The sequence below is a fragment of the Pelecanus crispus genome, chromosome 16 (genome assembly GCF_030463565.1).
Source record: "Pelecanus crispus isolate bPelCri1 chromosome 16, bPelCri1.pri, whole genome shotgun sequence".
In the NCBI taxonomy this organism is placed as follows: Eukaryota; Metazoa; Chordata; class Aves; order Pelecaniformes; family Pelecanidae; genus Pelecanus; species Pelecanus crispus.
This window is the reverse complement of record NC_134658.1, coordinates 2,639,103-2,782,327: the sequence shown is the minus strand read 5'-3', so window position 1 is coordinate 2,782,327 and position 143,225 is coordinate 2,639,103. Positions and strand designations below refer to the sequence as shown.

Here is a 143,225-nt window from a genome sequence, read left to right as displayed (position 1 = left end):
AGATCATCCAGTCCAACCATTAACCTACACTACCAAGTCCACACTAAACCAATTAAGGGTAGACTAGACTAAACCATGTCCCCAAGTGCCACATCTACCCATTTTTTGAACACTTCCAGGGATGGGGACTCCACCACCTCTCTGGGCAGCCTGTTCCAATGCTTGACCACCCTTTCCATAGAGAAATGTTTCCTAATTTCCAACCTAAACCTCCCCTGGCGCAGCTTGAGCCCATTTCCTCTCATCCTATCACTAACTACTTGGGAGAAGTACTTGGACTCTGCAGAGGCGTCAAAAACTGCCTAACGCTTCCCTGTACCTGTGACTCTCTTTGCTTGTCATAATGATTTCTAAAGGCAAAGGTCATGCTTTTTAACATCTTGAAAAACTTTTAAAATACTGTACTGAAGTAAAATAAACCCAACGAGCACCAGAAAGGTGCCACATGAATAATTCCTCTGTTGTTCTTGATACGCTGTTGATACGGCTTGGGAAAGATGAATGAATAGCTGTAGAAACTGCTGGAGACGCTATGGCACGCTTGACAGCAGATTTCTTTCGAGAACGTTGTGTTTATAACGCGTATACAAAACTTGGGAAGGGGGAGCTGCGGATCTCCTGAGGGTCTTCAAGCACAGACATCACCGTGCTTACGAGGCTGCAGCCATCAGTGCCTTGCCTGGGCTGGAGAGGCGGCTCCCTGGTTCCCTGCCGGGCTGGACGTGTTCGGGCTGCCTGTCTCAGACACGTCCTGTCCCCTCCAGGGAGGTGCCTAAGGGGCTCGCATCCCACCCTTTCATGCCACCTTTTTGCTGAAACACTTGGTTTGAACTTGCAGTAGCAAATGCCCAGAAGATGAGGAAGACAAGACCTTCTGGTCTCCTTGGTCTTACAAAAAGCTACCTGGAAGTTCACGGTTTAATTGATAGTGAGCGACCTTATGAGAATGTGGAGCCTGATAAGGTCAGAGGTGTGTATTTGGAGGAGAATCCAGAGAAATTTCCTTCTCAGCGGCTAATCACTGATTTCAGAGCATCATAGACAGCTGAACTCGTTTTTCCTTTGTGTACTTGTTGGTGGCTTGCCGTATGCTAAAAGCGCATCTCGTTCGTCTCTGACCACAGCCTCAGGCTTCTGCATGGCTTCTTGCTTCCTGCCTGGGAATGTGAAAATAAATGGTGATGGTGCGTTTAATGAGGTGCGTGGAAACCAAGGAACCAGCCTGGGGAGGTTGTCTGAGTTTCCCCAAAATGAGAGGTGTGTGCCAAGTGCCAGGCTGCTTTCACCTGCAAGCTCCAGCTCCCCTCGGGCGGAGGGAGTTCGCCCAGCCCGGCAGTGTGGTCAGCCCATCATTACGTGGGCTTTAGTTTCATTCCCTGGAAGATGACAAGAAAGTCTTGGTTAGGCATAAGCTTAATCTTTACATTGATGTTAATTAATCCTGATTCATTGTTACAAGACTATAAGGCCAGGCAGGAAATGAGCAAAAAGCATTACTGAGAGAGAGAAAAAAAAATTTCTCTGATTTCACACTTCAGGGTGTGGGGAGAGGGAAAGCTTTGAAGATGCTGTGTTCTTGCTGCAGTATAATATATTAACTTTTTTGGTTTTGGCTCATGAAGTACTCTTTTCCCTCACCCTTAGAAGCATCGGATGTAATTAAGCTCAGAAGCAATGGCCCTTCCCAGCTCTTTCCTGTCAGCAGGGTGAAATAGCACATAAATGGTGCATTTTATTTTTTTTTCTTCTTAGTGGGTAAATAGCCGCTACAGAAATTTAGTTCCTCAGCGCTGCCTGAGAACCGCGGCTTTGCTAGTACCTGTCCTCAGTCGCTGAGTCAAGCCCCTGGATGCTTTCAAGTCGCTCATTTAATTGGCTGCGTCTTGTCCTGCAAGGCTGCTTGGGACGCGGCACTTGTGGGGCAGACGGGATGAAATCCTGCCGGCAGCACTGCAGAACCCCACTGCTTCGTCGGAAAGCCGAGCTGAGCGATGCGTTATCGCCCTGGCCAGAGCCGCTGCAAAGGACGCTTGCCAGCCGTCTCCGTGCTAGGCTAGTTGTCTGATTTGCAAAGTTGTTTTCAACCTGAAATAGAGATTTTTCACCTAAACCGTTTTGCAAGCTTTTATCCAACAAGAAAGGAGAAGCAGCAAGGCCCTTCCCTGATTGCAGAGGATGGCCGGAGCAGCGAGCAGCCCGGTGTATCTGGCAGGGCCACCGTCTTCCAGAAGCGCGCAGGGAAGGGTCGCGGGAGCGCCGGCCCTCTGGCTGAGCGAGGACCGCTTGGCTGGCATCTGAATTTCTAACCTGGCTTCCAACTGCTTTCACAGAGTCACTGCCTGGAGACAGAAAGCATGCAGCCTTGTTAGAGAGGTGATAACAGCTGCTTTAGTTCAAGTGTGTGGACTGCTGGTCCGTCCCCCCGCTTTTTCCTTTTAATCTGATATTCTTTGTTCAAAACCCAGAAGGGGAAGATGCCTCCCAGTTAAGATTGATGTAGCTTATCAGTAGCAGTCTGCCTGCTATTTCATACGATGCTCCTGAACAAAGTTGGGGTAACGGCTGGAGCTTCAGCTTGTCAAAGACAGTGCGAAAGGAAATCTGCTCAGATGTTTATGCATCAGGAAGGTGGCAAGGCCAGCATTTATCCCCATTGGCATTTCAGCTGCTGTTTGTGATTAGAGATGCCCTGCAGAAGCCTCGGCGGTGCAGGAGGGATGCGACAGCAATACTCTGCTAAAGCCAGGGCAGTTTTGCACTGGCTAGCATCACTGTGTGCTTCTGAAATGCTCTATTTTTTTTTTATATTTTTTTTTTAACTTGCCTATTAAAATGAAAATTCACTTCTGTTAAAAGCAGCTGTAATGCCTGTTCTGGCACTGGATTTTCCTAGCGTGCCTACAGCCAGGTGGCAGCGAGGGCGTGATGATGCTGGGGGTGGCAGCGGCTCCGATGAGCCCCTTCGGGTCTCTCGGGATCGTTGGGGATCTCTGCACAGCCCGGAGGCTGCCTCTTCACCGGGTGTGCAGGGGGAAGGTCCTGGGGCTTGGTGGCTGGGCTGGACCACGCTGTCCCCCTGCCACTCGAAGGAAGCCACGAGACCCTTCACCGGCCCAGGTGCGGTGCCTGTTGCAGCCGCCGCTGCGGCTGTCAGCGACCGGCCAGATTAGGAGAGCGGCTTATTATAAATCTATTTTTGCACTCAATGAAAATTGCTAAAAATATTTGCTTTCACTCATCAGCCATCAAACTTCTTCGTTATTCTGTGCAGGTTACTTCTAATGAGAAATTAGCGCTCTGAGCATTTATGTTGCCGTCTTTCACCTGCGAATGAATATTTTGCATGCCATGTGGGAAGGCAGATTTGTTCTAAAATAAAATGGTTTTGAGATCTTATTATGTACTGCCACAAGCAGGGCATTTGCAAATGTTTGAGTGAGACCTCTCTTGAATATACTTTAATATTTCCCCAGGTAGAAGGGTCATTTTGAGATGATGCCGCTGGACAGGGCTCTTCTTTTATTGTGGCAGACCCTCTGTATGACATTGGCTCATGACTTGGTCTCTTCAGGTCTCTGTTTCTTCTCCACAATATTGACGTGATAATACTTCTTTCCCCTACCTGCTCTGCGTAGGTAGGCAGCGGCTGGGGGAGACGGGCTGCCTGTGTGGATCATGTGGCGTCAACTGTCACGATGCAGTTAATTAATTAACAGTTGGGTTATGTAGGTTCAGCTGGGCAGTCATTGGGTTGCTTCCTCAGGTTTTTTTGCCCTTTGAAATGAAGAAAATTAAGACTTCAAGGTAGAGCCACCTCCTCCACGCCTCTTCCTGATGGACAGTGTCTTAACTGTTCTGATCCAAGTGTTGGAGAGCCCACAGCTGTCCTTGCGTTTCTGTCTCTGCTTTTCTTCCCTCAGCCAGGAAACTCTTCCTAGTGTCTAAGCTGTATTCCTTGGTGCAGTTTAAGACTATGACATCTTGTGCTACTCTTGACAAGCCAAGGAGATAGTTTATTCCTTTATGTTGTGGCCCTCCTGATGTGTTTGAAGACCACTGTGATGCCTCCCTGTTGTCTTTACTTTCTAGTTCAGATGAATGTGATTTTTTTTCACTGATTTTCCAGTCTATGCTTTCTCGATCTCTGATCGTTCTTGCTCTCTGCATTGGGACTTTCTCCACAACTTCAGAGAAATGTAGTGTCCAGTATCAGAACCTCAGTAGTGCTACATAAAGGAAAAGTTCCCTTTGGGTGTGTGGTGAACAGTGCACCTCTCCGTGCATCCCAGTGTGATGGTTGGGTTTATTGCAGTAACCTGTCTGTGTTCAGCTCCTGTTTAGTTTGTGAGCCGTGATAATCCTGGGATCCTTTTCCAAACAAAATAACCTTTGTGAGCTGATATTTATTTCCCTTGTGACCGTGTCATTGATTATTCCTGTCTTAGCATTGTTCGCCCATCATTCCTGAATTGTCTTTTTCTTTTTCTCTTTTTTTTTTTCCAGACCATTTCTACAATTTATCAAGATCATTTTGAATCCTAATCCTGGCCTCCGAAGTACTTGCAGCCTGTCACAGCCTGGTATCAGCAGCAATTTTAGTAAGCATACTATGTTCCGTCATTCAAATAAATTATAAAGATACCAAATTGTGCTAGAGCTAGGACACCTTGGACACCCACTCGATACGTCTTTCCCTTTGGCAGCGCGCACTGTGGCAGCATCCTGCAATGCTGCATTCGCCTTGCAAAAGGTACGAAAGGCAGTGCAGCTCCCTGGGACGATGAGATTTGTATCCCAAAGCAAGAGATTTCATCGTCGCCTTTGAATATTTGTTATGAGAAGTAAGTTTATTTGCCATATCGGTGCCTGAACAAGACCGGTTATGTGCATGGCCAGGAGTTTGAGAGAGCAGAAGCTATGCTTTCTCAGAAAATCGGCAGGTCAACTTTTTCCCCATCTATTTCTTAGTTTTCTTTTTTTCTTTTGTTCTCAGTGGGAAGCCCACCTTGCATTCACACCTTGTAGCTGCCCTTTTGCAAATACTTGTCCATTAAAGAGTGTCTGGGGCTGTGTCCCAGAGGGCAGGCAGGCGAATGGTTTGTTTCATGACTTACAAACCGAGGGAGCAGTGGTGGGCAATGGCGGGGATATGTTGGACCTGCTAGGGGTGGCAGCAGGTATGTGTCTGAGCAGATGGTCTTTGTCCTTTGCTCGGAGTTTTGCCCTCTGGCTCAAACACTGTGTTTCTGTATCAGCATACGATCACGTAGGTCCATTTTGGTGGAGGTGACGAAGGGTGTAGTATTCAGGATTTATGAATTTCCATGGGGTCTGATAAATGAAGCTTTATAGACCAAGCTTATATTTATAACACAAAGGGGCAGAGCCAGATGCTGCCTGTGGAGACCAAAAATATAGTGGACAGCCACTGTTTACATCCCTGTAACTGTCGGTGGTTAACAAATGAAAAATGAAAACAAAACCAGTGGATGGACCCCAAAGGTAATCAGCTGCAAATGAACTCAGACGAGAGTTAGTTTCTTCTTTCTCTCTCAGGAGTATTAAGCTGGGTTGTGTTGTTGGCTGCAGCTAGATGTGCATGTGTTTGTCAGAGTAGCTAAAGCTTAACCTAAAGGTTTCAAACCTCGTCTTCTCTGTGACATCTGCTGTTTCTGGAAATTTAAGCTTAAACAGGAATTTCTACTTGCCTTCCACCTCAGGCTTCATAGATGTGATGGTGAATTAGGATCTGTGTCATAGGGCCAGAAATACCGGTCCTGTGTTGCAAAGGGGGAAACTGAGGCACGGGAGGCCAGTACTGCGTGAGGCTCATAGAGTGAGCCCAGGTGCGAAATGCTGATTCTCGTCCCCTCCTCTGTGACCTGTGTGTCCTTCCCAAAGTTACAAGAATTTTAGAAGAAATGAAGTACTGTGAACGAAGACTTTCAATTTGATATTTTCAAGGACTTTAACTACATTACATAAAACTGATTTAGTTTGGGGGAAAAAAGCCTTAAATATCCCTGTAGAGTACATAATGTGAATGATTTTGTATTTATTCATTGCATTTCACTGAGTGGCTGAAATCTCTCCTGACCATAATGGAATTAAATTTGGATGTGCTATCTAGTATGATGGTGTTAAAAGCAGGTGTACAAAGAGAATTCTTTGGGGGGGCGGGGGGAGAAGCTTACGGTACCAGTAAATGATTCTTACCGCTGCCATAATCCTAACCAGATTAATTAGCATTAATTTAGCTGTCTGGCTTTTATTTATATGAAATAAAAACACATCTAAAGAGTTTTGTTTAAAACCTTTATAGTTTTAGTAATATTTTTGCCTTGTTTCACATGGTGCAATGTATAAACCTCTGGCTGGTTGGGCTTTTAGGGAGAATTATATTGCATCCAGCATTTGGAGCCAGCCATTAGCTCTCCATCTCCTCTTAACATCTTTTGTTGTCGGTAGATTCATCTCCTGTCACCTTTCCCGTACTGCCCATCTGTAGGTGGCCCAGCTACCCCTGTGCTGATGTCTTCAAACATGTTTCTTCTCTTCTTGCAGCTTCTTTTTTGAAGATTGTACCAAATCTGCCCTCTGGCAGCAGCCTGGTTCTGCTCCTGATCTTCTGGCATGGCCAAAACCCCCGTCTGCGTAGCATCCTTGCCCCATCCTACACGTGTTTTTTTCCCTCTGGAACAATTCTTCTGTAATTTTCCACTTGTGTGTCTCACCAAAAGCCGTATCTTTTCTCGCTTACATATGCCACTGACTTTTCCCATTGCTTTTTTTACTGCTTCATTCTCTTACTGTTTTCCATTTCTGAAAAGCTGTTCAGATTTTCACAAAACAAAACTGTATGGCATTGCATATGTGCTTGCCCATATGTATCTGCATACAGCAAAGGTTGCAGAACAGTATCTGTCAAATGAGGTAATTTTCCATCAGATTCATCCCTCTATTCTCATTTCATATTTATTCCTTGGAAAGCTTCAGTCAAAATATTAAGATGGCTTTGAGTTTTACAAGTCTGAAAGACCAGAAGATCTTCCCTGTGAAAATAGCTGTGTGGATGCTATGACCATTACATCTTCATCAGTTAAATGGGAAGGTTTGATGTCTCGGAGCCACAAGCAGCAGCCGCGTGCTCTGGCAGAGCCTTCTCCGCAGCCTCCTCCTCATCACTTTCCAACCTCATGTGACTACTGTTTTCCCTTGTGTTTAATTCAGCTTTTCTTTTCTTACTTGGTTTCACAGTGCCGTGAACCTCTGGTGTTTTTGAGGTGTATCCTTGGCGTTTGACCTTGCTGGGATTCAGTAGCGTCTTCACTGATGAATATTCCCATGCGCTTTCATGAAAGAGCAAAGAGCAGAAGGAGGTGCAGAGTGGACACAGCGTGGCCGGTGGAGAAGTATTTGCTCTTGGCAGGGATTTTATTATCTGCGGTGTTTTTTGGTGGACACCTGAGGATTCAAGTCCTTGTGTCAGGAATCAGCTGGAGCCTATTTCAGGGAAAGGGCACCCCAGGGTGCTGGTGCTGGGGGTGCAGGTGTGCAGGGATGCACGCTGCTGCCAAGGGCTGCTTTCCTTTCCTTTTCCATTACTTTACTGGTGCACTGGAGGTGCCAGGTCAGGATACATCCTCAAGTCTTTGCATTGAGGCCTAGTTTCGCAGCGGCAATGGCGTTTCAAGTCAAGAGTCCACATTGCATCAGAGTCTGTTTCAGACCCAGGGCTGGCTGTCAGAAACCAAAACCCTTCCCCAAAGTTAAATGCGTCTTTTTCTCTTCACTTTTTAGTGGGAAATATGCTGTTATTTCCAAAATCTTCCATCTCATCCCTTTACCTTCTTCTCTTTAAGCCCTGGCATCTTTCTATGTTGGTAGTGAGGTCTTAAGACCAATTTTGGACTTCTCCCCTCCTTTTTTTTTTTCAGTGTTTTCTCTCAGCTTGGTAGCATGCAGGAAGTCCTGGCACAGGGTGTGAAGTGCCTCTCCACACAGGAGTGTGTATCACTGCTCTTATGTCATCCTTTACCAAAATAGAGAGGCGATGTTTTTTAACAAGGTAACACACACTCTATTTTAAGCTGCTTCTAAAAATAAATTCCCGCACAAGTTGGTGTTGTGGCAGCAATGTTTTATATTTTAATTGAGGCTGTTTTCTTAGGATGATTCATAGAAAGAAGATGAGCTTTACTAGTTTTACCCTGGGGTGAAACAACGTAGGTGAGTTGCTGATCGTACATGAAGGTCTACGCGGCTGCGAAGACTTTTCCGATTAGCTCTATGGTTGCTGGCTTTTCCCCTGAGGCTGAAGTGTCGTGTTAAGCACTGAACAAGCTCTTTCTCCTGGAGGTGTCTGGTAGCTAATACAACACATTCTGTATGTGGACAGTGTCCCGCAGTGCTTTGGAGAGCTGATGGCATTGTCACATCAAATGAGAAATAATGACTAAGGGAAGTAATGAGGAAAGAGATGGTTCCTCTGGGAAATAAGGTGGAGATATAAAACTTGTTGCATGTGCTCAGAGCTACAGGGAAGAAGTACAAGAGCCAGAGGTATTGGGTGAGGTGGAGGAAGGCATTGCAGAAGTATCTAGAGAGCAGAAAACGACTCTGCCTTCCCACACTGTCACTGCATATCTCAGCACCTTGGGGTGAACAGCTTCCTTGCTGTAGCTCTCAGCACATGGGACAGGTTTGTTCTTTATAACGTCAAGAAGAACAAGGCTTCTTTGCTGACCTGCTTCATGGTCAGCCTTGCACAGCCAACCATGTGAGCAGCTCACAAAGAAAACCTTTGGCTCCTTGTGCCATGCCAAGGTGTGTCATCTCCTGGGGTTAGTGCACATTTAGAGTTGAATGTGAAATAAGGAGGAAGATCCGAAAGAATTGAAGGGAGCAGAAATGGCTCAAGTCCCCTGAGTAGACTATTTAAATGACTGTCAATAGCGGTAGTTCTTTTATGTCCATGACAGTGGCAGGATCTCAAGGTTGTTGTCTTCAAGTCAAGTGTCTTTGAAAGGCCAAATACCTCGAGAACTGTGATCTCCCACCTACCAGCTTTGGGACAGCAACACTGAACAAGTAATTGTCACGCTGAAGGCAATGCCATCATTTGCTCTGCCTGTAGATTTGGAGCAGAGCAGCAGTAGGCTTGGCTGTCGTGGTCCATGTCAGCAGGTCTCATAGGCAGCAAGTCTCATAGGCAGTAGGTGACCCAATGGCCATGGATTTGCCTCTGTGGGCCTAAGGTTCAGAGAAAGTACGGCTCCCTGTCGGGCGTTCACACAAATGATCTAATCGTGGAAGATGTAAGGCTGCCTTTACTCCACCAAGAAAACTTGCTCTTGTGGTGCCAGCAATGCTTCCAGTGCTAACAAGCTCCCTGCTAGAAGCTAGGTTGTACTTGGCTCCTTCCTCTTGCAAGAGCCAGCCAGTGTGTCCTGTCCTCTCGCTGGTGCACCTTGGCAAAGGGAAGCACAAGTTGAAGAAGACCTGTTTGCACCTGAGATGCCCAGTCGTGTTTCAGGGTGACGTTGTACCAAACTTGGTGCGCACAAGAGGAGAGCCTGTCCCACAGACGTTGCAAATGTGACTTTTCTTGTCCTCCAGACCTCTGCTGTGGTACAAATGTATTACAGAATGTTAATACTTCATGGGAAGACGCTGAGGAGAGTTCTTACTTAAAGTGATGACTGTACTGGTATCCTTGTGTAGCACAGATGGCCAAAAAGTCCTGGCCATGTGGAGATGTGCACGTCTCACTGCTAAACAACAGGAAAGCAGATCACAGAAATGAAAGGTTGCTTGATGATGTACGTAAACCCGCAGTCTGATCCTGTTCTTTTTGAGGACAAAGCTCTCTCGGTGTTGGAGGATCGGGTGCTAGTCTGTAATCTTCCACCTCCTCTCCTTCTCATATGAATATGCCTTTCAGAGCTTGACAGCACCCTCAAGATCTCTTGCTTCCTGGAGCTTTCTGTGGTGGCATTAACCAGCAGCACGTTGCAGTGAAGTAGACAGTGATCTTCTTGCCCTCCTGGAAGAAATGATGAGGCTCCACCACACCATTCAAGGGAAAGATTGCTGCATGGGAAGTGGGAGGAAAATATCATTGCTTGCTTACAGCATGGTTCTTTAAAATGGAAAAAGAGAAGGTTATCGTGATAAAAGGAGGCAAAACAGGACGTCTGGGCTCAGCTCTGATACCAGCTTGTCACGTAACACTTCTCCAGGATCCTGTGTTTCAGCCGTAATACAGGAACGATGCATTTGTATTTTTGTGAGGCTGGCTGGGGTTCGCTGGTGTTGGACTTGGAATCCTGGGATAAAACATGCTGCTCAATAAATTCGTTAAGTTTCAACCTGGCAGTAGGGATAGGAGCAGAGGGTCAAATTAGGCCTAATTCTGATCTTTTTAACCGTGCATTTCGGGAATGGCTGCCTCAAAGACAGCAGTCACACCAGTGCAAAAACAGCTAAAGAAGCCCAGAATGGTTGTCAAGGCAAACGCGTGCAAGGCAGGACCTTTGCTGAGGCTGAGCAGAGGCATATTGGTTTTACTTGCAAGGATACAGGCTTTTTAACCTGGTGTTTCCTTCATTTGTCTTCATTAAGAAAATGGCAATTGGAATGAAAATGAAATACCCCAGGGAAATAAAACCCCTTCAGCTGCTGATTAGATCTGCCCAGCACGACAGCGCAGCCCTTTCAGATACGTTTGGTCCTTGCATTGCTCACGGTGGAGGGAACGAGATCATCTGCAGAGCATCAACGCCGGTGAGCGGGCGAGATAATAAAATCTGTGAAGAAGTGGGGAAGAGCCCCGACCTCACCTGTCTGCGCTGAAATTAAGAGTTTTAATTAGCTCACTGGGTTGTGGGGGGGCGTCAGTGGTAAGGTTTGTGCCCCCAGTGCTGCTTGGCCAGGGGTTGCAGCGGTGCAGGGACTGGGGGAAGTCCCGCTGCCGCTGCCAAAGAGTTAATCCCAACATAATTGTCTCATTCTCTTTCGGAGAGGAGTTTCTCCGTGGCAGCCTGCAGGGCCGTCGGGTAAGACGCGTGATTGTGTGTTCTGGCAACCGCTTTGCAATGTGAAATAAACACCCGCTCGTATAATGGCCTTCATTGAGCATTGTGCCTGGGAACTCATCATGACACATGTCAGCCCCGGGCCGGGGAAGCTTCCTCCTTTTGCAGCTCAGCGAAATGTTGATACGGTGTCGTTCTAGTAAACCAGTTCCTCCATGCTGCTGGGGGAAGTGGCTCCGGAGCTGGTCTTAATGGCTGACCTTGCTCCGAGTCCCTCCTAAAGCAGCGAGTGCAGCCCGGCTCCATTCAATCTGCCAGCCAGATGGAACAGCTACCAAATTTGCTTCCCTCTTAGGTTTACTTTTTAAATTGCTATAATAGCCCTGCAGATTTATTGTTGCTTTAAGTAACTGGAACATAGCTTTAAAAACAACAGCCCGCGTACCCAGTCCTCAAGCTGTGCGCTGGGGAGCTAATAGGGAAACGGCAGGGGCTGATGGTTGCGTTGCGTTGAACTTTGAGTCTCAGGTACTGTGCACTCGGAGATTATTAAGCCCTGCAGTTGCTGAGAAAAAAATAATCTTTTTTTTTTTTTTTTTTCTTGCTTGCAGTATTTAAGAACAACATTTTAAAAGTCTTGGTGCTACAGAAAAAATAATATGAATTTTGCCATTGGCGGATAGCCAGATGTGGGTACTGGAATGTCAATTAGTTTGTAAAGAATAGAAATATCTCTTCCCCCCTCCCCGCCTTTGACCTTCAGCACTGTAGGGTCTCCATGACCAGAGAAAATTACGATGGTTTCTGGCTCCTGACCATTGCTGCTCATCAAAAGCCATTCCACAGTGTCACAGTCAGCCTCTGCAGACCGCAAAACCAGCTGCAGCTAGAAAGTTTGTGTAAGATGTATAGAAGGCTGATTGAAAAGAAGCATGTTTCCAAGAATTCTCTGTGTTTTGGTTTGCGTAAGGTCTAAAATTTAAAATATGTTTCTCTTACCCCAAATAGATCTCAAGTAGTAATTGTAGGTGGGGAATTACAACATATATGGCTGGTTTTAGGAAGGGCCCGCAAAGATCTCTTCTTGGCTTGTGATAGTCAGGGTATTTCTCCTCGAAGAGCAAAACCAACAACAACAAAAAAATCTGGTATTTAATTTTATAGATGCAGGGTTTGGGCAATGAAGCTAGACAAAGTAAGCACAGAAAAAAGGAACAGAATCTTAGCAGAGAGAATCTTAGCAGAGAAGAAATTGGTCACTGGAACATCTTAGCTGAGAACTACTTCTACCACCATTTGTAGTCTTTAAATCAAGACTCTTTTCTATTTTCATGAGAGATACTGAAGCTCAAGGACAAGTAATGAGCTTGATGCAGAAATGTCTGAGAGGTTCTGCAGCCTGTGTTTAGCAGGAGGTCAGGCTTTACCATTTATCATGCTGTGTTCTGGTCTTAACGTTTGAGGATCTCTGAAGACCATGTGAGATTGGGGCATCACGTTTTGAAAATCAACCTTTTAATCTTCCTGGAAATGCTTACTCCAAAAAATCAAGGGCCTTGACCACAGTATAATTGTTTTCCTGAAATTGTCTATCTGTAGTGCTCCATAAATGTGAGCATGAATGTTGTTTGCTGTTCGGTCTAGGGCTAAGAATAGGAATTCCCAAGACAAATGCTGGACTAACGCACACCAGCTCATTGCTGTTAGGACTTGGCATCACAGAATAGCCCGTGGAGCCCCCGCAGGTCATAGTATTTGGTTTGTGAGCTGTGCAGAAGCTCACTGTGAAAACAAACAAGCTCTTGTGCAATTATCACGCAGTTCATGTATTTTTAATTTAACACTTTTGCATCCAGGCTTGTATTCACTCTTTTTTGGATGATAATTTTTTTTATTTCTGGGACTCCAGGTTTGGTTGTAAGAATGCCACTTACTTTTGCCGTAGGAAGGAACAGTATCTTCCGAACTGACTTTTAGGAGGGGGGTGCAGTCAGATTGCTACTTGTCTGCCCAAGCATCCTCTCTCTGCAACCAGAGCAGGGCCATATTTACGGCTCTCCTCCCCCACAATCCTGTTGTTCATGAATGAATGCAAAAGACTCAAAGAGGAAAATTTTGCAAAGCAGAAAACCAAGGTCGTAATTTCAGGTTCCTCAGAAGAGGGCTCCTACCCAGATGGCCAATTAATTGCTCGGGTTCCTTCAGCTTTGGACGCTGTTGGTTTCGGCTGAGCAGGTCTGGTGGGCGGTGGGGCTTTGCGAAGCCCCAAGGATGATTCAGCACCTTCCGCCCCAGCTCAGGTCAGGCGGTTGTGTCTACACCATTCTTGCAGCACCACCTTCTGGTCTGCAGCCCTGCAGGGTGGCGGAGCCATGGGCGATGCAGCGAGCGTGCGGGGAGGCGTGCAGAGAGCTGCTCTCCGCGAGCCGCAGCCTGGAGTCGGAGGAGTGAAACTGCTGGGCGGCTGGAGGTGGCCTCCGAGGTGGTGGCGGAGTTGGGGGCAAATCTAAGCAACCTTCACGCCGTGTTTTGCTGCAGGGTTTCTGAGCCCTCAGGGTGCTGGGCTGCGACTGGGGTGCTGCCTGTTGCGCACCGGTAAGGCAGCGTGCACAGGAGGTGTGGGACCACATCCTGCCCGCCGCTGCGGGGCACACCCCACACGCCCAGGGCCGGCGATTGCAACCGAAAGGAAACCTGCAGAGAGAATTACTGATCTTGCAGACCGCCTTGCTGAGCGAGGGGCGAGTGGCAGGGAAAGCAGAAGATCTAGTAGCTACCTGCCCTTTCACGGCGTGCCGCGGGGGACTGTTCTCCCGCTGCGCCTCGCTTTCCCGCCCCAGCGGTGCGAGAGCCGCTCATTTCTTTTAATGACTCGCACTTGCAAAAGTTGTGGCGTTATTGACCTGCAGCGGGGCTGGCGTGGCTGCAGGCTTGTCTGGGTGTTTCCGATTATGTCAATGGGTCTATTTAAAGACGTGAACTCTTCCTCCAGACCTGGCCTCACTGTTCGTTGTGTTAACGAGAGATCTCCCACTTCCCCTCCTTAACAAGATGTGACTGGAGCAATCTGTTCAGGGGCACAAAGAAACTGTCCAACACCGGTTTTGAACCTGTCCCCCACTGTTTTATGCTTGTAGTGACATAACTGTCCTGTTCAGCTGTCGAGCAGACAAAAGACAGCCTCTGCTGTCTGCTGCCTAAAGCCGGTGCGCAGCGTCTGCAGAGACAGCGGCCATAACCAGACCCACGCCAGTAAATGAAGGTCTGCTTCGTTCCTGTCAAGGCCTGTAGCTATTCTTTTTTTTTGCCTGCTAATGCTCAGGCATAAAGCAGGAATGCTGGCCCCTTAATAGATTTTTTTTTTTTTTAATATTTTTTTTTAACCTTTCCTAAAGAGGCTGGAGGCAACTTCAGACTTGCCTCGTCTACAAACATTGTTCTGCGCATTGAGGAGAAGGTAGAGACACAAGTCTTGGTGCTTCTGTACAGGGTAGTTTTACCAGGCAGTCATCTGTCCGCGGACCCAGCGAAACCAGCTTGCTATGGATAATCGAGTGGGCTTTATGTCAAGGTGGAGGTAGCTGTGGTCATTTTCAGTAGCCCTTTAGGTGAAGAGGTGCTGGTCAGAGGGTTAGTGCTGTGCTTTGTAGATGGTATTTTGCAAAAGATCATTGCTACTCTGGGATACACCAGGAGAGCCCACTGCGAATCCAGGCGTGAGGATTACCGGATCTAACCAAAGCATCTGGACAAAAATTAGGGTGTCAGTACTCTCACAAACTTCTCTTGTTGTTTCTCATGTTGCTACGGCATAGCCAGGAGGAGAGATGAACGCTGGCTGAAGACCCATTTTGCCAACAGCTGTCGACTTGATGGTTTTAAGTGTCGGGATTTTTTTTAAAGTAGCCACTTAATGTAAAGTTCAGATGTGTAGCTAGTTGTGATCTGTGACCAAAGAATTTCTTGCTTGCATTAAAATAATGAGGGTCTTTTGTGATCTCTTAGGTGTTTAATCAGCTAGGGATTTTGTCTTAGGGGAGGTTTTTTGAAGCATTTTTCCTCCCAAGGCTTTGCAAAGCAGGAGCATTTTTGGGTCAGTGGCTGAGGCATATGAGTAATTTCTGGATCTAGATTCTCTGCAGGTTTGAAATCTGAGATTTTAATTTCTTAAAAAAAGGTAACCTGCTTTTAAAGAAAAAAAACAGGTTGGAAGTGTTAATGAAGATCTTTGTCCATTTTTTCTTGCCAAAGACATTTCAATTCTTTTAAAAATATCACCAAATGAATGTTTTGAAGCCTAACTAGTTTCTGTTGAGCCCTGTGCTAATCAGAAGGAATGTGATCTCAGATTTCCTCAGTGACTGTGCACACAGATATATCCACCTTCTTTGCTAGGGATGTGGGACCAGGCTTTGAAAAATATTTATTTGCCTTGAAATCTTTAATATTTGACCTCCATCTCATTTCCTCAATGCCATTCCAACTCAAAGCCCTGATGAGCTCAGTTGTGAAGTGCCAAAAGATATTTTAGAGGTGTCTCGTCTCACCAGCGTGAGCTCATTTCTAATTAAACAGAAGCTCACACTTGATTTCATTAGAAGCATAATAATAAATGTACACATAATTGGCTGATTCTTAATTCATTAGCTATTAGAAACAAATTCCATAAGTCTATTAGGATTAGAAAGTGGAGCTTTGTGTCACTGAAGTGGTCTCAGTCTCCTGATCTCCATTAAGATGTCATTTTGCTTATGGCTTTGATACGTTAGGATAATTTGTCTGGTCTGTGGATATGGTAGCAGCATACACAATTTCTGCTGAAATTTTGCCAGAAGGTTAGACCATACATAAGGTCCCTTTCCCTTTGATTTGGGGTAAGTTCTGTAACTTCCCATCTGTTTTTGATAAAAATGGTGACTCTCAATGTCACCTCTCAATTCACCAGCTCCATCTGCAGGTACCTTCACCGGACAGGTTTCAGTGGCCAATTAAATACTAATAAAAGTCAAAAAAATTGAGTTGCTTCTCATGAATGCCTGGTTGTCTAAGTACCTGCCTTACAAAAGTAAACAGGCGGATGTAGCAAAGAGAGGCCTCACACATTAGCGCTTCCTTTGACATATTCAGGTGGCCCCGAAGGACGATCACTGAGGCCATTCCCATGCTGTGAGGTTCAGCTGGTTTTGCACAGTTGATCGGGAGTGGGATGAGGCTGGAAGTCTCAGCGAGCAGATTCTTCCGGGCTCATCCTTCCCTCCAGGTCCATGCATGACCTACAGCTGCCGGACTGGATGTCGTGATGGACTCACCTGGCTTTGTACTCCGGGTTTGCGTCTTGAGGCGTGTTCCTGCTTGGAGCTCTCAAACCTTTACAGAGGTAAAGCGAAGGCAAATGTTAGGAAATGGCATTGTCTGAAGCGGCCTGGAGATGCAGAGCAAGCAAGGAGCAAGGTAGCACCAGGCTTCTTGGTTTTAAAATTGGCTTTTAAAACGAGGAATGCCTGTTTCATCTCAGGCATAAGCAGAAGCGTCCAGGTCTTCATTTTAGTAAAGAATTGTTCTTTGTCCTGCCACATTGCCCTATGCTTAGTAAATTTGTCCCACCGAAGTGGAGAGCAGCTTCCCTGTCCAAAACCACCTCAGCTCTCCAACAGAGCCACAGGAGTCCATTGGAAGCAGCAGATGCTAGAGCGAATATCTGGTCTAGCTGCATCCCTGTGTGGGAGTCGGGGATGGAGAATTTTTGATTGATACTTTAAGCCAGTCGGATCTAAAAGAGTGGAGACTCTCTGGAGCGGAGGAGATCCTGTCTGGGGTGGTGAAGACATGGAAAATCCTGCTCTGCATTTTCTCTCATTCCCCCAGTGAGTGCTGGTGCTGTGGATTCCTGAGGAACAGGTTTATGAGGGGAAAACCAGGAATAGGTGGACACAGAGCCGATGGGGTCCCTACGTAAATATTTGCATTCATCTACAAGAGGTATCTGTTAATGAGAGGCCAATCACCTGGAAATTAACCAAAAGACATTCTGGTTCTCATTAAATGCCGCTTCGTTTCACTGGCATAAGGTGTATTTTTGTATGTGCATCAAGGGAGTTTTGTAGAGCTTGTGATGACAAGGAAGCAAACACTGTCCAGTCTTGATTCTTGTCTTCCTACAACGCTAACAACATTCCCTCCAAACTCAGTCATGTTTTTTCTTTCTTTCCTGTTAAACAAATGTATATCTTGATTTAAAATTATTTCTGCTTTTTGTGACTTGGCTTGGCCTTTACTGGCAGTATGAGAGCTCTAAAACATGGTATTTCCCTCCGAACCTCCTTGCCGTTGGGGTGAGGAACACCAGGGTCTTCCAGCGGTGATGTGTCTTCGCACCCTTCGTCGCTGTTTGCAGAGCTGTGCAGCTGGTAATTTGGAATCGCTGGTGTACATGTATGTATGTGTGTGTGCACAGACCTCTGCAGTATATATATTACCCGTTCGAAGTGAGGTTTGAGGCACGTTGCTGGGGAGGAGAAATGGAAGGAGCTGCTGCAGCTGGTTCTGAGTTCCTTGGTAGATCTGCTTCCATCTGCCCAGCTGCCAATGCATGGCGTTTCAGCAGCTCCGCGTCGTCTGAGAAAATATTTATTGTGAGAAAAGTTGTGTTAATTAAACTGAATCTTCTACCAATTCCCCTGCCATGTAATGAAAACACAGTGAAGTCTTTATCAAGGAAGCTTTTCAAGATGAGGGTGGCGTTGGGGACAGGCAAGGCACTTGCTCAGTGTGTGTAATATGGATTTCTATTTTTTTTTCCCACTGTTTCTGTTATGTGACAAAACATAAATGAATTTAAGTGTATGCTCCCAAGGAGTCAAGACTATTTCTGTAAATACGAGGTTGCCAGCCTGGTGATAGGATCAGAAGCCCTATTTTTGCCTGTAGGGAATAAAAGGACCATTTTCTTCTCTTTCTAGCTTTCTTTTCATTGAGGGTAGGAAAAACCCCATTGTCTTTGGTCCTGAATCAGTGGGGGAAGTTTCCTTGTTGAATTATTTCCACTGAGATTCCAGGGTTTTTTTCACTTAAACAGAAATCTTTCAGCATCTCCTCTTTGTGTTTGGTTAAATAAGATACAGACTGGCATAATACAGCATTGTGTATTGATGCTGTGTCCAGAAAGTAACACACTACTTTGGAAGAGCTCTCTACTGTTTGGTTTTTTTTTTTTTTTCTTGTCAGGGGCTGCAGACAGATGCAGTAATTCCCCCATCTACATCCTTTTGCATCATCCTAGTTCAGAGAATTAGTAATGTATTTCTATAATATCTTCTGTTCTTACTGGATATTAGAGCACTTAGGAACTTGGTTAACTCAACGCGTCGCTTCTGATGCTGGAATGCGGCGCGTGGCGAGAGGGCAGCTGGGTGAGAGCGTGCAGCCACCTTGCACGGTACTGCAGGGCAGCAGGGAAAGAAAAACCTCCGGTCCAAAAGTGTGGGAATTTCAGGCTGCGGTTGCCCAGAAGGGCTTACGGGATCTTTAATGCTCGGTCCTCAGATTTCAATCGCAAACTTTCATCAACCTCCCAGCCTGGGGACACGGATGTAGCTGCTCCTCGTGGGTAGGGCAGCCGTCTGCTGAATCTCCACCTGGATTTCCCTGCAGACCTCCCAGCAAAATAGCAACGTCTTCCAGAGCCTGATGTAGCCAGCGAGATCTGGTGAGGACATGACCTGAAGTGATGCAAACTTTTCGCAGCAGCAGGGATTACCCACCTGGCGTGCCATCATCTGGGGAAGCGAGGCAAAAAATATAAGCTTGCTTTTTGCTGTATGGAGAAGGAAACTGCTTGCTTCTGGCTCCGAGCCTGCGGGCAAAGCGCAGTTACACCGACCGAGTGACTCGCCCTGGGTGGCATGGAAGTGGCATGACTTCTGGGTGGCATGAGAAAGGGGTCTGCTCCGATGGAGCTCCTGCCGGAGTTAGGCCAGCGATCGCAAGACCCTGCAATGCAAAACTCAGCTGCTTTGTCTCTGCCTGGCTCTTGTGCTCACCGGGCTGTATCTCAGTCCTTTTGCTGGAGGCAGCAGCACGCAACCTTTACTGAAGCCGGGCGGCCAGGGGAGGTTGCCCGCTGCTGTCTGCTTCCTATCGCCAGGAGCTTGGTACGGGTGCGCAGTGCGGCTGTGCGTTTGCTTGATGTTCTGCTGGGTTTGTGTTGGGGTTTTTCTGAGAGGAGGGGGCTAGAATTACGGACAGGACAGGTCTGTTCCCCCATGCCTTCATATTGCAGTTCACTGGGCAAAAGTGCCTTCTTGCTGCTCCCTTTGGGCACGATCAGTGCTTTCCTCCTGTCTCCTCCCTCGTGCTCCCTGGGACCATGGCTTAGCACGGCCGGGCTGCGGGACCGATCGTCGGGGTTCAGCCCCAGGCAGCAGCTCAGCACCACGCAGCCATCGCTCACTGCCCCTGCCCCGCTGGGATGGGGGAGAGAATCGGAGGAGTGAGAGTGAGAAACACTCCTGGGCTGAGATAAGGACAGTATAATAATTGAAATAAAGTAAAACAGTAATGATAATAATAACAATATAATAATAATAATAATATCCAAAGCAAGTGATGCCCAATGCAATTGCTCACCACCCGCTGACCGATGCCCAGCCAGTTCCCGAGCAGCGATCGCTGCTCCCCGGCCAACCCCCCCAGTTTCTATACTGCCCATGACGCCGTATGGTATGGAATGGCCCTTGGGGCAGTTGGGATCAACTCTTCTGGCTGTGCCCCCTCCCAGCTTCTTGTGCCCCTGGCAGAGCATGGGAAGCTGAAAAGTCCTTGACTGGCATGAGCAGTGCTGAGCAACAACTAAACCATCAGCGTGTTATCAACATTCTTCTCCTACTAAATCCAAAACACAGCACTATGCCTGCTGCTAGGAAGAAAATTAACTCTATCCCAGCCGAAACCAGGACACCGATTCAGCAGCGAGCACCTCAGCTTCGGTCCTGTGTCGGCACCATGTTTTCTAAAGCCAGAGCGATGGCAAGCTTCATGGCAGGGGTGCTTCATCAGCCTTGATCCCTCTCTTCTTTGGTTGAAGGGGGAGAAAAAAACCAGCAAGCTGAGATGCTTCCTGTGGAGACTTTGTGCTGAGCATGTGTTAGTTTTGCTGAAGCCGGGGGGGAATGCTGTGGTGAGCAGGCCAGTCAGTCGTCTCTGCGAGGAGCTCTGGAGGTTGTGGCCTGCATGCTTTTGGCTTATTCCAGTATTGTAGATGTCAAATGTGATACTCCAGCTTTTCCTGGCTGCCTTTCAAACGCCTCTCACCTTTACCAGAGACTGGCATTTAAACTCTGGAAGGATGCAGCCCTCGGCGCGTTCCAAGAGTTTGCTAAAACCCTGTAAATTCACTTTGTTTTCTCAGAGAGGGAAATGACAAAAACCCGTAGATATTTAATGTTTTTTTCTTTTTTTTTTTTTTGAAGTATAAACCAGAAAACATTAAAATGGGAAAAAAAAAAAAAAAAGTAGCTGTGTATAGGCTAGCCAAAACAAAGTATGAGCACCAGCGTTGGGCTGTCAGTAATATATTACAGAAATGAACCTGCCACCCAAGGGTGAGCTGTGGCAGAGGTCCCGCTCCGTGCCATCCAGACAGGATGCGAGAGGCTACATCTGCTCACTGCAGAGCCTTGGCTCGGGCAGTCGCTGCTCCCGCTTCCAGCTCGGCTGCTTTCTGCTTTATTTTCCGTGTGTCAGCCGGTGGCGGCTGTCAGAGCATCTTCATCTGCTAACAGCGACGGAGTGCAGAACCCAGTGGAAAGACGCCCTTCTGTCTGCAGGGCCTCGGGCGTGCGTGCGCGGCGGGGTGAGGTGGCTGGAGCTCGGGGCAGAGCGTCGTGCTGTCCTCAGGTGTGGGGTCGGGGTTTCTGCGTGCCACCCCTGAGCTGCACACCCTGCGGGCGGGGGGCCAGTGCCTTTGCACGGCACTGTTTGCAGCCCCGTTCTACCATCTCATGAACATGTTGCTTGAAGAATACCCGTTTTCTCAGACCTAATGTGTATCTGAAGGGCAGAAAACTGAAACTCCTGTGTAATCTTGCACGAATGAATTCATCAGGAAAAAAAAAAAAAAGTAGGTTGTTGGAGAAAAGGGCATCAGTCTGGGTGTACGTGTGTGATGGCACTGAAAAGGCAGCAAACCAAACCTGATGAAACCTTAGCAGTTATTTCTGTTTGACAAAGCAATGCGTTGCTTGAGTGTTGCGGTTGTTGCACAGTTTGATGCGTGTGTAGATAGACACAAAGGCGCACATGCATTCAGGAGCGGGTGCTTCATTGCCCCATGTTGCTGCCAGCGTAAAGAGAGGGGGCCGTACGGTGGGCTCGGACTGGAATTCTGCAGAGGGATAAAGGTAGCGCAGCTCGCAGCCGCCGGCGGCCCCCGCTCCCAATGAGAGATGCTGTTTGTGTTGAGATGTTTTCTGTAGCATTTCTTCTCGCTTCTGTATTCAAAGCAAACTGGAAGCTTTTTGTGATGTCAGCTTGAAAGATCACTTTGTCATTTTAGTGAGGTTATACAATAATCTTGGAGTGTTTCAATTTTATTTTGCTAAAGTTTTATTGCATTTTGCTTAATTGCTTCTCCTTTATTGTTAATGAGACAAAAAGCAGTTTGTGTAATAGCTCGCAGCGTAAAATTATCAAGGAGCAGAGATGGAATTTGCATGTTAAAAGTTTCTTTTTATTGTTTTCATTGTCTTCAAATTCCTCATTTGGTTCTGTTCAGTCCTACAAACGTGCTGTGCCCTGCAGGCACCCTCACTGACCCGTCTGTGTCCTGCAAGGACATGCTTAGGGCAAACGTGTCCGGGCCGTGGCAGAAGGATGTTCTCCGCGGGGCAGGATGGTACGCAGTCCATACTCGCACTCGGTCAGGGCAGCGCCTCGCTGCCCGAACACTCACCAGTCCTTCATTTCTGGTCACTTCTGCAGTCAGCCACAAGCAGCTCTCTCTTATATTTCTGAAATACACCAAAATTCTCCTTTTCCTTGTCGTGGAATGGCTTCAACTCCTGCAGTAACCAACTGTCAGAAAACCAGAGGCTGAGTTAAACAATACAGCTAACAAACCCGTGACACTTGTTGCGTTTTTTTTGTTGTTTTTTTTTTTTTTTTTCCCCCCTTTAGTGAAGCCTGAGGGGAATAGTACTCACAGGAAGCCCATGAAATGCAAAATAAACTGGAAAGGAAATTACATTAATTCAGCTGGTGAGCATCATGCAAGAAGCTAGGACATGCAGGCTTGTGCCGGGTGTTACCCCTGCTGCGGAGAGCTGAGGAAGGCTGAGCGAGTTATTGCTAGCTCCAATCTGAGAAGAGCCCAGCTGCAATCTTTTTGCAGGGCTTTTTTCTGTGTTATGAAGCAAAACCGTATAGCAGTTACGTAGTCTGCTGTGGGGTCTAAATCATGGGTGGTAAAATCTGTGCGTATAAAACACTGGAGAATATTCTGCAAGGAATGGGAATTAAACTCAATTAAACACACAGTCATGACTTCCTTGCTGCTGCTGCCTCTTTTCTGTCATTCAGTACTATACTGCTCTGTTTTACCTAGCGATTAACTGACCATCGAATTCACATAGCTGCAGCCTTGCCTGCTGGGTAGCCCCTTACTCCATTAATTGGTCTCCTGAAGTCAATGAGAGAAGAGGTTCCAAATCTGGCACCTTATGGACAGCACAGTCCAGATGTGTGAGCAGGAGCCAGGACCTAGGACTTGCTGTGTATCGTTGCAGGGTGAAATGAAATATGAAAAGTGCTGGGATGAACTTGTTTCCATTTTGGTAGTTGATTTGGGGTCCATTTTTTGCATTGACTGCTAAAATCACTGCTATGTTACTGCAGTATTAATTTTTGTTCTCAAATACGGATGATGCTCTGCCTGCAGCGCGGCTGTGTTCTAGGTCTGGTACGTATTTGCATAGGGCTTGACAAGATGTGCGCAGTGAGCCCAGACTCCTACGCATGCAAAACGGCAGCTTCACGGCCTGTGCTCTGACTTGCTGCAGGTCTGTAGACCAACCTGGCTGCAAGGGCGCAATGGGTCTGGCTGGGCCCTCCTCCTTGTCCCAGCAGCTGCTTACAGGTCTTTTCAAACTGGAGCCCCGTGCTATGAGACAGCATTGAGTATGATATCTGAAAGCTGGCCTGTTATCTGTTTCTTGACATTTTGGCAGCCTGACCTCCATTGTGGTTCATCTGTCTTTGTTCAGCTTCCCGTAGTGCACTTCCTTCTGCTCCGTCCCAACCCTCGAGTTCACCAGACAGTGAGAGGAGTCAGTTCCTCAGGGCAGGAGAAGCAGGGTAGTGACTAGCTGCAGATACAAACCTCTGCCTTCCAACTTCAGAGCAACTGAGGCTACTCTTGTACCAGCAAATAAAAGGAGCCAGGATTTTCTGACCCTGAGGGCCAGCGATGTGGAAGGACCTCACTCCGTGTCGGTGCCTAGGTTTTGCATGTGCTGTCTGCAGAAGGGCGAGCTTCATCTTGAAGCAAGATTCTGCTTCTTGCGCAGCAAAGTAATGTGGGACACTCCCTCGATCTGCCTGGGTTTTGCGTTGCATCTCCACTACCCGCCAACCAGTTGGCTTTTGCAGAAGGCAAATGGAGAAGTGAGCAGCCAGTGTGCAGCAACTCTTGCGCTCAGCAAGACTGTCCAGATGTGGCTGTGTGCATCCATGGGAGAAAGGCAAGGCGGCCTCTGAGGCGAGGTTCATCGATAAGTCAGGGGAGGGTCAAGGGAAACCATTTTCAGCTGATCTCTACAAAGCCTGCTGGCCATGAGACCGGGGACTGTGGTATTGACTAAAACCTCATTCCCCACTGATTCACCCTGCAATTATGAAATTGAGCAGAAATCATAAACTCCATCTGAACTGTAGTTGTCCCTTTCTTTTTTTCCACTCCTGTGGTTTGAAACTATGTAGAAATGTTTTGGAAGGTTTCTCAATACATGAGTTTAACCATAAGTCTCAGCAGGGGGAACATATTATTGGGGAAAGGCAATTACTGCTTTAGCTGTATGCAAGACATATTACCTTGGAAAGAGTCACCATCTCGCCAATAGCTGGCTTCCCGCTCTTGGTTTGGCAGGTCTGGAGTGTTCAATTCAGATGAATTTGAAAGAATCATTACGCAGCAGTAGTTTCAAAATATTAGTTTACTAATGATTTTCTTGCACCAATGAGCGTGTGAGAAGTGAAAGCAGCAGGGATTTTTACAATCCTCTGGAGGAGACGCAACAGTGATGCACAAAATCCCTCTTCACAGTCACAAGCGTTGAATGGTTCTTGAGGGTCGTCTTAAACATTGCGAGAGAACGTGGTTTTCTTGTTTTGTTTGCAAGAAAACAGGATTAGTTTCATTGCAAATGTAAAAAAAAACCAACAAACCCTCTGGAATATGAGAGTGGTACATTGGCATGCCCTTCCTGTCTGCAGGAGCCTGACTTCAAATCCCAGTTGCGCTTAATGATGGAAATGGAGCAGCCGTGAGCTGGTCCAGGCAGCGCGCACGAGGCTCTGTGCAAGGGCTGGGTCTGCCTGAAAGCTGTGCCAAAGCTTTGCACTGGATGGGGCAGAGCGAGTATTGCCCTCTAAGGCAGGATGAAGCTGCTGAACCGTCTGCGTTTTGTGAGCGTGACCAGGAGGAAGGGAGCTCTCAGCTGCTGTTTAACTCCTCTGGGTTGGTGGTGCAGGGAGCCTTGCTCCATCTCTGGACTTCTGATGGTGACGCTCGCCAGGCTGCACAGGGCTTGTTCCTTTTTTTCCTGCTAGTTTCAATGGTGATATTTCTGGGAATATTTAGCTCTGAAATATGCAGATTTTGCAATAATTACTCTGTTGGGACTCAAATGCTTTTCTGGAAAGACTGTTTTAACTTATGAAAATAGATTAACCCTTTGCACATGCCTTGCTGGCAAAACGCAGAGTTGCTTTTGTTCGTCTGCTTTCCTCGTGGTGCAGGTACCGGTGCCCTTTGCTGCCCGGAAAGGTGATAACCACAGCATCCCATCCTAGAGTTTTTAATGAGCGGAGAAAGTCTGGATGTCTTCCCGTCTGTTTGTAGTTATGTGGATCCCTGTTTATCTCTGTGGGTCTCTCCCTTCCCGTAGTATCCGAGGGCCTCACAGACATTAATGGATGACTCACAACACATCTGTGAAATAAGGAAGTATCCCCGTTTTAGAAACGGGGACTAACGCGGACCGTAGATGATATGACTTGCCCAGTTTCACACAGGAAATGTGTAACCGAAGTGGGAATTGAACCCAAGTCACTTGAGTTTAGCACTGGATTGCCTTCTCTGCTCGGCAAGTCCACAGCAACTTGGCAGATGTTGCACGTGTGAAATTTGGTTTAAGACTCAAATGCATGAATCACGTTGGTAGATGCCCGAGTTTGTAGCTTTAAAACAAAAAGCTGCTGCTTCCTAAAAAAAGAAGAAAGAAAAAAAAATCCGTTTTTTTCTAAACTTATTTGTTTTCTAACAAACAGCTGCCACTGAGAAAGACTAAAACTTGCTCTGTGCGTCTGCCCCTGGGCAGAACGGGGATCTGGCAGGTGCCTTGCAGCCGGGCAGGGTTTGAACGCGCCGAGCGCGTCCGGCAGCAGCGAAGTTCAGGCGCGTTGAGCAAGTGGCTTCCCCCGGGGAGCGCGCCAGCCTCCCGCTGCACTGCCCTGCTCGCCGGCACCGTGGCGGGTGCTTCCCTGGGACGGCCATGCCCGTGCCTCCATCCTCACTGGCAGCGCCGGGCAGCCCTTTGGTGCCTGCAGCCTTTCCCCCTGCGGCTCTCGTCCCTTCCCCTCCCTGCTTTGCCTTTCCCACTGCCTCCTTGCCCTGCTCTGCCAGCGGGCCGGGGGCACGTGGTGAGTGAGTTTGGTGTGGGGCACCAGCTGGAAGCAGGGTTAGAGGGGGGGGAGCCGCGGATGGAGACGAACCGCCTGAGCGATATTCACGCTTCGTATGGGTACACGTGTTTTATCATTTATCATTAGGAGGGTGTAGTGAGGTGGGTGTTGGTCTCTTCTCCCATGTAGTTAGCGATAGGACGAGAGGAAATGGGCTCAAGCTGCGCCAGGGGAGGTTTAGGTTGGAAACTAGGAAAAATTTCTTTACAGAAAGGGTGGTCAAGCATTGGAACAGGCTGCCCAGAGAGGTGGTGGAGTCCCCATCCCTGGAGGGGTTCAAAAAACGGGCAGAGGTGGCACTTGGGGACATGGTTTAGTCTGGTCTACCCTTGATTGGTTTAGTGTGGACTTGGTAGTGTAGGTTAATGGTTGGACTGGATGATCTTAAAGGTCTTTTCCAACCTAAACGATTCTATGATTCTATGATTGAGCTGGAGGAACACAGAGGGAGCGATCTTTTGCCAGTCCCAAGTGTTGCTCTGAGCAATGGAGGACGCGCTTTTTCTTTCTGTCACTACTTTTTCAATCAGCTGTACCCATTTAGGGAAGCAGCATTTGCCCCAGAGCACAGGGGGAAGGTGAGCTGGGGGTCGGCATGGCCCTTTGCACGGGGCTGTGCTTGCCCCACGTTGGCCCCACACTCCCGCTTGCAAGAACTTGGGCTCCTGTTAGAGCGGAGTTCTCCTTTCTCAGGGAGAAGCAGATGTTGGAGAGGAAAGAGGAGCGCTGCTTGTGCGTGGCCCCTTGGGAAGAGGAGAGGACGATTAAAGAGCCCCACAGCTTCTTACCCCCTTCCGTCTAGAAATTGCTCTTGCAGTTGGCATGATGCCATCGGCGGTGGTGGTTTGGGGAATTTCTTACTCAGGGCGTGGCCTGAGGACTGGCTGTCCAGAGCTGGCCCCATGGACGTGACGGTGCTGTATGGACTAGAGACGGGTGAGGGGACATTAGGAGCTTTTGGAGAGCCCACCGGCATTAACTGCTGCCCTACATCTCTTCCTGCGGCGGTGCCCACCTCGCCGCCGCCTGTGAGCGCATCCCCTCTTTCCTCTCTTAGTGTGTAAGCTGCTTGTGGCAGCATGTATTTTCTGTGGTATGTGACACTGAGCGCATCGTTGGGACTCACAGATGGATAAATTGTGGCTTGTGGAAATAGCTGATTGATGGGTCCAAACCCTTCATCAGCCCTGGGTATGAGCAAGAAATACCGGTGTGACCCCGTGGTCTCTTGGTGCACGAGTCTGCCCGGCTCATGGCTCTTCACCCACAAGCAAAACACACAAAACACACAAAAGCACAACTCCGAGCGCTGGGCTGAAGGTGGGAGCAGGACCCAGGGCGTGCTCCTCTCTGCACCGTCACGCAGAGCTGCAGGGTGAAGGTCCCATTTGTTTCTCCTCTCTTTGACCCGTGACCGCTGTGCTGCTGGCTGCAGGGTGGGCCAGCCCTATCTGGAAAGACAGAATACACCATGCTGGTGATGGGGCTGGGACAGTTACCACCTGGAGCATGGGACATGGGATCCAGCTTCCTAAGGGGCAGGAGAGTCAAGTCTTGCATTTCATCACCACGTGCTTCACAGCGGTGCAGGGGGCACCTCTTCTCTTATGCATGCTGCATTCATAAGACAGCATGGAGGCACCAGCTGATCTCAGATACCAACAGGATGTAAGTGGTTTGAGTTGTTGTCTGAGACTTGGCTGGATTTTAGGAGACATGGCCCCAAGGGAGGTGGATATTCAGCCCTCTTCCCAGCGAGACGAGTACTCCTTGTGCCAGGGTTTGTGGTGGCGGCAAGGTTCAAATGGAATTTATGACACTTCACCAAACTTGATTCCACTTCGAGCTTGGGATTTGGGAGGAGACGGGGCTGTGTTCAGGCACTGCGGTGTCATCCATCTGCTGCTTTGTTCTTCCTGAACTTAGAGCTTCTGGGAGTCTGGATGGCAAAACTGGAATGAAAACCTAAGTGGTGAAAAAATGACCTTTTTCTCATGGCTGTAGTCGGGCACACTCCTCAGGTGAGACAAGGCTGCTTGCCAAAGTATTTTGTTTCCAAAGTCATTTTTCTTCAGATGTTTGTATGTCCCTATCTGCCTGGACGGAATTGGTGTCTGTGTGCGGAGGTGTACGTGTCCATCGGGATGTCTGGGCACATGCCCTGGGGTTCTGCTGTCTGGAGAAGAGGGCTGGTGAGGTGGCTTCCCACGGCAACCCCATCTTTACACGGTTGTTATTGGCACAAGGAGGTGGCACCAGGGCTTGCAGCACTGCCTTGTCAGGGGGAGGAAAAGGTTGGGGAGGTGGAGATCTGACTAGCGTGAGCTGTGGTAGCAGGAGGTTGGAGCGGTAAGGAAGGTGCAGCCCGGAACTGGGCATGGTATGATAAAAAGGCAAGGTGGCAGCAAGCTGGGGTTGAAGGCAGGTTGAAGAAGGTGGCAGGAGTGAAGCTCAAAACTTTGGGAATATTTGGGCACATGAGCCATAAAGTCAGAGATTGTCCTGCAGCAGCCAGCTGTGGAAGGAGTTACTGTCTGTGAACATGAAGCCCCTTGAAGCTTTCATAAACTCATCGCAAAGCCCGAGAGACCTTAACCTGCTTATGAAAACCAGGGTTTCTGTGCAATCAAAGCTGTGTTCTGGAGGTGCTTTAGTAAGCAATATGTGCTGCCATCGTTTGTTCCTTCAGTGGTTCAGAAACGCTGTGACCATGTAGGAAAGGAAGAGAGAGGCGTTTAGTCCTGATCGCGTTATTCTCTGAGCTGAGCTCTGGTGGCAGGTTCAGACCCCTCTGCTGCGGAGTGGGTTGCCCGGGTGCCACCGGACACAGGATCTGTGACGGGGACATCAACTTGGAGAGCCATGCATTCTCCTGTGGAATTGCAGTGCTTGTTGTCTGTGAAGGAAACATCTTTTTCTTTGCATGTAAGGTATACTTGGAGCACGGTCCATACTCAGGGTCGTTTTTTAAAGCAGATCTTCATTTGGAATGTTGCTTTCCTTTATCTAAACCTGACCCATGTGCAGATCAATTTAGTCATGTTAGGAGCTTTGTGGGAGGTAGGTATGGAGGAACTGAATGGTTTGCTTAAAACTAAAGGTGGTCTAAATGCAAAACTCGGGACTAAACACGAGCTTTGGAGGAAGGGCTGCAGCACCTGTGTGCTGATCTGAATACTCAATATCTGAGCAGACCTGAAATCCGTGCCAGGGTGTGGAGCTTCTGTCTTGTCGGCACTGCATCTGCCCACGGCTGGCAGCAGCCAGGCTGTGGTTTCCCTTGCAGCCTCATCCAGGAGGAGGAATACCCCATGGCGATGTGTTTTCTATGAGCGTGCACGTTGCCATCAGGGTAAACGTGCCGGAGGAGGTGAATGCAGTCACCGAGGGCTTCTCCAGCTGTTGGGACTGAGTTTGTGTACTGTTTCGGTTACCAAGCAATCCTCTCCATCAGGGCACCTGATGTAAGTCCTGTGTGCTCGCTGCTGAGATGGCATTTTCATATACGCGTGTTACAATTCCAATGTGCTGTTTCTTTTACAGACTGGATTAAATCGTGGGCAAGCAAAAGAGAGACACCGTCAAAATTACAGACTACCAAGTCCACTGTAAGTAATCTCTGTTTTTTCCCTAGTGACTTATCCGGGATGTGTGCACTGCCCTTTGCAGTGGACTCAACCTGGGAACAGGACTTGCTTTTCTGTTTGTCTGGTTTACTTTGCTTTTTATTCAGTATATTTGAGAAACTTTTGCCTGGCGAGTCCTCCCAGTGCTGCGCTAGCATTTTATATTACCGAGTCTAGTTACAAGAGGTAATGACAGGCGATCTACTACTGCTGCCCGCTGTTTGCATTGTAAATCCCTCTCAGTCATAAATCACTTTGATTGTCCAAGGTGGAATCTGACCTTTTGTTCCAAGCTACAGCTGGGATCTAGTTGCAAAGACCATGATCTCCAGGTAGCAGAATGCACCCTGTGCTTTGCCCATCACCTCATCTGCTTTTATAAAGCGTGGACTCGCAGGTTCTTTGTAAGAACTGAGGAACGTCATGAGCTACTGAAGAAAGGGATCTGGTTTCTCTCCAGATTGATTCGCCTGTAGATTAAAAAGGGGTAAATGCTGAATGTGGCTTTTCCGCAAAGGAAACAGGACATTTTTAGTGGCTGCCTGTAAGAAGGGAGCTGTACCTGTCCCTCAACAGAGCAGAAATAGGAACTCGTGCTTTGCCTAGTTCAGTCACTTTCACAAAACTTGTAAGATTTTAAAATATATTTAACATATGTCAAATATGTTGGTCATTGGTTAAATTTGGTTCAGCCAAATGGCTTAAGTTATAATGAGGAATAAACGGGCAGATTTTCTAGTAGCACACCAGGCATTCTCACATAAGCCTGGAATCCTTAAAAACAGGCTAAAATTTGGTGTATAGAAGAAAATGCTGTTATGGTTGGAATAGTATAGAAAAGGGAGAGTTGTAATAGCTTCCCACTAAGCACACTGGATCTAGATCTGGCTGGGACAGGAGCAAACAGCAGGGAAAATCCTTCCATCTGCATGAGTATTGCCAGCAGCAGAGTTTTGCCACCGACAGGGTTTTAAGGATCCACTGTAACGAGATGTTTCAGTGTCCTGGAAACAAAAGGCAAGTGAGAGAAAGCCAAGTACTGCAGTTTTCCACATCTCACTTGAAAGGAATGAATTCTGGAGGCCAACCACAACGTAGAGAAAGGCCTGATGCCTTCAAATGTCTTTCCAGTGATGTTCCCACCTGGAGCTCAGGTGCAGCCTGCAGCATTTCTCTTCCCAGTTAAGGGGGGGCGTCAATCCCAAATCCAGTGGCACAGAGCTTGTTTGGGTGCATGGCCGGACGTATGTGGCGACAGTCCCAGGCACAGAGGGACCAGCCTAAGGCTTGACACTGGCTAGCTCTTCCTCAGACCCTTTAGGAGGACTTAGGTGAGGCTTAGGTTTGGGAGCGACTGCATGCCTGGGCCTCTTTCGAGGAATTCATCTCAGCCACAATAAGGTAATTCAAAATACCAACAATTGTGACTTTCTGAAAGAGCATTTCTAAGCTTTTTATCACAGGCTTTAGGGCAAAATTCTGGTCTTGTTAAAATCAGAAGGAATTTTGTCATTGATTTCTTTCATCAGGGTGGCAGTCTTTTTTTCCGTCATTGCAAATGAAACAGGCATTTCTGTTCGTGTTCGCTCCACTGCATTTCAAGTAAAACCCTAAGAAATTATGTTTGAATAGAAATAATAGCTGGAATCCCCAGTTTTAGTGCCTGTTCTTTGGATTTGGCCACAGACATGCAATGTTAGCAGCTGGAAACCATGTGCCATAAAATCCATATGACTTTTTTCTTAAAGATTTGCTGATGTTGTGCCGATGCCATGCACTGCCTTGCTGTGCGTTAGCTGCTGTTGTGCTGTTCGACAGAGAGCACAGTGCAGAACACATGCTAAGTGAAAGTGATAAGCAAAAATTGTAGAGGCATAACACATGACAGAAAGAAGAAGCTACTCAGGGCATGAGGAGGAGGAGGAGATGACATTAAAAGCAAAAGATGTGCCTTTTCTGAGAAAAAATGGGAGAATTGGGAAAGTGTAATGAATATTAAAAGGCTGAAGTCTGAAGATAGATTTTGACCGAGGTAAAGAGAATAGAAACTGGAAGGAAAAAGAGGAAGAAAAAAAAAAGAGTAGGTTTTCCCGTCTGCATTAGTCCCACTGCGTTCCCAGAAGGAGCCAGTCGCTCCTCTGTGTGCCGAGGAGCTCTCTGGAGGGCTGACCCACGCCAGCCCCCTCGTCTCTGCCAGCGAGAGCGATGCATCCGGCGAAAGAGAGAGCAGCGGGAGCAGGATCTCTTATCTGACGTAATGCAGTGAGACACTCCTTAGCTGCTCTAGATTGTATCTGAGCTGGGCAGAGCAGTGTTAGGCATCTGCAACCAGTTTTTTGGAAGCTCTCATTCCCTTCCTCTGCCATGCCTCTAAGTTCATAGGGGAAAAGCCCTCCTACAATCTTTAGCTGGGTGGACTTCATTTTTTCTGCCATTTTATTTTGCAATGTTTAATTTTCCTTGGAGAGGTATCAGTCTGGAGTAACTGCATCCAACTAGGAGAATTCTCTTTTGCCATTGCCATTCCAGGATCCGTTTCCAGTAATGGAAAAAAGATGTAGAAAGTAGCCTGAATTGCCCCAGAATGGCTGTGCTCACTGCTGTAGGCAGCAGGTGTGCTTGTTTGTTGACCCGTTCTTTAAATGTTAACTTTTGTGCGGAGTTCCTAACAAAATCAGCTGGGGCCCATGTGTTCATCAGAGAAGGCTGAGGATGGTCTGAACATTTGGGCTGATACTGAATCATCTCAGGAAGCTTCCTCACAATCCTAATTATTATACACTTAGGAGTGGATATGGAGGCTATAGGAGAAAATACAATATTAAAATGTTTTTCAGGCATTCTTGAGTTGGCAGTTCTTAAATGTGAGTGCTTGAGCTTGTGGGAGGCAGCGTTCGCTTTGCGCTTGCTGAAGAAGTCTCTGCTTAAATCCATTTCTACCAAGCTAATGTGCTCTGTGTGTCATGAGTGGGGCAAAGAACAGCATCTTGGGCAAAAATCAACATGATAAATCAGCTTGACGACTGTCTCTGACCTTGAGTAAGTCCTGTGCTGTACGTACTAGTGCTCTAAGTCTAGCCCAGACCACAGCTGGTGTTAGTCAGCGTCGAGGAGCCAGCCCTCTCTAAAAAGGGGTTTCAAAATCTAATTAATTACTCCTCGTAGCAATGAGCCCATAAACATGAGGCACCTTCCTTAGCAGGTTGGGGCAAGTGCAGGTGCTCTGCAGGCCCTGGGAAGATGCGAAGCTCATGCTGGAGGGGAGCAGAATCTATATTTGGGGAAAAGGAAAGTGAAGTTTAAGGACAGGATTGATTTTCTGTACATTTACCAAAGATGTAGGTGTCACAGCTGGCCAAGACAGCCACTAATTCAATCGATATGAGATGACATCTCAGGGCAATCAGTCTCACGGAACTGAGACCTTTCTGCGGGATGCATTGACCCCATTGGGTCCCTCATTGGAACCTGCCTCTCTCCATGATAGTATAGAGAGGTGTGTCTAAGGACTTGAACCCTGACTTTTGGCCACCTAAGGTTAGGTGAAATCAATCCTGGCCAAAGAACAGCCAGTTTTTAACCACTTTTGTAAAGTCTAGTTGGTCATGATGTATCCTAGGGTGTTATCATATCTTTAGGCTCTGTTAAATTAAACCGAGTTACCATACACTCCATGTTTCTCTTTTCTCATTGAATGCGGCGCTTCCACAGGGTTGTAGGAATGAATAAGGAGCGGGTAATCCTTGGAGGACTTCATGTTGAACACAACCAACCTCTTCTGCTGGCTCTTCACTGTTGCTTCTCAAGATGAAGTTGGGCCATTGTGCAGCTAAAATCTCAGTCCCCTGTGCTTCCCTGTTTTGCTGGGTTTACACGTCAGCCCCACCCATGCCCCCTCCCCCTGCATGGGGCAGGATCAAAGCAGCAGGACTTTGAGCAATTTCCTATAATTAAACCAATGCAATTCTGTCCTAGCAAGGCACTGCACCCTAAGACAGATAATAGCTTCATAAAGAAGGAAGATATTTCTTGTCTCATTGTAAATTACATGTATCAGTTTGCTCCACTTCAAAAGCACCATCCCTATTTTCCTTAGGAATACCCCACCCATTTTTCTATTCCATCTCTTGGTGATGCTGTCTTATTTCAGTGGAATCAGAGTATTTCCTCCCCGAGTGTCTCATTAATAGCTGTATTTGCTTACAAGGGTGGTAGGTTTAATAGAGCCTCCCATTCAAATTCATTGTAAGAAGGGTTCCCCTTTATAGACAGCCAATTTGGGTGTCCCGCCTGCGTGAAATATGTGCGCTATAGAAGTTGGATTTGGACCATTGTTTGGTAGCAAAAGGCAGGAAATTAAAGAGGCGGCATTTCAGTAAAAGCGTGTGTGCTTTCTCTTTACCTGCTATTGTTGTAAATGGCACTGAAGACTGTTGCAAGCTTAAGAGCGGATTTTATGCAGAAAAGATTTGCTTTTTGTTTGTCAGTGAATGTATGTGCTACATTAGGCAGTGCTTTGTATTTAGTCGGCTTTACTGTGTAGTCTGTTTGGAAGAGAAATATAATTATAAAAATTGTAAAACCATAAATGTTTGCAGGAGATTAGAAGTCATTCAAGTTTGAAACCATTTTAATACATTTTTCAAAACTGTCTGTGTTTCAAGTTACTGTCTTTGGTTACTGCTACAGAGCCAGGTTATGTGTGCGTTGAACTGAGCATGAGTCCCTGAGGTTTGACTTAGTGTGATTTATGTTTAGATTACCATTAAAAGTAATGTCTCATGAATAGTAGACATTCAATCAGTTATTCTGAATTTCTTTTGTGAAAAATATTTACTGTCATCCTCTATAAAAGTAGCAGCATTTAATTACTTTAATACAAGTACTGAAGTAATTTTTTCTGTTTGTTTTCTTTTGGATGTAATTACAGAAATGTGGGAAATACTTTTCCAAGGCTTTTGAACTCAAAAGTGGAACAGAAGGAAGACACAGGGGGACATACACCGTTCAGTGTTATTTTCCTTGCACAGGGAAAAAAGATCATTATGAGATGAGCACTAAAGTCTCAAGTTTTCAAAGGTTTGCATAACAAACAAGAGACACATTGTGGGTTGCATCTTGACTTTGAAGGCTTGCCACTGTCAACTGAAATAAAATGGCGAGGTTTAAAGCCTTAACCAAGTTCACAAGGAAAATATTTGGACTAAAAGTTTTGGAAAGTTTTCTCTCTTTGAAGTAGTTTGTCATGTGTTACCAATGTGAACTTTATTGACCTTGAAACATTTTTTTTTTTTGAATCAAATAGCAACTAGTGACACTTTAGTAAAATCTTAAATCAACAACCATCTCCTGGCGGCTCCAGCTTCGTAGCAAATGCAGGCAAAACAGGGAATCTACAGAAGAGACCTTTATTATTCGTAAATGAAGCCTGCCAAAACCTTCCCGAAATAGCATTCAAAGACCCTTTTAAGGTCATGGATCCTGAACAAAGCCAGAAGAGCACAAAAAAGGCTGAGGAAAGTCCAAGAAAGAGGCTTCCCAAAGGAGAGGCTTTCCAAGCCAGTATTTCATCTGCAGCTACGTACCAGAGCAGCTCTGCTTCTTCGCAAGGAACCCCTCTCCGAGATATCATATCGCAGCAGCACTTTTCTGGTTCTCTGCCGATTCCAAGAGAGGAGTCTCAGGAGAAGGCTGGACATCAGAAGCAATCTAAGCCTTCCTCTTTCGAACATCCTCCCCACGTTTCGCAGCTTCAGCAGCACGCACTGTCACCAGCATTTATGTCTCCTGGGAAACCAGAGCATGTCCTTGAAGGTCCCACATGGCAGCTAGTTGATCCAGTAAGACCAGGTCCCTCTGGCTCCTTTTCATCACCCGGGCTTCACTCTCACCACGGCCAGCTCTTACCTTCCCATTCACCGATCATTCCTGGAGAGGACATGCCATCCGTTCAAAAGGTCTATATCCCTCGCCCTTCGCAGGTTTCCTTAAAACAAGCTGAGGAAGTGCACAAGAAGGAAAAGAAACCTCAGAAGCCAGGCAAATATATTTGCCAGTACTGCAGCAGGCCTTGTGCGAAGCCAAGTGTGCTCCAAAAACATATCAGGTCACACACGGGTGAGAGGCCATACCCTTGCATTCCATGTGGCTTTTCTTTTAAGACTAAGAGCAATTTGTATAAACATAGGAAATCTCATGCTCATCGAATAAAAGCTGGGCTGGCCTCAGGGATTGGAGCGGAGATGTATCCATCAAGCTTGGAAATGGAAAGGATGGGCGGGGAGGACTTCGAGGAGCCAACAGAAGGAGAAAGCACAGATTCAGAGGAGGAAACGGGTGCGATGTCGGGCCATTCGGTAGAGCTCTCACCCAGGCAGAAGCACACCCTGTTGTCCAGTAGTTTGCTGAGCGGAGGGAGCCAAGGTTCCAGCCATGACCGGTGTTCATTGTCTCAGTCTCTTGAGGACAGCAGCCAGTTTGTGGAGCCATCGTCAGACCATGCTCTGAGCCATAAATCTGAAGATACCCATACTATAAAGCAGAAGCTTGCACTCCGCTTAAGCGAACGGAAGAAGGTCATAGATGAGCAAGCTTTCCTGAGCCCCGGGAGCAAAGGGAGTACCGAGTCAGGCTACTTCTCAAGGTCAGAAAGTGCAGAGCAGCAGATCAGCCCACCAAATACTAATGCGAAATCTTATGCAGAAATTATTTTTGGGAAATGTGGTAGAATTGGGCAAAGGACTGCAGCATTAGCTGCAAACACAACCCAGGGGTTTCCGCACCTGTCTACCGAAGAGAAACCTAGTATGGTACCGTTATCTGTGCCTAGAACACAGGTTATTGAACACATCACTAAGCTAATTACAATTAATGAAGCTGTTGTAGATACCAGTGAAATAGATAGTGTTAAGCCTAGAAGAAGCTCTTTATCTAGACGTAGCAGCATTGAATCTCCAAAGTCTGGTGTATATAGAGAACCGTTTCAGTTTGACATCAAGTCTGGTTCCAGTAGCCAGTTGGATGCATCGAAAGTGTTGACATCCCACAGTGAAAAAATTAAGCCCGAACAATCATTATTGTCACTTCAGCAATCCCACAGTGCCACAGAGACAGTGCCTCTCCTAAGAAGCCACTCAATGCCTTCTGCTGCATGCACTATAAGCTCCCCACATACCTTTAGAGGTAGCTATTCATTTGATGATCACATCATGGAGCCTGAAGTCTTAAGCCGCAGTCAAGCGTTTTCTTCCCATCCTCGAATGCTAAAACGACAACCAGCTATTGAGCTACCTTTGGGAGTAGAATACGTCTCAGAGGAGGTTAGCTCTGCAAACAAAGAAACTGTTTCCAAACCTCCTGAGGAGCCTGAAACCAAGGAAAGCGATCTTACCAAAAAGTCAAGGAAGGGTCCGAAAGTTAAAGGGTTCATGTACGAGTGTAACATATGTGGTGCTCGGTATAAGAAAAGGGACAATTATGAAGCCCATAAGAAATATTACTGTTCAGAACTGCAGCTCTCAAAGCCTCGCTCTTCCACTTCCCATACCTCTTCAGAGACTGAGAAAAGCGTTGCAGATCCTGACACATGGCCACAGATGATGCATTACAAGCTAGGGAGCAGTTTGGAGCTCACCCCACTCCGAAAAAGACGAAAGGAAAAGAGTCTCGGTGATGATGAGGAGCCTCCAGCTTTCGAGTTGTCTGACACTCCCTCCTCCAGTACTGGGCCAGGGACTCAGTTCGCAAACCCGGCATCATCTGATGTCGCTTTAAACCTAGCCCGTGAATCCATTAAGTCACCAGCAGATCCGGGTAAATCCGCACCTTCTGATGTCAGTGCCAGCTTTCATTCCAGGAGTACCAAACCGGCTTCAAGTGTGGAGGGCAAAGAGAGAAGAACAACCTCAAAGGAGATCTCCGTCATCCAGCATACGAGCTCCTTTGAGAAGTCTGACTCTATCGAGCAGGTGAGCAGCTTGGAAGGAGAAGAGAAACCCTTGTCACAGTACTCCTCTCAGCCAACACCCCAGCACAGCCGACCGCCCCACTCCCTGCAGCCCAAGCTGGTACGCCAGCCCAACATCCAGGTCCCAGAGATTCTGGTCACGGAAGAGCCTGACAGACCAGAAACGGAGCCAGAGCCTCCTCCGAAAGAGCCAGAGAAAACAGAGGAATTTCAGTGGCCGCAGAGGAGCCAGACCCTTTCTCAGCTCCCTGCAGAGAAACTCCCACCAAAAAAGAAGAGGCTGCGGCTGGCAGAAATGGCTCAGTCCTCCGGAGAGTCCAGTTTTGAATCAGTCTCTCTCACCCGGAGCCCAAGTCAGGAAAGCAGCATATCCCATGGCTCCAGCCACTCTGTCTCTTTTGATCGGGAAGATCACAGCAAGTTGGAGTCGACCAGCCAGCCCTCTGAATCCCACCCAAAGCCTCCTGGCATTGGCTCGCATATGTTGATGGTACCAAGCCACCATCATCACTCCAGGGAAATGCGGAGATCTGCTTCTGAGCAGACACCGAATGTGTCACATCCTTCCCAGATGTCAGAGACCCGCAGTAAATCATTTGACTATGGGAGCTTGTCGTCCACTCCTGCTTCAACTCCCGGCCCCTCAGCCTCCTCGGCTCCACAGGAGAGAAGGAAATGCTTTCTCGTTAGGCAAGCATCCCTCACTAGACACCCAGAGCACGAGCCAGACTCGGCCCCAACAGGCCGGCTGGAGTCAGAGGATCCAATTCCTTCTTCAAGTAAATCTCCTTCAACAAGTTTGCCCCATCAGCCAACATCTTCATCCCCTTTGCCCTCTCATGGTACCTTCCCAAGTGAAAAGAGTCAGCCAAAAGACAGCCCTCAGCCAGCATATACCCAGCCATACACAGAAGCTCTGCAAGTGTTTCATCATCCCGTACCACAGCTAACGCTGCATGAAAAGCAGTTCATGTCCCCACAAGTTTCTATCTTCCCCTACCAGCATCTCCTGCCGCAGCCAGGGCAGTCTGCAGAGCTCTTCGCCACACACACGATGTCTGACATCCTCTCTGCTCAGTTCACCATGCCGCAGATTCCTCCTTCCATATTTCAGACCCCACCGCTGCCTCTCCCGCAAACGCTCATCCACCCGGGCCCGCTTCATATCGCTCCTCCCTTAATGTCTCACCCTGCCGAGGTGCCATTCAGGCAGCATCCTTCATTCCTGCCGGTGCATTATCCTGGCTCCTCACCAATCCCTTCAGCCTTTTTTCTGCCCCTTCAGTCTCAGTTTGCTCTCCAGTTGCCAGGTGAAGCTGGTGGACATTTACCACAGATCAAATCCAGTTTATTCCCAGCAGCAGGAACCTCCAGTCTTTCCCCGTGCACGGAATATGGCTCAGACAGTAGGTTGCATCCTTTGACCTGCACAACAAGTCCTTCCGTGTCCATATCCGCATCTCAGCTCGTCGTTCCTACGCGGTCAGACCCAATGGTGTCGCTTGTTGTCCCGGTTCGCATACAGACAAATATGCCGTCCTATGGGAGTGCGATGTACACAACGCTTTCCCAGATTCTGGTCACTCAATCCCAGTGCAGTTCCTCTTCTATCATTCTCCCCAAATTTGATGATCGCCAATCCAAGGGTGCCCTGGTCTGCAGCGCCGATGTTCATGGACTAGGCTTCGATCTGGCACAGATGATCACAGAGGATCAAAGAAGCATTTTCCAGAGCCCGTATCTGAGAGTGCCCTTACCCTTACCAGAGCGAAAAGGCTATATGCCACTCACCTCCCCATCAGACAGCGTCCTTGGACTGGAAGGAGGCCCTTCAACCGTTGGTGGGAGCAAACGGATGCTCTCTCCAGCTGGTAGTTTGGAGCTGACAATGGAAACACAACAGCAGAAGAGAGTGAAAGAGGAAGAGGTGTCTGAAGCAGAAGAGAAGTTGGAAGTGGTGAAGCCACCCAGTGCAATAGAAGAAGGGAATAAGCAGGATAAATCTCACTTTCTTGCAGAAAGCCAAGGCAGGGTCGAGGTTGAAACACCGCCTAGTTTGTCCTTAGAGCAGTCAGAGCCAAAGGAAATCCCAAGTACTTTGCAGCAAGCTGTGTCCCATTCAGGTTCTCCAAGTTTTGAGGCACTGGAAGAGTATAAGCAGCCAGCTGGTAAGCAGTTCCTCAGCAAGGCACCTTTGCAACCCGTGAAGAAAGAAGACTCCAAAGAATTGGTGGAGCAGTCTCCACCGAACCCTCCAAGCCCTGCACCTCTGTCTGAGGTCACTCACAGTGCAATGAAGTCTCGAGAAGGTACAGATACGAAGAAGGTACTTCAGTTCCCCAGTCTCCACACAACCACTAATGTCAGTTGGTGCTATTTAAACTACATAAAGCCAAATCATATCCAGCAAGTTGATCGACGGTCTTCAGTGTATGCCAGCTGGTGTATTAGCTTGTATAATCCTAACCTTCCAGGTATATCCACTAAAGCAGCCCTGTCCCTCCTGAGGTCCAAGCAGAAGGTGAGCAAGGAAACCTACACCATGGCTACGGCTCCACGTCCAGAGGCAGGCAGGCTTGTCCCGTCCAGCTCCAGGAAGCCAAAAATGACAGAGGTAATGCAATCCTATGTATTTCTCCTCATCCATTTGGATACATGGGAAGAGGGGGACGAGGGACGGGGAATTGCTATTCTTAGTTTAATAGGAGTTTATTCATCCCTCTGTCAGTTTGGTAAGCACTTGTTCTCAGTGAAACTTTTAGAATGAAGAAGCTAAAACCCACTGTAATTTAAAAAAAAAAAAAAAAGGCAAGGTGCCATATTTCTTTTCTCCCATTTCTACTTGCCTTGTAATCAAAAGAGCATGTAGGAATCACCACCGCACCATGAACTGCCACTGCTCAAGCACAAAGGATTAGACTTGATTTGCATTTGTCTTGATAGTTCAAATAGCTCTACAACTTTTTTTTTTTTTTAATAAATGCTGTTATAATTCCCTACATTTTGCATGTTAAAAATGAAAAAGGATTACCTCGGGGAAATGGGATTCTGTCTGGTTGTGCATCTACTGATCTTACATTAATGAACGTGGAGAGGCGTGCTTAAAAGTATTTAGAAATGTTAAAGGGAGATTTGCAAGTGTATTTAGGCCCCCAAAGAAGCATAAAGGCATGCAGTGACATTTATAAAAGTGCCTCAGTAGGTTAGACATGGAGTCTTGTTAAAACACCCGTGTCGTTTAGTCCATTTAGTTAATGTCCTTAGCTGTCTACCTGCTTTTCCAGGTATCTAAGGATATTTTATACCGGACTTTAGAGTTAAGGGGAGCAAGGCAAACGGCTTCACGGGGCAGAGCTCACCAGAGGCATTGGCCATATGGGCACAGAAGTCTTTCAGACACTTCTGGTAACTGCCTAGTATTTTGTATCTCATTTTGAGGCCAGACTTTTCCCCTCTTGGTTAATGCTGAACCATACAGATCCCTTTAATCCAGATCATGTTTGTGTAGATTAGCAAACAGAATTGCTCTAAAGATTTTGCAATTTGATATTCATCTCAAGTCAATTTATATTGATGGATTATTCATTTTATTTCTGTATCATGAAATGAACTCTGAATATTAAATTTATCATAATCACTGCTGCAGCTGCTGCTTATAAATATGTCTTAAAATACACAGTAGAGTCACTTTGATTCAATAAATCTTTATTTCTATTCAGCATTTCCATCATTCTTCTGCAGAAATCCAAAAGACAGAATTTCTAGGGACACAGAAGCAGATAATTACCTGTGCAGTGCAATAACCACACTAATGCTTGATATTTATGCACTCTTTTTCAAAGGATTTTATCTGAATGGTGTCATACCATCCTTGATTTCATTCTCCAATAGAAGTGCCTGTGCTCCTCTGAGCTTTGCTCTTTGACATGGTGCTAAAATGCACACGAAGCGTGTGTTCAGAAATACAAGACCCTCATACCCTGAAGTTAAAGGTTAAGCTCTAGACAGGAATGGTTCAGCCCTTAGTCATCAAAATACATATTTCACTGCATGCATTTGCTCAAAAGACTCAAAAACCTTTTAGTCAAAACCCTATAAGCTAACGGGTGGTGAAAGCTAAGGTTTTCATGGTGCAATTTGCAAAAGTAAGAGTTTGTCCTGCCAAATTCACCTAGACAATGGTGTAGCCTAGATCTAATATTAATACCTGCTGCTTAAAGGAGTGGCGTTTGCAGAAATTGTGTTAATTTCAATGGAAATAAATTGACATGCCAAGCAGAGAAATAATTTTTGATTAGGTGATCGGTGGGAGTGAAGTCCTCAGTTTAGTTTTTAAAATACATATGACTGGCATGGATCAGGAGGTAGCGCTGCTGGTTACTCAGGACGATGCGATTAACAGGAGCTGCGTAGCAGTAGCAGCAATCAGAGGTTGAAAGTTCAACCTTCAGTTAACTCTGCTCTTGCTATTTCCCTTAAGTATTTTCTTCTTTATGTGTCTATAAGTTGTCAGTCAACGAAACAGAAAATGCAAAACAGCTCTAATATTTTGTACAGTTATGCATGCAGCAAGCTACCAGCAAGCAGTAGTACTGTATATACTGTCTACGTACTTGGCTTGGTTTTTAAATTACCGGTGGGCTTGGTCTTTAAATTGCCAGTGGGATTTACTGAGCAGATCAATTCTGAAGTGACTGTAGGCTCCCGCATGCGTGCAGGGATGGCTAATTACGCTGTATCGGGCTTGCACACTTTGTACATTGAACAAGACTGTAAAAGGGGATAGCAGTGACTGTATGATTTTGGCTCTCTGGTGCCTTTCATCTGTCTATGTTTTGTGCTTTCAAAAGTTGCAATAAATAAACCTCATGCTACATCTAGAAAGTCAATTGTTTTGTATTCCTCAGTAAATAAGGAACTGAACTGGGAAGGTTATCACTAGCATTGTTACGAGCTTTAGCTCATTTCAGGAGGTGAAGTTGTAACGGCCAAGGTTTAATTTTTGAAGGTGCTCAGTGTCCCCTGCCACTGATTTCCTCCGAGCACAAACATCTCCATGCCCAGAGACACCAGCTCGAGACTGCTTCTGCTGTTAAATTGTTAAAATGGTTCCTGGCACAGTTCTGTCCTGGGCTGCTAGCCCTCTCCCAGGCAATTCCTGGGCGCATTTAGGGAGATAGGACAGGACAGGGACCATTCCCAGGAAGTGTATGTGGGTCTGATGGTGTGGACATGGGCTAATCTGTGCGAGCTGGCTCTGAGGGCAGAGAGCAGTCCCAGGTGCGTTTCATGCTCTAAGCTGAGCTCCTGAAATTACTGGGCAAATTTGAAACGTTTGACCTCAGTTTTGCAAAGCTGCTTTTTAGTGAGTCCATCCCTCCTCCTGCTGCAAATGTGATGGTCGTACCAGCAGCATGCTGCTGTGGAGGCTGGGTTACATCCCACTGAATTTTGCACGTCTCCGTTTGAGCTAGTCGCTCTTGGCTTCCCGTATAACCATGGGAGACAAAGAGGCACCTCTTGGGTGATTCATTTCCCCCTTAAGATAAGTGTCTAAGGTAGGGCAGATGAATCACCCTTGAGAGCTGCCACTCTTTCCAGCAGCTGTAAAGAGTCAGGGGTGACCCGCTCTGCTTTAGACTTCTGCCAGTTCATTGGCTATGTTCAGGCCAAAATCCCTCTAATAACCCTGGTCTCTCAAATGCCTTTTGTCTTTTTCCCATAAATTACATATAAAGTGAGGATATGGGTAATTCAGTTGAACTTCAAAGATATTCCTGCATTTCTGTGAAAAGTGACCTGGGTGAAAGGCGATCTGCTTTCCTCTTTTGGAGCTTTGGAGACCCCTGTTATTTGTACTGTCAGGTTGTACGGGGACCACATCCCAATATTTCATTCCGTGTGTGGGGAGCTGCCTTTACATCATACAGAGCTAGAGAGGCAGCTCTAATGTTGAGGTCCATGTACTACAACAAATAACATCAAACATGCTAGATGAGATGTCAGTGCATGACTTGAACCTGGGTCTAAACAAGGGGTGGCAAGTTTAACAGTGAAAAAAGCAAATTTCACCCTGGGAACATCTGGGGAGGTTGAGGATTGTTTTCTCCCGTTGGTTTTGTGGCTTTCTCTGTACTGCGCCCTTGGCAACAGGGTGTCGGTGAAAGGAAATCACCTGAGAGCTTTGACTGTCAAGTGATTTATATCAGGTTTAGATGGCTGAGGTCCAAATTTGTGTGAACGTGTGCGTATGAGGGGGACACCCAAGGGTTGAGGTTAAAGATATGAATTCTACAGATGTCTCCTCTCTAGGCCTTTGTGTGTATATATATTAGAGAGAGGATTATCCGAGGACGGAGCAGTGGATTTGGGAACAGAGATGCATGGCTCCACCACACGCTTAGAGTGACCCCAGCCAAGCCACTTCTTTTTATGCCTCGTTTTCCAGTTGTCACGAGCTGGATAATATTGAGCCACCATATGCAGGGGGTGATTTAAAAACTTGTAAGCGGTCACTGTAAATATATCATAACCAGCAGTGCTCAAAATCCAGAAGGAGAGGTCCTGTTTGTTAAGAGGATGTCCTAATTACTGCACTTAGCTGTCAGGAGCAGCATGTGCGGAAGGTTGCTGGCTCTTTCTGAGGCTGTTTGGACTGTGTCTGTCTTAGAGTGATTTTGTATGTAATCAATGATTGTTTTGCTCTTTTGGGGAGATAGGTTCATTTGCCTTCGCTCCTTTCTAATGAAGGTCGAAAAGATATAACTAGAGCTGAGAAGGAAGAGGATAAAAGAGGAAAATCAGAAGAAGAGGCTCTTGTAACCAAAAGAGGGGAGCCAGTCAGGATCAAGATCTTTGAAGGAGGGTAAGTGTCTCATTTTATTTCTCTCTTTGTGTCACATTGTGTAGGAGTTACTGATAACAATGACGGCAAGGCAGTGAAGGTGCCACGTAGAGGTGAGCGGGAGGCCGGATATAGTTGGATTTCAGCTTACTTTCCACAGCCTCTGTAAAAACCTGGCCCTTGAGATCAGCAGGTACTCCGGACTGCATTAACTTTCTTTTTCTGAGTTCAAGTTAGCCAGCACCTCGATCTCTTTTCTGAGCGGGTGGTTGTGGAAGACAGCTGAAGAGCGCAAACACGTCCTGTAGCTGTCTCTGATGTGACGAGGGTGTACTCCGTATCTTGTAAATCTTTCCAGAGCCTTCTCCTGAAAATGATGTTCCTCATGCTTGTTGCCATTATAGGGAGGATGTGGGGAGATCTTTTCTGATGCCTGGGTTTTGGGTGGGGGAGAAAAGAAAGACTGTATTTAAATGATGTTAATCCCACCCAACCAAAGTAGCTCAAACCAGAATGGATGCAAGATCTAAATTTGATGAGTATCTTAATTCTTGGCTCCAGGTAATTCAGACTACTCTTCAGTAATTCAGCACTGGTCTAATGCTGCTGTTTATCTTTTAAAAAATAAAAAATCAGCTAATAAGTAGCGTGTCTGTGGGATACAGTTAAGGTTCATACTTCAAGATCATCCTTCCTGTGTGTTGCAGAGGGGGCTAAAGAGATGTAAGAAATCCCTAGCAGGATTCATCAGTTCTGCTCTTGCTATTGGGTGGTCTTGTTTTTTGTGTGTTAGAAAAAGGCTGTAATTAGTCAGTGGTTGTGGTTTTCTGCTGTTACTGGTTGAAGTTTGTTTTTATTTTAAAGTATTTCATTAGCAGATGATCAAACTAGCTAGCCAAAAGAGTAAAGTAGTGCTTTGGGAAAGGAAATGTGCTTGTTTGTTCAGGACAACTCACTTCTCACCCAGACATAGGCACTATGAGATAGATATGATGTTTAGATGTGTGTCGGTGGTGAGTGGTGAATGCAGAGAGCGAAAGTAGTGGCAACCTGTAATGGTTATGACCTGAAGTGATTTAGGGAGGGAGCCAGGGAATGGCAAGAAAGCCACAGACTGAGAAATATGATGGATTCAGTACGCTGCCATCACCCTCCTGTAGCAGATAGGACCCATGGAACCAACCGAGCGCTAGGTTTTATTGCCTTAAAGCCCACGAGAAGCCTCTGTTCCCCTCAACCGGGTTGTCCCGGAGCTGCGGCTGTTCCAGGGGGACTCTTGGACTCCTTCCTAGACCTGATTAAAGAGGCTCAGCGTTAATGCGAATGAAGATCACCCTGCCACTCGCAGAGCAGCTCTGTGGAGGTTTTTTGGGGAGAGACGCGGGGGTGCTCGGTGCCGGCTGCCCCCACCGAAACGAGCCGCGTCTCCACGTCCCTGCGCTCATGTGGGAAGGCTGTCTGCATCCCCAAGCCCAGCGCAACGGATGCAAGAGTCACATTTTCTAAATGACAGACAGAAAATAAAGCAACTTTTCCAACATATTCTGTGTAAGCCAGCATCAGGGAACGTATTAGTCATCCTGAACGTATGCTATGTTTTATTTTAAAGTTCCTGTAGCACTGACTTAAGGCAGCCGTCCTTCTGGATGTGAGACAGAATATAGTAGCTGTTTAATGCCAAGCACAAGCGCTAATGTAACACACCAGGTCGCAGAAATAAATTTTATATCTAAATTACATGGCATACGCACTGCTAAGAGGTCAGGCAGGACAGGCTGTTCTCCCGAGGTGCTCGGTGCATACCTGGTGGTCCGTGCCTAGTTCCCGCAAGGTTTCTGATGGCGAATCGTTCAGCCTCAGCAGCTTGTGTCTGCGAGGATATTTTCCTGCAGTGAAGGAACAAGCCTGCAGATGAATCCACAGGGTGCCTAGTGCTTTGTGCAAGATACTAAATGGATCAGACCCCTTTCCTGGCCATCTCTTGAAAATGTTTTGCAAAAAGTGCATCCATTCTCAAGACATTATTTCACCATCTTCTTTTTTTTCCCCCTAAAAAGTTCCTCCTTGTCTCATTTTTCCCCTTATTTATTGGTTTCACATGGTCTGCTGCTGGTTAGACCCATCCTTCCAGTGGGATGCAGCTGATTTCAACTCTTTTGGAGCCATCGCATGCTTTGTTGCCTCAACCGAGGAGGGAGATTATAAACAAATTCAAGCGTTCCCACGAAAGGTGAACTTGCTGCAACTCTTTTAGCTCCTTCTTCCCCTCAGTTTTTATTTCTTTAGAGCTCTTGCCTTTCTCACGGCCATTTTCAACACTTGCTTTTCCCTCTGTACAGTCTTCTGGCTTCCCCAGTCCCATAGCTGTCTTTCCCCCATTGCTATATTACTGCACTGCCAGGACCAGCTCTGCTACTTTCTCTGCTGCTGTCCAGCCTGCTGGCTAGAATCGTATTTCTTGGCTTTTAGAGAAGACCAGAAAAGCCAGATTTCATATTTTCATCGTACCCGCTGCCCATTTTTAAGGAACAAATCAATGAACCCGCTAGAGGTTCTCGGAGTGTGCAGGTCAGCTTGGCGTCCCTTGCAAAGGCGCTCTCATTTAAAGATGCCTCCTCCCTAGCTATGAAACTGGATGGTTGCTTTGCTTGTGTTTACCCACTGGGAAGTGTTTTGGAAACAGCAGCTTGCAGATTCCTTGAGCCTTGAGGTACATTCATACCTGGGTTTAGGATCAAGGCTCAGTAATGCCATGCATGAGTGTGCTCAGGCTCAGTTTCTTCCCTCATCGCTCTTTCCAGGAAGGATGTCAGTCAGCCCCCGTGGTGCCGTCTCAGGATGTGGATTAGCGGTCACTGGGGCTGTCAAGAGGACCTGAGTGGTGGAGGTGTTCAGCTCCCTTTGAGTTACCCAGCCATTTCAGCATCTACCTCCCTTGGCCTCCTGTGAAGAAGAGGACCTGTAGTCCCTTTGTATTGTGTCTCTGGTTTCTTGGGGACTACAGGAGGGACGTGCGTGGTTCTTCCTTGACTTTTCCACACTTAAGTGAGAATCCACAGAGTTTTCTGTTGGGCTTCTGTTTAAAGAACAGATTCCTCTTAGAGAGCAAATCTTAAGATCACTCCATATGTAATTTCAGCACTGGCTTTTTACTTGCAGTCCTGGAATTTCGTAAGACTGGATATTGCAACCATTGCAACCAGCATTTACTCCCTGCCCCATGAGCACACCCCATGCACTTGACTGCAAAGGAGGTGGGAGTCGTTTAACACCCCACGCACAGGCTGGATGCTGCACAGTCTCGTTAGGTTGTGTTGGGGAGAACCATGCCATTAAGCAACCAGGTCAATGTTTGTAATCCTGAAGGAGCTAATAAAAATATCCATTGGACTTGTCCTGGGGGATATTGTGGTGGTTTTGAGCAGTGAAAATGATCTTTGAAGGTCAAGCTGGCCAGCACTGCTTCAGAAGAAGTGCCGTGATTCCTTGGTGGCTCTGTGTCACCTTCATCAATCCACTCTGGTACTTTGGAGGCACCGGGCCCATTCTGAAATCTTACATCATGAAACTGTAGAATGGTATCGACCTGATTTGAGAGTGAGGTCTGTGATGGTATCATGGCCTTGTCAGGGAAATGTTGCCTGTTTACTGTGCATTAGCATTACCATGATGAAATCTGATAGTAGTGGGGTAGTTACAGTCAATATATGTTCTTCCATTTCACAGCCAAACTCTCTGTGCTTTTATGGGGCCCATCAGTTGGCTTATTGCGCTAGTTGATTGCAACTGGTAGGGAAACCAATACCAAGATGTAGAAGGTTAAAAACCACTAACTTTAACTGACATCACCAAGCCCGTGTCATGTAAAATGAAAACTACATCAAAAGGAAGGCTCTCTTTGGAAGACTGTTCCATTTTTTCCCCCTTTAGGGAAAAAAACTTATGGCTGCAACCCCATGGTTGCAGACCTGACTATCCTTGCATTCACACCTTAAAAAATACCTCCCCTTCACACCATCCCATGTGTACAAATCCACACATGAGCAAGAAGAACCCGTGGTGATGTAATGTAGTGTATCTTTTAAGAGAGATGCTCATAGTGCTGTTGTGACCCAGGCTGCTCTAGTCATCGGTTTGGTCTAACTCAGATATCCCAAATCCTTCACTCTTTGTCCTCACTGATAAATAACAAAGAGTTGCAGGTTCACCAGCCATGGGATCTTCTGAACTGGGGTCCTGAACCCCCACCTTAAATCACTGCTCCCTTGAGCCTGGGTGAAGCCCCTTCTGCCTAGTACAGTACAAATAAGTGGGGGATTGTATGAGGTTTGACCATTGCATTCCCTAGGGAGCCCCAGGGCTGCAGGGGTGGAGGCTGCTGCCTTGCACTGCCCTTTGTCTCCATGCTGCAGGGCTGCTTATGGGACTTTAGGCAGGCAGGAAGACGGTGGAGCTGTACATCTGCCTCAGCCTGTCTAGTGAGAGACTTTCCCCTGGGTTGAAGGAAAATGGAGAAGCCTTGGGACTGTTTTATCACTCGAACATGACTGCTAATTAGGAGATGTATAAGGAAAACAAAAAAAAAACCTTTGGGGGACCCATTAGCTCTATGCAAGCCTCCCTTCCCCCAGCTCGCTTCCCAGTTCCTGCCGTTGTGGACTCGCTGGGATCTGTGGTCGGCTTCTCCCGGGTGATCTCACTCCATTTCTATGACCGGCCACAGAAACTGCAGCTCCCACCACCCGCTGACACACACCTAATGGAAAATCCCTGGCACAGCAATGCGAGAGTTTTATTACCCTGGAGAAAACCTCTCTGTTAAGCAAAGTTTCTCAGCGTGTAACTCCAAACCCCTGCACTGGACCCGGTTCGTTCAGGGGATTTCCTTTGCTGCTTAGATAAATTCTAAGAATTCACCACGTTTATTTTGAAAGGAGTCCTTTATCCCAAAGACACTATCTTGAGCGCGCGCGCGTTAGCAGCAAAGGAGGAATCTCAGGCAAGCTCGTGTCTGTAGCACACCCAGCTGCCATCTGCGCCCCTGCGAGCCAGCGGCTGCGCCTCCGCTTGCCTGCAAACCTGCCTGAGTCCTGGAGGTGAACTCGCCTCACAGCCCCGGGGCTCGAGGCAGTGCCTCACTTGGGTACCTATCTCTGCAAGGCAGGGCTGGTGTTAAAAAGTAGTATTTTACTCCGTACTCTGTTCCTAGATGCAAGCAAAGAATCCCTGTAAGTTGCATTTTTAAGTGAAAGGGGTTTTCCTGAGACTGTCCGCTTTGCACGGAAGGGAGAAATTGGTGTTAAAACTTTTCCGTTAGGTCTAGCAGTGCCAGACTGACGGCTCAGCGTTAATCGGAGCATCTCGTGGGGTTTGGTTGCTGGGTTTTCCCTGTCCTGAGAAGTGCTGAACAGGCATTGCTGTGCTCCACTTGGGCAGCCCTGTGGCTGCACAACCCCTCTGAAAATCTGGTCCTGCATATGTCAAGCTGCTCTCTGAAACATGATTTTAACGTCTCAAGCATCAGCTTGTGCACAGGTGTTTATCCTGCTTCTGTAAAGGACCTTTAAAAAAAAAAAAAAGGCGTTTCTTATATGCAGAATTTTTTGTTTGTTTTTCAGATAGGACTTTACAAAAAAATGGAGAGGAGAGCTTTCATGCTTTGAGTCTACCAGGACAGCCCTATTGCCTAGGCAGATCTGAAAATGATTAACCAGCTTGTGCTGGGGGTGCTGGAAAGCGGGACGAGCACACCCTGATTTTGTTAATGCTCATGTGAACAAAGACGTGTTGTGCCAGGTGCTGGCAGCTCTCCAGGGACCCCCACCAAAGCAGCCAGTCTCCGTTTCCCTCTGAGAGGCTGGCTTTCCGGTGATCCACACCCGTGGAGTTTGGGTATAGCCCGGGGTCACGATGCTCGCGCTCGCCAGGCGCCATCCTCATGGGTGCTGGGGCTGCGCCCAGGCACCGTGCTCCGTACGGGGGGAAGGACAAGCCTCACTGCATTCATTCAAAGAACATAAGGTCTCTTTTGAGCACCATACGTTTACACTCACTCTTTTTTTTTTTCATAGCACAAGCAAAGCACATTTTCTGCTTAAAAAGCTAACAATCTGAAGGAGACGAGACACAGGGTGGCAATTTAAGGAAGGACGGATTTGTGAATTTTACCGATGCTGACAAGATGAAAGGAGAAATTGTTTGAAGAGACAGGTTTTCAGGCAGTGAGAAAGATTGCTTGAAAGATACATTCAGGAATAGCAGCAGAGAAAAATAGCAACTAGAGAAAAAATATTTTCAAAATGAAAGGAATATGTGCTTTTTGCTTTGAAAATCATTGCATTCTTACATTAAAATATACTTAAAAGCTAATATGAAGAAAAGTTTTGATTCGACTTGAAGCACATGCTTTTTTCTTCCCATATGTCTTCATGAAAATTTGGATTTTTTTTTTCTTTTTAATTTTGGGTTTAACTTAAAATTTTCCCCTGGTAACTCAAAGAGTAGCCAAACTGAAAAATCAGTTCTTTTCAGTGGTCTGTTCAGGAAATCTTTTCTTGGATCGGGAGCAGCAAGGTAGATGGCAGGGAACAGCACGTGGAAGAGGAGGAAAGTGAGGAGTTTACAGGTACATTCAGAGCAGAGAGCAGCAAAGCAAAGGTGTAACTTGCTTGACTCTGACTTTGGGCACCTCAGCCTATCTGCTTGCTTCGAGCCGCTGCTGAGATGTGTTAGATAAGAGCCGGTGTGTCTGGGAGAGCTGACAGATTTCCTTTCGGAGGGAAGGTGTGGGACGGCTCTGTAACAGCGCCAGTTCCCGAACCTGCCACTCAGCAGATGGTGCTGCGTGCCAAGAGCTCTTGTATAAGTAACCTTGTATAATATAGAAGTAACCTCAGGTTATTAACTTTAAAACAGGGTATTAATTTCTGTTGGGAGCAGCTTCAGGTTGTATAACCACTGCTGAAGCTTCACGCAAGATCCCAAATGTTGTTTTTTTGGGACAGAGCTCGGGGCTTGAAGCACTTTATATTTTCCTTGCTTTTATGACAATACATGCAACCTGTGAGTTGACACCTTCCCTGAACATTTCTGAACATTCTATGCAATGCGAATCAGCATCATTGACATTCAGTCTACTCTTTGCTACCTCCTTTGGTTTCTCCTTATGGATGTGGGTACAAAAAACCCATTAAATCCTGCACATGTTTTGGTCAACTAAGCATGGACCCACTTTCAGTTATCATCCTAGCCCTGACGCAGCTGGATGAAAAAATATTTGCAACGCATGGACCCCTGTGCTCTTCATGCTTTGGGTGCGGTGATGACCGGCCATCCCTGCACCGCCTCCACTTTGGCTCCGAAATGTAGGATGTCCCCATGTGCCTACGGCTCGGAGCACTAGAGATGGCTTTGCTTTAATACCAGCTGTGTTTGTGCTGAGCAGTTCCTGAACATGCCGTTCCCTGGCCTCCTGAACATACCCCGGAGACGGCGAATGGTGGTGGTTAGAGCAGATAAATGTGACTTGGGGATGGTGGACTCGTGACTCACTGTGACTCTTGGATAAGTCATTCTCCTCCCTACTCTTTGATTTCCTTGTTTGTGAGAGGGGACACACAAACTCACCTACTGCTAAGCTCGATTATATTACGCCTTTAAAATGTCTTAATATTCCTCAGTGGGAATTGTTAATGTTTCCTGTCCTGAATATCTCCTCATTTCACTTGGCAAATTGGGTTCATTCTGCAGCTTATTGCTGCTTTCCCAGGAAATTTGACAAACACAGAAGGATTCAGTCTAGGTTGTTGTCTGGTTTGCTTTATTATTTTTCCTAAATTATTTTTGCCTGTACAGCCAGCCCAGTTTCTTGACACGTCCTACTGGCAGGCACTCATAATGCCGTTTGATGCTAATTTCCCACAGCCAATTATTACAAAATGTTATTTCCACTTTCCTGTCTGACCTTGTGTGGGATGCTCAACTTTCTGCAGGAATTTCTTTCCTCCTAGGTAAAGATCCCTGCAAGCATCCAGCCAGCCAGCCTGTGGGCTTCCCCAGTGTGCCATGGTTACGGTGGGGCAGAGGCTGCGTGTGGTCCTTGGGTGCAAGACGGTGCTCTTCCTGAGCCCAGCATTCTTAATAGGGTTTTCCCAGCCTCTTATTCCACTCACCATGACTTCTATCTTCTCTGTGTTACACAGAGACAAGAATTCCCATTTGCTTTCAGCTCAAATAATGAAAAATTCAACAGACTTAATACTAAACAGTATCAAGGAAGAAAATGTCTTTGATGCCTTGCTCAGGTGCCTGGGGTACCTGGTGAGGGCAAACCTGCTTTGCTGGCATTGTGCTGTGTCTTATTTGGGGAATGAAGAGTGCTCCAGCTGCCAGGCTTGTCAGTCTCCTGTTATAGCACTAAATGAATTAAAAACCTACTAGTAATTGCATTTGTTCTAGCAATTACTTTGCTTACAACACCCTGTAGATCCTAGGATCAGTCCAGGTAGATAAAGAGAAGCAGCCCCTGTTCTGCAGTCTCTGAGACCCACAAGCAGGTGGGTTCCTGGGGTGGGACAGAGCACGGTTTTCCTTCCTTCTTCAGGGGAAAGATGAGGTTGGATCACTGCAAGCAAAGAGGCAGAAAGGGAGCGCTGCCTCTCTTGGAGTATCTCTTCCGTGCCCTGCCAGAGGCTTGTGACCCTGGAGATCACCTTGCCTCTCCCTGTCTCAGTCATCCCTTTGCAAAAAAGGGGGCAAAGTCGAGGATAGCAGTGGTGGCTGTTCCATTTTTAGACCTCATGTCTCTCCTTGGGGCTGGTTAGACCATTCCACAAGTCTGCAGCGTTACCTCTTTCCTGGACCTGTGTGCAGCTTTGTCTCATTTCTGGGACTGGGGTTTGCTCATGAAACCCTGCGTGCACTACTCCAGAGTCGTTCTCTATAGGGAGGGCACAAGGTGTATGGGGTCTGAGAGGGGGAGAAAATAAACGCGGGGAAGATGACCCTGTCGTTCCAGGTGGGGAGAGTCTGAGGATGTAACCTGTGAGCTCGCTAGCATACATTTTATCAGAAGAGTTACAAAGCAAAATGGACAAACAGCATTTAGTGCAGAAAGTGCCAGCAGGTGTTATAGGTCCAGGGCTGTTGGCGGAACAGAGCTGTGCATGAGCGATGGGAGAAATCGTGATATCCAAGAGCAGATGAAGGGACACACAAGAGCATTTGGCAGTGCCTTGATCACACAGGTAAGGGGAAACCAGTAGAAAGGAAGGGTGTGATTTGATCAGGCAGACGATTTTGGCAGCTGAACGGGGATGGAGAGAGGTAGAAACTGGTTAGAAGGTAAGAGATTGCAATTATCCAAGCAGGAGAGGGTCACGCTGGAAGATCTGAGCTCTCACAACAAAGAGGGAGGGTGTGGGATGGAGAGAAAAATGGTCCAAGTTGGTGCCAGCAAAGAAGTGAAGAGAAAGAGAGGATGAGGGTCAGAGATGACCTCAGGATGGGGAAAATGAGATACTCATAGGGATGGGTGCATGCAGGTACCACGTTAATAGCACGCGCGTGCGTGTGCATTTCCAAGGTTGTATATGCCCTCAGTTTCGTAAGGGTAAGCATTTTTTTGCAGTCTAATAAAAGGCAAGGTGGACACTTTCCTTTGTCAGGGTTTTGAAAATGACAATGTAAAAGAATCCGTGTGAAGTCCTGAAGTAAGCCCATGATCACCTGGGCTGTCCTTCTGCACCGCGGATTCGCAGGCTGACACAGTGTCTTATTCTGAGCTGCTGTTTGGTATGGGCCAAATGTCTGGAATAGTAAGCTCTCCATCTTAGCAGACTATTTATGAGCTTGTGGCAAACATCAAGATTATAGGGTTTTCTCTTTATTGATTCTGTGACACAATCTCTACAATTAATTCAGTGGAAAATTTGAGAAGGCAAACGTTTTTACCAGGTTTACTTAGGATTAGCCAGTTCTTAACATCTGCATATCTAGGCAAGCTGTCCTGTACAGAAATGTAATTTATAGAAGCCCATTAATAGATTCCAAGTACTGTGCAATCAATTAGAAACCTGATGTTCAAATAGACAGACCCAGACCTATCTGCCTATTACTCAGTCCATATTCCACTAGGTAAATGGCAGAAAGATGACTCTGAGAATATAATTTTGAACTGACTTTTTGGGGCTTCCTTTTCTGTCCCTTTCTAATGACGAAAACATTACTTTTGAGGAGACAGGTCTCTTCTCAAGGCAGATGTTAATCTGATTCCGGTTTGGTTGGTTGTTAGGTTTTTTTTTAATCTTCCCAAGTGTAGTAGTTGATTTTCAATTCTCTTTAGTATTGACCACCAGAGAATCCCAGTGGTGACAGATGGGATGTGAAATTCTTGGGAACATTCTGCATAATTGAAATGATGGAGGTCTCAGAGTAAAGTGTGCCTAAACCGTATTTTCAAAAAAAGACATGCACTTGAGAGCATGAATCCTGTGAAATCCATCTACTGATCAGGTGTTTCACCTAGAGAGGGACCATGTTCCTGAGAGGGGGAATTAAGCACTCCCCACTCCCAGTTTGGATACTTTTGGAGAAGTTTTACTTTTTTGCATAATTTGGAAGTGAGCACACAAGTCATACTGATTATAAGAACGCTTGTAAGAACTGAGTAAAGCCTGTTACATCCTTAAGTAGTGGGACCGTGAGAGCCAGACTCTACATTTAAGAAAGATTTTCCAATTCTTCCTGGTTTGTGGCTGGAAGGAGAGCAGCTTAGCTTGTGTGCTTTGTCCTGATATAGCCCATGATGTAACTGGATCTTTGATGGTTGTGAGTATCATTGCTCATCTGCACAACTGAGGGAGGTGCAATGCCATGGAAGGAAGGTGAGATCATTCCTCCTCATGGGATGCTGCTGGGCTTGCTCGAGGGGGGAGAGGTTTGAGAGGCTGTGGGACGTGGCAGGAGCAGATGGAAAGAAGACCAGCGGGACCAGAGAATGGGCAGAGTCTGCTGCTGCTCGGAAAGCCAGCGAGTTGCTGGAGGCAAGGATCCAACTGCAAGGACATGGTGGGCAGGGCTGCATATAAACTTTTTCTTTTTTTTTTTTTTGTTTTTTAATATTCCATCTTCCCAAGTTGCGTTTCACTATTTAAAAGTTATGCTTCCAGTTTTTTTATAAAGCCTGTTTACTTGCTTTTTAGTTTTAGTCTTTTTTTTGAGGAGCTCACAAGGGATGTGGTGCAGGCAGATGCCTCTCAAACCTGTAGCCAATCTGAGTCCCATGATCTCTGGATCATGAAGTGCTATAAGGTGGCTGTCAGCCCAGCTCAGTTTCTCCAGGATGGAGGAGTGGGGAAAAGCTGTGATTACTCACTGCAAGTGTTTAAAGTAATTCCCTGTCTGGAAGGACCTGCTGCTGCTCAGGCAGTTACACAGAATCAAGTGAATGAAAAGGGAGGGTGGGATGCGGTGTCCCTCTTTAGAACCATGTGAGAAATTCATGCATATGTGTTGAAAAATATGAATCCAGACCAACTGTAACCGCGTGCTTCTTCATGTGTAGAACCTCAGACAAAAAGGCAGTGTGACCTAATAAGATATTTTTGCTGCTCTGTTTTGCTGCTTGTGCTGGTGTAGAGATAAGACTGAAGAATTACAAGCTTTTTATAAATTGGAAGCAGGGGTACTCCATGGGGAGATTACAGGCAGGGTCTTGGCTAACTCTCCTCATGATGTTCACCTGGCATCTGTGCATGGTGGTTCAGTTTCTTGGAAGTTCATGTGTTTCTGAATGCTTGGGTGCTCTTGTCGCTAAACTTTATTCACGACTTGGTATGTTAAACATGGGGGAACAATCAGATGCACGTAGCCAAGTTTTTCTAAACCTTTCTGTTTCTTGGGTGCTTTGGCTTCTGGTAGACCCCGGACGTGATTGAACCGGTTTATGTAACTCTTAATTGGGTTAGCAGCACAGTAGCAGCGCTTTCAAAGAGCAAATATTTCTTGCAGATGTTTTAGATCAGCAGTTAAACCAGTGGTTTTCAATGTTTGTGAATTTCTTGCCATTCTTATTTAAACAAACAATTTGATGGCGGAATTATGTGGTTTTCAAGGTTGCGAGAGGCTGAGCACTTACGCCGCTCTTCTGAGATTCAACTGTATGTATTTCAGTCCCCTTACAAGACTAAAGAGCATGGGGTTATCTGCGAAGCATTGGTCTGAAGTGTGCCAGAGCAGCCTGTGCCTGCAAGCTGGTTTTGATAAAATAAGAACCTTTCCCAAATGTGAACTGAGCAAAGACCTTCATTACTAAAAATACAGCCCTCTGCTTGGCAGGAGAGCTGCTGTGGGGTGAGAGACCCGGGGGCTGCACGGTAATTGGCATTGGTCGCTGGGGAGGAACGCCGAGGTCCCTGCGTCAGGTGTCGCGGGGGTACGGTGCTGCTGGAGAAATGCAGTACATACGAGAGCCTTGGGGAGTTGAGGCTAAAGATTGATCAGTTTTTCGCAAGAATCCGAAAAGGCTGAGTAATGTTTGGCGTGTGCTTACTCAGGCGGTGTACAATGTAAGGGGGGAAGTAATTTTTTGCATGGCTCTGTTATTGCCTTGGTTTGTGGATATTTTCTTTCTTCCCCAAAATGGTATAATGTCGAGAACTGCAGTGAGATCTCCCATGTATGTGGGAATGTAGGGTCGCAGTACAAATAAAGGATAATTAGTCTCTTTACCCAGGTTGTGAATGGCTTTGAGTTTTAGAGCTGAAACATGCTAGTTTTGCTGCAAAGTATCATTAATAATAATAATTTATTATTAATTCAGCTCTTCATGTGTTGAATCTTGAGTTAAATTTATTGAACTGAAAGCTGAGCTCATCACTCAAAGAAGGGCTTAATCTTCTGAGGTGCTGAGTAATGGGCAGAGCTCGTTGCAGTCATTAAGAACTGTGGGTATTTGTGGCTGTGCACATTGGACCTTTATGTGGGTGTCAGTGTTTGAGTCTAATAAGCTCACTCGCAGCATCCAAGACAGAAAACTCTGGCCCTACTGCATGGTTGCACCATTAACGCTGACGGTAAATTAAGAAAGTGCTAATACGTCGCAAAGGGTACTTGCAGGTGGCAGCAGCCTACGAAAATAGAAGAGGTCTGGGAGATGCCAGTCCTGTACTGTGAACATTTGCAATCTGCAGCTCGACTTTACCAGAGAGAAAGTCACGGTAATTTCTGACCCTGCGCTGCCGGCCCCCGGTGCATCGCTGTTGCGCAGCACAGTGACTCTCCGGGGCACCTCGGCGTAAAGCACGCTTGGGTCTCTCTGCTGAAGCTTAGGGAGTTTTTTATTTCTTGCAGTGAAGAGCAGAGAGTTAAAATAGCTTCTAACTCTGCCTCCCCCTCCTTCAGAAGGGGACTTCACGGTCCTCCTTTTCCTGCGCAGCCCAGAAATGCTGGAGAGCAGAGGACGTGTCAGCAGTGTCGGCAGCCAGTTATTTTTGCACAGACAGTCTCTGCGGCCTTCCTGCCGTCTCTTAAGAAGTGTGAGTCGTGTCGCCAGAACCACCGAAGCCTCCAGCAGCTGAGGTCACATCTGGAGCAGTGGGTTCGTGAACTGTGCCTGGGATCAGACGGCTTCGAGTTCCTCTGCAGATGGCCCTGTCAAGGGAACTCCCAGCTGGATGGTGATCCCGCGAGCGCTGGTGGTTGTTGGCAGCCTCCTGCTACTCGATGTTTATCTAAGAGAAGGGAGGACGAGTGAGTGGTTGTGAGGAGAAGTCGCCCTGGATTCTTGCAAGGTTTAGTGGTGCCTCGTCTTCAGACAGCAGCGTGTCTTCACGTGTGGAAGCAAGCCCGCGTGTCCCGTGTGAAGATGGGTACAGGAGAGACCCCCAGGAGCCCGTGTCCCTCCCTGGCTTGAGAATAGTGCCACAATCATAAGATAAGCAAGGCTGGCTGGTTTTGTAACTTTCTGGAGATAAAAATGAATATATTTTGGTCTCAGCAAAACTGAGCATGATATACTGGTACATCTGACAGACTCCTTTGCACATATGCAACATTTATAGAGAAAGTGTTCTGGGCAGGGATTTAGTTGATGTTTCAGTCTTTTTTTTTTTTTTTAAAGGAAATGTCCTGAAGTGGTAGTGCAGAAAGGGGTTTTCTGAAATACATGAATGGTCTTTACTCCCCTGGGTGTAACACCCTCTGAGTAGGTTGGGTCTTGTCTGCTATAAGCCTTGTGCTGTTGAGCTCATCAAGATCCACTTCCAGGTGGCAGCTCATCTCGAAGCAGGGACCGGAGACCTCTTCTCCATTCCTTGGGTGTTGTTCTGACTCCCCACACCCCAGCCTTTCCGCCGGGTGGGCAACAGCTTCTCCAGTGGCAGGAGAGGGCTTTGAGCTGCTTGCCCTTGTTGTCACATAACTGATCCCTCTGTGGAAAGGCAGCGCGGGAGATGCAGCCTGACTTTTTTCTTCTCCAATGAACATGTGCAAAACCAGCAGCTGTAGATAGGATGATGCCACCAGAATATTCAGGCCTATGAATTATTCCTGTCTGCATGACTGATTTGGCCTGGATAGGCAGCTTGGAGGTGACTGAGGTGAAATGAGGGGAATCCTGCCCTAAGTAAGCATCAGCTGAAGTTTAACCTGGAAAAAACCATGCTGTGCTGCAAGCTCTCCATCCTCAGCACCTTTGCACAATTGCACTTGACCACAGCACCGTCCCACCATTATCTGGGGGAGCGCTCTCTGTGTGGGGCTTTTCCCTGGTATATCCAGGCTGTGTTTGCATTTTACCAACTCTGCATACGCAACTCTCGAATACAACCTTTCCTGTCTGTGTGTTGAAGGGATGCTCTTCTGACTCCTCTGCTATATCCTATTCTGCATGCCAACAGTGGCAGTCTGGGACTGCCTCAGTCCATTTTGGAAAATGGAAGGAAAAAGTAATTTCCCTAGTGCTTTGTCCACACAGAGCCCTCTTTGCATCCTCTCACGCTGCCTGCTCACTCCCTATCACGTCAGGCACAAGCTGGTGTCACTAACAAGACTCTCCACAGCTCAGCACCACCCTGCCTGTTGTCTCTTTTTGGTTACAAAAATATCATCTCCTGCATGTATTACCTTTTCAAACCTTTCTTCCCTGCTGGAAAGTGCTCTGTGAAAACATCTGCCAACCTTCTTTTTCCTCCTTCAACTCACCTCTATTCTGAGATATCTACAGAACTGATGACAACATTTAGGCTGCCGTGCCAAGACATCCCAGCACACCACACTGTCCAATTCTGTCCTGTTGTTTTCCCATACTATCCACCAGTGTCCATCTGCTGTGTCTTCATATATCCTTGGGGCAGGAACTCTATAGGGTACAAAGCAGGTTTTTTTATTCTGTGCGCAGTGCTTGTATAGTGGACTTGTAGGCACCATGTTAAGACAAAAAATAGGGTTCCTGTCTTGGAAGATTTTCCTTTTTTATGTATGCAAGGTACCGGACCTGCAGCATTGGGGAGCAAAGTCACGGTGTGCAGAAGTGGGGCTGGCAGGGCTGAAGAAGACTCGCTCTGACCCGTTGAAGGGTCAGCCCGTGAACGAGAGCAGCCGGTCTGCGGTGCAGAGACACGATCCATAGGAGCTCAGATGCAATTACCAGCTTCTTTCTCTTATGAGCTACCAGAAAAGTGCTGTGTGGTGACAGCTTTCAGCCACTGCTGCTTTGGCTGAATGTCGAACTGGAAACTCAAAGTGAAAGCCCTTCAATGTCATCAGCAGACCTCGGCGCTCTCAGGGGGCTTTTTAAAAATACATTTTTCATCCTGTTTAAAAACTCTCCCCCTCCCCCAAACCTTATGATCTTCCGCCATTTGCACACACAAACATTGGCATGTTTTCTCTCTGCGTTATCTCTGCGAGATTTCCATGGGAAACTTTCCAAGGAGGGATTATTTCACAGTCCCTTTCAGCCCACGGGGGAGGTGGCCGGACCCACGGCATTTTCCATCAGCAACTTGGGAGCTGGTCTCCTCCTCCCACCAGCTCCGCATTCTTTGGAGAAAAGTCCACGCCGCCGGTGTGTCTTTGTGCCGGCGATCAAGGGGCTGCATCCCTGCCTCACTCGTTCCCCAGCTGATTTGCTGCTTGCGTCTCTGATCTCACCCACGGACGTGGCATAACGCCTGGGAACAGACGGACCGGCGCGGTCCCGCGGCCCTCGCAGGAACGCAGCGGGGTGCGCTGCATCCTCGAAAAGTGGGGGCTCCCCACTGGAGCGGCGAGACCGGCATCAGCCGTTTGTGCTGAGTGGTGGTCCCGTGAGAACAGCTGTGCTGCGGGGCCTATGGAAACATTTGCATGTCGTGGATCTGTTATCTGAAGTTGTAAAACTGTGTCTGTAGAAATGGTTTCTAAAACTAGCAGGATGTAAGTGAGACTATCTGCGGCTGGAGAATAGTTAGGGACTTGTAAAAGAAATTACTTAGGGCATGCACAGATACTGCTTAAGCTACAGAAGAGTATGCTCTTGGCAAAACCGTATTTTTTATTACTATTATAATCATTATACACTGAAACTTCTGCACAGCAATTATCTAATGCACCAGCTAAAAGCAGATGCCTAACAGAGAGATGTTTGGGTTTTTTTTTTTTTCTTTTTTTTAAGTTCAGTTGCAGAAAAATGACTGGGAAAATAGCATTATGGGTTTTCCAGATTTTTTCCTCAATAATTGTGGTATCTAATGTGCTTCGGTTCCAAGTAAAAAGATGAGGTTTTTGAACTGTAGGTCCTGCAAGCACAACTTTGGCTCTGCTCACCTCCTCACACATCATCATGGGTAATGAAGGCTCTACCCCTAGTTACCCTTGTGCTGCCCTGTTTCCTTCAATTGCTTTGCATGTGTGATTGGAGCTGCCTAAATCATTGCGTTGATTATGTGCAAGAGAGAACAGGATCCAGTTCCCTCTCTCTGGGCTGTCTTGGTTTTTGCAGCAATAGCAGAAGAGGGAAATCGCGAAGTTTTTTCAGTTGCTGAAGTCAGAAATTCTGACTCTGAAGATGCTCCGGGGAGGAGCAGTGAGATGGGAAGGGGCACTTTCAGAGGCACTGCTCGCCCTGCGGTGAGTGGCCCTGGAAAGCCATGAGGCGGCTGAAACTTTGCTGAAGACTGCATGGCTGAGGGAGGATGGTCTTTAGGGATGTGTGATTTTGTACAGATGTGGGGTTAGTAGTCACCAAACTCTTTTCAGAGTGTCTGGGCTGGAGGAGTGAGCTGGCAAGAATTCAGTTGCTTGGCCAGCGATTCATTTACGGTGCATGGACCCAGTTCGTGCTGCCTGAAGCAAGCCTCCGCTTGACCCTGCCTACAGCCTGTGTCCAGGCCCCCGCACTGCCTTGAGGGCAGGTTGGATCGGGGCCCGTATTTTGGCTGTAGAAACACTGAAAGAGCATCCCGGTGTCCACAGATTCAGTGGGACTGATGACTTACTGCCTCTTGCCAGGTGTTTCACAACACAGGTCCTCCCCGCGGGTCGGTGATTCCTCGTCATTATTAGAGACGAGTAGGGCTTAAAATCTTCTCATCCAGCTAGTCCAAATGAGTGCCTGAGGGTCAAGACACTTCATTCCAGCTCATCTGGAATCTCTTACCTGCCTAGAATTGGTCTGAAATTTGGTAGAACAAAACTTTCTGATGCAGTTCCTGGTGTTTTTGCTGTCCAGTTGGACTGATGGTATCTCAGGCCTCCTTGGGATTAGTCCTCATTTCCTTGCTTGGCCATGACAGGAGACAGGAAGCACAGGAAATGAGAAATAATTGAATCAGTTCTTACAAATTGGTTTGTCTCGGATCCAGTTTGAAGGATGGGTGAAGGCCTGGGATGAGTCTGAGGCTCACATTTCCTTGAAGCATTTCTCTATCTACCAGAATAATGTACAGAATTTAATGAAAAATTACAACCCCTAGGTCCTGTAGAGCAGAACAAGGGTTGATGTGACGGTCTACTTGTAGGTGATAATCTAAGCCCAATCCATTAGATCTTCCGGGATGTTGAGATGTCATAATAACCTAAGTGGTTTTGGTATTTTGTCAGTGGTATTTATATCTGGAGATCAGAAATTCATCAACCATCAATACCCAGTGGTGATAAGGGCAAGAACAAACCAGAAAGTGATACTTACTGAGTATTTTTGTTACTAGTCATTCTCAGATTGTCTTTACTATGCTTTTATATACAGTTTTGTTACCTTTGGGAAAAAAAAGGGACCAGGCAGCTGGACTTGCTTTTGTTCACTACGTTTCAATATAGCCAGAGGCTTTTTGGCTTCCATACTATAGAAATACATCTAGTCTATGTTTATTATTTTTTGTTGTTACTTATTAAGAGCTTTCACTTAGGGAAGTGTCAGACTCGGTGGAACTGGTCTATTCCCCTCTGCCTTCCAGCAGCCAGCGGTCGGCAGAGCCAAGGTGCGTAACTCAGAAGAGGCAGCTGGCAGGAAACCCCCAGGATCCTGCTAGCAAGGAGAGGTGCTCCGACATCTTGAGGTCAGCCACCGGTTAGCCCAGGGAAATGCATGTTGCAAGAAACCTTGAAGGACTCAGCTGATGATGCCAGTCCCATCCATAGTGCCTGCTCGCATGAGTCGTTCTGAAGGGCTTGAGACTCCAAAGGGGACCATTTCTGCTGCAAAAACACCCTGCTGCTTCCAACCAGCTCCCTGGCTTCTGCTGAAGCTTCACATGGGATTGGCGTAGGGTTGTCTGGGCTGTCTTGTGAAGACATTTGGAAATCAAGCGTTTGTCTTGAAGGAGTTATTCCGTAATGTGCAGGATATCAGGTTCACGTCCAAGATTCTTTGAAATCAAGGCACTTCCTGTTATTTCAAAGCATAACCAGGCTGCCGCTTGGATGGGGTTTGCGTTATTGTTAATGGCAGGCAGTCTTAGACGTTCAGTTTTTATTGTGCCAACAGTTTATGGATGGGTATTCATGTCGCTGGTGAAGAAGTGAATGAAATTCAATACTCCCTACAGGGCTCTTGCTGGAGCTGCTGGAAGCCTTCTACACTTGGAGGAGAAGTGTTTGGGTTTCTATTGCTAAGTAACAAAAGGATGGGGAGAAAAACAGTTCCTCAACAGCACCCCCTTCCCCAAGCCCCCCTACACTTACATTGAGACCTGAGTGCTGTAGCCTCTTCCTGCAAACTAGAGGGAGACTGTGGTCCCCAAGGACAACTCCAGTGTGTAACAGTGGAGGTGGAGGAACTTGAGAGGAAGTTTTCTTTTCTTTCACCGTTTCTGTTGTTGTTATGGATTCCTCCTGTGATGCTCCCAAAGTCTATCACTGACTGAGCAGTGGGAATGAAGATGTAGGAGGTCACTGTAAAAGCATCCTTGCCAAAGTCTTTCAGAAAGTCCTTCACAAATAAGCTGACATGTAAGGAAGATGGGCTGAAGCCCCATGAGACAACAATAGGAAAACATGTGACAAAGCAGGCATCCGTCAGTGAACGGGTTTAGTCTGAGCCATTTTTGTGGCAATCAGTCCTTCTTATTCTGTCTGTGCATATCTTAATAATAACATGATTAGCATTACTGAAGTTGGCTGATACTAAAGGGAAGCTGGAAGTAACCAGTGATCCCTGTATTACACTACAGCCTTCTCTGAGAGGAAGGAGTAGCATCTCCACTGCTTGCAGGGAGCTTTTGAAATTTGCTCGAGTGAGTCAGCTGCACCAGAAAATACCTTTTCTGCATCTTGTGAAATACTTTACAAGTTTTATTCCAATGAGAATGGCTGAAAATTCCTTTCTCTCACTTGGAGTACTCAGGGGATTTAAGTAGGTGGCCTGGCCGAACAGTAAGGAAACACAAGGATCCTGTAAGACAGCACATCCATTGCCATCGGCACCAAGGACGCCAGCAATGAACAGCGGCGCTTGGCCAGTGGAAGAGTCTTCAAGTTGCTAATGCTATTAAAATACCAGGTTCTGTAGCTCTGACTACAGTTCATGTCTCATCCACTCTAATGAATGCCAAAAGCTCATCATCGCCCATTTGGGTGATTAGAAATGTTCATAATAGAATGCATTTATTGATGTTAAAAAAATTTGGAAATGTCATATCACATCTCTTCCAAAGCTTGTCAACATTAAAAATAAAATCTAAAAGATCATCATCTTAAGTTGTAGTCAGACCTGTAAGACTTATGGTTAAGTGGATAAACTTACATGTAGTATTTCCTAATTTCTAATTAATGGAATTTGCGACTTTAAGTGCAAATACATTTTATTTTATTCTATGATTTATTTATACAGAGATTTTTTATTTGTAATATATACTGAAATTAGATACAGTGCATAAGGCATGGAGTCAAGACACTGTAGCCCTGAGGCAAGATTGGTGTGCAGGCTTGATAACAGCAGTTAACATCTCCGAGACGTGTCTAAGCTGTGAAATGAAACCCAGTCCAGAAGTGCCTAAAGTCCGGGGTGATTAAATCGGCCAGTTTGGGGTAGGGCTGATGGACTTAACTTGCACAACGCTCCAGTAGTGTGGGCAAACAGCCCTGGCCAGTCCCGCGCACCAGGGTGGAAATGCTGGTTCAGGCTGCGTCCACCTTCCTGATCCGGATAAAATGGTCTCTGGCGTCGTTTTGGTGAAAGGTTTGAACCTGGGGCTGAAAAGCTATCGGTGCATGTTTGGTGTGTTCAATTCTTTTAACTCCTGAGTGTTCCTTGCTATTACTGAGATCTTCTTTGCCATTTGCTTGGTCTGTTCCTATTGCAGCTCTCCCGTAATGTTGGCAAGCAGGTTATTTCTAGTACGTGAAATAAGCTTAGGAACCGTGAATTAACGGTGGGTGTTGTTGATCTCGGTTTGTTTCTTTGCTGCTTCCTGTCCCGCTTAGTGAAGCTAAAGTGGTTTTCAGATGCACCGTGCAGATCCGGCAGCGCTGTACCCCCCTCCGTACTCCCACTGCAGAGGCGTGAATAATCACACGAGAAACGGGACACAGGGGAGCCGGGCTCGCGGTGCCTCGCTCCAGCGCAGTAGCAGAACAATGCAGTTAAATTTCCCTTGTGTAGTGTTCGTCTTAATTACTGTTTTTCATTATGTGCAGAAATTTGGCTTTTTTAACACAACAGCGTTTTAGTCTAAAAATGTGCAGCATGGCTTTTGCTTTTTTGTTTTTTAAACAAAGAACCAACGAACCTCATTAGGTATCGGCTTTATAAGGCTCACCACAAAAGCAACTAGCATGCAGGCCGAGCATAAAATACGTTTTCTATGTTAAAGAACTTAAAAAATTGGCGGCTACACTACAGATTTATTGTAAAAAACAGTAGATGACTCTTTTTTTTCCTGCCTGCCTACCAATAATGCCAGCGACCGTGGATGGGACAGCTCCGTTTGTGGGTCAGTGATCTCTAAAAGCAGAGGAATTACTTGCAGAAGATTAAGCAATAACTGGATGAAACAATGTAGATATAATTTTGGACAGAATACTAGAAAAAATTTCCAACCCAGCCTTCTGTTAAATGTCAGTTGAGTTTGTTTCTCAAGTGAAATAATGAAATTCCACTTTTTAATAATTTAAAACCAAGCCATGTAGCAATGGAGAGCATACAGGGGCAGCGGTGATTTTGTTCTGTACCTGTCCCTGTCTCCAAGACCCACCGGTGTGTTCCTTTGAGGTGTAAGTTGTAAATGGGATATTTATTCGTTTCTAATAGGCTGGAGAACAAGAAGGCTTGTATCAGATGTGGTGACAGAAGAGAAAATGCATTTCTGTAACGTAGTCACTGGACTCAGTGGTTACTCAGCTTGTCCCATGGCAGGAATGTGAAGCTTTTTTCACCTTGACTCGTGTTAGGTAACGGGGGCCAGTCTGATAACAGCACTCCCCTGTGCTGCATCTTAATGACATGGTGTCGGCAAATACTAAACCTGGGTCAAAAATGGAGCAAGCAGAGCACCACGAACCCCTCAGAATGGACAGACACGATGCACAGAGCTCGAGGAAGAGACAACCGTGTCCAGGAGACAGGCGGCTTTAGGAAGAAATCCTCTAAAATTAAATCTTCTGGACCAGCCCATGCCTCAGGCCCAGAGGTGTTGAGCATCCTCTGTATATCCCAGCTGGGGATTCAAAGCCAGAGAAAATTCATCCACAAATGGAATAAACTTTGAGTCACAGGAAAGTGTTACTCCAAAAAGCAGACTTTTTTTGCCAGAATATGGCTATCGAGAGACTCCACTGACTGTTACATCACAGATGTACTTAATTCTGTAGTCTGTGCATTTCAGTAGTTAATAAATGGACTAATTAAGAGACTGAAGTATCGGTAGTATTTACCCGTGTAAGTAATCACTGGCTCAAATCAAGATTACTGTATGGAATGGACTTGACTGAAAAAGACTGGATTTCTGCTGGGCTACTGAAAATTCTGCTTCTCAGATGAAAAGGTCAGCAAATGTAAAAAACATTATTTAGTAGCATCAACCTTTCAGTAAATGGTGTAGAAAAAAAGCTGCTTGAAATAAATGTGGAGGTAGGTAATGTGATGGTATCCAACCTGAAGAGCGAGTTGCGGTGTGTGCCCTAGAAGCGTGCTTTTGTCAAATGGGTGGTTCTTTATACCGGCGCACAGAAATGCACCAACAAGATGCATTTATGTTTATGCATCTCAGAAGCCAAATCCTCATAATGATAATTTCTTTGAGTGTTTGTAACTGTTAAGATAAACTCTAGAGTGTATTGGTAGCAGCTTCAAAGCAGAGAGGGGGGACAGATCCTGGAGCTAACGACCATGCAACAGGAGCAGCGGGCAGAAGGTATTGATGTAGGCACTTGCTTCTTACATTGGATATTTCCGTGCAACATCCTCAGCACAGCTGGAAATAATTCTTGTAACTGACCTCAATCCAAACCAGTTTCTTCAAGGATTTGATGATCTGTTCAGGACTAACAAGTGTACAAGACCCTAACGTGCCTCCAAAAATACAGGTACTGCAGGGAGTGCAGCTAGTACTGAGAAACGAAGCACTGGAGCAAGGCCATTAAACACAGTCGTTCCTCCGTGACATGACAAGCGACGGAAGGACAAGAAGGCAGCCTATAATTAAAACAGCGATGGCACCCAGAATCATTCATAGCACTCAGAAAAATAGTTGCAGAAAGAGCTGTTTTGAGAACAAGAAGTATCTGTGTCAGGCGAGAGTCAGAGTCAGGCGGAGTCATTAATGTCAGATTCTCCGGAATTGTTTAATCAATTCTGATGGGGGTGGAGGAGGAAGAAACGGGATTGAGACAGGTCATCTATGGGGATTTCCATGCTAGACTTTCTCTATGAATATTTTATGAATCAGCTGTATGAGTTTCTGGCAGGTTTTTTGTTTGGTTTTTTTTTTTTTTTTTAATCTTGTATTTTATTCTGTTTGTATTTGATCTTCAAAAGGGAAAGATGGTGTTGGAGCCATGCCCTGGGAACAGTGTGTGTGCTTAGCCATGAGGACTTTTGTGTCATGACCTAACCTGTCTGACTGGTGCTGGGGAAAAAAAGCCCAGCCTTGCATTAGCAGTCATGCAGCATTAATTTATTCTAAAAACTTATAGGGAAATCTTTGGAAATGGGCACATAGAGGTGGAAGACTGACGTGATGTTTTGTGATGCTGCCACCACGTCCCTGTCATTGCAAAACACTGCAGCAGCTGCTGTCTTTCTTTTTTCTTTCCTGTTTATGCCACTGTGCTGGTGGGATGAGGTCTTTAGATTGCATGCAATAACTGTTTGACTTTTGCGTGGCATCTTCTGAGGACAGGAACACATGGCCCAATCATTCAACGAGAAGTGAGAGACTGTGGAAGTTTTTGCATTACCTCTCTGCTCTTGCAATTGGATTTAATGGAAGGGAAGCCCAGAAGGGACTAATTAGCCTGTGCACACAATCAATATAATTCCACATTTCTTCATGCTTAGGTGGCTAAAGCTGACCACCTGGCAGGGACAATGCACACATGTTCCACTGAAATACCACCTTGCAGTGAATGTACTTTCATTTTTTCAGCCTGGTTTCATCTCTAATTACATTTTAGTAATCAAACCCAGGCTTTCAGCTTGTATAAAAAACGGTGTAGTAGTATTTACATTGATTTTTTTCTGACATAGATGTGTTTTTATAGTGGCTTGCAATGACAATTAAATGATTAAAGCGTAGAGAGGATGAAGTTGTATAACAGTAGATAGAGCCATAATGAGAATAACTGTAATTTTACTTCTAATAGACTAGAAGAGGCCTGATGCCACAACCCAAAATTGAATCGAGCTTTCACTCAAGCGTAACATTCAGAGAAATAATATAAAACTGCACTGTTTTTGCAGTTTTACATCCATATACATTTGCTGGTATTGTGCTTGCTCTGTGTTGGATTAATTTAACTGAAGGAAGTCCCGTGGTCTGTCTCGGACATGCCACACTGCTGAAGGGCCAGCTTCAGGGTCAGGGATCAGATACAGCTGTTGGAGGAGCAGTCCTCCTGGTGCAGAGCGGCTCATGCAGTCGCACATCCTCTTGTCCCTGTAGCCCACAATGCCTCTTCAATCAAAATAGGCTCTACTGGCAAAAGGATTTGCTTTTGCTGATGGAGAAATTCCATTAAAAGTCATTCTCTGGCCTGTGTTTTTATGCTAGTAAAAGCTTCTTGTGTGTATTTGGGTTGTTTATGCATATTTTCTGTATTTCTTTCACTCTGGCTGTTTGTCTACCTCTGGAGACTGCTCTCTGTCTGTTACAGAGGTGTCAACATTTTTGTCAGCTCTTCCAGTGAATTTAACAGCAAGAAGCTGTGTCCAGTGAAAGGTGCTTTAAAGGCTGAACATGCAGGAGGTGTTACACTGCTTAAATCCATGCCACGGTTTTGTGCAGGGTAAACCTACGGATATTGAAGACGTTGCCCATCTTTTTTCATATTTAGCTTAAATTTTCCGCTCTTGATTTCATTCTGTAGTTCTCAGGATAACTGTCAGTAATAAATGTCTCTCCATCCTGACCATCACGTACATCTTTCCAGATCATTACCCTGTCCCTATGCCTTTTACTGTCTATGGTTCAGTACGATGTTTGAATCATTCACTTTTTGTATGCTTTCCTCCCAGATTCATCTTTGCATCCATCCCCTTCACCAGAGATGTTGTTTCCCTCCCATTTTTTCTGGTTTGCTGGCACCATTTGAATTTTGAAATGCCAAAACCTCACCACAGTGTCCCAGATGCGATCACATCAAGAGGGATTTCCTTTGACTTGATGTTTCTACACCGACCTCCCCACATCCTGGTGGTCTGGCTGCCCTGTCACAGGGCAGTGCTATAGGAAGCAACTCCTGTGGCTTTTTTTAGTGATATATGGGCTCTGCCAGTGTTCATGTTTTGTAGGCAGGCTGGAGAATCACTGATCTGCTTTTGGACAGTGCCTTGCCCACCCATGGTGCTAGCATCACTTCCGAAGCAGCTGGCATGTCCCGCGCAGCCCCAGTGCCACTGAGGTCGTGCTGACAGAGCTGTGATCACAAGGAGCACACTGTGGGGATACACCCACTTTATTGTTTCCCATTCAAAGAAATGTGGAAAATTGCCTTAGGTAAAATCTGAGCTGTGAGGACCCACCAGGGATATTATAAAAAGCAGAAAGGGTAACTTAGGCCTGAGCTGTCCTGTGTGATCATTTTTTTTTGCAGTGCCATAAAATTCCTCCTTCTCCTATCTGTGCTTAGATTCCCGCAGAGCGGAAATTAGTGGGATGCATTTATTCCTGAAGTTGCCTTTAGAGTTTCTTGCTGAATTGACGTGCATCTTGCAGTTGCGGTGATCAGCGTTGCCAGCAAGCCAAGGGGACATTTTGCTCTGTGGGACACCAGCATTGCCAAGGAGTTCTGGTTTCCATGCAAGCAGATGCGCTGTCCTGTGCTTTACGTGTGCTAGAGACTGTAGGAATGGGGTGCCTGTCCGCCGGTCAATGGCTAACCTCATGGCACACAGCACGGAGGGGGTTTACATGCAAGAAGCCTGATGGTTCTTTGATCATCACCTCTTTTTACCTAAACAGACAGGATGATCATAAGCAACATCTTCCCCTTTGAGGTGCTGCACTTTGGTGAGGCTAAAGATGTTCCTGTGCAAAATGCTTTAAAGGGTTGCTTTGAAAAAAGTATGATCTGCTTTTGATATGACTTGATACAGAAATAAGAATATTCAGTGCTCATGTAACTTTACCTGTTCAGTTCTCTAAGTAAGGTTAGTCAATTCAGGTAGATTTTAAAAACAGCAACAGGACGTCCTTGACTGGTACCTCTCCTGATGTAGGCAAATGGGGTTTCCATCTGCTACTAATGCATTCTTCTTCAATGCTTTCCAACTATTTCTTAAAGTTATTTCCTGATAAGTGACAAATGGTTGGTGTGCTGCTCTGTACAGGGATGGGACATAAATATGAAATGTCAGCAAGTCCAGAACTGGTAACACAGAGAAGAAGATCACAAAAGAGTGTTTGTGAAGAGGTTCCTACTTTATATAGTAAAATTAAATCTAAAAAAATGAGTTCCCGACGTATGTATTTCTACCAGTATTCATTGCTTGGTCGTGAGAAATTTTACAGAGCCTAGGGCCTGGAAAGCAGCTCTGGGCTTGCAACAAAAGTTCCTCTTCTGGGCTTGGCATGGCATCTTCACAAAGGGCTTGGTTTTAGAGATGATCCTCACTGTCATCTCTATGTAAAAAAAAAAAAAAAATACAGGCAAGTTTTAACGCGCTGCTCCACAGCTACCCTTGACAAAATGCTCACTTTGTGCAGAGATCTAACGTCCTGTTTCAATGGGAAAGCATGGCAAGACCTGCTCTTTGGTGCCAATGCGGTTGGGCTGTCACACTGCCAAGGCATCGTCCCAGAGCACTTGCAAAAATTGTGGAATGTCTCCTTGCTCCTGCCCTCCTGACAAGTCCTTCACTGTTCAGCAGGTCCCCCAGGCGCCACTGACGTCCTCTCCCAGTGTGACAGGGCTGGGGAAGATGGAGAGGAGAGGCCCACAAACATGTTTTTTTTCCACACAGGTGGGCTCATAATCTCACCAGGGTGATTTTCACAGTCCAGGGGATGCTTCTGCAGTTGTTAGCGCCAACTACAAGTGGTCCATGAAGGGAAAGCAGTAAATCCTGTCTTTGGTTTGCTTGATCTAGTGGGTACTTCCTCTGCAAAGACCTGAATCACACCTGGGACCTGGCCCTGAAAATCTGAGCAACACTTTTATATTTGTTTAGTTAACGTGGGTGATAGCATGGGTAAATCTGTAAGTTTTCCTCCTTTAGTGTTAGTATCCAGTAACAATGCGAATTTAGCCCATGTCTGCTGGGTTGGAAAGGCAATTTATCCCAAAATATGGGATTTATAGCTGAGTACCAGCTGCGTTTCCTTTTATAGACTTGCAGTAGCTGGAGATGGTGATGACTCTTAGCCAGTCCAGCCACCCTGTTCTGCATCTGAAGGTGTCTCATTTTGCTCCTTCCTCATCTATTGCTTTACCTGCCAGGCCATACTGTCTCTTGCCAATCCTTGCTCTTCATAAACCAAACACATTACCTGCGTCTTACTTTATTTTAAAAACACAAATTATAGAAGCCATCAGGTGTCACCTTTTCTCAAGGGAGCATGTAGTTGTTTAGACTTTACTGCTTTCCTCTCTCTATATATGAATATATGATCATATGTGATCACAAAATAATAGAGGTTTTGATTCTTGGAGAAGTAAGGAGGGCGGGTCAGCAGAACTGCTACCTTGGACTTCCGGAGGGCAGACTTTGGCCTGTTTAGGAGCCTGGTTGACAGAGTCCCTTGGGAGACAGTCCTGAGGGGCAAAGGAGTCCAGGAAGGCTGGACATTCCTCAAGAAGGAAATCTTAAAGGTGCAGGAGCAGGCCATCCCCATGTGCCGAAAGACGAGCTGGCGGGGAAGAAGACCAGCCTGGCTGAACAGAGAGCTTTGGCTGGAGCTCAGGGAAAAAAAAAGAGAGTTTATGAACCTTGGAAGAAGGGGCAGGCAACTCAGGAGGACTACAAGGGTGTTGTGAGGTTATGCAGGGGAAAATCAAGAGGGCCAAAGCCCAACTTAGAACTTAATCTGGCTACTGCCATAAAAGACAATAAAAAATGTTTCTATAAATACATTAGCAACAAAAAGAAGGCTAAGGAGAATCTCTATCCTTTATGGATGTGGGGGGAAACATAGTGACAAAGGCTGAGGGAAAGGCTGAGGTACTTAGTGCCACCTTTGCCTCAGTCTTTAATAGTCAGACCAGTTGTTCTTGGGGTACCCAGCCCCCTGAGCTGGAAGACAGGGATGGGGAGCAGAATGAAGCCCCATAATCCAAGGGGAAATGGTTAGCGACCTGCTACACCACCTAGACACACACAAGTCTGTGGGGCTGGATGGGATCCACCCAAGGGTGCTGAGGGAGCTGGCAGAAGTGCTCACTGAGCCACTTTCCATCATTTATCAGCAGTCCCGGCTAAGTGGGGAGGTCCCCCTTGACTGGAGGTTAGCAAATGTGACATCCATCTACAAGAAGGGCCAGAAGGAGGATCCGGGGAACTACAGGCCTGTCAGCCTGACCTTGTTGCCGGCAAGGTAATGGAGCAGAGCATCCTGAGTGCCATCGCGCAGTTTGCAGATGACACCAAGCTGGGTGGGAGTGTCGATCTGCTGGAGGGTAGGATGGCCCTGCAGAGGGACCTGGACAGGCGGGATCGATGGGCCGAGGCCAGCTGTATGAGGTTTAACAAGGCCAAGTGCCGGGTCCTGCACTTGGGTCACAACAACCCCATGCAACGCTGCAGGCTTGGGGAAGAGTGGCTGGAAAGCTGCCTGGCCAAAAAGGACCTGGGGGTGTTGGTCGACAGCGGCTGAACATGAGCCAGCAGTGTGCCCAGGTGGCCAAGAAGGCCAACAGCATCCTGGCTTGTATCAGGAATGGTGTGGCCAGCGGGAGCAGGGAGGTGATTGTCCCCCTGTGCTCGGCGCTGGTGAGGCCGCACCTGGAATGCTGTGTCCAGTTTTGGGCCCCTCAGCACAAGAAAGACATTGAGGTGCTGGAGCGTGTTCAGAGAAGGGCAGCGGAGCTGGGGAAGGGTCTGGAGCACAGGGCTGGTGGGGAGCGGCTGAGGGAGCTGGGGGTGTTTGGAGAAGAGGAGGCTGAGGGGAGACCTTATCGCTCTCTGCAGCTGCCTGAAAGGAGGTTGTAGTGAGGTGGGTGTTGGTCTATTCTCCCAAGGAACTAGCGATAGGATGAGAGGAAATGGCCTCAAGTATGGCCAGTGGAGGTTTAGATTGGGTATTGGGAAAAATTTCTTCACCGAAAGAGTTGTCAAGAATTGGAACAGGCTGCCCAGGGAAGTGGTTGAGTCACTGTCACTGGAGGGATTTAGGGACATGGTTTAGTGGTGGACTTGGTAGTGTAGGTTAATGGTTGGACTGGATGGTCTTAAAGGTCTTTTCCAACCTAAATGATTCTATGATTCTATGACCGTATGATTCTGTGAACAAACTTGGAATGGCCACAGAAACTCAGGGATGAGATGTGCTGTTTTTCCATGTATTTCTTGATGTTCCTTGTGCAGAAGAAGCATAATCAAAGCTGCAGGTTTTTGAATCAGACACCAGGTGTGGTTGCAAGTTTGTCATGGTGTCTCTCTGCTTTGCCCTTCCACCCTGCAGCCACGAGCAGCCATGGACCTGAAATGTGTGAGGAAGCTGATCACAGCAGCAGTCCTGAGAAGGAGCTGTGTTTGTCATATTTTAATCTGCTGTCCACTATCAACCATAAGAGGGAGCGCTCTTGATAGGGCACATCCATCCAGCACCTCTGCATCGGCAAAGAGCCCCGTGCACTGGAGACTTTGCAGCAGGTGGGGATGGGAGCAGGGGCTGCCCAGCTGCTCATCCCATGCCAGCACTATGATTAAGGGAAGATTTAATACCCCTCAGCCTCCGTGAGATTCCCCATGAGTCCAAGCCAGCTACTTATCTTTGAATCCATCCTGATTTGTTATCTTAATTAGAGTCCACTCAAAATGAGGGTTCCATTCCTTCAGGCATTGTGTTGTACCTGTGGCAGAAGATAGTCCCTGCCCCAATGTTTTGCCAAGCAGGAGGGTTTGGTGCCTGTGAGGTGGTCATCTTGGATACTGTAATTCTTCCAGTGTTAAATCCTATTTGAGCTGCTGATACCTAATTCAAGGGCAAGCTGATGTTCATATAACACCTTCATACCAGGCTTCTTTGCATATGTCCAGTCTGGGTGCTGGGGCCTCATTCAGCTCAGACTCTTGTCTTCTGCAGTTTCATGGGAGATTGGCAAGTGCTGTTTGCAAAAGATCCATTAGTTCAGACAGGGGAGAGGGGATTTCTGTGCCAGCTCCTCCCATATCCATACCCAGCTCTTTCTCTGTCTTGCTGTATCATTCTTCAGAAGTTCATTGTTTGTCTTGGTGCGATATCCCTGTCTGGTAAATTGGGATACTAGAAGGTTTTATGATGCTTTTAGAAACCTGGAAATGACATTGTCTGGTCTGGATTTTGTAAAGAAATCCTTCTGTTTGTTCTGCTGTAGCTTGGCTTGAGTTAAGGAGATTTCGTAGTAACTGTCTGGCCTTAAGGACACACCTCTGCGTGTGGTGCTCCGTAACATGGGCTGCAGTCTTGCAGGGTCTCCCACCCTGTGTTTCCCAGGGGCATGCAGGGGGTAGGGCTAAGGGCTTCTGCTGCACGGGCAGTTTTGGAGTGGGTGTTGCAGGTGTCGCTGTGGAAGAAGTGGTTGAATCATCTAGTAGGGAGCTGTGAGAAAGGCAATAAACTTACTAGTAATTAGTGACATTATAATAGTTACACATTTATCAGAGATCTGGCAAATTTTGCAGGTAGCATAAAACATAAATTAGATTAGTTAATACCAGGGCAGACTGTCAGGAACTTCCGAAGGATTAAGCAAGCCAGATGAGTGGGCAGCCTGATGACAGATAAAATGTGCCATCGATAAAACCCAAAGACTACACGGAAGGCAACAACTGGAGCTACTTAGTTCACTTGACTGTGAACTAAATGCAGCAGCTCAGGAAAGGGATCAAATATCCGATTCCTGTTACTATGTACCAGAAATCCAAAAAGCAAACAAGTGAGTATAACAAATGTCAAAACCAGTCGAGGAACTACTTGTTCAGCTTCTGCAAAACTAACCAGGGGTGTTCTTTACCGTAACACATTATCGAGCTTCAAATTCTGGAAATTCACAAAATCAGGCTGCCTATGTGTGACTTGCAAATAATACAATTGCAGCTGCTGTGCTGAGGCTGTGACCAGCAAGGTCACACCAGCAAAGTCTTTGCAAGGCAAGGTAAATTCCTGGCGGTTGTAGAAAGCAGGAGAGAAGGGGTGATTCAGCCCAACTGTGTCTCATAGTGAAGCAATGAGTCCCCCAGAAACCTGCTCTCCCTTCCTGCCTGTGAACCACCAAACTTCCTTCCCCCTCTGCTCTCCAAGGTTTTATCGTGTGGTTTTCAGCCACATGAAGATTTTGGATGTGGTTCACAGCGCTGAGGAAAAAAAAAAAAAGAAGTGTCTGTGGCTAAAAAGGCTAGTCAGATATTTGTAACAGCAAATACTAAGAACGAAGCCTCCTAGAGCTGCAAAGGAATAAATGCTTCATGGTTTTATGTTTCAACTGAGTTCAAGGGAAAGAGCTGAGACAAAGCTTTCTCCAGGTTGGTGTTTTCCCATTGTTGGGTTTCTTGTGACTCCTGACAGTGATGGCCTGTTTTGGGGCCATCAGGTCTCTGAATCTGGTACTGCCTACAGTAGCACTGATGCTGCCATGGCTGTGCCGGTTCCTCTTGCTCTGAAGAGTGTTTGCAATGGTTGCACAAACTTCAACAGATGTGTTCTAGTAGAACACAGCAAATAATAACCTTTCAAAAATGCATCACATAACTGAACTTTTATCTCTTTGTGTGTCTGTTTGAAAGAACTATTTCCTAAATTAGTCTCCAAGCTCATAATGGCCACTTAGCCTCCTGGGTTTCAAATCATCTCAGTATTAGATGGGAGCTGTGACACTGTAGGAGGTGTAAGTTGCTAACTACAGGATTATGAATTCCACAGTGCTCTGGAAGAGGAGCCCAGATATGCTGACACAAACTCCAACTGTGGATATTAGAGGGATCTGGTTACAGCAACCGTTGCGGAGCAGGAAGATCCTTTGTCCAGGGTAAATCTTCACATGAAGTGAGCTATCATTGATTTGTCTGTCTGATGCAAATCATATGAGCGTACGAGATCCACAGAGAAACCAGTGTGATAGTGAAGTAATTGTCTCCATAAACATGTTATAGACTTCAATGTAGACAGATGGCATTTGCAGCAGCCTTCTCTATCTTATGGCAGTATCACCTCCCTTGCTTTCTTCTTCTTGTTTGGTTTGGTATTTCTTTAGGTTACCTTTATTTTTCTGTTTCTCTCCTCTCCCTTTGTGTTTTACACATGGTCTCAGGGAGCTGTAGAAAAATACCTGTATTGAAGGATGGCTCAGTCTCACAGAGTGTCAGATAAACTGCAATGTGTAATTTCAGATTAAATCACGTGTCCCTTTTTATCCAGGAAAAAACAGCCCCGATAGCTTTAATGAGGCTGATGAAGGGACTGTTGGACACAAAGAACTTGCTTAGAGATTTCCATGTGAGAGTGTAATTAAGGGTAGTGCAAGTACAAGGCTGACAAAGGAGCAATTTCATTTTTTAAATGGCAAGGTGATTACCAGCATAATGACAGAAAGAAAGGAGGGCGAGAAGGAAGCCTCAAATACAAATTTGAACAGAAGAAGAGAAATGAGGAATCCTGGGTTCCTTTTGCTGCTTTAGCGTTAAGTCACTGACTGCACGAAGAAGGGACATTGGCCACCCCTAACAATTATGTGTACCCTGGTATCTGTACGGTTAAATGGAGATAGCTGGACATACTGGGGTGGAGGCTGGCAGTCAGGGTGTGCTCTTCAGACACCAGCTCAGTCCCCTCTGGCCAAATAATGACAACCATGTGGTGAAGGATTTTTGGTGATGTTTTTTTTTGGGGGGGAGGGCAGAGAGGAAGGCATGAGGTAGATGGTGTTGCTGTGGCTTCAGTTACGGGAGATAGAATAGAGTATCTGGGCTACCAGATGACCCTGGTTATGGTCTGGAGAACTTCTGCTGACGCTGAAGGACAGAAAAACAAGCTGTTCCACCACATACATGTTGGACACCAAGCCCTGGTTATGCTGGTGCTGCTGCTGGTATTTCAGGCTGGATCGGGTCTATCTAGACACCCATTTTCCTCTCTCTTCTCTAGTCTGTGTCTGAACCTGCAGAGGAGATCCATGACCTCATCACCTTAATGCATGAGCAACTCGTCATCTTTTAAGCATCTGTTCACATCTCTCCTATGAAGCAAAGAAGTGGCTCAGCCTGCCTCTTACAGATAAGACCTTGAGGAGGAGAGACCAGGACTTGGCAGGAGAGGAGGGGTTTAGTCCAGAACTCACATCTACCAGGTGGCACCCAGGAAGATAATTCTGAATGTCATGTGTAGTAGGTCCCCCAAACACCCACACGATACTGAAATTACCTGTACACTTCCTAAGTGAATAAAACTATGTGGAGCCAAGGCCACATGCATTCTGCCTGGGTGGGAGATCAAGGGGTTCATGCAGTGTGACTTACCTGCTTTTAAATCCACACTTGTAGCTAACTGGGATATATTTTCTTGGATGCATCCTGTGCAGACCATGCCATTATCATCCTATCAGTTCAGGGCTGAATTAATGACCTTTGTGTATTTCTTACTCAGTTTTAAATGATTTTTTTTTCCTTTTCATTATAAATACATTGTTTGTTTAGGATTCACTACACCTCTTATTTAAGTGCTCAAGCTATTCCTAGTGCTGCTGTTTCTATTCAGTTTCTCTTCAGTCTGGCTGCTGTTTTCTCACCATTCTGGTTTGGAATGGGCTTTACTGGGAAGATACTAAAAGGTGACTGATGGTGTTGTGTGTCTTTGGATTCCCTATTTAGATGCTTTAGAAGGTCTGATTTTCAAAGGTGGATGTTTGGAGATTTCTGAAGACCAGGCATAATTCATACTCGATAGAAAAATAAGTTGCAAGAAGTACCATGCTTCAAAAACTTGGCCTCTTAAAAATCTGAGGGGACCAATTTTGTGTTACCTTATTCTTCTTGTGCTGCAAGTACAGGAAATTACAGACTCCATTTGCTAAACAGCAGGAGGCTAAATGATTTGTCTCAGTCTCACAAATATTTTTCAAACCCACATCATGTAGCCTTCCCTATGCACTAATGCGTGGACATAAAATAAATGAATGTACGATGTGAAGGAAGGATGACCAATCTCATTCTCTTGGGTAAACCTAAGTCATGATATTGTGCCAAACATAAAAGAGCCTGGAGTCTGCGGTGTTTACATTTAGTGTTAGCAAAATATATTTAAAAAAAGGATGTTTTCTTCTCTTTGTGTCCATTCTGGGTGTCTCATTCTAGCAGGAGTCTGTGCAGGGACCACAAGTTACAGTGTGGCATCACAGTCTTCTCAGATGGCTTTTATTGTTTTTCCAATGGGTGGGAAAGGTTGGATCACAAGAGGCTTAGCTAGGATGCATTTTCTCAGTACTTTGCATAGTACAGCGACAGACTGTGCGTATTTTAAAACACAGCATAGGCTGAGAGCGAGATGATTTAGGCAGCCAGGCTGGACTGTGACATATCTTATTCAGGCTGAGTGCCTTGGTTTGCGTTTGAGGATGGGGAAAACCGGGACATTTGGGTGACCCTGTGACTTATCTCAGACTTTGGGCTATTTGTCTGTACAGAGAAGCAGATGTAGGACATAAGAACGTATTCCAGAAGAGGAAGTAGGCATCTGGGCAAAAGCTTTTGAAAATATTTTGAATTTAGCCTAATTGCCCAGAGCTAGCAAATGGTAAATGAGACTGGTGGTGTCAATAACATGCTGAATTAATCCAGGAAAGTTGTGACTACTTTTGAGGTGGGAATCTTCTTTTTTTTTTTTTTATCATGACACCTGTTGCTCATAGGTACAAATCAAACGAAGAGTATGTGTATGTGCGAGGCCGTGGAAGAGGGAAGTATGTATGTGAGGAGTGTGGAATTCGCTGCAAGAAACCCAGCATGCTGAAGAAACACATTCGCACGCACACAGACGTCAGGCCATATGTCTGCAAGTACTGTAACTTTGCTTTTAAAACCAAAGGTAAGAGACAGTCAGCTCCTAGCTCCTCTGCTTAGTATATTGACTTGCAAGCCTTCTTGGGGGCACTGGCGAAGGGGAAGGGAAAGCCTTCCCAGGGTCTGGAAAACCCCAGGAGTTGGAGGGAGGGGGATGAGGGAGTCTTAAATTGGCTGAAATTTTCAGAAGAGGACCAGTCCTGTGTTAAGCTGATGCGTGTCGCGGTGGAGAGCACTGGCTGCACGTGCCAGCCTGCAGCAGAGCATCTGCGCCATCCTATTTGTGCTTCTTAAAGGGAATGATCCTGAAATACAGCTTCACTGGTAGGGATTTATGAACAAAACCACCCCAGAATGAGAGCAGGAGCTCCTGGGTACAGGCAAACGTCCCTGACCAAGCACCTGGAGACAGTCTTTGGGTGGCTTTTTATGCTAGTGCTCTCAAGATCGGTTTGCTCTGCACATTTTCATCCTTTGCAGTTGCATGTAGCTTTGACATTTTCTGTATCACATCAGTAGACTTTTTCTCTAAAGACCTCCATTCCAGGACATCTAGTCATTAATGATCCACAACCTCACTACCACCAGGTATTCTTTGCAAGCGACCTTCATCATTGCCTCAGTGAGTGTGCGAGTGAACTCTATCGGGAACATACAAAACCACATGCAAAAAAAAGTCTCTTCCAAGAGGAGTAGTGTGGGTAAAGTTTTCAAAAATGCCAGAGATGCCCAGGTCCCTTAACCTGTCAGAAGAGTCTGGCACCGTGGGTTTGACATATCTCCCCTGCATCTTTGATTGCAGCAAGTCTTGCAATGAAGATGTTGAGCTTGGTTTCTTGATTGTAGTTTGACATAAATATAAAATGTCCGTTGTCTGTAGCTCCATCATTGCAAATCCCAGAAGATGAGACAGCTGGGGGAGTTAATTACTCAAGAAGAGCGTCAACCCCAAAAAAACCAGTGCTACCCAAGGAAGCGGCACAGCATGGGCACGGGGAGGAGGCACTGGGTGCTGTGTGGGCTGCGGCATGTGTGCTTACGCAGAAGTGCCGATGGAGGGCATGTCCATGCTAGACAAGTGACCCAGACACCAGGTGATTCAGGGTGGGCAGTGTCTGGAGCTGATGACTTTGTTGGAAAAGCTGGCGGGTGATTTCTGGGTAACAGCGTGTTGGTAATCACTAGGCGTATGGGAACATGGGGAAGTGATACCGAATTTGAGGCCAAATTCTCGTCAGACACATGCATCAGATCCGAGTGACGGTTCTTTCTCTCCCTCCCAGCCTGGAGCTATTTCTGATTTATTTTCTTTCTCTTTCCCTCTTGCTTTTGTTACTGTGTTCTGAGGTTTTTCTTTGAGAGGTGAATCCATTCAGCCTCTTCCGTCACTTCACCTTGCTTTCCACCATGCTTCTGTTAGGCTTTTATTCAGGATGCTGCGATCAAACCATCCTTTTCACCATCTATCCAGCTGCTTTGCTCTTCATCTCTGCTCCCTTGAAGCACGCAGACTGTCAGCACTGACTGTGCCGATCGCACATTGCAAATAGACACTTGCCTCCAAGGGACTTCCCTTCTTTAGCTTTGCAGGAAACTTGCATGAGGAAGGTAGCATGGAAATGCTTCCTTCCAAAAAAAAAAACAAACCAGTGTTGAGATTTGAATGCAAAACTGTCCATTTGCCTATGGATGCATGAGGGGGCAGAAATTCCCTGGATCAGTGATTTCAGGACAAGTAGTTGCATGATGGTAACGTGGAATTGCATGAAAATGGCTCTTTGCTGGAAGGGGGAGACAGTCAGAGCCCTGGCTGTGTCCTGTGGGCATGCTGATCCTCCACATAACTTTGCAGCACTTGGGTAAAAGCTGTCTGCTGTGCTGATGGAGCCACAAGGACCATTGGAAGAATTACTGGGGAGTGAGAAAAAGATCAGCCTTGTGTGCTGATAAAATCATCAGTTAAGGTCCAGTGATAGAATCACTGCTGTTGGTGATGGAGTGCGAACGGGAGGTCCAGGAGGTTTGCAGAACTGGATGTTTCACAGCTTATTTTGCAGATGTCTAGAATAAGTTTGTTTGTGCCCTGATTCATTAGGATCCTCCTTCCTGGTGTGCAGTTTTGCAACCACAGTTAATTGCAGAATGGAGAAGCTGGAGCTCTCGCTACCGGACTGCACTTGCAAAAATACAAGCTGAGTTGAAGCTCTTTTAGAAATCAGCTTTCCAAAGTTAATTTTAGCCTTCAGCGTAAACTCAAGGGGGATATCTGTGGAGCTGTCTTCATTTTGGCTGTGGTAGATCTCTCCAGCATGATCTAATGCTCTAAACTCTCAAGTAGGCTGGAAGCAGTTAAACGTGGTTTTTTTTATTATTATTTTTAATGAGGATCTTTATCTGGTTAAAATGTACCTCTGCACCCCCCCCACCCCCACCCCGGAAAATCCATATCTGTGTTCCAAGAACTAGGAAAACTTTCGCAAAAGAAAGAGCTTTAAATATTTTCCCCTTTTCACTAATTATGCTACTTGTCTGCTTTTTGTGCATTTCTGTCACTGTAAGCGAAGCTGTTCCTTTGGGTTACAGAACTGCAGGGAAATTTTTTTTTTTTCTTGTTATTTTAAAGCAACTCCATGAGATTTTTGTGTGCTCACTTAGCTGATGGAAACAGCAGTCTTGGAAATTTGGTTTGTAAAGATTTATTTGATGTTGCGTTTCTGGAGCAGATATAAACGTGTCTCTAACGAGGTATCTCTACCGCTGTAGTAGCGCTCGCCGAAGAGGTTTGTCACCGTGGCCTCCAAGAGGTTGTTTAAAAGAAGTTAAGCAGCTTCTTCATTGTTTTCTTACCAGGAAGGAAATGAAGAAAAAGTTGCAGTCTAACAATTTTCCCTTTCAGGAAGGTCAGGGAGAGCTTTTTCCTTGAGCACCTTCCCAGAGGGGCCACAGGACCCGCCAGCCTCCCCTTGCCACTCGCTCCAGACCCGCGGGGGGAGCGCAGCCCCTTTCCTCGCTCCTTCTCTTGGGTGACCTGGGGAGGTGTGTCAGTGCTGGCGCATTAACTCCCCTCCTGCGCAGACATTATCCTTTTCCACAGCTATTTTCTGTTCTCATTCAGACGCACATCAGACTCTCACGTCCTGATTACTTAAGATTTCTTAAAATTTCTGGACAAAGTGTATGGAGCAGCTTGCTGTGTCGATGCTGCTGCCTTTGCTTGGAGGTCAGAAGGGACAAGGAGCTTCATATTAATTTAAAAGGTGCTTGTGTAAAGGACATCGGTGCCTGTTGGCTGAAGATACCCATTTGATAGTCTAGTCCGCTCACAGTTTCCAGACACCAGACTTCTTCATGTCCTCAGCCATAGTCTTCCTTTAATAAATTAGTTTGCAGTTCCTTAAATCAGCACATGACAGGCACTGAGGTTATTGAACAGGTTAATATATTAAATGCATTACCCCCTCAGCCCTTAAAGGCAAGGTTATGGCTGCACAGTTTATTATTATTACTGCTCGAGCAGACTCAGCGCTCTGCTAAGCCTCCTCTGGAAACTACAGAGCAGGTCCAACTGGCGGAAAGCTCCGAAAGAATTAACTGCTGTTATAGCAGGGCAGATTGATACACAGATTTGCAAAATGTCCCTGCACCCTGCGTATGCTGGGACGCTTCCTTATCGGCTGGGAAGAGGGAAAGGGTCCAAGCATCCCGGTGGAGCCGCTGCTGGGAGCAGGCTTTCATCCCCCTGCTCCTTGGGATGTCACAAACCTCCAATGGGATGAGGACAGGGTTATCCTCAGGAATTTGCTGCCTGCTCCCTTACGCAATGTGGCATGAGACATGTCCCTGGGAACAGAAAATGACCCAGTGGTCCAGGCAGGAGACGAAACACTGAGCAAAAGGGCTCTTTAGCTTACCAGGGAAAGGTTAAAAAAAAAGGAATGAGGGCTGGAAGTAAAAGACTGGCAAATTCAAGTGAAATATTAGCTGTTATTTTTTTAAACAGTGCAGCTATTAAGTCTCAGCACAAGCCTTAATGGGAAATATGCTAATTGTCTATATTTTGAAATCTGCAAATCCAGCCTGGGTACCTTTCTGGAAGATTAGTTTTCAGCTAACGCAAGCTGATAGGCTTGATCCAGAAGATGGCTAATATTTTATAGCCTTTATCAATACAGGCAGGCAGGCTAGATGTTCAAATTCTCTCCTTTAATCTTTAAGTCAATAAGTATAAAAGATAATAACAGAATTTTAAAAAATTGAAATCCTTTGCCCAATAAATTATATAAATTAAAGCTTTCCTTCTCATACAGTCTCACTTGGGGACATTATCTCCATGCTGAGACCTAAATCAAGGCCTGTGCGTTATTTAAGTCACACATAAAACCTATTTCAAGGGTTTATCTGGGACGGAGAGTATTGGCCCGTGGCCGGTTCTCCGTGTGTGAGTGTGTCTCTCAGCGAAATGGGAGTCTGCTAGTTGTAGAGTAGCTGTTGCTCTCCTTGCGTATTGTTTTAAGAGAGGAATATGAAAATACTTATGTCCTGGAAAGCTGTGAATGTTTGTATCACGATGTCGCCTTGGACGCTGAGATCATGCAGTTGGGCATTTTGGGGCTTTTTTTGTTGTTGTTGTTGTTAAATTGTTCACAGTTAGCAGGAGAAATGGAAAGCATGGTGTATGCCCGATACAGACAGGATAATTTTTCTAGGAATCTTAACGTTTCTGTTCCCTACATTTTGTTTTTACTCTGCCACCTTTAAAATACGATAATGGATATTCTGAAAAATTAATTTCCCTCTTCAAATTTAACTGGGAAATCACTTCTAGTCCCTATTAAGCTGCTTTAAGTGCTTTTGGAACACTAGAGTTTTAGCTTTTTCAAAACAACACAAGTATTTAAGCTGCTTTAAGTCCAGAATAAGACCTCACAACATCAGCAGAGCTTAAGCAGCCGGTAATACATAGCTATAAGCAGGCGTAATGAGAGCGCTGTGCTGATACTGCCTGTACTCCTCCACTGCAGCAATAGTTGGGGTGGGGTCACAATTTCCAGGGGTCACAATTTCCACTGATTCCTGAATTTACTTAAATATAGCCCGTTTATTTCAAATCTGGGAACTTTTTGGTAAACAATCCTCACTGAGGACCGCTTACCTGCTTAGGATTCAATATAACTGTTCTGCTATTTAAATCCAGTTTCCCTGCCTGCTAGTTTCTCTCTTGCTCCTTCAAATATGTTTTTTCCACGGTTTCCAAGGAAGCAATGTTATGTGGGGTTTGTTTTTTTTTTTAAGTTGGGAGCCAGAACTCTGTAAGGCAACAAGTAGCTGTGAGTCCTTCCTTGTAGGATTCAGATCCAGCTTTTACTTAGGCAAAGTGGTGTTGATTTTACTGGAAGTTTGCCAAAGGACTTTAGCATTTAATCCTGCCAGCATTAATTAAGGGGTCTAAAAACACAAACTGTAAGAAGAACCCTGATAAGATAAATATCATTGTCCTCCAAATTGCTCCCAAGATGATAACTCAGCTGGTGTAAATAAGCCTCCACCTTTAAACTTCCTTAAAATGATGCAAACTTAGGTCAGATGAGAATCTGACTCGCTGAGTCTCCCTTCCCTAAAAGGATAGCAGCATCCCTATTTTGTTGGAATTTCTTCGTGGTGTGCGTGCAGGGTGCTGCGCATGGATAGACCGTGCACCAGGGAGATTTGCACCGAGAGCTTTGCAGGCTCATCTTGTTCATCAGCGCGCGTGGGTATTACCTTATCTAACCAAATGAGAATGAAGGAAGATGGAAAGCAGAGTAGAAAAAAATAGAAGGGGAAAGAAAGCAACACTTCCTATGAATTGGTCCTTTGGTATTTTGCGTAAACTCCGTCGCACAGGGGTTTTTGGCATTGCCCATGCAGTGCCTTCCAGCTCATGCCCGTGCGGGCAGCCTGGGGGGGGAAGGAAGAGGAAAAGCCATGGTGTTCCCTTGCACAAGGACAGTTGCCTCCAGTGAAAGAAAATAAAAAAGGAAGTGACACTGATGGCTTCTGGCAGAGCTTGTCAACCCGAACCGTTGCTCAGGGTGGAGCTGGGTCAAAGCAGAGGTGCAATGAAGTGACGGGGGAGAGCTGCAGGCTGCAGAAGCAGCCGGCTGGGCTCCCCTGTCTGCCCAGATGCTGCAGCAGGCAGCGGGGAGGACTTGTGTGTATAACCAGCCTTTGGCCATCTGAAGTGGCCAAGGTGGCCACTGTATGCCTCTGAGGACCAGAGTCCTTCCCTCGAGTACGGGGTGGCTGCAGTCTTGCCCAAAACATTGCATCCAACAGCCCCCCCAAGTAATTAACGTCACGCCCTCCCGCTTTAGCCAAAGCCAGAGGGTGTAGCACAGTCAATTTATGAGCTTGTCTTAGGGATGTGGTAGCACCAAAATGCTTGGTGGACCTCCCCTCCCCCCTCTTCCCACCGTGGGGATCGCAGCTGAATTCCCGAGGTGCCACAGACCATGGTTTAACCAACAACCCCCTGCTCAGGCCAGGCATTTTCTTGGGCTTATATTCTGTGCTTGTTGTCATTGGAGAGAATCCAGTTAGGGATTTTTCTGTGGTAACTGAGCAAAGATGGGTCATTTTTGCTAGCCAAGATGTGATGTGCCATGATGGACAGGCAGCAGCAGCAGGGTTTGATTTCAACAAACCGAGGCAGTTTGTCTTTTCGCTAGTTAGGTCCAAAATTAAAATCCAGTTCCATGAGGCCACAATTTGGACTCATTGGATACTTTTTGGTGAAACAGTTTTTTTGCTTTAAAACAATGGTGATTCACTGGAACCAGAGGTGTCCGTGAGAGCATGCTCTTGTCTGACTGGGTGTCTTTGGGTCCACAACAAAACTCCTGGTCCAAAGTGGAGAAAGAGAGGTCTGATGCAGAGCAAGGACCTGAGCCAAGCTGGCCTCATCCTCCTACCTGAGTGTCCTAACCGTAGGGCTAAGGGTATTTAGGCATGAAGTTTTAAAATAATAAATCTCTCTTATTGGAGCTGTTTTGCTGCATTTAAATTATTAAATATCCTTTGAATCCACATCCTAGATGGGTGCCAGATACACAAGGATATATAGTCAGCCTTTGTCTCTCTTGGTCTTTCCTGTTGGAGCTATTCCATTTTGTATAAAATGGACTAAATAAATAATTCATGGGCTAAAGAGAAACTAACTTGGTAGCTAGATGGTTATGGCACTCTTCTGAGATGTGAGGGCGTCACGGGTAATTCTCTGCTCCAATGAATAGTTGCTTATTTATTTATACTATCCGGAGCAGCGGGAGGAGAGGTTGATAGAGGACCTCTATACTCCCACCCAGCTCAGGGACCGGGGGACTCTGTGGATTGCAGGATACCAGCTGAGGGACCTCAGTCCTCAGCTGAAGGTTGTAATAAAGTGTGAGAATTCATTTTTTCCTCAATTTTTTTTTTTTTTTTTTGGTGAGAAAAACAAGCCTCGTGTTCAGCACTACTCTCAAGTGTTAGCTAACAGGAAGGCTGGTGGCACATCATATTCCTGCAGTGAATTTGGAGTGCTCAGCCAGCTCCTGGGCTGTGCTGAGAAATTAAACAGCCCTTGGTGGAGCTTCAGCAAGGGCCCAGGTTTCTTCTCATCATCAGCTCAGCCCATAAAGAGGTGCGGGGGAGAAAAGGGAAAAATGGGACATTTTTTCTTTATTTCTCCTACCCTTTATTTTCCTCTCCATTCCACCTACCTTTTCCCCCTCAGCAAAGGTTCCCCTTTGTTCACCGTTTCCCTTGGATATAAGTAGGGTTAATAACTCTTTAATTAACCTGCCGGTAATTTGGTAATTAGAGAGGTGCCCTGTGAGGCTGGCATGCCCACGAGTTATCCCATCACACGGTCTCAGAGCAGGAGCCAATGCTCCCACACCCTGGACCCCCCCTTGCAGGGGCTGCTCTTCCCATCCTGGCCCTAGGACTCCTCGCTGGTGCTCAGCAGGTGTTCAGCCCCTGGTGCACGGGGCTTCAGAGGGTGTCCGTGACTCCTCCTGCTCCGGGGAGCTGAGAACTTTTGCCTGGTACTTCAGTGCATGCCAGAGCATCTCAGCCATCCTGCTGCGGGGAGAGGGTAATTGTAGGGTTTTTCCCTGTTGCTGGCATCTCAAGCACTCATTTTGGTAGTACCAGTCTGCCCCGTGGGGCTAAGGAGCTCCTCACCTCCAGGCAGGTGACCCTGGGTGCTGGGATGAGGTGGGAGGTGATGCTAGATTGAGATGTGTTTCTCTTCCCTACTTTCCCCCCATTTTTCTTTTCTGCACCATCACAGCTGAATGCATTCCAGGACTTTTCTGCCCCCCCCAAACCCAAATGTGTACCCCAACTGTTTTTTCAGGTTGCACAACACCTGAAAGGTTGCACAACCCTGCCAGCACCTCCTCTTCTACCCCAGTGCAGCAGGGAGGACTTAGCCTGGTGTCATGGGGTATTTGCAATGGACAGTGGTTTGGGGAGAGGCAGAGGCCTCCTTTGTCCAGTTCAGAGCCAAATTATTAACTTGTTATTGCTGAGCTTGCAAAATGAAAAACAAAAAGAAAAAAAAAGAAGAAAAAAAAGAAAAAAAAAGAAAAAAGGAAAAAAAAAAGAAAAAAAAAAAGAAAAAAAAAAAGAGCCATATTGACCAAAAATATGTTTTCTGCTTCTTTTCAGGGAATCTGACTAAACATATGAAGTCAAAGGCCCACAGCAAAAAATGTCAGGAGATGGGCGTGTTGGTATCTTCACTGGTGGATCTGGAAGCCGAAGAAGGTAAAATCTTTCACATTATAAACCTGCTATTCCTGCTAAGAGAGGGCAGTATCCATTCAAGCAGGAGATGTGCTCCGCAGATCATCCTTCCAACAATGTGGAGCAGTTTTGTTCACTCCAGGCTCCTTCCAGCACCCAAGAGGGGATTTCTGCTTGCACGGGGTGGGTTACTGGGCCATCCTGGGAGGCTGCATCCGTGGGACGGTCTGGGAGCCCGTGTCTCCCTGCTGGGGGTTGTGCATGTTTGTCTGAAATATTTTGGCTGGCTGTGAACAGACGGGTAGGGAGCATCCTGCGTTTGGCCCAGTGCTCTGCATGTGGGCTGTGTACATAATAAATAGTGGATCCGTGGCGTGAGAAGGTGCTCCTTGGTATTTTGGGGTGTCTCTAGCAGGCAGTTCAGGAGCCTGACTGCCACGCTGTGGAAGAGCTGTACGAGTCTCCAAAGCAGCAAAACGAGACCCACCCCTGAGGATGCATTGCATGAGGCTGTGAACCCCCACTCTGCTGCTGCAGGCACAGTCTGGTGGGTGAAGGAGAAGAATCAGTCCTGGCACCCCTGGTTATGATCTGTCAGCATATTTCACTGGAGCTGAAGTGCCGAGCATGAGCGCTGGGGCGACCCTTCGGTGCGTGGCCCGTGCAGGCTGTGGTGATGTTCTTGCAGCCGGGATGCACTCCAGGAATACAGGAGTATCAATGACTCGGGGGATACCTTCCTCCTGAAAGGGCCTCCGGAGGAGGACTTTCCCGTAAGGATCATCTCCTAGGGACCTGCCCATCTTACTGTGTTTGGCTGATCCCAGGAGACTCCAAATTACCAGTGCAGACCTGGGCTGAGTCTGGAGGGATTGGTGCATGCATGAGCTGCTCCCGACTCTGCAGGCAGACCCAGCCTGGACCCTGCACCACCGCTGCAGACCTCAGCATGCCGGGATGGGGCGCGAGCAGCCCCGGGGCAGCTGCTTCCCTCATCCCTCATCCCTCATTCTCAGGGGTCTTTTCCATGTGTAGGATGAAGGTGAATCACCCAGGTCAGAAATGATCTGGAAGATTTCTCAGTAGGGAAAGAGCCAGCAAAACTAAAATAACATGGTGCTTTGACATTTAATGGCATGATTCTGAGTGCTCTACAAGAAGATACATTTACCCTGACTCCCCTGCTTATTTCTTTCGTCTACTTATGCACAAACACACACACACAGAGTCTGTCCAAGGCTCTGTAAATTCAGGAGTCTGTTGTTGAGAAGGACGCATGACTCTCTCATTTAGTAATTTCCGCCCTAGTTTATGGTATCTGCAGCTGAATTTCCCTGAAGTCATCCCGAGAAGCAGATCTCCTCCTGGGAGGCTGGGCAGCATCAGGCAGGAGTGCGGTGACCATAAGCACTCCTGTCTCCATCAGAAATGTTGAGGGAAAGGTGAGAAAGATCTCCAAGCTGGGAGGTGAAAGAACATGGAGAAGTCTTGTGTATACTTCACTGTTTGAGCTAGAAAAAGATATTTTACCCAAATTATTGGAGGCTGTGTTCTGACAGCTGTGAAGGGTTGGGTTATGTGTCTCCAGGGAACAGTTAGATGTTTTTACGACTGTTATTCTGTTTCCTTTAGCAAGACCCTGAGTATTCGGGGCTGGAGCCACAGTGCAGGAATTATGGGGAAGAAGCCTTAGGGGTAGCAGACCTCAAGGCATCATGAAATTTTGGGTCATCTGCATTTGCGTTCAGCAGGTCATTTGTGTTTATAGGAAACACTGCACATACCAGCTACAGAGGGAAGAGAGGCTCTGGGAGCACAGGTCTGTCTCTGTCACACTGTGTTTATTCCTGGATAAAACATTTAGTGCCACAGAGCAGGGTGGTGCTTTCTGTTTGCATTGCGTTGCAGGCTGGTCATGACACCATTGACCCTTCCTGGCTGCCACCCCAGAAATCCCAGTATGAAAGCAGCTCTTGCGGCTGTCTTTAGCATTTTTTCCCCCGTTTCCTGTTTCACCCCCCTCTCTCACCCCAAACAATTTTGATTCCCCCATCCCTGGGATTCATTCTGCCACAGCCCGCAAGGGTTTGTTGACAATGGGTTAAAATGAACTTCATAAAACACATGGCGCCACGGTTATTTTTATAAAGTGAACATCAGCTGAGCAAGTTCTGGAGACGGCGCTGTGAGCCAGGGAATGTTAACTCGACAGGAACAACAAACAGTGCTTATCACCCCGGACCCCTGCTGAGGTCAAGTCCATCAGAGGCTTTATTAGGAAAGGGGCTGGTTCCCGGGACATGGGCAGTGTCGCATGCTTCCTGCTTCATAGGTAATTAAAAATCACTAAGTGTGTTTCCCTACGTAGCCCGTGGTGGGACCGGGGTTTGCTCTGCTGCAGGCTGCAGCCCTTCGTGCCGCAGAGGGAGCTCGTGGTACAGGTGGCTCGCAGGGCTGGGGAGGCTGTGCCCGCCGGGCAGCCCTGGCCACTGGGACCCTCCGAGTGCTTTACGTGTCAGTTCTTGAATATCAAAGCTCAGAAATGCTGTCCCCTGCAGCGTGCTGTATCCTTGGGATATCTCCATGCTGGTTAAACTGTGCTGAGGACATTTGCAGGCACTGGCACGCCATCGCCTCAACTTAAACTGCAGGAGCCATCAACAAGATGTCTGTGGTTCAGGCCATCTACCACACTTCAAAAAAAATGCTGAGCACAGTTTGGGCATTAGCATGGCCCTGGGGCCATTCCTGCAGAGGAGGCTGGATATGGCCACCCTTTTTTGGAGGCACAGAGGTGCAGATGCAGAGCAACCTGATGGGGCTGCAGGGCTTGTGTCGCTGATCTGGGACAAATGTGGCTTGAAGGGCTGATGTGACTGTCCTTGACCTGAACAGACCACGGCTCAACTTGCCAGCAGAGAACCTACAGGACGTATCTGAGAAGTCCCACTGGTGAACCAGTCCCAAACCCCGGCGATCGCCCAGTGCAGTGGTACCATGCCCTTTCAGGCTTGGGTTCTGGTTCAGGCCAGGTGTCGTCACCTGGGCGGTCGGCACGAGGACGTGGGAGAAAGAAGGGGCCCTGTGGCACTGCCAGACACCCGTGCCCGCTTTCACAGTGCCTCTCCTGACATATACAGGGATGGACAAAGGGCTCTCCCAGGCCACGCAGAGTAAACGTCTAACAAAGGCTAAGGATACCTGACCTGGCCGACAGCGTGCCGCTCTGCATCAAGGGGTGGCTTTCTTCCTTTTAAATCTGCTTGAACTCTTGGCTTTTCTCCAGCTCTTCAGAGCAGCCTTTCAATCAGGCAGAGACACGCTGTACTTGGCCGTGGCCTTTCCAAAGGAGGGCATGGCCAAAAGAAAACCTGGTCGGGGATTTTGCAGTAGCCGCCCCAAGGGAAAAGTGTTGGCGTGGTGTGAGCAGCAGGAAGCTGCTCCCATGTGGGATGGCTGGAGAACTCCTTCAGCTTGGGAACGCACTTAACTGATTAGCTGATGGTCTCCAGAAATCTCTCCCTGCTGTTATACCACCCGTCGGTGACGCTTCTGCAGATCAGAGCTAGATAGGGAAAGAGGAAAGTGGCTCCTGAAATGTTGGTTGCATGACTCTGAAGAGAACAACTGTTATTTTAAACCTCTCCATTATAGCCAATTAGTACTAATGAATCATATTAATTGAGTGTCACTTTTGAAAACCTGCAAATCAGAAGTCCTACTTATGTTACACGTAATTGCAGGCTTCTGAGGACAGAACTGCAAGGGCTCACTTCACCAGTCCAGGGGAATGCTTTCATTCATGGTTTCCTTCAGTCATTCATCCCCGGGCTCATACAGGGTTAATAGTCGCGCACTCAGCAGCGTGTTGTGCAAGCGGTGTGAAAGCCTGTCCAAGCTGTAAGCTGATGGGAGCACTCTGCGAAGACGGAGGTCTGGCAGGTGACGAGGCTGAGCTGGTCTCAGCCTTTGGCCTCATGGAAAGAGCAGGTCTCAGCAAAAGCCCGAGAAAGGCCCACGTTGCATCCCCAGCTCAGCTGGGAGAGTTACTCAGCGGAGAGGATGGGACCATCAGCTAGGTGACTCTGTTTTTGGCCATTGTTAAGTCATTTGTCCCGGGCGGCTCGTGGCCGGACACACGTGGTTGGACACCTGCTCAGCCCAGCAAGGAAGGGCCCTACCTGGACTGCAGAGGGCAGGAACCCACGAGCTTTCGGAAGGGACTCCTCTCCCGTTGTTGGTGTTGGCTGCGCGGCCGCTCACTGGAATGTCGTGCGCTGTCTGGACTTCATTGCATTATCCGTGCAATCCGTGTAATTTTAGAATTACAAAAAATATACAGTCCCCATTTCCTCCCATTGATGAAGACCATTTGTGTTTGTGTAAAGGGGACGGTCTGCCAGGAAGGAATGCAGAAAGGTGAAAATGGGAAGGCGTGGTATGGGAGGACATTTCCTTTCTTTCCTTCCAGCTTCTTTTTCACCTGGTTAAAGCTAACATTGGGCTTCTGCTGAAATTTCAGATATTCTGCCTTATGAGTAAGGAGGCCCATTGCTCACAAATGCCAAGTAAATGCTAAATAAAGCAGCCAAGAAGATGGTCAGAAAATCGTATTTCATACTGTGATGGTTGGGGCTATTTGAAAGGATGAGAAAATAATGTAAAAAGGGCAGAAAGGTGCATAAGAAATCGGAGATCACAGCTGTGTCCTGCATCCCCTGTTTCTCCGAGTAGTGGATTGTGAAGAGCCTTCCCCTGTGTAACCACAGAGTATCTTCTCTCTTCTTTGCAAAGAGGCTCAGAACAGAGCCTAACAAGGACTATTTTAATTTAAAAAAACAACAAAACAACATTACTATTTCCATGTGACACAAACCAGTGCAGGAAGATGGCTGTGCTTTCCTTGTGGGCAGGCAGGGAGGGAGCAGCGGTTCCTGAAACTCCCTGGATTATTTTAAACTAGAGCTATATTTCACTTGATTGTTTTTATTTCTATTTAAGGGGCAGGAGAAAGTAAGGGGTGTTACTATAAAAGGAGATTGGAGTATAATTCTTCATTCCTGCGTTGGTTTTGCTTGGTGTGATTGCACCAGTTTGGTAGAATACCCTTGGAATAACAGACGTGTAATGAAGGGCAACCCTCGGACAAAGCCGTCGACAGGGCACATTTTCACTAGCTCCCTCTCTTCCTCCATCTCTCCCTCCCTCTCTGTCTTTTCCTGACTTGCCCTTTCTCTGCCCATTAGCTCAGCAAAATGCATTTCAGTTGCAAGAAGCCAGGGCTCCGGTCTGAGCTCTCTTCCTGCCTGCAAGGGCCGTGTTAGGAGGCCAAAGCAAATTCCCTTTGGGCTGTCCCAGGACTCACTGAAATGTTTCCCTTGGTGGCAAATGCAAACAACTCCCCAGTGCGGAGCTGGCTTCGCGTTTCCCTCACTCCATACTTCTGACCTTGCTCTCTGTCCTGGCCAGTGCCTGTCCGTTGCGTGACTGGGGCCAAAAAAGGAGACCACACAGGACAAGGCTCTTGGAGCCATGCAGCAGAGGCTGGGGCTGTAGCTGCCCGTCCGTCCCGAAGCCCATAGATGTCAAACCCCCAAACCAGAGACGGGGACTAGCTCATAGATCTGGTAGTGAAATGCATTCCTTTTCCAAGCAAGAAATATGCACGGTTCACCCTACAGCTGGGAGAACTGGTCATTTGGAATAGTATTTGTTCTGAACTCAGTTCCTTTGGGAGTTTGCACACAACCCACCACTGGATCCTGGGTCCAGCAAACACCATCATTACACAAGCATTTCACAACGCAAGTCAGCCTCTTGGTGGAGAGCCGCTGACTTCGACTCGGTGCTGGATGAGTCCTGCAGTAGGTCTCGCTTTATGGACTAGTTAACAAACACTTTTGAAACGGGGTGGGGAGCAAATGAGATGCATTTCAGGCTGATTCTTGGATGGATCATCAGCCATGGTAAAATACATGTCTTATTTCACTGGTAATGCCGAATACTTCATGAGTGTTTACTAGTAAGGCCCTGTTATTCAAAGTAAACAAAATTAGACTTTTTATACATAATCTCAGTGACTTCTCACTGTGTGGCCATGTCCCCTTCCAAAAACCACCCTGCCTGCTGCAGGCAGGTGTGGTCCAGCCTCAGCATTAGCTCCGTTTAATTTCCCCTCCAGCTCATCCTGCTGACAGATGGCAGCTCTAAATGGAAAACCATTTCAGTGTTCATCAGAGGAAAAACAGTGTCCTAGGCTGAACTGATGGGGAAAAGAGGCCAGCAGTACTGCAATTAGTTACCTGGATTCATGCAGGTGTCAAAGCAGCATCCAGGCATTCTCCTTCCAAAGCTGGGGACCAAGCGTGTCCCAGCAGCTCTGCACCCATCATCTTGGTGCTTGGCACAAACAGAATTTGAGAAACTGGTTTTTTATTAGCCCCACCAGAGCAGTGGGGACTTGCAGAAAAGCCTCCAGACAGTGCAATTTTGTTGAGCTACAGTGACATCCAGTGGCTGTTCCCGATGGACCTCATCAGGCTGAGCTTGCATTTCTGCCAGGATCACTGCACATCTGGCGTGGGGAAATGCAGATTTTTCTCAGTGCAGAGCAGAGCAGCAGGTGAGCCAGCAGCGATCTGCTTGGGAGCCTGGTACCAATCTCAGAAAGCTTCTGCTAGCTCTTAAAAGTAGAAGAGAGATGCTGCATTTTTACCTGCAGATATATTTCAAATCCTTTAGAACTTGCTTTCTGTATACTCCTCATTGTTTACAAGCTCTTTATTAACAAAGCATCCCTATGCAAGGCCTTCCACAGATAGACAGCAAAAGCCTTTGCCACAAAGAAGTATCTGCATGATAGCTAGAATTTATCAAAATAGGGAAAAATCTACAGAAGTTCTTCCAACCCTATCACTTACTTTTTTTTAAGAAGTCCAGTCTCGTTAATGTTTAACTGTCATGTAATCTAGGCAGGAAAAGGCCCAACATGTGGAGCATTGGAACAGTCATCCCAGCAACTTTCCCGTACTTTGGCAGCTGTAGGTATTTTGTAGGCACCATTGCAACAAACAGACATAAAAAGCCCACCAAAGGATGATAGTGCTGCTGTTCTCCTCATCTATTAAGAGCGTTTTTTTGCATTTCTAGAGAAAGGCAGGGTGTGTGAAGGTGTACAGCAGAAACAGGGACCGATGGCTGCGTGTGTTGACAGAGCAATGGCTGGAACCAAAATCAGGGTAGAGTGGGAGGTCCCGATGGTGGGATTCACTGGGATCTACTGGGACCATCAGGAGTGGAGTTGGCACACAGGGCAAGACTGCAAAGGCTTCAAAGCACGAGATGATCAGATCTAGGAAGCAGCCAGGTCCTCTCTCCTCTTGTCCCCTTAGAACTTTTGAGCAGATTTAGCGTAAAAATAGTCCCTGTATGTCTGTTTTACACTCTCTGTTTTGTGTTTGCCCATCCCTTCAGGAACCAGTGAAGACCTATTCCAGGACTCTGAGGGGCGGGAGGGATCTGAGCCAATTGAGGAACACCAGTTTTCAGACCTAGAGGAATCTGATGATGATGACGACAATGAAGATGAGGAAGATGAGGAGGAAGAGGAGAGCCAAGATGAACCACCTTTAAAATTGCCAGAAGGCAAACATACCACCCTCCTGATGCACTCTTCAGGTGGCTCTCCATCTTCTCAAGAGGAAGGCACCGAAATAGCATTGTCCTTAGCCCAAGAAACTGTTTCCAGCAGCCAAAAAGTAGGTGAAGGCCAGCAAGCCTCCTCCTCAGGGCTGGAAACAAAATGGTCAGCAGACAGCAGTGATATTGCTGTGTGCCACAGCTTCTTGAGTCTCCACAGACCAGCTTTGACCTCCACCGAACAATTGGCTTCTGCTGAAAGAGAGTCTGTCACAAGGCCACAGATGTCCTTAGTTATGGACCTGTCAACCTCAAAAGACACCTCCCCAAGAAAAAGGTGGTCTCCGAGCCAGGACTCTGGCAGAGGTGGTGGCAGCAGCAGACCAATGCTAGCGAGAAAGCACCTGTTAACAAAAAATGAAACTTCACCAAAACGGTTTTCACCAACTGGAGAACTGTCTTCTCTAAGGTGCCTGTCTCCAGGGAGAGGGTTGTCTCCTTGCCAGCGCGTCTCTCCCAGGAGGGAGGCATCTCCACTGAGATGTGTGTCACCACGACTTGAGCTGTCGCCCAGCAGGCATCTTTCCCCTAGAAGAGAGCTTTCCCCAAGAACATACCTTCCACCAGAAGGAGAAGTCTCCCCTGTGAGGCACTCGTCGCCGAGCAGAGAGATGTCATCAGTCAGATATTTATCGCTGAAGAAAGTCTTGTCTCCAGGCTGTTCAGAGTCGCCTAGGTATCCATCCCCTGGGAAAGAGGACTTGCCTGGTACTAGCAAATCAGCAGCAGATGACAAAGTTCAAAGCTCATATCAAGCCCAACATGGAATATTATCTTCGATGCCTCTACCTCACAGGTTCTTTGGCAAAAACATACAGCTCTACGAGTCCAAGCTGGTAAGTTCAAGCCCCTCTTGCCTTCTAGTCCCTGCAGTACGTTCTCTGATATGTTTTTTAATGAAGGTTGTAATGCAGAAGTGCACAGTGACTCTGACTGTGACCGATGTCACGGTTAACCCAAAGAAAAATGACAGTGGACAGCAACGGGTTTTGCACCTGTTTTGGTCCTGCCCATCTCAATTGAAGAGAAATAAAGTTGTCCCTTCTCCAGGGGATTATTTACACTCATGACCCAACCAGTCTCCTGCTGAGACAAGCAGTAAGGATGACTGCTTAATAATGACTAGTTGTCACTAAGAGGCTTTTCTATCCTGGGAATTTCGCACCCATTTCTGAGATTTCACCATCTGGGGTGACGCTGTGACCATTTCCCACTGGTCAGTGACCTGAACCAGATCTGAACTAGCCATTGCACTCTACTGCTGACTTCTGGGCTATGTACATACACAGCCAACTGTGTTATATTAACTGCTGAGAAATGTTTGTTTGGACATCTCTGATTTCATCTCGCTTCTCTCTTCAGCACAGAGAAGTGTTTCCCACTGGGTCCAGAAAATAATTTAATCTCTCTGCTGGACATATCAAATCCTATGGGTAAAGGAAAATTTCACATCCCTCCCACTGCTACAGGCAAATTAGACGTCGGGTTTGGTGGAACGTTTCCCATCTCTACTGAAGTGCCTGGCTCTCCTGTAGTTTATGCTGATGAACATGAGATTCAGTTGCTGGAGTTGCTGTGCTGTGAAACTGGTGTGAGGAGAGACTCGAGCCCTTAGGGACTGCACTGGGAAGAGAGAGGCCTTTATACAACCCCTGGAGAACCTGTCATGGCAGATGCTGACCCAGGTCTTTTCCAGAAAAGCCACGCTGCCCAGTGTGCGTTTCTTCCATGTCTATGATAACATACTGTCTTTTGGTGCTGCCTTCCTTCTGCTTTCCTCTATGAGTGTTTGTCTTACCTTCTCAGAGACTATCCTTTGGTTTAGGTCCAGACTTTTGCTTACTTTAATGCTATTTCCCTTTCCTGTCAATTAACGTCTTGTGAATCTCAGGGCTATGGAAACCCCGGTCCTCCAACTCTAAAGCATCTCTGTCAGGAAAACCGCCCGCTGCCGCTACTTGTAGCAAATCCCCTAAGTCCCTAGTCCACAGTAGGAGACAATATTGTATACCCCTGCTTATCTGCCCATTCACACCTTTTAACTTACACTCTCACACACATCCTTTTTGCTCCATTTATGCGCCCAAAGTCACCACTGTTGCTGTTCTCATGTGCCTCCAAAGCAACAGTAAAGACCTGAAGGGAAAACTTTCCATTTATCAGTGAGATGGACAGCTGGGCTTTCATTGCAAAATTACATTCCTGGTAAGGCTACAAGAGACAGAAAGATGAGAGGTGGATTTATCAGATCCCAAATGGAGCTCTGTGCTCAAAACTGGTGCCCTGTGCATTGCTTAGAAACTTGGAGATGATCTTAGCTTAGCTTCAGTGTAAGGCTTTCTGCCAAGTTTGTGCATCAGGTGTGATCATGACCATCTCCCTTCCCACTGGCTCTTGCAGTAGGTAGTCTCTTCTGGTGGCTGTTGCACCACTGAGGTGATTTGTTTGGGGGTTTCCCAGCATCCCTGTAGTGATTCTGCCAAGACTTCATGTGGATAAGTAAGATTTAGCAAGTGTTTGTGCTTGTAACTGCTGACCAAGTATATACTATCTTCAGTGGCCCTTGCTTTCTCTCTCTTCTGTTCTCTTTTCCTGCTTTCCTCTGTCGCCTCTTCATAGAGATCCAGCTCGCAGGGTCAGGCAATTCTCCATAATCCTACAAAGAAATATGCCCTCCAGTGAATCCTCAAATTTTATAGCTAACCCCATCTTAATGGAAAGTTGATTTCAGTTTCTGTTGCTTCCTCTTCTTGGGAGTCCTGTTTAGGGGTTTAATGATAACCTCATCACTAATTAATCCATTTCTGTTTAGCCACATATCTCTCCATGATGTACATTAGGAAACTATGTGAAGCACCAAGAGAGAAAGAGGAAAAGGTAAAATGGTAGGGTCTTAACCCTTGATTTCTACAGACCACACCATGAGGGTGGTGGTGGGGACCACACTGATGGGTGTGCTTTGTGTCAAAAGAGAGTTAATGCTATCTCTCACTTGGTCGAAAACATCCTTGCAATTAGCAGCTGTAAGGATGTAATTCTGCTTTAAGAAAGTACAGGAAAAATAAATAACATTATCCCGGGCTCTTAGAAACCCCATGTACTGAAAGGGATCCAAAGAGGCTCGTATGGCAGGAAACACTGGCATCCTCTGCCAGGGTTTCAGAGGCAATTCTGATAATAGGACAAAGGGTAATGGTTTTAAGCTAAAAGAGGGTAGAGTGAGACTAGACATAAGGAAGAAATTTTTTACGATGAGGGTGGTGAAACATTGGAACAGGTTGCCCAGAGAGGTTCCATCCCTGGAAACACTCAAAGTCAGGTTGGATGGGGCTCTGAGCAACCTGATGTAGTTGAAGGGGGGTTGGGCTAGGTGACCTTTAAAGGTCCCTTCTAACCCAAACCGTTCTGTGATTTTTATAATGATCCAAGCCTGAACCGAAGCCCTGGATCTGTGCCCCAACAGACCATGCGCATATTTATACCCAGAAGGCAAATGCTGTGGGTTGTATTGCTCCTTGCCTTAAAGGTTGAGGGGTCCAAATCTTCCTCGGTTGATTATGTCCCTCAAATTAGAATAAAATGTGAACAAAATCAATCCTTATAATAAGCATTAATGATGCTAATGCTGTAACTTGTGCGTTGCACTGATTCAGCTGTTTCTTTTCCCTCTCTGGTGTAGAAGATAGAACCACGAAGCCCAACATGCTCACCTGGTGTCACACAGCCCGTCTGCTCCAGACCCTTGCAGGCACCTCATGACATACACGTCCACGCTCCCGGCCGCGGGGAGGAGAATGTCTTCAGCCACCTCCCGTTGCATTCGCAGCAGCTCACGAGGACCCCGTATCCTATGATTCCCATTGGGGGCATCCAGATGGTGCAGGCGAGGCCAAGCACCCATCCCAGCTTGGTGCCCAGTTCAGTCGTGTCCCTGCAAGCGGGATACTTTGCCTCTGGCAGCAGCGGCTTCACGGAGTTCAGCCGGGCTCCCGAGAGGGACGAGGAACCACAGGTCCCACGGGAGCCATCATCAGCATCTGTCTCCCCGGTTGCAAAGGTTTCAAAATACACACTGTCCCCAGAGCTTACGAGCAGTGGTTACATAGAAGAGAAAATGAGGACTAGTGAGCTTCAGCAAAAGACAGACCAGGAGGAATACAGGGTAAAAATGTTCGCTGAGTCTAGCCATGCGGAGCAGGCAGGCTGCTCGGCATCCCCAGCCAGCCCCAGCACAACCGACGAGCACTCTCCAAAGCCTTCGACAAGTGGGGAAGAACCCTTGAAAAAAACGGGCAAGAAGCAATCTGGCAGCTCACGCACTTCTTTTGAATCATCCTGCACTTTCATCTCAGATCTCCCCTCCCAGCCGTTGGACCGAAGCAGCAGCACCGGCTGCCTCTCAGAGCCCTCGTCTAGCCATTCGCACGCCCAGCCATTCTCCGGCCGGAGGAGAAACCTCTCCGGAGAGCCCAGCCGCCACGGGGGAACCTCCAGGAAGAGCAGTCCACACCTAGAGCACGCAGATTTAGGTCAAACTCAAAAGAAGGTGGATGAAAACACGGGAAGTACTTAAGCCTCCACCATCTGTTCCACCTTTAGGCTTCCGATGTAAAATCGACAGACATTTTCAACACTATTTCCTTTAGTATAATCATCGCTATAAGAAGCACTCTAGTGAATGACCAAACCCATGGAAGATTCCTGGTTTTCTTTGTCCCAGTCTGGTATTATCTCCACATGTATGCAGTTACTTGTGCCTTTTTCTATACCTTTTGTTGCTTGAAATGTACAAAAATGTTTGAGGCTGTGAATATTTTTTTAGAGTTTTTTGGAAAGGGGTTTGTTAGACCTTGTCTTTTTTGCCATTTAGGTGTGTGTTATTATGGGCCTGAGAGATGCAGAAAGGAAAGGGTTAAGCATTTTAAGAGGAAGAAGATGCACTGAAAACAAAAACAAAACAGAGAAACTTTTTTATATTGATTAAATGATTAAAAAAAAAAAAACCAAACCCTTGCTCCTGTGTACAGAAGTTTATGATTCGTATTTATTACATGCTTTATTTAATTCTCGCAAAGTGCTTGTTTTTTTTTTTCTTGCATCCCTCTGATTGCCTATGGTTGTGCTTTAAACAGTTGAGACTGCTTTACATTTGAAAAACGTGTTTACCCGAACTTGTAAATGAAACTAGCACTTCCTTGAGTAGGGGGAGGTTCGTTCGCATTGAGAGAAGCTGTCACTCAAAAGAGAAAATGAATCTTGAGCATCCCTCCCTCCTGCAGAACCCATCAAAGCACTTTTCTAAAAAGGGACAAAAAAAAGGTTCTTCTTCAAAGATTTAACTGCAAGAACATAGGAATGTATTAAATGTAGACCCGGTGCCAGGAACGGTGTCTCTCGCTGGACGAGCCGGCCTCCTGCTTGCTTTAATCCTTGCATCCCACGCCCGCTCCCCGCGCGCGCGGCCGCTCCGCAGTGCCCCCGCATCGCCCCGGCAAAGTCATGCCTGTGCCTGAGAGCCCCTCTTTTCTGGGGTTTGGAAGCCCTCTGTAAACACCCTCCCTTGGTTTAGAAGCGGAAGTAAACTCAGCCTTGCAACCATTTTTCCTCCGTAATTTTTTATTTGTGGACACGCTCGCTCCATCGCATCCCCGCTCGGTCCTGGCTGCCTTGGCTTCGCTGAGCTCCAGGGATGCAGGAGCAGTTTGTGCTCTGCTCGTTTGCACGCCTGCAGCTCTGTAACTCACGAGTGACTTTGTGTCTTATTTTAATTTTATTTATTTATTTAAGCAGAACGTTGCAAATGTAGTCCTTATTGTGCAGATGGGCCCTTTTTTGGTGTTTTGGAAGAAAAAAGTTATGATGCTGAGTAGTTAATGTTTGCAATCAGCTTGTTATGCATACACAGTAACTTTTTCCAGAGCAAAGTTTTAACTCTGACCATCCGTAGCGGAGCAATGGCCTCTACTGCCAATAGAAACGATACCAAATACAGAGAGACCCGACGGAGCCATTCCTCTCTGTCACGTTAACACACTTTTTAAAATACAAATGTTCGAAACATGTTTGCCCTAGCAGACAGCAGGCTCTTTACTACTTCAGAGGGTTTTCTGGTCTATGGAATCTGTACAAACCTCTTTTTTTTTTTATTTTAACAACAACAACAAAAAAAAGATATAAATATTTAACCAGTGGACCAGTTCTTTCTTCTTTCAGAGCTGTTCCAGTTTATCGGGTACGTAATACACTTTTTAAAAAAAATTAAAAATTAAAAAAAAAAATAAATAAAAGAAATCAAATAAAACCCTGAATGAGAACATATTTCCTTGCAAGACTTGATGAGCTATGAACTGTTCCCGTTTCACGGGCAAATAATATAAATTTTTTAATAATCTTCTGTGATTTCTTTTTTTTGCTTTTCTTGTAAAGGGAATTAAGTACAAAAGAAGATATCATGGAAATAACATTAAGGCTGTGACACTGACCGAAACAATGTCCAGAACCCATTGATTAACCTTAATTAGCACTTTTATCAAGTTTCCCTTTTTCCCGTCTCCCCCTCTTTGGCCCCAGGCCTGCAAGCTGCTCCTGCTTTCAAACCCGGCCAGATGCCATGGCAGGAGCCGGGGCTGGGAGTTGGGTTCAGCGCAGCAGCTCTAGCAGCAGCGAAACTCTGAAGCACCAGTTTAAACCCTGCTCAGGCTTTCAGCATGTGCTTAATACCAAGATGACCCGGGGTGGGCTGCCCGGCCAGGGTCAGTGTGAGCATCCCTGGAAGCATCCACCAAATCTAGAGACCGTCCTGACTTTCCTGGCTTCTGCCACTTCTTCCCCCCTTGCCCTTGTCACACTCTTAACATTATTCCAAGGTAGCTTTTTGTATTTAATTTTTTAAAATATATATATATATATATATAGAAATTGTACATAAAGAAAAAGAATGCAGCAGTTGTGCACTCAGCGTCCTGGTTTTGTTAGGTGCATTTGACATGAGCTTTGGGCTAGATCAAATTTGCTCAGCTTCTTTCTGTAACTGTATTTTAATCCTTGACCTGTTGATACTTTGCATGGGGTTTTTTTTTTCTCCCTCTGTCATTTCGGGACAGAGGAAAAAAAGAAGACCCAACAAAACCCAGAAGTCATTACATTGGTTTCTCGCTTTTCTTGTTGTGGTTTATTTTTTTATTATTGTTATTTAAAGCTTTTCCAGCTTTTCAATTGGAAAAGATGTTCAAGATGAGTCGAAGCTTTCTGCATCTCAGCTGCCGCGCGTCCGGGCTGGCAGCTGGCGCTGCGTGGGGCAGCGGTGCGTGCGACCATCCGGACGCCCTCGCCCGCGGCCAAAAAAAAAGCAGGGAGAAGAGTTTGGGAAAGGGCCGTGCAGCAGTGAGGTACTCCCCGGGTCGTGCCCTGCTCGGATCCCATACCCACCACCTGGCAGCCGCGGAGCGGGCGTGTGCGGGGACCACTGAAAACTCAGGAGATGGGCAAAAAAACCCACGGCTGTGCCGAGTCTTGACCCAGTCCCGCGTCTCAGCAGCGCGGCTGCGGGGAGCCTCTGGCTGGAGTGCAATGGTGCTTCACGCTGTGACTACCGGGCACAATATGGCCTATCGAATAGGCAAAAAGGATCACAAAAAAACCAAACAAATTGATATTTAAGGGCTAATTATCACTCTGACAGCTCAGAGCTCCGCGGGAAGGGTGTCCCCCTCCGCGCCGGCACCAGCATCTCTGTCTGCGGGCAGGGCGGGCGTCCCGAGGGGCTGCCCCAGCCCTGCTGTGAAATCGTGGTGTGACCTTGTGCAAATCGCGTCCCACCTCCGCCTCGTACTCAGCCAAGGAGCACAGTGGTGCAGCTCCACCGGTTTTCCTAGAGTCGTGTGTTATTTACAGCAGGGCTCAAGACCCAGCCATCACTGCTGGCTGCCTTTCCTATCTGGAGCACCCGCTGGCTTCCCTGTGTCACACCTGGTGAAAGCTGCTTGCAGGTCACAGCTTTTAATATCACTCTGGGTGTCTGTTCTGTCTGCAAAATAGGGGCGAGAAATCCTAATTTACCTTCCACAAGGGCTGCAGGGGTGGCTAGGTTTGTATCCATGCAGATGCTTTGCAGAACGGTTAGCAAATATGCAAGAGAATGTATTAATGATGCAAACAGGCAAATGAAAAACCAAAGCCCAGGCCTTCCTGTTCATCAGCAGGTAGAAATAAAATGTCCTGCTTTTCTTATGGCAGAGGTTCTTAAAATTTATAGTCCACGAAGGCACGTGGCCTCCAGAGGCTGGCTGCTCCTCTTCGTTACGTAGCCGGTTGAGCAGCCAAAACCCTGCCCTGGTATTTCCTTCCCTGGTAGGCTGTTCGTGTCGCTCCCATCAGTGCAGGCAGTCAACGGCAAATGGGTGCTCCGGCATCCGAGAAATCATTCTGCATGGAGGACTTGTCCCGTGCTCTTAAATAACTCCTCGAAGCAGTCATGTTAAGTACCAAGCCTTATATCCAGAGCTAATGAAGTACTTGTACGTGGGCTTAAGCTTAAGCATTTCTGGAGTTTCAGTAACTTCTGCGTGCTTAAGCATGGATTTAGCTTCTTTTGTCAAGGTTACAGAGCTCGGTGTCTTGCAGGACGGAGCAGAACATGGGAAGAGGAGAGGGGGGCAGTTGGTGCCCCAAAACAACCCCGTGCCTTGAAGCCGATCTCTGCCAGCCCTAATTATTCACAGGCTGCTGGCTGGATACCCAGGAACTGCGGCAGGAAAGTCTTAAAAGTAATGATGAAGTAGCTGCGACTTTACAGCTTGTGACTGGGAAACGTATTTCATCACCTGCTCCTGCGGGTGACATTTGCAGCCCCGGCGTCTGTAGCGTTACGCCCCGGCCAGCGCTGGGGCTCGCTGGCAAAAGCCGCCCGCCGGTCCCCGACCTCGAGCCCCGCCAAAGCCGCTGCGCCCGCTCGCTTGCCCAGCGCTGGCGCGGGGCGCGGGAGGTGCCGGCGGGCAGAGCCGGGCGACGCCGCAGCACAGCACCCGCGCACCCTCCGGGCGCTGACCGTCGGCTCCAGCCGAGCGAGGTCGGGCGCTGCCGGACGCCTCCCCATCGTTTTTCTCTCACCTCCACCAAAAAACCAAAAAATTCTGCAGAAGAGTTGGTTTTCCCTTAAGCCAGCTTTCACCTTTACCTGGTTTTTGTTTTAAATCACAGAAACAGCACCTGAACAAGCAATATAATTGGTCACGCGGAAGTCATTAAAATTATTCCAGTTTTCATGCAAAATCCTGGACAATTTGATCTAGCCCTTTTCTGCTGTTCTTGCGATTGTTTTTCATTTGCTGACTTGGTTTCATCATGTGCTTTTCTTTTTCTTCTTTTTTTTTTAATATTTCCATCTATTGCACAGTATTTACAAATAAAACCATATTGTAAATTATTTGCAAAAAAAAAAAAAAAAAAAAAAAAATCAGACCTGATGGCATAAAACCAATCTGTTTTCATTACTGAGATATGATGGCACTTACGATCACTTTAGTAAATGTAATGTAAAAAATAATAATAATAATAATAATAATAATGTGTACGCAAATTTAATATACATGGTCTCATGTAAGATAAATATTTGCCTTTTTTTCTAAAAGGTGTATGTATTCTGTAAGTGGAATAGTCTGTAGAAAGTTTCTATATGTTCTTAAAATGGCAATACATTCCAAAAAAGGTACTGTAAATATGTACAGCGTACAATGTAATTTGGTAGTTTTGCCTGTAATTTTATTTTAACTCCAGTTTCTACACTTGCATCTTGCAATGTCTGTATGGTTATATCAGTGCAAAAAAATGCAGGTAAAAGCACAGTCTGATGTAAAAAAAAAAAACCAAGAAAAAACACACAAAAAAAAACAAAACAAAAAAAAAACAAAAAGAAGAAAAAATACTCAGTATTTGATGTTTGTGACCCTTATTGTAAATGACATCTGTACTGTGAATGAGAAGTTTTTACAAGTATAATATTGCCTTTACTACCGCTCAGATTGTCTGCTCAGTCTGAGCATATTTTTAAAAAAATAGCATGTTGGAATAAATTTTAAAGTCCCAACATATTACCACTTGCATGACTGGCAGTCTTTAATTTTCATTTCATTTAGCACAGGCAGGGACCTGGGTGGCAAAGCGACGGAGGCGAATTCGGATAAACCGGTGGGAAGGTGCAGCCAGCCCGCCCAGGCAGTCGCCCCGGTTGCACGTGAGGTGCGGCCGTAAGGGAAATGCCACGGCCGGGGGGTTTTCCCGTATTTCCTCCGTGCAGCGCAGAGGCGGTGACGCAAAGCGACGTGGTGGGCGCTCCGGTGGGGCTCTGCAGACACCGCGCCGAATTCAGGGCGCTGATCAGGGAGCATCCGCAGGGAGCGTCACTGGGTTTGATTTGCTGAGGTGTCCTTCCTTGCTGGATTCCTCAAAACCTGGGATGCTGCCCGGCATCCTGTGGCGGCCGCACGGGCCACGGGGGTCTCGCCCGGCTTTCTGCCGCCCGGGCAAGCGGCGTGCCCCGCCAGCGAGCCCAGACGGCCGCTTTCCTCGCTCCCTCCTCGTCACATCCCTCCAGACCGTCCTTCGCCTTCCAGGACACGTCTGGGCGTCTCTCCCCAGTGCGTCCTTGCCAAATTAAACACATGGAGGGCCTGATCCAGCGAGGCTGTGCTCCGGCCCCAGCTCGCAGCCAGGGAGATTAGGAGAGGCTTTGCAAGCCCCAGCTGCACTCCCTCTGTCCCACCAGCGTGCCCGGGGCTTGCCTGCCCCGCTGCCTGGGGCACCCCTGCTGACGGGCTAGTCCGGAGAAAGCAACCCAGGAGAGGGTATTTCGGAGCTGCTCCCCTCCTCGGGCTCTTCTGCCCGTTCGCCCCGCCTGCAGGGAGCAGCTCGGGGGCTTGCGGCACCCCGGCTCCCCTGCAGCCCCGACCCGTCTGACCGTGCTCCTCAGCTAATGCAAGCCCCAGCGCAGCGAGCGTCACACTGGGCTGCCGCCAGCGCTGCTCCTGAAACGAGCATGACCATGGAAAAGAAAAAAAAAAAACCTAAGAAAAGAAAAGGCAAGGCTGTGATTTCCCCGTGCTAATTGGCCTTACAATGGAGCAGGCTGCCTTCAGCCCATCCATTCCCTTGATGGCTCAGCAAACCCTTCCGGGCAGCTTCCCACCTGCTCGTCTTCACCCCATCGCCTCCAGCGGGCGGAGCAGCCTTTGCCGGACATTTGCAGTCAAATTCAGACTAAAGCAGGCGGCTGGTGGAGGGAGGCTTTGCAAAATTGGGCAAGGAAAGGAAATCTCTATCTGATTTCCATCCATGAACGCGAAGCTGGGGCTGCATCAGCCAGCAGAGCCGGCTGCTCCCTGTGCTCCCACCAGAGCCCACAGCCTGAAGAGCCGGCACCTCCAGCCCTGCTTTGTGAGCGCGGTGACTGTGCTGGATGAGAGCGGGCAGGGGAGGGGAGGAAGCTCATCTGGTCTCCACTTAGTCTCTCAAAACCACGTTTCTGCATGAAAAGGAGGGAGAGGTGTTGGTGGCAGTGTCATGAACCTCCACCTTCCTCCTCTCCCAGAGCTGGCCGGCTCTGCAGCAATTCTGTTCTTTCGTTTCTTCATCACTCACTTGGGAGGAAAGAGCGCACCAGTCCCCAGCACTCAGCTCGGGCGGCAGGTCCCTGCTCCGTGCCTCAGTTTCCCCAACTGCAGACAGCAGTTGTGGCCTCCTTGTAAGGCTATGAGAAAACTCCAGTGTTTAAAGCGTATGCAGCAGCGAGGCCTAAAGATGCACAGCTTTGGGTGACATCTCCCCAGGGGTTCTCCCATCTTGTAAAGGCTTAGAAGGATTTGTGCGGTGGGTGCTGTGCTCTGCATCCCTCTGCTCCAGCGGGTCCCCACTCTTGCTGCTGTCCCTGCTCCGAGAGTCTGCTAGGTGCAGTAGAAGTGGATCCAGCATTTCAGTCCATGCGTCCAAAGAGCCTCTGTGGGCCTAGGGAGATGTGTGAGAGTCAGGGCCTGGGGAAGATTGGGTCCTTTACTACCCCAGCAACACCTTGTATTTTCCTTTATGGTGGCTGAAGGCAAGGAGTATTGGCTGGAGCCCGCAGCATGGTGACGTTTGTTCCAGATATGCTGCCAGCCCCTCCAGTGTGTGCTTTAGCCACTGAATGGAGGAATGATTTTTCCTTTAAAAAAAATAGTTTCTCCAATGCTTAAAAACAGAGATGCTGTAAAGGCAGCCAGAGCCGTCTGGAGAATGCCGCAGCTAAACCCTGCTAATCTCCCAAACCTGGAATCAATTTGGTTTACACGAATCTCCAGAGTGGCTCCAATTAATCAGGTGTCCCAAGAAATTCCATCCCCCTAAAGAGTCTTTGTTTTCTAGACACGGAGACCAGACATTTCCTCCCCTGGGAAGCCAAACATAGCATCAAAATATTAGGAATCCTTTGGCTGATGTTACGGACTGCTTCCCCCCTGGGAAATGCAGGTACGGATCGCCATGTGAAGGAGAGAAGGTTGTGACAACGCCGTAGGAAGTTCAAAGCAGTGCCTCTCTCTGGGAGGCTGAAATTTCTGCTGTTCTTTTGAAATCACCGAGTCCCCTGGCGAAATGATCCTTCCTTCTCCCCAGGTTCAGCCTCAGCCTTCCAGCAGCTCGGCAGCTTGACCTGAGAACCTGGAAAGATGAATTCCTGTTGTAACCAGGCCTTTATGTGCATCACAGGCATAAAAGCACCTTCAGAAATCTTCACTCCTTGACCTTTTATAGGGCGCTGGTCTGAAGAAGGAGCCAGATTACCCAGCTGAGGGGTGGGTTTTAGCTGCACCATGTTGGAAGATGTGGCCCAGCATCAGTACTGGGAAGACCTGATGTGTCGAGAGCGAGCAGGATGGCTTTAACAAAAAATCAGTTTACCTGCTTTCAGTCACGCCACAGTCTTGCACAGAGCTGCACCAAAAGGAGCGTCTGGCATGGGAGGAATAACAGAGGAGAAAGGACTGGAGACGGGGATGAAGTAATGCCTCTGGGGAGATGCAGCAGGACTGAAACCAAGACGGGGTGGAAGTGGGCATGAGCAACTGTCTGCACCACGATCCAGCCCTGCCAGCAAGTTTTTGGTTGGTTTCTGGTTTTGCTGTTCCACACTAGCATCAGTGCGAAGGGCCGTGCGCGCTCCCCGGAGGGGTGGAGCTGGCAGAGCTTGCTGGAAAAGAGCTGGGAAAGAGGCTGAGAGGCCACTGAGGAGGGTGTTGGTCTTTGGTCCTGGCATAGAGGGTCTGGGTTGAATGGAGCTCATGCAAGGCTTGTGAGGAATGAGTAAGGAGTAGGTAAACCTCAGATCTTCATTGCTTTTTCTTGGCAGTCTGTTTCCTACATCCTGAGTGTAGCAGCATCCCCTTGCTCTGAGCAGGCTCGTCTTGAGCGGCTTTAAACCGTTGCTGACCACAGGCTTCCAGAAGGAGAAATCCCTTTGAGGCCTTGGACTTGATGGATTTTCCAGAACACAGGATGGATACCCAGTGCCCCCATGCCTTCAGAAGCAGCTCCAGCTGTGCCTGTGGTCCTGGTCCCCCTTGGAGAAGCACGTCCTAAGCACAGCGAGCCTATGGGACTCCTTAATCTGCACTGAGCTGGTCCTGTTTGATCCTGCCCATGCCTCAGCGTGCTCCACGCTGGGGTTGTGTCATACAGGGAGGAGAGGAGACCCGAGGGCTGAGAGGGTCGGGGGACCTGGCTCTGGGGATACTGGGACTCTGGGGAGCTGATGCGGAGGAGGGATTGCTGGGGCGGGTTACGGGTGTGCGCTGCAGATGTACACGCTGCCTCGCCGCGGGGTGCTGGGCAGGGCCATGGCCCTTTCTGCACCTGCCCCCATCCCTTTGCTATGGCTCGGGCAGATGGGGGCAAGGATGGGGGTAAGCAGGGATGAGGGAGCAGGGATGAGGGAGCAGGGATGAGGGAGCAGGGATGAGGGAGCAGGGCGGCGGCAGCAAGCCAACCCGTGAGATGAGGCTGTGCTGCAGATATGGCCCCGGGGCAGCTTGTTGCATGTGCCTGTGTGTCCGACACCGAGTGCTGGGGAACACGACCCGAGGTGAAATGTGTGGGTGGGGCGAGGCAGCCCCCCAATCCTTCTACCTGGGGGGAGCTCAGCCTCCTCCCCACTGCAGCCAGATGGTTTGGAGCCAGGAGCTTTCTCCCATGAGGAGGTGTTTTTGCTGGAAGGGCTGGCATGGCTGCCACGGGCTGATGCTTGTTGTTATGGCAACGGGAGGAGGCTGCTGTGTGCAGAGCGGAACAGGGGAGGAAGGGAAGGAAAAGGGATGGCAGAGGAGAAGGTCTTAGCCAGCAAGGGGTCAGGCAGAGGCATGGGCTTAGCATGCACAGTGCAGGGATGGAGGACACCCCCAGGGATGCAGCCATCATGGGGCATCAGGAGGGGTTGGGCTTTGTGCCTTCTCCATGGCCCATGACACCACCATGCACAAGAAAGGTCTGGGCATGCTGGCAGCCTAAACCCTGCCGGCATCGTGCATGCGGTTGGTGGGACCTGTGCAGTGGGCACAAACTGGGAAAATCATGCCCGGTATAACAGACTCTGCTGATTATTGCAGCAGATCACTCATGAGGAGCACTGGCAGGCGAAGCATGACTGCATTCTCCTACAGACATTTCTTGGGCCGTTAGCAAGACAAATAAAAAAAAATCACCTGATAACAAACTCTGTGTCCTGCTGGAGTCACCAATGCCCTCTCACAACCTCTCCTGCCGAAAAGGGGGTCGGCGTAAAGTCAAGAAATACAGGAGGCTGTTGGGGTAAGTCCACAGTGTGAGCTTGCACTTTTCATTTTAATCAAGTGTCTCATAACGTGCACTCCTTTGCAAAACCACAGCTCCTGGACCCAGATGATTAAGTGAAAACCTTGGCTTTCATCATTAGAAAGATGCAAACAACCGTATCCTCTGGGTTATGGAGGAAAACTCAGAACTGTGGTCCCTGGATGCTTGCCAAGAGGGATTAACACCCACACAAAATCTGCAACTCTGTCACTGCCTTCCTGTGAGACCTGCTCACATCCCTTAGGAATGCAGCCCTGACTGTTCTAAATGGCACATAAGCAAAGTTGTCAAGAGCAGACTAGATAAGCCCAGGGTAACCTGGTCTGACCTCCTAGCTGACCCTGCTCTCAAGTCCCTTCCCACCCTAATTATCCTATGGTCCTAAGTGTGTACATTAATGTGTGAGGAACGGGTTAGGGCCTTTCAGGTGCTCAGAAGTGACAGTGAAGGCAAGACCAGCCAGACATTGCTCCTGCACCCCCGTGCTCAGGAGCTCGGGGCTCTGTGATCAACCACATCCTAGTGCCGCTGCCCTCTGCAAGCCGCCGTGTTGAAAGGCCACAAGTAACTTGCCCTTGTGTCACACCTTTAACCAGCTAACCAGCAAACACTTTAAACCTCACAAAAAGCCTGTGTGATGCGTCAGCTTTATTCTTCCTCGAATTACATATCCACTGCAGCAAGGACATGGTTTCAGCAAGAGGCAGCTGTGGGTGAGAGTATATTCTATGTATTATTTATCTCAGAAGGTCTTTCCCCATTTTAGCTGCAAGTTGAAAGGCAGCTTAGGCCACAGATATGCCCAGTTGCTTCAGCCCTAAAGAAATGCAACATTCCAGCTGAAATATTTGGGTTAGGAGATGAAATACTAAACTCCCAGAGAGAGGGTTGGGTTTGTGGTCCGAACATTTGGTTAAACCTTTGGTCCTATAAATGTGTGAGCACTGGGAATTCCCAGGCACATGCATGCCATTGCTAGCTCTGGATTGTTCAGTCCTGCAACGCATTTCACATACAGCTTTTTGCTCCCTGGAATCAGGTTATTAACTGAGAATCCAAATTTTCGCTTTAAAAACAGATTTCTGAATGTTGTTTCTGTGAAAAAAGCTGGAAATCACAACCCTATATTTCCTAACATAAGGCAAATATGAAGAATGCGAAATATATTATGGTTTTAACCTCATAACTTTGAAGACTTCACTTAGGACTTTTCAATACATAGTGCCAACAGTGCCATGTCTGAACAGCAAGTTCCAGTGGAGGAGATCTCCAATTTTAAGATCTCTGTAACCCATTAGGATGCAAATGTTTTACAAGAGTCAGGCTAGATAAAAATGAGGCAGAGTTTTAAGGTAAGTATTGTGCTCAAGGAAGGTCTTTTCATATTTTTGACAAGCTCTATACCAGTGCCTTTTGGTCTGGGGCACGTATAGAATCATAGAATCATAGAATGCTTTGGGTTGGAAGGGACCTTGAGAGATCATCTAGCCCAACCCCCAGCTGGTGGCTGAGCAATGATGGCACACGAGCATCCCGGCTGCTGGTCCATCACTCAGACAGTGCCAGCTGGCAGGAGGCGAGGTACGAGTTATGGGGAAGGTACACAGGAGCTGCACAAGGAAGAGGACATCCAGGATGGATGGATAGACCAAAGCATGGGGGGAAGCCTCCAAGGTGTGGTGTTGCTTAGTGGAAGAGCCCGACTTGAGGCAAACACCAGAGTGTCTACAGGTTGATCCTCCTCTGGGACAGACAGACCAGAAAGTCTCCTCCCAGCTCATTTTCTATGCCTTCCTGACTCTTTGTGAATGTTTGTGTAGTTATCACCCACTTTCTGAACCCCTCCTTCTTCAGAAACAAATTCCGAAACTCTCACGCAGCACCAGGAGCTGGGCTTTAAAATTCCTCTCTCACAACCCAGCAAACAGCGTGAGACTCACAGGCTGCTCACAGCAGAAAAAGTAATAGCTATTGCTACAGCAAACCTATCTTCCTGGTGCTTTTATATATCTGACTGGAGACCTAATAAGCTCTGAATTGGTGTGTGATTTAATGAGTCGAACTTCAAAGCTGCTGTTTCAACACCTAATTCACTCATCTGGACTAATAACTGAAATGGGTGGCATTTTTTTTATTTCCTTCTAGCAATTTATTATTTACCCAGTTGCTTTACAGCTCCTAATTTAATAAGCGCAATAACCCAGGGGTACTGCTTCAGGAAAGAGAAGAAACTGTGAAATCCTACAGTGTCTCCTACGAACTACTTTGGTGGACACCGGAGGTCCCATTATGACATTTTAAGCCCTTTATGCCAAAGGCAAGTAAGAGATCTGGAGCGCTGTGCATCATCAGACAGCCTCCACTTCCAAAATGTGCCAGCAGCTGCTGAGATGGAAGAACGGCAGTACTGGATCTTCCGTGGATTCACGCAGCCTGGAGAGGAGTTAAGCGTGGCTGACCACGCAGCAAAGATGGGCTGCTCCCCTGGATCGGGCCAAAGGGCGCCTGAGGATGGCAAAGTGCATCCCCTCCGGGCAGCCTGGCTCATTTTTGGGCTCTCCTCTCTCTCTGCCTTCCCTTCCAGGGATGTGCACGAGGGAGCAATGACCTTGTCCTAGCCCGGTTTCTTCCTGCGGGTTAAAATTATGGCCACAAACTCCACTCTGCCTTCCAGTGAGGCTGAGGCATAAATCCCAGAGGGTGACTTTTAGAGGTCTAGAGGACTTTTTGTTGGGGGATGATCAAGGACGGAAGTTTCCAGGATCCTTCCCAGGGACATGCAGACAGCTCTGGGTGTGAGGGAGGGAGCCCAAAGCGCATTATGGTCCTTAACCTCCATCAGCCCAGCGAGCAGGATAAATAAGAGGTCTTTCTGCCCTTGCATTGCACTGACAGCTTCTGCACTGCTGGCTTCATCCCACCTGAAGCATCCTTTAGGTCATGCAGCTCACTGGGTCTCCTTGGATATTTCTCAGCTATATCAGTCAGGAGAAATCTGAGCTGAGCTGTCACACTGAGATACTCTTCAGGCATGATTTCTCTGAGCTGTTGCATTCAGATATGCTTGAAGCACAATCCGCCGCGTTCGTAATAACTGCCATTCTTCCCCTTCCACATTTCTCATCCCTGCGTTTCAAAGCACATTTGCAGACATTAAAGAGCTGTTCCCCAGAACCCCAGAGGCTGCGGCTAAACTGAGCTTGCTCTGAAATGTTCCCGCTGTTGCTGTGATACCAGTGAGAGCTCGCTCCAGCCGCTAGCCTTTTTATTACAGCCTAAACTAGCTCAGAGGTTAGGTCATTTTACAGATAAAGAACTGAGCCAGAGATGTGACTCTGCTAGCATCTTACTGTTAGCCACTGGGAGAACAAGGGATGCTGCTTGGATTCATGATCTCTTTTGGCAAACCCATGTCCTCCTTTTCTGTACGTACACCATCCTTCCCCCCACCCCGACTTATTCATCCTTCGGGCACTGGCCGTGCTCTTTGCAAATGTGCGGTGTTGAAAGTATTACGGTGGTTTGTAGCCTGTCCATTAATCAGGCAGCTCTGCAGAAGGGGAAAATCCTAATAAACCTGCAGCAGGTTCCCCTGCTGCTAATTAACATTTGATCTATTTTCCTCTGGTTTTAAGTGGGAAAATAGCAATGATCCTAGCTTGTGCTCTGAAGAGCCACATTCCTGGCCCATGAGCTATTCCCAAAAGACAGCTCTGAGAGCATCCAAGGCAAAAACGCTGCTCAGTTTTCCTGACTGCAGTGCACAATGAAAAGGGGCTGCGTTTCCCATTTTGGGCTGCTGTTAATTGCAGCCAGCAAAAATCGCAGCCAGACCTTGATTTTAGAGGTGGGCAGGCAGGGACCTGCCTGGGCTCCAGGCCACGGGGCTGGGCTAAGCCAGGTAGCAGTGCAAGCCATCACTGGTCCCGGGGCGCATCAAGGGGCCCATGCTTGGGGCTCCCGAGCAAACAGAAGTTTCGGTCACAGCCCCCTCTGCACAGAGCTGAAGGGGAGAGGCACTGGTGATCTGCATCAGCATGGTGGGGTGTGCAGGGCCGAGCTGCTGGCGTTATGTCCTCATGGGGAAAAACCAGCACAGTCTGGAGAGGACCAGGCTCAGCCCGCGCTCAGGCATGTGGCACACGCCGCAAGTCTGGTTATGGTCTTGCCACACCAACCTCGAGCTGTGCTTGAGCCACAGGCACCAGGGACTAATGCGTGCGGTCTGAAAGTCCTGAGCGTGGTGGCGGGGGATGGACAGCGCTGGTGTGGGGCTGGTGTGGGGCTGTGCGCCCCGTTGGGGTCCGTACGCACCACGATGACATCAGGGTTCCTCAGCAGTGCTTTGTAAGTCCAGGACATCCTAAGAAAGAGCTCCCCAACCCCCGGCCTGCAGCTGGAATGGGCACAGCTGATTCTTTTTTTGACCCTCTGCTTTTCACCCATAGGTGGCAAAACCGTGGACCAAAGACTCAAATCCCGCAGCCAAACACCTCCAGCTCTGTGTGTGCCTCACGGGAGGGCTGGCAGCGAAGGCACGCACCGGGGGCCAGGCTGGGGCTGAACGGGAAGGGGAAGTGGCTAGCGGATTCCCTTTTCTTGCTGGCACAGACCCTGCCACCTTGCAGCGGAGGAGCGTTAACTGCAGGGTACCTGCGAGTGTAACCGTGTCGGGGTGTGCACCCAGCTGGAGCTGTTGGGGTGTGCATTTGACTGCAGAGACCCGGGCTGATGTGTGGCTGCAAGGAGCGACGTGTGACAGCTCTGTGTGCATAAACAGGTAAATATGCATCTGGTTTAGCTCTGGGTCAGGGTGCACACAGGTTTGTCAGCTCCATCACTACAAATGCTGTGGTGCCAGTACCCTGCCTCACTCGAGGGACCAGCACCACCTCCCAGCTCTCCTGGCCCATGATGGTTGTTGTCACCATCTGTCCACGCTGGAGACATCCATCTGCACTGCTCTCTGAGAGCAACGGGCTGGGAGATGAGCAAGGGAGGTGCAGGTTCAGCAGCTACCTGGCCAGTGGGACGCACAGCTCTGTGATAACAGGACAGGGCAGCACAAGAGGATCAAACCACAGAAGCAGTGAGGGTACCATTTAAGCTGATTGCAAGAAGAATACTGCAGATGATTGAGGTATTAGTGGCTATTTAACTAAGGCTGGGCAGCCTTTCTAGGGGAGTCACCTGTGCTGCTTGGGAGTCTGTCCAGGGACCCATGGCTCACTCCTGGGGCCTTTGCAGTTTGGGCTGCTGCTCCCATTGCCAGCCCCTTTGCTTTCATTTGGCTCTGAGCCTTGGCTATGCCTGGCTCAGGCCTGCCAGACCGTGTAGCTGTGGTGGTGGTTTCAGTGGCATGGCCACTGGCAGAAGCCAGGCTGAACGTCCCAACTTGTTCCCCACAAACTATCCATCCAGCGGCAGCCTGACCTTGCTATCCAGCTTTGAGTCATTCTAGAGGCAGTGGGTGGCTTCCCATGATGACGTGTCATGTCCCCAGTCTGCCGTGGCACTCAGGCAAAAGGAATCTGCACTTGGGTTTCTCAGGCTGGGACCCACCCAGATCTGGGTGCCTGTCACAGGCTTCTTTCATTCTCTTCATTCTCCTCCTTGCTTGACTAAAGATGGTCACAGCCCTCCCCAATCACTCTCTGTGGCCCTTGGCCCCTCAGTCTCAAACCCTGCGAGGTACCTGGCCCACCAGCATCCTTGCTCTCGCCTTCTGCCAACCCTTGAGCAGCATGACCTTAGCAATAAATTCAATTTTCCCACCAGCCCTGCATGCAGAACCAGTCATAGCCATCCCCAGTGCCACCAGTGTCCTATCCGCCCCTTGCAGCACTGGACATATTTTCCTTCATTTCTGCAGAGCAGTGGTGATGGCATTGGAGCCATTGTCATCTCCAACGGGGGCCGGCTGCTCCTGTCCCAGGCACAACAATTCCTCGACGGCTCGGCAGCGTGTGCAGCCTGTGCGGAGGTGGCTGCGTGTGCCGGAGGGCCCCATCATCGCTGCCTGTCTAATGGCTGGATGGTCTTACAGTGGTGATAAGAGGGGATCGGATTGCTGACAGATGGTATTAAAATGAGCTTGCAGGAATGAAACATGAAAAGATTGGATTAGCACGGGTGTGGGTGCTCATGCCAATTACTGCTGGAGTGCAGCCCCGCTCCTCGCAGCCCTGCATTGGGCAGGTGTGTTCAGCAAAGATTTCTCTTTAAGAGAACTTAATGATTTTTCTCAAGCACTCTCGTCTCTTTAATTAAATTGCCTCAGGAAGCTGTCAGTCAAGCCGTGCAAGTTACAGTCCTGCTGCCAAGCAGCCATTCGGTCAAATGAACATTTTGTGCTCGTGGTGCTCATGAAGGAGCCAGAATCACTGTTACCCCCACGGGGGTGGCACTGGGAGCAGGACTGCCTAGAGGTGTCCCCATGCCTCAGCAGTGGGGCTGGGAGTAGGGTCCATGATGAAGAGCATCGCCCTGGAGAAGAAAAGACCTTCCTGGGTGCAGCTGCTCCTGCAGGCATCCCTGAGCCTGGCACACACAGAAATAAAGGGCTTGAGGCCAGATGGAAGAAAGGACTGGGTCTTGCGTTGCGCTAGATTTTGCTCTAGCCCAAGCCACATCTTCGCAGCATGCAGCAGGTTTTCCTGGTGGGGACTGGTTCTCCCATCTGCCCCGTTCACAGCCCTGGCACTGTGCTATGGAGTCGGAAAGCCCCCAGACCCTCTTGTTATGGATAATTATATTCCCCCAAGCAAAACAGGACCCTGTGCAGCTCCCTTTTGCCCAGAAGCAACCCCAGGCCGTGCCCAGCCTGGTCTTCCTCTGGCCAAGTGCCCCACGTGGGTCACCTCAGCTAGGAAGGCAGGTTGTGACTCCATGGGCAAGGGGGAGAGGAGGAGGAAGATTCCCCTTCCCAGTGTCCCTGTGGTGCAGCCACATCATAGGGCAGCTCCCTGGTGAGCTACTGATCAAGGGTAAATGCAAGTTTTCTGTTGCCCTAACACAAGGCTGTTTGGTGTTGGTTTCGCTATGGGGGACACCGCTGCGATGCCATCCTTCCTGGCTGGCTGAAGCCCCCTGACTGGAGCAGGGGGGCAGGAGTCACGGTTTCAGGGCTTGTCTCCCCAGCACGCTTCCCCCCTTCATTTCAGCAAATCACTTCCTTGCCTCTGGGCTCGGTTTCCCACCCACGAAACACAAATTGCAGCACCCTGAGCTACATAAGGGGAAGCAGATCCGCCGAATGATTGACAGAGAGACAAACGTGCCATGATGTCAGGTCGGAGGCAGAAACAAGGCTTTGGCACCGAGCACGGATGCTCGGGACCATGCTCGTGGGGCATGCGGTGCACCAGCTCCTTGCGTTGCATCAGCCACGCCAGGCCGCCAAGCTCTGCGGCAAGCCTGCAGCCAGCTCACATTTGGCAGAGGGCTCTGCATGAGCTGGGAAGTGAATTATGCATGTCCACGGAGTGCCATCTAGTGGGATTTTCTTTTATCAACCGTATTACCTTAAAAAAGCTGCGTTTCCTTAAAAAAACACAGCGTTGTTCATAGGTCTCATGTCCAAGAGGAGAGAACAAACTAATTAATGCAAATTTTCCCTATCGCACACTCTCCCAGCAGCTCCTTGCCAATTGTGTTTTTGTATCCCCGTCCTTGCATAATGTCTGCATTTTTCTGGCACGTTATCAATCTTGATTTAGAGTGGAAGCTCCACAAGGAAAATATTGCGTGTTTTTACTTGTATTTAAAGGGCCCTGTAAGTCAGTGGTACTGCAGGGTGAATAACTATTGTAAGATCTAGATCTTCTTATGAGAGACCCTACAGAAATGACTGCATCATCTCTAAACCTATTAGTGCATATATATGTGCATCTCTGTGTAGCTGACTGCATGTGACAGGGAGAGAGTGCGTGTGTGTGTGTGTACATGCACTTGTTTAAGTGCACATTTCCATTTCTTTGAAAACACAAAGCGTGTCATTGCAAGCACAGGTACGGGTGGGTGCTTGCCCAAGGCACATAACGTGGGTTCCTCCAGGGGCCATATGTGTGTTTCTCCGTGCTGGTAGCACTCCATGTGAAATGCAGGGGAGAACTTGGCTCTTTGCAGCTCTGCTCTCCCTGTCTCTCCTTCAAGCCCAAGTGTCTTGCACCAGAGCAAGCCTGATCCTTGTGCTCATGGTTATTCCACTCTGGAGTCAGTGGGAAGTCACTCTGCAAAACTCTGAAGTGCTTTTATAGCCTAATTGTGTCCCTGGAGATCCGCACGAGTCATGGGAGATGCTGGAGTGCATTGAGAGGACCTGTTTGGAAGGGGGACGCCAATGACAGAGACCAATAACAGAGACAAGGGGAGACCAACAATAAAGGACGTGGTGTTGGAAAGGGCCAGCACTGTGCTGAGGGACAGGTTTAAAGCTGCCCGAGACTTAGCCCTTTGGAGGCCACATAAACTATGGTCGGGATTTCACTGGACTCCTCTGACTCTCCCTGTACCACATGCACCCTTCCAGTCCCTCTCACCCAGCTGGTCCAACACCAATGCCTGAATCTGCCAGCTGTGGAGTCTGCTGTTCTCTGCTGGCCGGCACCGAGAAGCTGGCGGATGTTCCTTCGAAGAAACGCTGGAGAAGTGATGCAGGGGATGCAGCTTCCAGGGATCAGTCCCCAGGCCTGGGATCAGCAATGCTCTCAACATCTCAGTGACCACTTAATCCGGTCACCTGTGCTAGGAACATAATGCAGTATTTTCTTGAAGCAAAATGTCATAGAGTGGGGAGAGGCTTCATTTGTTGAAAAATTCTGAGGCTTGAAAAACATATATCTTTGTGTTAGAATAAGGAGGGGATGCCACTGTAGCTACAGTCTGCTTATGTATTAAATAGAAAGCAGGACACTGTGGTCTAAGCACTGTATGTATATATTTTTAAATATACATATACTCACACACATATGGTATATACACATATATGTATACCACATACATATATCCCACACACACAGACACACAAACATATATATACACATATATAAAAAGTATCATTTCTGATATTTTAAAAATATATAGCAGAATAACTGCTAGACTGAATTATTCTGCCTACTCTAGGAGGAGTGGATGGCTGATATATTCTGGCGGTTGAGAGAGGTAAGACTTGGCAAAAAAGGTGCTTCCCCTTCCACTCCCTCTTTGTGCAGTCTGATTGACTGAAGTCTTCAAAATGAAAAAAAAAAAAAAAAAATCAGTTTATCAAAATCTATTGTCAAAAATTGACCCTAAATTTATATTTTCTTTTAAAATAAAATTATAAAGGTGGGGCTGTCAGAGTGGTGTTATGTCTGCTACTTTTTGTGGGTCCAGTGAGTCTCTCTGTCAGTGTCAGTCCTAGATAGCATTAATCATATTTTAGTCATTCCTTACTCAAATCACCACCCACAAATGACTTGCCTGAGACAGAGCTGAGTAAACCCCTGAGAAGCTGACAGTGTAAAATGGTAGATACCTAGCTATCTTCCTAGCTTTGTTTGCACACTCATCGTCAGGATATCCGAAAAAGACTACCTCTGCATCGTTGCTACGCCCAGGAATGCCTGCCTGCAGCATCAGACCCAAGGTATGGCCCTGTGGCATAGGGGTTGCCCGCAATGGAGCTTGGTAATGATTCGGAGGGTTGATCCAGGTCAACATGAGTTGTCTCCTCTGTGGCATTTCTGTTCTGCCTCCTACGCAGGATGGCCCCATGCAAGGGAAGGAGAGAAAAAGGCTTCATTGAATCTCAAACCCAGTTGGAGGTTTGGATTCCCAAGTCAGGCTTGGAAACATTTAGCTTGGCTCTGGCTTTTGTCTCCGTACTTTTGGCTGCTAGCGGTCTCTCTTATTTGCTGTAATTCATCCTCAGATAGTCCTGGTGCCTGGAGGAGCCTCACTGTGAAAAGGCTCCGTGTTTATTCACTGCATCAGCCTCTCGCTCCACTCAGGCAATTCCTGCTCATGTTTCTCTTGTAGGGGAAGAAAAGAGCAGTTGTTTAATTTATTCCAAGTGAGTTCCCCTTTCCAATGAGGCTGATGATAACAACACCATGGACCGATGCAGATAGGGGAGCACAGCCGTGTACTGCCGGCGTGAGTCACCACCAGCCTAGCACCGCCACTGCTCTCGGATGGGCCAGCAGTGTCATAAAAGGCCATCACCTGAAATCATCCTGCCTGTTCTTAAAATCACACTGAGGAGCAATGGGTCAGTGGGATGCCACAATCAAAGGCAAAATATCCTGGCTGCTGAGGTTTCTTTTGGGATTGAGGACTTCATGGTGCACTCCATCTGTGGTGGGCCCCCAGCCATCGTCATAGTCCACTGTCATCTCTCCAGGAGAGCTGGGCTTGCGCGCGGGGTTTGCACTTGAGACTGGCTCAGGCTGTTGGGCACATGCCATAACCTGACACACTGTTTATCTAAAACATATTCCAACTTGGACCAGTCTGTTCTCAAGAGACTTTGGCCACAGCCAGCATGGAAGCAGTGAAGGGGCCCCTTTGGGAATTTGGCCCAAACCAAGTCAAAGCTGTTGGTGATGATCCAAGAATATTAATTGATTCTGCCAACACGCACACACCCTCAGCAGTAGAAGGGGCTCAGTGTTGGCCCATGTGCATGAAATCTTGCCCCGGGGTCCTGCTAATGTTGTGAACTGTTGGCATGCTCAGCACCTGGCACCGGGGCTTAGATGGGACCATGATGGAGGGGCCCTGCTTGGCACCAGCTGCCAACATCTGCTCCCGTGGGGAGACCGTGTACACAATAGAGCATCCAGATGGGATCTGCAGAGAGTGATCACAGCAGGGACACCATTGGCTTTGCCTCTGTGCAAGTGGTGGCTTACAACCTTCGCTCATCCATGAGACAACTGGCTGGGGAAAGTTGCTCCCAGACCTACAGAGAACAAAATCACCAGAGGCTGATAATTAAGATCCATGGCCCTTTTACACCGGCATCCTCAGGACCTTGTGAGTGCAAACGAGTGTTGCAAACTGTGTGTGCAACAGGGACCTGGTACTCTAAACTCAGCACAGGAGCGCTTTGCAGCCATTTTGCATTGGCACAGACAACCCAGAGAAGGATCAGCCCTCAGGCTGCCTGGTAGTCTCTCCTAATTGAGGTGGGGATGAGGGAATGAGGCACTGGGCCCAGATTCACTATCTCTAATTAACTTCCTTGACTCATCCCTGCTCGCTGGTGTGAAGCTCCAGATGCTGCTGCACTTGCTGTCCCTCGAAAAGCACAGGAAAAAAGCACCCTCATCCGAGGGCTGCTTGGCTGAGGGAATGAAGCAGCTCAGAGGTAAAGTAGGTATTGCTAATCTGTACCAAGTGGGCATGTTTATACTGGGTTAGTATAAGCAGGCTCTCTGCACAGGATATTTTTCTCCAGTCTCCCCTGAGAGAGCTGGGATCTGCTGAGCTCGATGGTGCTATTTGAACAGCCTTTGTCATGTTGATTCTGGTGCCAGTCCAGAATGCAGAGAAATGAGAAAGAACAGGAAAATTAACAAAACTTCGGAAAAAACTCTATCGATTGGCTTTTGCTTGATGGGGGGCACAGGAAGAAGTTTCACTGCTTTCCTCCAGTGCAATTTTGCTAGTCTCCCACTGCTTCTCTTCTTGCACATGAACCAGTGCTGGGCCAGACAGATGGGGAAACAGCTCGGAAACTGCCCAACTTTCCATGGAGGGTTGCCTGGAGCTCTGCTCCCTGTCCTGAGGCTGTGATACCCTGGAGTGCCAACGCTTCAGGTAGCTCCTAACTGGAGACAGGAGCCTGTAGCTCTGGCACATTGAAGCCATGAGGCATTTCAGCCTCTTTTAGCCTGCCTTACATCACCACGATAAAGCAAGCAAACAAAATACATGTAATCAAGAGAGGAGAATGTGACAAGAGCGATAGCTCACATGCCACTCTGCTTGCTCACCTAGAGTAAGTCAGGCAGAAGCTATATATAGAAGTGAGATTGCTAATAACTGGCACGGGAAAGCCTTCAGCGTCTCCATTCAATTCATTTACACCTCCCACAAAGAAGACAAAGAAAGCTTCTTTGAAGGACTGCCAGCCTGTTGCCATCTGAGTCAGTCACTCTCAGCCACAGCCTCTAGTGCAACCTCTGCTACCCGATGTCATGCATGTCGAGGGCCAGATTCACAGCTCAGTTACCTCCAGGCAAACTGCTGAACCAAGGTCATGCTAGTGTTGCTAAAATCAGCATCTGGCCTCCCTGTAGCTCCACCCATTATCAAGACCCCCAAATCCTCTGGCTCAGCCAGAAGCTGGCATGGGAGAAGATCATTTACCTTTGATTTTGGAGCTCCCTTTGCTGGTCAGACTTCACAGGCTCCTTGGTAAAGGTGACTGGCAGTGAGCGAACCCCAGCAACAAGCTGCGCATTAACTAAATGCTGAAAAGTTTCTCTGATGTCGAAAAAGGGGACATGTTTTAAGCATGTGGACATTTTCTGCATGGCAGTATTTTAATTGCTGTATAAATAATAAATATTGCATGTTATAATAGCTTTCTGCAGTTGATTGGTAGTAAATGATTGTTTGAGACATAAGAATGAATAGCCCCATTAGTTTTACCCATGCACTGTTTTCCATGGGACCTCTGGAATTGTCCGTGCAAGGCTCAGGCTGGGTATTATGTCGGGTATGGCAAAGGTTTGGTATCTTTCTGCCAATGTGCTTTTTCCAGGTTCTTTGTCATGGCTTTGACTGGGGCAGGAACGTTCAGCTGAAGATGTACGACCAGCCTGTGACAGCCACAGCGTGCGCTGCAACAGTGACGGGCAGACCAAGCTGAGATACCCTGATTACAGAGCAGCAGGCAGATGTGAATAATTTTTGATCCTTAAGAACAAGGCTGGGATTAAACCTGGTGACGTCAAAACAACAGGTCCATCCTGACAGCACTGCTGCGGCCGCTGCCTGGCAAGGTAATAAGGAGGTGAATGTGAGAGATCTCCTGGTCCTGTGCCTGATAGGAAGGCAATTAATATTGGAGCTGTGATCAGTGATGGCCACACATGTCCTGGACACGTCACATTCTGGACAAGTCACACATGACCTGAACTGCAAAGTTACTTGGAGCTGTACACGGTTTGCCTAATTTAGGTGTCTAATTCAAGTGAAATTTTGCATGACTTGCCTCAGGGATGGTCAGAAGTGATAGATGGCCTAGAGTAACCGTGTTAGTCAGAGGAGAGGCCATTGTCTTGGAGAATCTGCAGAAAATAGGCCAAGAAGCTTAATTTTGGTATCCCTCTCTCTGTGGATAGCATACTGCTTAAGTGATTCCAGAAGGGTCCACCTCCCCACTGAGAATACAAGGATGCTACTGGAAATGACAGTTGTCCTCATCTGCTGGGAGCTGGCCTTACTCCTGTTTGAAGATGGTGGGTAGCAGGGTGGGTGCTGGCCACCTCGTACATCATCACGTCTCCAGTCACACATCTGGGGAAAGGGACCTGCTGTTGCAGCCCTTCTGCCTGCTCTTTTTTCCCTTTGCATGAAATAAAAATAAACAAAATAAATACATTTGCTGGGGCTGGGATTGGATCCAGCTCTGACCCCATGCAGAGGAGAGCTGTAACTGCAGGGCAGCCAGAGCTCTCTCCTCCTGCATCAACACTTTCCCTTGAGTTCCCAGCAGCTCAGCAAAACCAGGGTGACTGCAAATGGGGAATGTCCCCTCCGCTGGGAAAGCATGGCCTGCTGAGGAATAGAAGGCCCCTTCCTGGGGAAGTGCTCTTGATACAGGGCTGTTACTCCAAATACTCTCCGACTGGATCCTCGGAGGAAGAAGGGACCTAACTTTCCCCCCTGTATTGTCAGTGGAAAGGCAGACATCTCCTGTAAGGAACCCGCCACTACTTGGATGTGGGGAAGCTGCAGGACATGGGGTGTCCTGGTTTCTATCCTGAACTGCCTGTTGGTTTCAGTGGGGAAGTAGGTGCTTCAGTAGGAGTCTGGTGCCTACTTGTGTGGTTCTAGACCATTACTTGGCACACCTTTGCTCCTCAACTATGAAATGAAGGTGTTGGGCCTGCCCTCCTTCGTAGGTATGTGAAATAGATCCACCACTGCCCCTCAGACACACAGATACTGCAGAAAGGTTGCAGGAGTACTCTAGACAGGTTAGCTATCATGTCCGCCTAAGTTAAATCTTGTTAGCATCTGTGGTGTGGCTTTCATTTTGTGCATCAATACCATGTGTGAGGGAGAACTGTGCTCCCTAGGCTGGGCATATGACAAATGCCATTAACATCTCCTTGAGCCTGTGATGGTTAATCTACTCCAAGCAGAGCTTGTTTTCCAACTCCTACCTGGAAAGACAAGGCAAGATGATGCAGTCCAACCGCAAGACAAGTCATGGTTTAACGTCCTGAAAGGCAGCTGCCCAGGCTAGCTGGAGTTGAGGACGTGGGTGCAGCGTGCTGTGTGTGTAGGAGGTTGAAGACTCTTCTGCCCTGCTGTTTTCCCCAGTGGTCCATGGCTCCATATCACCCCAAAGGAGCCACTCTGGCTTCATTTTTGGATGCCAAGTGATGGCAAGTCAACCTTTCCCTGCAACACTGTTCCAGGGATGAACTGTGCTCCCTCTGAAAGCCCTGTACCTTTACAGACATGGCTATAACTTCTCTGAGGTGCTGATTTAGGGAATGGTTATTTTGCCAGCCCATGTACAGGTGAGAGGAGATGCCGACAGTGATCAATTGAGGCGATGAGGGCAATGCTGGAGAGAAAGAAGTGTTGACAGAGACAAAACTGAAATCTGTCCAGAGCCTAACAAAGGTGTGAGGCTGGAGCTACTCCAAGGAGCCATGGGAGAGGCCACTGGGTTGAACGTTGTTTTCTCTGACCCTTTGCCAATACATTTCCCAGATCGTGACAGATGATTTGAGTTTTTAGTTGCAGCATGCACTTTTTCCCTCCTGCCTGGTCCCTCACACTTCCACACCTGACTGACCGGATTGAGGAGAGCAGTGTGCCGATCAGTATCTTGGGAAGGCGGCTCGCTTGATGAACAAAGTGTGACCACATTCCAGGGTACAATGACTGTCCCAACAGCACTCTGCAAACAGGAGCAAAGAAAACACTGGATTTACATTTATGAGACTCCCAGTGGGCTTCTTCCTCCTTTGGGCATCCCCCGGGGACTGATATTTATCTTCCTGAGATTTCTTCAGCTATAGCTGCTGTTCTGAGCTTCTCGTGACCCCAGGCGTTAATGAGGCTTGGACTCAAGTGGGTCCCATTTATCAGCCTCCAAAGAATTCACCCCTCCTCTAATTCAATGAGTTGAAGAGAAGCAGTGTCTCAAGACAGCATGGCTGATTCATGCCCCATGGTTTGCATTCCAGGGCCAGGGAAGCCCCCACATGGTGCCCATGTGGGACAGGAACACCTGCAGGAAAATGGCTTTCATCTTGGGGCTGTTGTTGGAAGGAGGAAATCTGACATGTCCAGAGAGCCTACTTGTGCCATGGCAGGAGCACAAGCCCAGAAATGCTCTACCCCAGCCTGGAGGGTTATCGGGTATGGGTTTAATCCACCTGAGCATGTATTTTTGAAAATCAGATGTCTCTGTCCAAGCTAGGCAGCCTTTGCTTCAGTGGGGTGCAGGAGACATCTTCAGAGGGTGGAGGCAGGTCAGAGGAAAGTCTTTCTAAGGGACATAGTCCTACACAGGGACTCAGCAGATGTAGTGCTCTTATCTCATGCTAAAGGGGATAATGCCCAACCTAACTGACTTCCACATTTTGATGCATGGTGACGGCTGCTGGACTCAGAGCACAGGAGGGCACAGGAATTCTTGGCCTGGAATACCTGCTTACCAAGGTAGAACCGGCACAGCAAAAGCAAACAGCAAAGGTGTTTTCTGCACATGGCATTATCCACAGTCAAAATAGGGAAAAGGTACTGAATAAGAATAAGAATCAGGTTGAGATTTGCCACTTTGTGTGAAGCTAAAGCCGGACAGTGATGATTAAAATGGTGCCCTTCAACATCAATAAATGGGAATGGAGATCACCGTTCCCTTCCTCCCTCTGCTAAACTTTTGCTGTGGATGATCATGGAAAGTTTATTGCTGGTTGTACTGCTTTTGTGCTCCAGATCCTCATCTCCCAGGACCCAGAATAAGACTCTTGCACACATTTTCACATAAATGAGTCATCTACTAAGGCGCTGAAGCCACTACCAGAGTTAGAAATGTTCAGTGGCATCCATGTACGAGAGCATGCACTGGGAGGAGGTGGGTTCACAGATGGCTTCCAGGGGCACGAGCTGAGAGGTGAGCATCCTCATGTCCCTGTTGACACTGAGACTGGTCACAACAATTAATTATCAAAGCACAGTGTAGACAGCAGATACAAACCCCATAAGGACATGCAGGCCGATGGACATCCCTGTTTCGGTTACATTTCTGTTTGACATCTTCACCACTCTCCCTTGCACCCTGGGGGAAAGGGCAGTGCTACGATCCCCTCTTTGAAGCTGGGGAGCTGAGCCACTCTCCAGCGGTGCTGTGGCAGATCAGAGAGGTGAAACTCAGTGCTCTGTTTTCCTGGGTAGTCTTTACTGATGTCAGTAGAGATAACTGTAAATAAAACCCAGATGTGTACATTCCCAGACCCGGAAGCTCATTTTACAGGGAGTGCAGAGAACAGACTGCGGGGCAACAGCCATAAGTGATTAATACCCTTTTAGGAAACAAGCTTGATCTGTTACTCATTCTTTGTGAGAACAGCAAACAAAACCTTTAAGTCAGGGTGATAACAATAGTGTCCTGCCTTCCAGCCTCCCTGGCACTCATTGATGTAGGGACATGATTCTTCACGTCCTTGTGTGCTGCCCATTGCACAGCAGCGGAGGCAAGTCCTTCATGCAGTCAGAGGCCCGTGTCTTCTGCAATCCACTGAGATCATCCTAGCCTTTGAGCAGGTATTGCTCCTGACCATGCATTCACTCTCTGTTTGAAGTATTTAGGCTAAAATAATTTCCACAGACCTCTTGATCTTTGACAGTCTCCGTGGCCTTGGATGGGAGGCTCCATGTGCGGTGCAGCTGCCTGACTGAAGCAAGCAGAGGGTTTCGTCCATCGTGATAAGGAGGTCAGAGCCCAGCACAGCCTATTTTCCTATGCTCAGCAGACCTCTTGGAAGTGATGCACAGCAAGCTTTTCTCATGTATCAGTCATTCATGTGGCCATCAAAAGCAGCATTACATCAGACAGATGGCACAGATATAATTTGTTGAATTAAAGTCAGCTGCCAGTTCATTTTCATGCCTTGTTTGACAGCTCCATGCTATAACCCAACATCACACACCACACAGTGGTGCCAGGTCATTTTTCTTCTACCTCCTTGCCACCCCACAGGGGTATTCCAGGCTCTGGCATAGGCAGGTCAATGATGGTATTGAGGTGCTGTGACCACTGGGTGTTGTAACCTCATTTGGGTGTTTGGCTCCTGCCATGGAGTTGAGGCGTTGAAGACTGCTTAGAGACAATCATTGGGAAATAAAGAGTGTGTCTCAACTCTTGCTGCTCGCTGACCATAAGGATGCAGGAAGGCTACAGGGAAATTCCTCTTCCCAAAGGCACAGCTCTGCCCCAAAATTAGGCAGACACCATTTATTTCAAATATAGAACAGGGGCTGCTTTTGGACAGGACTTTGTGAAGAGCTATTTTCCAGCTTTAGGAAGTAACTCAGAGCTTCAAATAATCACTTGCTGACCAGAAGGGGAATTCACATCTCTTTCATCCCTAACAGCAGACTACTATCTGGGTTAAAAATAGGGTGGAAAAAGGGTACAGCGTTCCCCACTCCTCCTGCACACATCACCTACCTGCAGGCTTTGCACCTCAACAGCCTGTTTGCAAGAGCGCACCTTCAGAGCCAGCCTTCCTCCTCTGAGCACAAGCGGTGCTGAGGATCCCAGATGAGCCCTTTGCAGGCTTTGCCTCATCACCGGGCCCCTTGAGCCGTGTTTAGTCAGCATGCTGGGGAATCCATGCTTGCCACAGGTGAGTGCAACACTGTGGGTAATCAATTATCTCAGTTGCACATTGTTTTCATTCCTTGCCTATGTGCGTTTCCCAGAGAGCTGATTATGTCACTCATTAACCTTCCAGACCTCTTTATTTTCTTTATGCAAAGAGCCGGCTTTTGTCAGGCCAGCACGTTCATATTTCGGCTGAGCTTCAAGAACAAAGAGTCCCCACTAATTCCTTTCTGCTTAGTCATACCCGAGTCACGTAGAAAGCTATTACCAAAATTGGTACAGAAAGGTTGCCAACCGCAAAGCTCCAGCCCAGCTGCGTGTGGTGAGATTTGCACATCAGCGAGCTGGGGAGAAGGCTCAGTGCAGGCAGCACTTACCGCAAAAGATGTTATTGTTCATTTATGTGAGTGAATGTTTGTAAAGTCAGAGCCTTTCCCAAAACAGTGGAGATAATCCTCCCATCTGGCCTGCCCTCCCAGAACCTTTTATCCTCTCTCAGCACTTATGTCAAGGCCAAACTAAGCTGGCATCTCAGTGGATTAAACTCCAGGGTTTTTTTTTTGATTGACCACAGGCAGGTATTTGCTTCTTGACAGTTGAGGAACATGGAGCATGAAAGGATCCCATGTCCCCTTTCACCCCTATGTGCTGCAAAGCATCATATTGGAATGGTGCTACTGTGCAGCTGGCTGCTCAACATTTGCTGCATGACTGCACGATTCTAGCGAAGATTAGACAGGAAGCATATATTACAGCAGCACGGCAGTGGGGCTGCAAGCTGGGGAGATACTCATGTCTAACAGGTCACGAACCACCCCTGTTTCATAATACAGAGAGTGAGGTTTCTGCAGTGGTGATTCCTAGGCAGCATCACTGCAGCAGCCACAGGTGTTCCTCCAGAAGAAAGTCAGGCCATCATCTCCAGGCTGCATTCCCAGTCCCTTCTCTAAAATCATGGAGGAAGCTCCTCCACATAATTGCTTTTTTCTGAGTTAGGCTTTATGTTTTCCAGTTTTACCTTAGAGCTACGCAAAGTAAGAAACCTCCTTTCAAACCATGTAAGCTGGGATTCTCACAGCACCACATGAATCCAGAGCCCAGGATTTTAAGGAAGATTTTAATGAGATTTGCAATCATACTCTTACAGCTGGTGCTGATGCATTTCTGAGGTGAGCCGGTATCCCACAAAACAGTGCTGTACCTCAGCCTGAGCTCTTGTTCTGCTTGCACAGGGTAGCAGGTTAGAGAAGCTGAAGTGCTCCTAGTTGCACCTGATGCTGATGACTAGTTCCAGAGTCAGTGGTCTAAAACCACGGTGACACAGGATATAACAGCGTAACGTCTCCATGGCTGCGGAAGTCATGACAAATGATCTCAGGAACAGAGTCATTCTCAACCCTTGATTTGGTGGGGGGAACACCTTTATGCTCCCCTAGAACATCTCACCTTCTTTGCCGTGTATGTAGTCTACTCTTGCTGTGACATGGCCATGTACCTCCAACAGTGACATCGGGCCTGTGGATTCTGGTTGCAATCACCTTTGGAACAGCCCAGGACACAAAGCACTGTGAAACAGCAAAGGGCTGGGTGCAACTTGCCCTTGTCAGGCAAGCTGTTGTGCCTGTATAGGTTTTTGCCTTAGGGTTGCTTTGCAGAGCTGGGTGGGGTGCACTCCTGGTTGCAGCTTCTCTGCCTGCAGGAATATGTGCTCTCCATGAACTGTCATCTGAACAGTTATTGTTAAAAGTGCCTAATGTTAACTCAGATTTGTGTTACATCATCTGTCTGTAGCATATATACCCCTTCCTTAGGTGGCATCTGTCACCACGTAGATAAATAAGATGCCTCCCAGGGCTGCCACAACTCATAATTTTCACACCTCTCTCATTATGCCATTAACCTAGGGCAGATCATCCTCCTTGTATTTCTGTTCATCCCTCTGACATAGCTAGACCAAGGCTCTGCTGTATCATGTCCAGACAACCATAGCACAATGAGGCATCTGCTACTGCGTGCAATTAGCTGTGCAAAGCAGCCTGCCTTGCTGGCACTGAATTACAAAGGTTTGAGCCTAAAAGCATGGTGATTTGAACAACTGCAAAAGCAGGGCAGAGGATGACTGAGCCAGAGCTGAGCCTCCAAAGCATTTAACAGCCCCTCTTGTCTCCTAACTTATCAGGTCAAATGTTAACAGCAGGTTCAAAAGCTGTTCCTGATGGACTCCTTTCCTTCTTGCTCTGCATAGGCAACAGCATTAGGTCCTGCTGGGAGTATGGTGAGAACACTCAGAGCTGTGCTGGCAGTGAAAGGAAAGGTTGACCTTCTGTGCTTTTCATGCCAAGTCAGATCAAAGCTGAGTTGGAAAGACTTTTCTGAAACTAACTTTGCACAATGGACAGGCCTTCAAAGGCAACAGACAACTTCAAATGTTTTGATTCTTGGGTGTCCAGTATTTTAGAGGAACATGGGTTTGGAGTGCAATGACAGACCCCCTCTAAAGGCAAGTCCCTCTAACTCCCCAACTCTGGATGCTCAAGCCAAAGTCAGCCAGACTCCCGTCATTTCAATGCTGTGGATAGTCTTTTGGATAGAGTCATCTTGTCCAGACTCTTGGGCCCTCTTTGACGTAGGTTCTTGAAAAAGTCTTGGATTCTGAAGAGCAATTAGTAATAACACACATCACTCTTCTCTGTACCCAATTTTTCCCCTCCACAGACAATAAAGCTCTAGCTGACACCAGGAGCAAGGCATCCTGCACATGCCATTCCAGTGGAAGGCCTTGGCCTTTGATTTCAACACTCTCACCCTCTGGTGGGACTGCAAAGGGGAAAATGTACCCATCTTTCCTCCAGAAATCAACTCTAAGGAGTGGTAACACCCAATTACCTTTAATTTGCAGTCCAATCATGCATGGCCTTCTACAAACACCAACTTCATCCTAAGCATCTGCTTGTGTTTTCTCATGCATTCCCTCACAAGACTGACTTCTCCTTAATGTGTCTAACCCTGTGGGGACAAGTTTGCTCTCCACAACCAACCAACCTTGCTTTACACCTGCAAACACTGCCCTTCTACTCTTTCATCTAAAGAATCTCTTAAGGGATTTGGAAGCAAATGAGTGCTATCATGTATGGAACTCTGTATGTGTTATGATTGTTAATGTCTACAGCGATGTTAGATTTCATTTTAGAGACACAGGCAGCCAATTTATGTTCACTTCATTGAAGATTAATACAGAGGGAGCACACGCACACACACACTCACACGCTTCTCTCATGAAAACTACTTTTGTTCTTTGTTGTTTTGTTCTCTTACACAATATAAAATCCTTCTGGCTCAAAGCACCTTTGCTCACCGTGTATAGAGAAACACACATTTTGCCAACAACTCTCCTGAAGAGACACCCTGCAGGGATATCCTGTCTACACTTTTCCTATCATTAAGCAGAGGGTAGAAGTCTGTATTTGGGGAGATATCAAACACCCACTCTGTTTGCCACTTTGCCAATGTTATCAGTGTTTGTCCCTGCTCTGTTATGTGTCCTTCAATGTACTGCTGAATTCCTTTCCAAAATGTCATAAAACAACGGGGACAACTCTGTTGTTTTAGGAAAGAGGAGGACAGTCTGAGTGCGGTGGAGAATGTTTATGCCATGGGGATGTGCACGTACCTCTTGTAGGATGTCTGCCATGCAGCAGCAGAAATATGAGTGTCAAAAGGCTTGGGGTGTAGACAGTTTTGTGTGCACTCTTTTGGAGGAACGTCAGCACCTAGGAACGTAAAGCACCTACAGTGTTAGGTGGCAGCTCAGGTTTTAGGTTTCTCAAGGATGCCTACATGCTAGGCTTGAGGCATTAATCCCCTCTGGATTGAGCTCTTTGGACATGGTGAGCTGCTTGTGCACAAGCCCTGCAAAGACTCTTAAACTAGGCGTTCCCTACTTTCTGGTTTTTTGGCAAGACCTGATTCATTAGGCATGTGCAGAGCTTGCCAAACCCACACAAAAGACGAGACGAGCCCTCAGACATGTGTGTGTACTAGTAGACTCAAAGCCCAGTGGTTACAGCACTTTCCTGGGCTGTGGGAGAGGCCAAGCGTGAATAACTTTACCTGTTTTATGCTGTGGCTATTAAACACAGAACCCTCTTGGTAGGAGACAGTGAGGTTATCTGGGATGGGATTTTCATATCTTTCCTTATATTTTGTACAACTAATTAAATAAGCTAAAGTAGAAGCTTGGAAGTAAGTGTGCTACTGGACAGAGTGAGAAGGGAGGGAGAGACCCTTTTCTTCCAGGACCTCACTTATCATGGGAAAGACCTGACCAGTTCTTGTAATGAACTTCTGGGGAACATTCACAGTTACTACTCCTCCTGGCTGCCTAATTCCCTGCCTTGTATTGCCCACTAATTTAGGCAGCTCTCTACTCAAACTGGGTCTTCTCTGAGTCCTGACTCACCCTTATGCATGGCAGCACTTTGTGGATTGACCATCTGAGACAAAAACACCTCTGAAAATCCATGTTTCTAAAGCATCTTCTTCTTGCTGTGCTGGCAGGACAATGCCTAATATTTTAAAATCTGTGTTTTGGCATTTCCCAGGGCCCTGGAGGAAGCTTGCAGCAGAAAAATGGGACTGAACTCAGTTTTCCAATGTAGTGGATTTGCAGTACTTTATAGGCATCAATTTAGCAAGCTTAACAACCTCTGTGGCAGAGAGATGAGGATTATTGCAGAGAGGGAAATGAAGGGGTGTGGAAATTTGGGTCTGTGGGAGCACAGTGAGAAGAACATCTGACATGGCTGAGCCAGGCTAAATCCGAGCCCACTGGAGAAAATGGTGAGAGGGATTGACTCGCGGCCATGCAGGAGGCAGAGATGCTTCTCTGAGAGGGGAAGGGAAAGCAGTGGTGGAAGGACGGGGCTTGCTGAGTCCCTGGTGTGGCGGGCAGCTGCAGACGGAGCATGGAGGAGTGCAGCCATGGCCAAGTGGAGGAGAGCTCAGCAGAGGCTACCGGGGATTATGGAAGGGCTGGGTGGAGATATGGCTCAGGCCAGTCTGCTGTCTTGTTATTTGGTTTTCAGTGAAAGTATCCAGACCTTTCCTTAGTAAGAACCTGAAAAACATGAGGCAGTGACCACACCAAGGACCGCTGAGTTTCCTGACACCTCCTCAGGCTACGTCCCTATTTGGAGGTGAAGATGGGATTTAAGCAGGCTGTTGCCACATCCAGCACTATAAACTGCATTTGGGTTCAAAGTTTCCATCCTGATCAGATGCAAAAAGCACCCTTGGGCCATCTTGATGGGCTGGGACTAGCCCACTCAGCCACTTCTTGGCTTATCACTGCGGATTGCACTGATGAGAACTGGTGTCTATGCTGGGGCTGAGCTTTCCCTACCAGAGGAGCTTCAGCACATGGTAGCAGCTGGGCCATAAGTGGACAGCAGATGAATCAAGGTGGGTGGCAGGTTCAGACATACTCCCAACTGACAGCATCATGTAGCCCCAGTGGTCAAAGAGAGGAGTTTGCCTGGAAGTGTCTAAGAAGGTTTTTGGGTGTCCTTCCACATGGGACAATGAAACCCCGTCTTCCCCAGCCTCAGGGCTGAGCTCCTCCATCAGCTGGTGAGACCCCATGACCTGCAGGCAATGCTGAGCAGGAGGAATCTCCACATGATCCGTGCCAGAGAAAACCACCCCGTAAACACAGTGGAGGCTATTTTGAGGAATCCCTGAGGTATAAATAGTAAGAGCTCTGGGGGAGCCAAGTCCTCTCAGCTCCTCCGCTACTCATCTGCCTTGTTTTCTCCTAGACTTTCTATTATCTCCAGTAACAAAGGAGATGGTTTGTGGCATCCAAGAGATGTCAGACATAACTAACACGTGGCCTTCAGTGCAAAACCACTCAATGGCCACCCTGTGCTCCCTGCTCGGCAGCTCCTGTTGGAGACCTGAGCTGGGGTCAGAGAGCTCAGACCTATCACAGATAGCCAAGGAGTTTGTAGAATAAATAGACAAAACAACCACTGGCAAGAAAAAGGACAAGATTTCCCCCTTTCTTCTCTTGTCCACCATTGAAGAATTGGGAAATTGAGACAAAGTGAGTATTAGAAATGCAACTACTTTGGGTGAAATACAAACACAGCTAGTGTTGTTAAACATCCTTTACAAATACATTGAGTGTACTGAAACGAACAAATTAGCAGCAAAGCTAATAAAATTAAGCATTGTTAAGATTTGCAGTGTCTCATATCTACAGTATTGGAATGGATTATTTTGTTGTTTGGTTTAAATTTACTTTTCAAAGTGAAACCTTTGCTTTAATATACTAAAATTCTTTTAAAGAGACTGAACAATTGCAACTGTTTGCTTAGAATAATACTTTTCTGCCACCTGAGATAATATTGCTTATGGGATTTTTTTTTTTTTAATATGAAATTCCTAATAGCTTTCTGTCATTTTATGTTGGAATCATAGAATCGTAGAATCGTTTAGGTTGGAAAAGACCTTTAAGAATATATAATTGCAGAATTTCTAGTGAAGCAGAAAATCTGGTTGCTACCTTCAGCTCTGATCCCTCTGGACTTGCAGTGAGATACCAATAGTTATAGCATAAACCAGCCTGTAAGAATGAAGTTTCATGGTGAGCTGGTTAACCAGTAACTGAAATTATGGTTACATCTGTCCAAGGGCAGAGACATACAGCAAAAAGACACTGCTAGCAGAGACTGATCCCTTGCCAAGTTTGTGTTGTGATTCCTCAGCACCTAATTACTCCTACTTTAATTAAACTTTCTTGTAAAACTTTCATAGTTTCCTTCCCTAAATGATCTGCTTCTGCAGACTGGAGTCTCTCATCTCCTACCAAAATTGCAAACAGAGCTGGATGGAAATTATGACCTTCTCAGTTTGTTGGAAATGTTTTTGGTGTTTCTTTTTTCAAATCAAGTGTTTCTGATTTCTTTTGAAAACAAGATGTTTTTAAAAGTTGCAAGTCTGATTAAAATGTTGCATTTTGACAGGAGAAATTTTTTCCATCACAATTTTGATCCCCTGAGTACAGAAATTGAAATCAGTTCAATGATTTTGCAACAAATTGCAAGATTTTAAATCTGAAATAATTTCACTGAATGTAACAAACTGTCTGATTTAAAAGCTCTGGACTTAATTTCTTACTCTACCCAAAATTTAGTGGGAAAACTGAGATATTCTCAGTGTTCAAATTCTTCAGTGTTCCTGCATCAGCACTTCTTATTGGAAAATCTTGGTAAATTCATCAGGTACTGTCACGGATTTGTACATTGTCCGGAACAATGGGATCTGTCCTCCAGGTGGCACAAATCAATACATCAATACATCAATAAACCATATCAATAATTAATAATTAACTTGTGCAAGTGCTGAGGTTTAAAGGGCATACACTTGCATTTTCTTTGTTTTTCTTGGTTTTTTTCAAACTATATTTAGCTTCTGCCTTATTCTCTGTATGAATTTCTGTCTCTGACCAATCTTTGCAGCTTACTTACCCCAAATACTCTACCCCAAATTTTTCCCCCAAAAGAATGACCTAGAAAGAGAGATCTGGAATAGATATAAGCCGTTGGCCAAATAAAAACTAGTTGCTTAAAGGGGACTTCAAGCATACCTGTCATCGGCTGGTATTTGAATGGGATGCTGAATATTGCTGTGTCTGCAGCCTGGAACATCTTGGCATTTGCAGAAAGCAGCTGTTGCAGAAAGGGCTATTCGTGCCTGTCCGGGTGGTAGGAACCCCACTGAACTTGTCTCAGCTGGAAATAGTTGTGTTACACAAGCTGTTTGCATGCACTTGCTGCAAAGGATTGGTATCATAAAGCAGTTAGCGACAGAAGACAGCTCTGAGGTGGTGATTAATTGCATTACACCTATTGTAATTATAAATTCCAGGTCACTCATCATTCTGGAAATCTGAAGGAGTTCAACCATCAGGGTGGAGTAAACGCAGACATCCATATTAAAGTGTTCCAATGAACACCCAACATACAAGGAATGTCTCCATGGGGCTGTCTAAACACACACTGAGCTTTTCTTTTCTTGCCCTTTGGGCACAGAAAGTATGTAATCAGACAGGCACACAGGACAGATTTGTAATTGTCATTCAGTTTAACTCTATAAAAAACTTTCTTACCTGCAAATGTTTTCTTTTGGTGCAACTTTTCCATCCACAGAAAAAGGATGAGCATGCTGTTGCGTCCCAGGTAGTGAGGAAGAAAAAGGCTGAGTTCACAGCCTTTGGAGTCGCTACATTTTTGAAAGAAGGAATGGCTTGTGCTGAAAAAATTCAGCTAATTTCTTGATGTGGGAGAGTTGCAAGTTTTTACCGGTGCCTCTCTCTGCAAGAGCTCCCACAGCAGTATGGAAGGGTGTCATCAGGAGCACATTTATTATGACTTTAAAATAACAACTGTAAAACCAGACTAGATCAGGTCTGTGGTTTGTGGTCTGTGGCAGTAACCAGCAGAAGATGCTGAAGAGCAAGGTGGACAAGTCTTGCCATAAGGGATAAGGTACGGTCTGCTCCTGCTGTAGGTCTCATCCATGTCTAATATTATAGGAGAGCCCTGATGCATGAAGTTGAATGTCCCTCCCAAACGTGATCACACATCCATATATCCACAATATCCCCAGTTTAGAGAGTCCCTTTCTGGATTTAATTCAAACTGGTGTCCCAGAGGCAAATCTTGCCTCCGCCCTCTTTTGTTTTGCTAAAGGACTAGTTACTTTGCTATAAAATTAATTACACTTGTGTAACAGAGTGATAATCATCTTAGAGTACAGACAGACAGCTCAGTACATTTCAAAGGTCTCTGAGACATTCAACTCATTTTTCCCCCTTCGAAATCACCTGAGAATCGCACCTCTCTTTCACTGCCCTTAAGTTTTCCTTAGCAGCTTCCCAAATTGCAGTGTTGCAGGGGCCTCCTTCTGCCTGACAGACATCCCAAGGCAGTCCATCATTGCCATAACACCAGTGATATCAAAATTGCCCTGTTCAAGTGACTTTTGAGATCTCTAGTTAAAGCAGAGAAGCAGTGCAGAAAGGGGAGCGTGATTTTATTTGATGCCCGCCGTCCCCCTTTGCTGTCTCATAGCCACTCATGGCCGCTGTAAATTTAAACTCTCAGGCAAGAAAGTGCTACCCGTGCCCTGCAGAGCAAAGCTTATGGCTTTGTCTCCTCCGCATGCAGCATAGGTCTGAGATAATTCATTCCTGCAGCTCACTGGCAAGGATGCCAGGCAAATAACAGCCTTATTTTAACAGGCTGGCTCAAGGCACATGCAAAGTAGGCAAAGGGCAGCATCCTGCCAAGGGGTCAGTACTGCCACGGGGGCAGACACTTTCTGTGTGATGCTACAACCAGGCTGGCTCTCCTGGGTGTGAGAGGTGGTCCATGCAAAGGCCAGCCCAGCTGCTGCTGCCCACCCCTTCCCAGCTCACTGGAAAGGATGGAGACAGCAAGCCCTGGGGTTGCAGGGCATGGTCTTCACCTTCCTGTCTGACCCCACCTTCTCCCATCACTTTCCTGGTGGGATTTCTGCCTCCACAACAGAGAAGCCTTGTGTCTGCGATACAGGGAAATGGGGGCAGGAGGGCAGCTCTAGCAGCTTCCAGTGGCAGTCCCAATGCACCTCTCCCCACGTCTGTGAGGGACACAGAGTTTCTCTGGAAAGTCCTAGGATGGGGAAAACACACAAAGATCTGGAAACTGGGAGTGGAGTAAACAGCCCCTCATGGTACAGTCAGGCATTGATAATGCAAACCACAGACAAACATAGAACAGGGACAAACCTGTTATCAGTAAACAATGCAAACACTCAGATCTTAATGCTTCTTTTCTTTAGGGCTGCCATTTCATGACCGACTTAGTCTCACTGAAGTTTTTTTTGCTGTTGAAAGAGTAATCCCATGTCCAGCTCAGCCAAGCAGTCCCACCTCCCCATCATACTAACACCAATTTTCATGCAAAAAAAAGGAAAGCGACAGCCCAAAGCTGGTGTGCTCTGCAGAGAAGCTGACTGGGGTCTTGCAGAGCAAATCTTGGAGAGGCGAGAGCAGTCGGGATTTTCAGTAATAGCCCAATAATGAGTGAAAGCTGTCACAACCTGTGAGGATTGCCTGGCTATCCCAGTCCTCCCATGGAACTAGTCCCTGTCAAAAGAAAGGAGCCAAAGAAGAATTCAAGAACTGCTTCAGAAAATGCCTGGATGCTGCAAGTGAACTTCAGGTCACTCTCCATGGAGCTGACTTTGAGCCAAAATAAGAGAGTCTGGGATCTGGGGGATGGCCTCATATTGCTCCTGTCATTTAGTAGCCTTAAACTTGGCTGAAATTCTCCACACAGCACTGTTGGTGCAAGACTGAGTCTCCTAGGCTCCATTCTCAGCTCTTTTGAAACGGTAAGGGCAACGCTCCACACCGATGCTGTGCAGGCTCAAAGCACTGGATAGCTAATGAGACTTCTGCCCCTTTACTCCTACAAGTATCCAGACCCCTGTGTGCACCCTTCTTCACTGTGTGAAATAGATTCTTCAGGCAGCCCCGTGCTCAGCCTCCTGGCACCAACCACTGAAATTCCTCGTAGTCAGCAGAAAGCAGTGATTTATAAGAACTGATGCGTTGATCCAAGGGTAGGGAGGGGGGAGGACGAATCTCCTAAAGGAAGCTTCACTTGACAATGTCTTTTCCTATACGTCCTAACAGGGAGTCAGTGGGGTATGACCAACTGTGGAAAAATTTTACTAATGTCCCAGGATAAGAATTATGATTATTTGCTGGGCTTCCACCCACTGTGGGGAATTCTGGCTTGTGACATCACGCCATTGTTCCCGCCAGTGCCAAGAACATGCTGAGATCCCGTCTTCTCAATGGTTAAAGTGCTTTCCTGTTTGCTCGTTCCTTGTTTCCAAACAGCGCATTTCATGAATGCTGCACGGGACGTCTCTTTTCTTGAGCTGTTTTGTCCCTTTCGTCATGTCTGCCTGGAACTCTTCACAATGAAGCGAACAATGTATTCCTACAGTCAGAAACAAAAGGGAAAAAATAACTGCAGGAGGCAAAGCCCATCTTTGGTATTTAGGACCCTGTGTATGCCTTTGTTCCTTCTTTGGAAGCTGTGTTTGTGTAGCACGATCCCGTCCCTCTGCTCCAGCCTGTTGTTTTTCTTAATGATTTTAGTGTGGTGATAATGCCAGGAGTGTTGGCCCTGGGAAGCAGTGGCCCCTGCTCTTTATCAGGGGAACAGGGACAGTTTCAGGAGCAGTGCAGCTTCTCTGTGTCTCGGGGGTCAAGGAGAACCAATGCTCCCAGTCCGAGCCGAACCCCCCAGCCCATAGTACGAAGGGGGATCGAACACAACCTAAAATGAGCAGCTACTCTTGAAACCACCACGGATACCAGAATAATACTCTGTGGGCATGGTTGATGCTGAGACAGCTCTTCCACCCTATGTCTGGACGTTCTTTTTCACAAGGCTAAAGGCAAATTACTTTTTAAAACGTCATTGTTTTTTTCACACAGAAATTCTGTAGCTCTGGACAAAGGTCTCAGAGCAGGGTCAGTTCAAAGCAGTCCTGGTCAATGCAATCCCAACCCCGCCTCTCCTCTGCAGGGTTCCTACATCCCTGCAACAAATGGAGACTTTTGTCCATAGCCCCGCATTCTTTAGGATCTTTGAAACACTGGTGCCAAACATCCATACGTGTGCTGGTCAGGTTTGTGCCTGCTCAACACAGTAGGGTATTTCCTGGAGAAAAAAATGAGTTCAAACTCCATTCAGTAGGCATATATGAAGAAGAGGGTGTAACACTTGCTCCATTTTCTGTGACAGTGTAAATCTCTTTGGATTTATGAGAAATGAAGAAAGCAAATGAGAAATCTTGGATGAAAGGTCTTGTTTGTAAAGATGGTTTCACACCTGGCAGTAAAGGCAGATACCTAGCAGATATCCAGGCACTTGTCTTCTTCTAGCAACACAGTAAGAGATCTTTACAGACAGTTACATGTAGCCTCAGGTACTTCTTAGAAATGTAAGTGATAAAGCTATGGCCACAAAAGGAGTCTGGTAAAGGAAATAGCTTGAACCCAGATCTCCAAAACCTCAGTTAACTTGAGACTCTTCTTCCTTCCAGAGACATGAGAAGTCTTCACGTGACAAAGTTCTCTGCTGATCCTTTCAGTGAGTCCTGGAAAGCCGTATTACTCTGGCTCTGTCTCATCTTTCATGCAAACTGCTTGTAACACCTTTTCTAAGAAAGAGGCCCTTCTTTAAGCAAAATTATGTCTTTTGTTCCCCAGCCTTTCCTCTGTGTGGGTAACTACTGCTGCGTTACCTTCCCCACGTCGAGGATATCTTCTTTCACCCTGCAGTGACCAGAATGAGGATCACAGAAACCGGCGCCAAGGGAGATTTATTAAATCATTGAACTGGCATCTGGAATGTCACATAGTATCCGAGCTCTGACATAACTCTGAAACTTGGCACAGCCAGAATATGGGCTGTAACAGGTAATGCTGCTCTTCTATTTCCCTATTTTCTTTAGAATTATCATTGAATTGGTACAGAGGTTAAAAACTTCCCTCTACTTGTTTGCCTCTCACACTGAAGCTTTATTTTATCAGTTATATCTTTGCTTTCTTATGATTTTAAAATAAATTTTTCATTATTCCCGTTTTTCTCTGCCTAACATGTCTACCTTGCGATTTTAGCTCCATTCCCAGACGTACATTTTTCATCTGCTCTGGCCTCCCATGCCCCCTCACTTCATCCCCACTCAGTAAATGGAGCTCTTGACAGCATCCGCGTTCTCGTGTGCCAATCATAGCCAGAGCTGTTTGGCGAATAGAGCAGCAATTTCCCCTGAGCATACCCTTCTGATCCCACTATGGGCTTTCCCCTGCACACATCTTCTGCATGCGTTTTGCGTGAATACGGAGAGGGATTCACACTGCTGCTTGGTCTGAGTGAATGTTAAAGCCTCTTGTCATTGTTTGCAGGAATGCAATCGTAACCCGTTTTACTTCCATGAGACTCTGTGAGCAGGAGCTATTGCTCAGATGAAAGCAGTTTTCCATACTCCAGCTCACTGCACTTTTCCTTATTTCTCTTTCCATTCCCCATGCACATGTTACACTTTGCATGAGACCTACACTGATTCACTGTAATTGCTATCATCTTGCATCTGTTCATGACAACAGTGCAATAAAACCCTAAACTGGTCATTGCAAACAAATAAAAATACACTCCCTTTCCCAAGAAGCCTTTAAAAACATCTCAAAAAAGTCAAGTGCAGTAGTTCTTTGTTGGCTTTTCTAACCCGCTCACGCTCCGAGGCGTACTCCACTCCCAAGATTTACCCGAGATTTGTGAAGCCAGGAGCTGCCTCTCTGAGCTGGCGTGGTGGCCCCAGGGGACACGGGGTGCCTGGAAGCTGTTACCCACCCCCGTTGTGGTCCGTACCCAACGCTTCTCTGGAGGACAGTTTGCTACTCCTGCATGACACAGACGATGGGCAAGAGGAAGCTGCTTTGCCTGTCTCCTCGTGCACGCCAGGAGGTGACTTCTGTATTTTACATTCTTCGTATCCTAAAAATGTGCAGCTAGGGTCGAGTATGCCATCATTAATGCTGAAGCAAAATCCAACAGCGGTCGGATGTTTTCTTGCCAGTTTTACGGCAAGAAAGTTTAGTTGTTCAACTTCGGAAAAGACTTTAAGCTGGTTTCATAAAAAAAAAAAAAAAGAGGAAGCAAGAAAGACGGGACTTTCATTTAACAGTTGCATTTTCTGGAACTGAGTAACAACTGTACTTGAAATTTAACTTCTCTTGACTTCGACCCAGTTTACCCAGGTCGAACCCCCTTTCCCGCGCGGACTCCGCCGGCCTGCCAGCCCCCGCCGTTCCAGCTGCCCCGTTCCTTGCCGTGCCCGGAGGAGCAGCGCGGGGCTGCGGGCAGCCGGGGGGTCCCCTCTGCGGGGAAGCGCCCGGCGCCGGGAGCGACCCCACGCGTGGGGCCGGCGGCCAGCGGGCTCCCCCGGCGGCACGCG

The 143,225-nt window shown here is 47.3% G+C and overlaps 1 protein-coding gene across 1 annotated transcript; it reads left to right on the top strand.

The window, feature by feature from the left end:
• The first annotated feature begins 35,091 nt into the window (after nt 1–35,091).
• On the top strand, nt 35,092–100,793 carry HIVEP3 (HIVEP zinc finger 3). The gene is made up of 6 exons (XM_075721975.1): nt 35,092–40,197; nt 44,303–44,448; nt 79,600–79,775; nt 88,445–88,543; nt 95,996–97,056; nt 99,900–100,793. The coding sequence occupies exons 1-6, from the start codon at nt 35,092–35,094 to the stop codon at nt 100,791–100,793; spliced, it is 7,482 nt and encodes a 2,493-aa protein (XP_075578090.1).
• Nucleotides 100,794–143,225: the final 42,432 nt, after the last annotated feature.

Excerpts from the sequence above, each read along its gene's own strand:
- HIVEP3 (XM_075721975.1), top strand. The coding sequence starts at position 35,092 with ATGGATCCTGAACAAAGCCAGAAGAGCACAAAAAAGGCTGAGGAAAGT. Across the intron at positions 44,449-79,599 it reads ATCAAGATCTTTGAAGGAGG|GTACAAATCAAACGAAGAGT; the intron begins GTAAGTGTCTCA and ends TGTTGCTCATAG. Across the intron at positions 97,057-99,899 it reads AGCTCTACGAGTCCAAGCTG|AAGATAGAACCACGAAGCCC; the intron begins GTAAGTTCAAGC and ends TCTCTGGTGTAG.